The sequence below is a fragment of the Polyodon spathula genome, chromosome 14 (genome assembly GCF_017654505.1).
Source record: "Polyodon spathula isolate WHYD16114869_AA chromosome 14, ASM1765450v1, whole genome shotgun sequence".
NCBI lineage: Eukaryota > Metazoa > Chordata > Actinopteri > Acipenseriformes > Polyodontidae > Polyodon > Polyodon spathula.
In genome coordinates, this window is record NC_054547.1 from 29,406,740 (window position 1) to 29,522,412 (window position 115,673).

The 115,673-nt window shown below is 36.9% G+C and overlaps 4 protein-coding genes across 7 annotated transcripts; 2 read left to right on the forward strand and 2 right to left on the reverse strand.

Moving 5' to 3' along the window:
• The first annotated feature begins 2,831 nt into the window (after positions 1-2,831).
• LOC121326585 (calcium-activated potassium channel subunit beta-3-like) lies at positions 2,832-6,490 on the forward strand. The gene is made up of 4 exons (XM_041269918.1): positions 2,832-2,917; positions 4,204-4,398; positions 4,882-5,080; positions 6,077-6,490. The coding sequence occupies exons 1-4, from the start codon at positions 2,832-2,834 to the stop codon at positions 6,488-6,490; spliced, it is 894 nt and encodes a 297-aa protein (XP_041125852.1).
• Positions 6,491-10,120: 3,630 nt separating this feature from the next.
• LOC121327018 (phosphatidylinositol 4,5-bisphosphate 3-kinase catalytic subunit alpha isoform) lies at positions 10,121-37,238 on the reverse strand. 2 transcript variants are annotated; one of them, XM_041270772.1, is made up of 21 exons: positions 36,603-37,238; positions 29,053-29,474; positions 28,364-28,573; positions 27,790-28,040; positions 21,586-21,831; positions 21,243-21,328; positions 20,320-20,425; positions 19,711-19,863; positions 19,408-19,542; positions 18,361-18,485; positions 18,138-18,219; positions 17,835-17,999; positions 17,611-17,714; positions 17,079-17,250; positions 16,652-16,758; positions 14,806-14,927; positions 14,551-14,629; positions 13,764-13,934; positions 13,076-13,193; positions 12,818-12,969; positions 10,121-12,375 (listed from the first exon to the last, which is right to left on the reverse strand). In XM_041270772.1, exons 2-21 carry the CDS (start codon positions 29,402-29,404, stop codon positions 12,105-12,107), a joined length of 3,207 nt encoding a protein of 1,068 aa, XP_041126706.1. In that variant the 5' UTR covers positions 29,405-29,474; positions 36,603-37,238; the 3' UTR covers positions 10,121-12,104. The 2 variants fall into 2 exon arrangements, with proteins under 2 accessions (XP_041126706.1, XP_041126707.1); XM_041270773.1 differs by lacking the exon at positions 36,603-37,238 and adding an exon at positions 34,892-34,972.
• A 3,841-nt stretch (positions 37,239-41,079) lies between these two features.
• Positions 41,080-59,941, forward strand: LOC121327331 (zinc finger matrin-type protein 3-like). The gene is made up of 6 exons (XM_041271293.1): positions 41,080-41,150; positions 45,932-46,254; positions 46,831-46,962; positions 47,603-47,772; positions 54,376-54,476; positions 57,726-59,941. The coding sequence occupies exons 1-6, from the start codon at positions 41,126-41,128 to the stop codon at positions 57,932-57,934; spliced, it is 960 nt and encodes a 319-aa protein (XP_041127227.1). The 5' UTR covers positions 41,080-41,125; the 3' UTR covers positions 57,935-59,941.
• A 9,721-nt stretch (positions 59,942-69,662) lies between these two features.
• LOC121327419 (calcium-activated potassium channel subunit beta-2-like) lies at positions 69,663-93,362 on the reverse strand. Of its 3 annotated transcripts, XM_041271476.1 has the most exons (6): positions 91,173-91,686; positions 87,981-88,041; positions 77,143-77,262; positions 74,289-74,459; positions 72,540-72,735; positions 69,663-72,259 (listed from the first exon to the last, which is right to left on the reverse strand). In XM_041271476.1, the coding sequence occupies exons 1-6, from the start codon at positions 91,312-91,314 to the stop codon at positions 71,981-71,983; spliced, it is 969 nt and encodes a 322-aa protein (XP_041127410.1). In that variant the 5' UTR covers positions 91,315-91,686; the 3' UTR covers positions 69,663-71,980. The 3 variants fall into 3 exon arrangements, with proteins under 3 accessions (XP_041127410.1, XP_041127411.1, XP_041127412.1); XM_041271477.1 differs by lacking the exons at positions 87,981-88,041; positions 91,173-91,686 and adding an exon at positions 93,278-93,362; XM_041271478.1 differs by lacking the exon at positions 87,981-88,041 and having other exon boundaries at positions 91,173-91,254.
• Between the last annotated feature and the right edge of the window lie 22,311 nt (positions 93,363-115,673).

A 115,673-nucleotide genomic window follows, 5' to 3' on the forward strand; every position in this document is an offset into this window, starting at 1 on the left:
ACACTGCCAATAAGGAACCGGGAAAAAGTAACCAACTTCCAGGTGGTAGGCTGAAGTACGGAAACTGCAGTAAATATTCACCTAGGAACCACATTGTCAAATGTACCATGATTAAGAAACATTGACCTTTTTTGTTATATATTAAAATAAAAGAAAGTTTGAAAAAATGCAACAGGACCACCATACCATTAAAAAAATAAAAAAGAATATCCTGATATGGAAGAAAACTGAACTGTGTGTATATAGGATTATATACCATTTTATATATGGGATGTATTTGCGTATGTGGCCAAGTGACTCATGCAAAAGCAATACAGGATTTCCCTGTTTGTACAACAATTTTAAAAAGTCTTGTGTCATTGTATTAACCCTAACCTTAACAATTATTATTAACAATAATACATAGTTTGACTGTCCTGTTACCTTTTTGTGATGTTTGCAATCATTCTTAGTGGTGGTTATTTCAGATTTTTTTCAAATTTTTATTTTATTTTATGTTTTGGTAAGTCTGTGTTTAGTATGAGTCCAGGAGCAAAAATTGCCTGCCACAGACATAATGTAGACTAGATCAGTCTGTGTCTTATAGAAGTAAGCACCAGAACCCTCTTGTATGTTTTGCCAGCAAAAAAAAGGCAGCATGGTCCAAAGTGACAGATCACTGGAGGGTTACTGCTATAAAGACACTTTGGCTGATCTGGCGTCTGTTACATATATCTATGGCAGGCAGCTAGAACTGAAGAACAGTTTGTGAACTGAGTTGGACGCAACAATACAATACATTTGTAGCTACTTACTCTTTCACAGTTATTAAGGGGAATATAAATTACAGTAGTCTGTTATTGACTGGTTACTGTTAGGTGTCACACTCACACTGTTATGAGTGGAATGTCAAAGCTTGGAGCAGATACTGGTACTGTTGCCAGCTCACAGAAATGGAGAGGACTTGTGAGAAGGCAGAAGGGTTAACGGGAGAAAAGGAAAGACTTGCTTATTCCCACAAAGCTGTGTAAACTGTATCTTTGTACAATATATAAAGAATGTGAATTTTGATCTCCAGCAGCATCCATCTGGGAGAATGAGGCAGGTTTAATTTTGCAATGTGATGCTTATAGATTGATGATACCTCTCCTCAATATATGAATATGCAGCAAAGCTTTTTGTTTAGTTTCTTGGGGTTTTTTTTGCCCTTCTGTTACCCTCTTTGTGAACAGCCTCTGCCCAACAAAATGACATCAATTATTAAAAGACCAAAAATAAATAAAAAAAGTTAATTCGACGGATTTAAAGTCTCCAGTTGCTAAACGGTCAAATTAAACAGTGGATGTACCTTGAGAAAACCCAAAACCATGCAGGTGGAATCGAAGAGGGTAAGCGTGGAACCTGCCGAGGCCCTCTGTAAAACGGGAAAGGTGTTTATTCATCCTGTTAGGTAAAGTGTACATTGTGTCATTTTTTTATGGAAGCATATAAGACCCAGAAATAAATGTAAAAGGTTAAGCCGGTTGAACGGACAAAGGCAATATAATGTTTTTATTATATGTTATTGTATGCTTAAACATGTATAAATGATCTATTTTAAAAAGTTAAAAAAAAAAAAAAAAACTACAGTAAATGTCTGGTATATGTTAGAAACCGCTAATTGTGGTTGAGAGAAAACAGGGTCCTCAAAAGAAGTAAACCTTGTTTTTCTTTTTAAAAAAATGACAATTTAAACATGTGGTTTAAAAAATGGTTTATTTAGTTTCTGCAGTCAGCTAGCAAGATGTTTATTAAGTGAGCAACTGATTTGCACAGCAGCTCAAATGTTTCTATTCTGCTAAAACAAATGGATGTTGCTGTAGTTTATTGCTTTCGTGTTAATTTCGAGTATCTTTGATACTAGAGTCAAGGGAAAATTTGAGCATTGAATTTGGGCTATGGGATGAAAGAGGTTGATCAAATTTTTTTTGTTTGTTTGTTTGGTTTTGTTTTACTTTATAAATATTTTTCTCAGGACTTAATGACATAAGCTATGAGGACAGGTCAAGATAATTAAATCTACTTTGTGTTAAAAAAAAAAAAAAAAAAAAAAAACTCAAAGTGGGGATTTAATTGAAGGTAATAAAAATCTTTAATGGCACAGGTAAAGTAAACCTACTACTTCAAACCAAAAATATTGTGTATGCTTGTTTTATTGCATTTTTTTTTTTTTTTTTTTTTTTTTTGATAACCTTGAAATATTGCAGTTACTGCATCTCAATCTCTGCATGAACCTTCAAGTTAAGTGCGTCTGCTTTCTCCACAATTATGTGAATCTCTCTTAAGAATATGTAATATACTGGTATTGGAAAGCATTAAACTAATGGGCCTCAAGGTGTGGCATCCATTTGCTTGTAAACAGCACACTGTATACAGACAGAGGATATGCAGTAGTCCTTTTTTTTAACTGTGCACAGAATCAGTTGTAGTTTTTTTGTTTTTTGTGTAGACTCAAATCCCTTATAACACTTACAAAGATGAGCAAAACAATAATGTGTTTTGTGGTGCCAGTGGGAAATAGTTAGCTTGCCAACTCATTTAAGTTACTATAGAAACTTGAGTGTTGCAGCTGCAATACCCAGAGGAAGGCTTGTAACCTGGTAACTGTTTCATCAGTGGCTTGTTGCCTTCTGTGTCTTCTCAAATGAAGTTGTTGTTGTTGGCTTCAAGTTGGTGTCTTTAAAATAACTCCTAACATTTAGATAATACAAAACAGGCAAGCAGTGAGAAAATGTGGTAAAACACCTCCCCATTCCAGGGTTGTAAGTGGAGGAGAGGCTGGTCTTGGCCCTGCTGTCTCCAGATCCTACGCAATGTTTCTACAGCCTGTGACTCATAGAGGGTCCATCAGAGTCCCAGTTCAGATCTCAGTGCAACGTGGACAGAGATGGCAGAGAAGGTAAGGGCGTTGTCTCTCATTTGCTTTAGCTGCTACTAAATCTTGGCTGTCCACGAAACCCTTCCCAAAGAGGCTGGCTACCCTCGAATGAGCACTTGATTTCCACTCTTGTTGCTTGCTTTCTCCAGAGAGGGCTGGGTGGCGCAAGGAGCTTTAATTAATTTAAGGCCTTTACTCCCAGGGTTTAAATCTTTTGCTGACTTTGTGTTGTTGTAAAATAGATTTTAAACTCGGCAGATGAAATGCATCAGCAGGTGTTGATAGACAGTGCTAATGGTTACGTAAGGGATAAACGATAAGTGTTGATCTGGTATAAATATTTCACTATTTCGAGTGCCGTTAGGATTATTTTCTTACCGATTCAACACTTTGAGTTGTTTATGCCTTTGAAAACATTTCTTCGTGATTGTTACTAGTTTGATTACGAGATTCGATTGATTGTTAATTTGGTTTTCGCTCCTTTGTCACGCTTAGTTCAAATGGTTAAAATGTTTCTCTCTCATATTGTGGGAATGTTGTCAGTTCCTCAGGGTTTCAGTTTGGAATTCCAATTACAAAGTGTCTGCTGTAAGTATAGAAACTAGGAGCGAGGACTATGTTTTAGATGTAGAACGTGAACCAGGTATGGTGAGTAAAAGTATTAATCGTTTTGCCGAACCTAAAACTGATGAAGACCTAAATATCATTGCCAGTGATCGGTTTTCGAGAAGTACTCAGGCAAGTGGGCTGTAAGCTTGTATGGACAATGGTTAAACAAAAGAGTTTACATCCAATCTCGGTGTAATTGATGGAGATTTAATAAGTTATGAAGAAATTCCTGTTGATTCTGAACCTGTCCAGAAGAAATGTGAAATAAAAATTAGAATGCGGATGTTTATGTGGAAATGAATTTGCAATTCTGAAAACTTTTGTTTACATTGTTAGTGTATAATTGTATTACTTTTAGAAAACAATATGAAATGCTGAACTGAAATTGCAAGCCCTTTTCTAAGTGTTACGTTTGAAATATGTCATGCTGTAATTAACTAATTGATGAAATGATTGTTGCATAATAAAATGGCATTCGCTTTTTTCTGTTGAAATGTTCTGACTGGTTTCGTTGACGAATCAACAGTTTTCAGTGGAGTCATTAATAAACATTATTTATGCCACCACACTCCTCATCAAAGTCACAGTCATTTTTTGGTAAAAGATTCATAGGATTAATCAATCAACAGGTGATGTCAAAGAAATGTACAGTATATGTATGGGAGCCTTTTTTTTATCATATCTCCATTCTTTTGTAGGGAAGCCATCACCTCAGTCAACAACAGGAGGAATGAAAGTGGGGAGGGAAAGGGGGGTGATAAATCAAAAACCCAGGCGCAAGTGTGCACAGCAGGGGAGGATAGAGCCATTTTACTGGGGTTTGTCATGATGGGGTTCTCCATCCTCATGTATTTTGTGCTTGGGGTCACATTGATAAAGCCCTACATGCTCAGGTAAGTCTTATCAACAGAATGCCTAGAATGCGGTTGTATTAAAATATTATTGTATTGTTTCCTTGGGGTAGAAAAGGGACTTTTGTAGAACATTCACAAATCACTTTGCTGTGGTAAATGCATATTTTTATGGCACGGCTATCTTGATAGTATAGCAGCTTTTTAAAAGTACAGTACCAAAACAAACAACAACTGGAAGAAAGATAACAGGTGCATTTTTTTGTTTGGCCTTTTAGGCAGTAAATGCATACAGTTATTATAGTTCTTTTTTGTCGTTTGGTACTTTCTAAAAGATAGTATAAAGGTGTGTCACACTTGCCTATGATTTAAAGCATTATATTGGTTTAAAAGCAGTGTTGCTCTATAGTGATTAGGGAGGGGGGTAGTGCTGCATGCATACTATGGCTATTTACAATAACAACAACTACAAGTAGAACTCTTGATTCTAGGATACATAATACACTAAAAATTGCACTGTTTCAGTGTCTGGAGCGAGATGTCGAACTGCACTCTGATGCGGTCTGAAATCTTAGATGATTGGGTTGACTGCTCCTTCATGTGTGGAGTCGACTGCCGGGGTCATGCTAAATATCCCTGTCTGCAGGTGTTTGTTAATCTCTCCTACACTGGGAAGAAGACAGTACTGCACTACAATGATGAGGCTATTCAAGTAAACCCAAAGGTAAAACAAACTGTGATATGAAAAAAGGAACACAATGTTTTTAAAATTTTTCTTGTTACAAGTTGGTACATAAATTATTACTACCTTGAGACTGATCGGGTGTTTTTGGGTTTAAAAATAGCAATTAATTCCAATTTAAATAAAATATAATATATTTCACCCAAACCAGCTCCACAAATATTCAAGTATGTACTTATATATATATATATATATATATATATATATATATATATATATATATATATATATATATATATATATATATACACACACACACACACACACTTGAAAATAATAGCCTTAAGGAACAGAAAGAAGACAAGCATTGAATTGAAAACAGAACTGGCAGAAGGCACAGGTGTCGTTGTCCATCAACAGTAGGACAGTTAATCTTGAAATCAGGGTTGCAGTAAGAATACATGTTAAGAAAGGGGAACAAGACAAAGGCTAAAATACGCACAAGAACACAGAAATTAGACTATAAAACAATGGTCAAATGTGCTTTGGACTGTTGATGGATGGACGACACCTGTGCCTTCTGCCAGTTCTGTTGTCAATTCATCGCTTGTCTTCTTTCTATTCGTTAAGGATATTATCTTCAAGTATTCAGGTAATCCTTGTTAGACAGCTTTTTGGGTCTTCCAGTCCTGTGTTTGTCAATTACATTACTTCTCTATACTTGTTGATTATGCTTCAGATACCACACTTTGAAAATTGAGTGATTCAAGCTATTTCACTCTATGTTATTCCTTCTTTATGCAAGTCAAGGTTGTTATAATAGTAGAAACCACTAGTGGAGGCTTTGAGTAAATTGTTGATGCTCATAATGCATTAGAGTAGAAAAATGCAACATGTCCAAGACTTTTGCACAGCAGTGTATATTGAACCAATAACAATGGCATATAGGACCCTTCCATTCAGACAGGCTATAGACAAACAGCTGATTTCACTCTTAGTGTACTCATTAAAATACAACTTTATGTTCCATCTTTCTAGTGCTTCTACATACCAAAGTGCCTGAGAGACAGAACTGAATTGTTAGCAGAAGCCGAAAAAATTAAGAATTCATTGCTCCTTACAAATGGCACCCCATTCAACTGCTTCTATATCCCAGGGAAGAAACCTGAAGATGCCATCATGTACAAGAAATACACAATCTCAGTCGTGGTCCATTGCTTGTTCTGGCCAACCCTGATGCTGGCTGGAGGAGCGCTGATCGTGGCTTTAGTGAAGCTGACTCAACACCTGTCCCGGGTCTGTATGAGTTACTCTCTTGCATATGAAAACACCCAAGCACTCACACCAGCTTCAGAGAAATCCCAGGAAAGGCAGCCTGGGAAACTTGACCAGCTACTAAGATGGAGGCCAAATCAACAACAAATACAACACATCTCACTTTCTGAAGGTTAATCTTTCTAATAGTAGATTACTAAGTTGTACAATTACTCTACATGAAACACATATTCAACAATGTTGTAGATTAATTGTGTTCTACTTTACATTTTATTTTTTATTTATTAAGAAAATGTCTTCTTGTACATTGAGACCTAGGAGTGTATAGAACAGGTTTTACATGTGCCATTTTTTGGGGACATGCTCTAAAATGTGTATTTATATAAAGTCATGTTGCTTTTTAGTTTATTTCAAATGTGTACTTATACACCATGCATAGTATAGCCATACTGACGAAAAAACACAAATACAAGATCACTTTAAATAAATTTATTTATACATAATTACATAACACTCAAATTATTTGAGACAGACCTGAAACAAAGCAATTGTTTAATAAAATAGCATGTACAACAGACTTCATAGATAAAAAGAAAAATGCAGATTGTTACTAGGTAATAAACATGAGCTAGAGAAGGTGCAGTCTTAGGCCGAACATTTTCTTTTCAAGCTACATGGCAAAATGTACCAAAATAATAAGGATACTATAATACTTGGTTAATGCAATTTAACATACATGCAGTTGGTTTCTACACAATCTTAATTTGGCCCATAATGTGATTAAAAAAGTCGTTTAGTTTAGAGAAAATAGTTCTGACCATAACAGGAAGTTCATTTTGTTCAATTTGGGCTGGTAGCCTCCCTACAGAGGCGTTGCCTTTAAGTTTCACCTTTACCTTTCCAAACTTAGTGTCTAGAACAAGTGTGTGCCACGTATCTATGCTCCCAGTATTGGAATACATTTTTTTGGCACTAAAAACAAACAAATAGAAAAAAGCTCACAAGCCAGCCTCCCCCAAAATAAAACAGCCATGCTTAGTGTTACTACTCTCTCTGGGTGTTCGGAGAAAAACAGACGTTATGCCATACCTTTTACTTCAAAAGTTTGGCCAAAGTCTATAATCAAACAGCATTACATTTGTAGTAAGAGACCTATCTGAACAAAGGATATGAACATTCACCAATGGTATCAAACCGCCTATGTTAACTAACCTTCAGTGCTATGCCATATGGTAACCACAACTTTGTTTTCAACGTATAAAGAGGGTGGTCTGTCCAATAAAATTCAAGTAAAACCTTTAAAACCGAACTAAATCATGAAAAGGTGTTGAAAATGCTACAAAGCAGCACATCACAATCTTTTGGATATCACGTTTAGTTTTTTTCTTTCCTTTTTTCCTTATCAAGCATAGCTTCTTAAATAGGTGTCTGGACATTATACATAGGTATTTGAGTGGACTTTAAGTGGGTCCAGCCCAAAAAGTCTGTAACCTGCACATACAAACAATATGGAAGAAATAAAATAATAAACACATAACCATGCAGTTTATAGATTTTAAAAAGCAAGCATAAGGCTACTGATCATTACAATATCTAAAAACCTATTCCCGATAATGGATAGTATAAAAATAACTACTTAAGGTATTTATCTACTAGTATATGCAGGGTAGTACAGTGCCTTTAAGACATAAGGCGCTTAAAAGATCAGTTACAAAGTGCAAAACCACCTACACATTTCAATTACGACTGTATAGTGGTTGACTGTTTTACTGCATATAAGAGACACATATATAGTTTGAAATACAAAACCTCAAGTCCAGTATCTTACATGAATGCATAAGTTTGAATTACTGTGACTTACTGCTTTACATACCATGCTCTTTATAAACCTTACAAATGTATATACATTGCTAAAAAAAAAGTTCACAGTTCATAAGGAGGCCCTTCTTTCAAGATTTGAATGTAAAATAAAATGCATTTATAACGCACAGGAGGATGGCAAGACATTTTTTAGTAGCTTTACATCGTTATAAACGTCGATGTTCAAAAGGGAACCGACCACATGATGTGGATAAGACTTGCATTGTCTGCCTTTTCCAAAACACATCACAATTTCAGTGAAATTTTAAACAGTAGGTTGGTTCACATTTATGAAAAAGGCATTAAAGTACTGATGGCTGTGTTATCTTTACTAATACTAAGGGTCTTGCCAATGTACAAGTGGTTGAAACATAAACAAGCCTTTCCTCAACTAGCGAGTTCATGGTCTTGATTGGATAACTGTCTGCTATATTTGCACAAGCCTTACAAAAAATTGTAACGCCTTTCCAGTAAAGATTGCAAGTATATAACCAACATACAATATATGTCCATGTTTATTACTCCCAATTAATCTACTGCATCTGACAACCGATCCAAATTGGAAATTCACTTGCTGCTACAGCTCTTCTGGGGTGTACAGTAACTATGGAAATAGCAACCTAATTGATACACAAGCACATACACTAGCTTTAATTTGCTGTTGATGCAAGCTGTTTTTCTTGCACCACAAGAGACATTTCATGTGACTCAATTAAAAACCTTAAAATATCTGAGCACTAATATTTCCATTTTACACATTTACAAATAAAAGATGACGTAATAATGAAATGCTACCACTGTGCTGTTCATTTGCAAAGTGTGTTTTTTACAGCTGCTCTCAGAATTTTTTTATTATTTTTTTAGATTAGAATTCAGATCAAAAGCAGAAAGCAATACAAAAGCACCTTGGGCTACTTGATGGTGTATCGTATAACGTACAATTGAATTATTTTCAACTAATTTATTTTTTAAATAGCAAATATCCACATTTTAAATAAGTGTTCTGACAAACGAAGTAAAATATCGAATAATGCAAGTAAATAACTAAATATGAAGAATTTAACAAAAAAAAATGCATATAATGTGTTCACTAGCATTTGGTGGCAAATAATGTTCATGTTTTAGTTGTTTGCCATAAATATGTATTGCAGCTCACGTTTTACTACCTATATGGCAATAGTTAAAAAGGAATCAGTCTTCTAGTCTGCACTGTATGGAAAGTCAGGATTTCAGATTTCAATTAGTAGCACTGTTTCATTACCTCTATGGGTAATCCTTACTTTAAAATAAACTGTAAATTACTATGGACTACTACTACTACAAAAATAATAATTAAACAAAAAAAAAAAAAAAAAAAAAGTGTGTATTGCACGTACAACCTCTTCAATGGACCCGGTTCCTTGTCCTTGCACTGCTTTGTATAAAGATAAATATACATAAATCTTTGCTGCCAGACTGAATATTAACCACATGTGCATCAGAGTGGGACCATTTTGCTAAGATATAATCCATAAACGATGCAGCTTTTGCAATGCTCTAACAATACTGTGCCATCTACGAAATCGCTGTTATAATTAAAGTTAACAAAATAATCAATATCTCCAATTTGCACAGTAAGCTTTATTACAACAGCGAAAGCCATTGTGTGCTTGTATATGAACCATGTTAAATTGCAAATTTCACAAAGCTTACAATTTAAAAAAAAATCTTCAAACATGGCATGTGCAAAAGGGTCAGTGTACGTTAGGCTCCCAAGCCGAAATACGACCCCATCGGCTTGGGTTTTTCAGATAGCTGAAATCACCCAAAGTGTTTTTAATCACTTCATGTAAAAGTGAGATTGAATTATTCTCCAGGGAAATAAATAGAATTTAAAAAATAAATAAATAAAAACTTTAAAAACCCTGTTATTCCTGTAATAAATATTTTTTTTCTAAGTGTGAACGTGTCAATTATAGTTATCAAATGTATTTGACAGAAATTAATTTAATAAATCAGTTTTACTAAACATAATAGTACTCACTGGAGTCGGATGCAAGCCTTGGTGTGAGCGGTTTCAGAGAGGAAGAGAGCGAGGAGCTGCGTTTATGAGTGCTCCACTCCTCTCACAAGCTCTGCAGTAGTAATACTGCTGAAAATACACATTTACCTACATGAAACTGAACCAAATTATATATTTTGTTTACCTATTATGTAGCAAACGATTTTTCTGCAATTCCCTTTTCAAACATTGGCTCAGACAACACAGGTATATTCAAACAGACTTCAGGTACACGCATACCACCTGCATATATCAACCTGAAAATAATAATAAAAAATGACTAAATGCACGATTCATGAGCTGTCTTAACACTGCCTCTCTCAAATTATAATATAAATTAAGTACAATTTTAGGTAGTATGTGTTTTACAGGGGTAAAAAAAAAAGAAAAAAAACTCAAATTACTACCTTTAACAAGGTAACACAACCGATACAAACCATAGCTTACAGGAGAAATAACAGAATTGTCTGACTTAATTCTTTAAAATAAATGCTGCTGATGAAATCTGAGGTGCATTTTGTACTATAGGCTTAGAACCGGCTGAAAGGTTGAGGAAATAATATCTTGGGCCTGGTATATTCTAGTCTGAGAACAGTAGAACTACCCTAAAAGGTATTTCTTAAATAGGATTCCATACTCCATATTACATTCTGAAGAAAAAAAAAAAAAAACATTCTTTTACGTATGCCACCAGTGCAGGGCTATATGTCCTTTAAGATTCTGAATTTGCTACAATGTGTTCATTTCCAACGTACACATTTAAAATTGATAAAATACTGTTACTGTACTGTAAAATGGTCTACAAAACCTCAAGCCAATGAATCTTAAAGAAAAGTCTAACAGTGTCCAAGATTCTATTCCTGTATTCCAAGCAGATCTGCAACACATTTCTTTGTGAGATCCATGTAACGCACTACAGGTTTGTAGATGAAGATTCTGAACAAAATGTCATGCCGTGAAATCAGTCTGGGTGTACTGATTAGTAACATTTTGACAGGATGGTCAATAGAGAATGTGATCGAAGGATAGATTGAATTTAGCATGGTACAAAGTCACTTTGAATCAGTTTCTGCATCCTTACTGGAATTCTTGTGACTATGGGCTTGGCTCATCTCGACAACCTTCTTTGATGGCTCGTTTGTCTGGCTGTATTCAGGAGGTAGATTAAACATTGGTGAGCTCAATCAACAGACAGTCCCAGCACTGGCTGGGATGTTACCCGAGTGCAAGATCTTCCATTATTTGTACCTGTACTGTGTCTACAGTATCACGAGTTTTATTATCTAAAATATGAAAAACATTTTATGTATACTATATACATACAAAATTTTGTTTACAAGGACCCCCCAAAAATCCTCGCAGTGCTAGTATGAAAGGACAAAACATGCAACTTCACAAGCACAGGATGGCAATGTACACATCAATGAGAACTAAACTGTGTATATAAAAAAAAGCAACAAACAATTCCACAGATCGCCACTGGGTGTCTCCAGTGAGTCACACACAACGTGACCTCACTAAGATGTCCTCTATCAAGAACCTAACATTTGGATAAGGAATGTGCTCCTTAATACCACACACAGGTGGACGTACGCAAATGAAAGAGGTGTGTGTGTGTGTGTGTGTGTTTGTGTTTTTTGTATTGTTTTGTATTGTACTGAACATGAGGAACACCGTTTTCTTCTCCTGACCTGTGGGGGGTTTAACACTGGAACATGAATCCATTATCCGGGTAAGAAAAACTTTCCACTAGAGAATGTTGGTATTGCTCTTTTTTCTCCAGATTGATCAATGCTGTTAGGACTGTTGCATGTCAACCACTGTTCACGCTAGAGAAACACTGCACTAGGTTGTCAGGGTAACCCAGTCACTTCTCTGCTCAACATTATTTCAGTTCAAGGCATGTTGTCGTATGGTGTGGAAGATCCAGTCCATTTTTGTTGTCCACCCACCATGATGAGCATCATTCATCTGCTTCATGAAATAATCTAGGGCTTCTTGCTCAGTTTTGTCCAGTGCCAGGGTCTTCCGAATGTAAGCAATGTCATCAAATGACTGCAGCTCTGGCATTCCCGAGCCCAGCATCATAGAGAAAAGGTTTATAAAGAGGTTGGCATGCTGTCTGATTGCCAAGTAAGCTTTATAGCACATCTCTTGAAACCTGCAGAGAACAAAACCCAATTTTACAATATTTATAATATATTACTAATATATAAAATGATTGTTATTAGCATTAAGTTTCAGGCGGCATTAGATTTACATATTTTGGTTCCAAGCAATTGGATGTCATAATCACAGCTGCAAATATATATATATATATATATATATATATATATATATATATATATATATATATATATATATATATATATATTAGTATATATACCTACATAATTGTCACCAGATGTCGATGTATTAACACATTGTCACAGGTTCCAGCTTAAGAGACACATTGAGAATTAAAACAAAAAATGCTTTGGGAAAGTCTAAATTACTCGATGTGACACAAATTGTATGCATATGAAATGTGAAACTGGTTCTGGTGTAGTATATATTGCCAAGATGGACTATAATGAAAACACTTGGTATAACTGACCACAAACCTTTCAAACTCTCTTGTTTTAGTGCATTCTTGAGCTCCTTTGCTTATCACAATTAAGAAATCTTGAGTTAAGACAAATGGCACCCGCTCTCGTTTGTATCCAAATTTTTTCTTCTTGTGATCCAAGAAATGACCAAAATCTATATGGAACAGCTTTATAAAAAAAAAAAGAAGATGCACACTTAAATGTTATAGCTTTGAAAAAAAAAAAAAAAAAAAGGAAACAAAAAACTCCTTAAACAAAAAAAAGCCATTTTACCTGCCCATCATCCTTTACCATGATGTTGCTATTGTGTCTGTCTCCAATGCCAAGGATAAAAGTGGCAACACAATAGCCAGCACAGGAACGTGTAAACAAATCAATGGCTAGATCATACCTATGGATGGAACAAAACAAAACCTTAACAATATTTGATCAATCACGTCAAACGTTTCTCCACTTGTCATTTAATATTAAACAGTTATTACCCCCCTCTGAAAAAAAAAAGGTATTTTCCATTTGGTTTACAATGAGTATCTTAAAAGGCAAACTAGAGGGATGCCAAGTTTGTGGATATATGGCATTTCGTTTGGAACTGTACAATGTAATATACAGCGAAAGACATACTAAAAGTAGTATTTGGAACAGCAGAGACTAATTACTTCATCACTGAGGACATGAAAAACAAAACATTTGTTTTCTCAACTTCTTGAATTAAATGTACTTCTAATCAGGAACTTCATGGTATAAATATTGTTTCATACAAACATACAAATGAAAACCAAAATATCTGTATATGTACAGTCGAGAAGAGGCAAAGACAAAGCTCTTGAAGGGTGAATATTTACATAACCGTGTTCAAAACTTATGAAAACAGGCATGGAAGAAAATCCGGTCCAGACTGAGTTTTGTTTTATTGAAACGCAATACTGTTGTACAAATAAATCCAATATTAATAAAGCCTTACATTTCTCCTTTGTTCTTGTCTTTAAGCCACTGGTGTAAAGTATGGCTGTTGAACTGCAGTGCGCCCTTCAGTCCTCCTTTACACTGGATCTGCATGATCGTATGAGAGCTTCTTACCACCTCAATCAGTCCCACGCAATCACCAATTGACAAACAGCCATAAGGAAGCATCCTTAAAAAAAAATATATATATATGCCTTCTGTGAATATGGCTTTGGTTATCCTCATTGATATATATATATATATATATATATATATATATATATATATATATATATATATATATATATATATATATATATATATATATATATATATATATCAATGAGGATAACCAAAGCCATATTCACAGAAGGCATATACACTGGTTCAGAAAAGAATGACACTGATGCTTCATCTTAATTTATCTCTCTGTTTGTGGTTTGAAGTCAGTGCAATGTACAGCAAGAAGGGGTTAAGCCTGCATTGACCTCATGCTCCCTTACTAAAACTGAGCAATGCAATGAGAAACAACATTTTGCAGCTTATGTCATAAGAGGTTGCGCTACCCTTTGAAAACCACCTGCAGACACAGATGACAATTCTGTACTGGAATTCTGAACCCTCTAAAGAGGCTCAGTACAATCTGTGTGAATACGGCTTAAAACTTAAAAGCACAGATATCCGAAAGAAGCCCAACAAGTGTTTGTATCAAACATGATAACAGTTCAACTTGTAACTGTATCTATGCATAATTAAGTATGTGTGGGGTTTAACTGGCAGCCTAACTCATTAGTAACTTTGCCTACCGGAGATCAAGGCCCTGGTTCTGCCAGATGTTTTCCATAATTCTTATGATTTGCAGGGTTAACATGTCTTGTCGCAAATCTGTAATAAAAAGGGTAATGTTTTACTGTTGATGCAGTTCTTTAAACAAACAAAGTCATTGAAGTCTCGTCTAATTAACACCAGAAGCTTAATTAGTATACTGTTTTAGATTTAAAAACACACAGACACAAACACACACACACACACACACACACACACACACATATATATATTACCATCTCCATTTTTAAAAATGATCTCATTGTTCTGGAACAGAAGCTCAGACATGATATCTGGATTTTCCCAATTCAACCACAGAGGCCGTTTTGCAGATGACATGATTCTGCATTCTTCAAGCCTACAAATAAAAAAAGGAAACATTAAACATATTAAATAGCAGGAGATTATAGGGCAGGGGTGTCAAACATACAGCCCCCGGAGCGATGCCACCCGGCTCACGGAACATTCAAAGGCAAAAAAATAAAATGTCCGTGCTCTTCAGAAATTATTTTTTCTGTGCGAGATTTAATATATATTGTTGTGGATGCCGGCAGCAGGACTTACTCGGCTGGAGTAGCTCGCTCGATTTTTTTAAATGTTTTTTTAAATGCATTGTCTACGTTGTTTTTACTTAAATACACACAAGACTTAACTACTGTATTGATTTCTTTGTTTTAGTATTATATTATTGTTATAGTAGTAATCACAAGGATAAAGTAAGTTTTTTTTTTTTTTTTCACGTTAATAGTGTTACATATAATGGATTTGATAACTTTTTGAAAATGAATATCAGAACGAATATCCAAACATGAAAATTCCATGTTTGACCCAGGAATAAAACAATTGCAAAATATAAATAGATATGGATCAATTTTTTAAAATATTAGTGACTGCTACTGCTGCCTCCTGATTCCTGGGACCTTTACTGAACCAGCGCATCAACATCTGGAGCAAATGACTGGGCTGAGGATATCTTGAGAATCGAGTTGAGAATTAGATTTTCATTTGTTGTTATTCATGACGGAGAAAGCTGGCCGCTTCTCAGGACACACTATTTCAACAACATTTCTTCAAAAACTCTCCATCAGAAAATGGTTTTGAAGAACACCTATTTTGTGCAATCACATAGCTTGCCTTAACAGCAGCATCACTTATGCTACAAGCATTAGTAAACCTCAATTGCTGCTTTTTCAATCTGCGCTAATTCAGAGTACTTATCTTCACATAACGTTCCTGTATATGTATCATATTTCTTGCCATGCTTTGCTTCATAGTGCCTTTTAATGTTGTATTATTTCACAACAGACACATGTTGCTTACAAATTAAGCACTGTGGCTTTCCATTCATGCCCACAAAGAAAAACAAAATCCCCCATTTCTCTTGAAACACACAGCACTCTTCCACCTTTCTCTTTACAGATAAAGACATGATGACACTTGTCACTATAGAACTTACAAATCAGAATTGAAAACCTCTTTACAGATAAAGACATGATGACACTTGTCACTATAGAACTTACAAATCAGAATTGAAAACCTTTTTTCTGGTATTGTCTACTATCAGCTGACCACTGCCGTCTCACCTATGTGGTCAGCAATTGACAGCAATCACAGCAACATGACAATTTGTGTTACTCATGAGAAGGAATTCGCTGGAGGCATGTTTGCACACATGTTCTAAGAGGGGATGGTGAGTAAAATAATCAATGTGTTATTTAGGTGAATATAAAACATGCTATGTATGTATTGTTGTTGAATACAATAATTTAAGTTTTGGGTTCGCCTTTGTATTTTTACCCTGTGCCAAGCGCCAGGGTATCAAATCAGGCCTGCCAAACACAACGAGTTTGACACCCCTGTTATAGGGAGTAATTACAGCAAAGTGTCACTTTATATTTGGCTTCTTAACACAGATCATGTATGACTAACAGAAACACTTACTAAAATAAAGATTAATTATCTTCATTAAACAATTCCATAATCAAGTTTTCTTCACCCAATACAGACACATATTACAACACACTACTCCAATGCACTATAAAATGTAAAAAACACATTTCACACTTCCATTCAGCAACACACCTTAAATTGCCTAATTGGTGTGCAGGGTTGAGTGGAGAGGTAAAGTTCTGTAATGCATCCATGTAGTCTGGCCGCCTCATTTGCTCTACAAGAAACTTCATTTGCACCTGAATTGCAAGAACAGGATTAGTCAAATGTGTGATTAATGGAACTTGCACTATACCTTTTTTTTGTACACTTTTACATTAACATTTTCCTAGCTCTTGCATTAAAAAGCTGACTGACAGTAAATTCACAAAGAATTTGACCTCATACTTTTTTTGTCTGCCCTTGGAACTGCTTTCTGACAGCCAAATTGTGAACATAAAAGGTCTGTTCAAAAGGACTGTGTTAATCCAGGTTACTCTAAAGTATCAATTCATTAAATGTGACAAGCAAGCGATGAAAAGAAGCAATAACAATAAAACAGAGTATGTTAAGTGTGTACCTTTTGCGTTTCATCTTTTTTCTCCTGTTTGAGGATATCTGTGAGGTTAATCAGTTTCTCCATGGCTTCAACTTGCCGACTCAGGTGTTTCAGATACATGCCGCAGGCTCGGCAGTAGGACTCCAGAAGTAAGCCAAACCGCTGACTCACTGTTTTGTTGTGCATTTCAGACCTACCGGGGAAAAAACACAAAGCTTCATGATTCTAGGAGTTTTTTTAGGGAGTGGTAACATACAATAATTGCTCCTGGAAACACACATTTCTGATCAGTAATTGTACCTTTTCCAGGCTACTAAACGCTTTTTAACCCATCTTGCTTGTATTAATGCACAGCTGACTTTAGGAGACCTTTTCACGCCCCCATGTGGTGTTTATTATAATGACAGCATTTAGAAAAGGACTACATTTATGCTATGTTTGAATTTAATGCACACATTAATGCAACCCCATACATCGTCTCTGCTGTTTTATTTGAAACTTTATCACCAGTTGTGGAATTGAAACATATATATATATATGTGTGTGTACTTACTTCAAGTGCCAAAAGAAGAAATGTCCAATTCTCTGATTGGTCAACGCTTTCTTGAGTAAAAATCTCACCAGTGGGTTATCAAGATACTGCTCATATTTCAGTACCTGGGAGGTGGGGAAATTAAAATCAAGCATTTAGTAAAATCATACCACAAATATACACAATACTAACAATTACAATATCATAGTGTCTAAAACAACCTGTAGTTTATTTATCTACTGTACCTGTACAAGCTGAATTAGGTACTGAGAGAGTTTGTCATCTGTCAAGTACTTTTCCAGACACCTCACAGCAAAATCACGTATCATGGGATCTGGGTAGTTACAGTCCAACAACTCCATTGCCTGCTCTGGTTTAATTGCAGGCCAGTCCTTTAACAGACAATACATCTGCAAAAAGGGAGAGACACGCTGTGAATAAATATTACTATCATTTACTGACAATGTAGCATAATCAGGTGCATACAAGAAGAGTTTGTATTAAGCATTGTTAAGGAAGCAGGGTAATAAAATATGAACACACACTACCTGTGATGCTTCATCTCTTGAGTTCCACTTTACAGCAAGCAAAATTTTTGGCAGAATTTCAGGTATGTTTACCAAAATATGTCTGTCGAGGGGAAAAAAAAAAGTAAGAATGCTTACTATGCTAAAAATGGAAATTGTATTCAGAAGTGCAATGTCTACAATATGACATACCACATTTACTTAATCCTCCCTTGTCACCTAGCAAATCTCTCACTCCATTTACCTGTGTCGCCAAAGGAAATCTTTCTCTTGCTCAGTGATCTCAGAAAGAGGGTCTCTGTTACAAACCAAACGGAGCTGTTCGTTATCACTTTCTGTCAGCTCATTGTCTCGAGCTAATCTGTTACTCTGGAAGGCAGAAATATGTTTGTGTTACACTGTTTTACATTGTCCTAGGTCTTTCTACAGCAACTTGGGAAAGGTTTCATTTATACTAGAATTATGTTACTATGTTGCTTAAAAACCACAAAGCCCATACTCTGTGGAAGTTTAACTTATCATGCAGGTCTGTTTATATTTCAAAATTTTAAAAACCTGTTGTGTATACAGCAGAGGATGTTTAAAAGACGCTTCCAAAGTATAAAGCACATGATTATATACAAAGATCCTGCATCAAGGACAGCATTTAGTATACACACAAAACAGGATAAACAAATGCACCCAACACCAAAAACACGTGCATGGCTTCCCCTTATATCACAACATTGTTATCTTTAAAAACCATCACAGTTTACTGTTAACAAAAACATTTTTGATCTGTTGATTTATTTAAAAAAATAAATTTTGCAATATTGCAATGCTCCCCTTCCCAAGAGAGCATTGGGGGATTCCCAATATGTATTTAACCCTTTAAAGTGTAAACCACTGACCATGTAATTTTCAAGGACACCCGACATTTTGCACTTTAAATTCTAACAGGAGACCTGCAGCTCAATGTCTGAATCTAAACTGGCCGAAATAGCAGTGCTGTTTTGTTGTCTCGGGGACCGTACAGGGTTAAAAATGTCTCTCTCCATGAATACCCAAGCACAAATTGCAGCCTTGAAACCCTAGTCCAGCTGAACAGCTATTTTAGGGTTGTTCTTAGTGCAGGGCTGAGCATTTATTCAAAACAGTTAGGAGGAGTGAGCCCATGACTTTACAGATGGACACAAAAAAACATGCTAATTTTTTGTATAAAACACAATTTTTGCATATTTTTATTTATAGTATGTGGAATTTGCAATGAAACTATTATAGTTAAACAAATATACCCATATCCTCTACTTACCAAGCCAGTAGGGCAGTAATTAAACCCCAGTTCCCTGGATATAGTCCAATTAGCATGTTCCTCAATTGTTGACATGTCGGGAAACTTCACAGGGCTGCTGAAATAATCAAATTCTAACTCTAAACAAGGAGTTTCCTAAAAAAGATGGGCAAATAAAAACAAACATTATCTACACTTAATAAATAAAGTACCACATTGTTTTATTCTACACATCATGAGCTGGAAATCATTTAAAAATGAAACACTGATCCCAAACCAGGTACCATGCGGTGTAAAAACAGACAATTCTGTGGGGTATTGTACCTTATTTGGATTTGAGCCCGTCACTCCAATGGGATTTAGCAAATCTTCCAGTCCATGAGGCACAGGCCATAAATTGAGTGCCATTTTTCCAGACACAAGAGTGTCTGTATAATCAAACAAATTAATATTTCCCCATGCCAATGGACAATGTTCCTAAGGAAAACAATTACAGGCTGGTCAATTCAGGATAGCTGAAACATGCCTAACAATTGAAATATAAACCACAGTATGAATAAATATTAATTCTTGACAACTTCAAGCTTTCTGTCTAAAAAAGGTTTATTTGCTACCAATTTTTTTTTTTTGTCAACTGCTTTGTATTTAAAATGGCAATTGAACAGATTGTAACAAAGGACCTATACATTTGCGAATGATGTTGCCATATATTCTGATGGATTTAACAGAGGGCTAACCAAGGCTTTTCGTTCTATGTTTTGTTTTTGTACTATTCAGATATTTCAAAAGAAACACTATTTTAAATACCAGGAAGATGCTGCTAATAAGGTGAATTAGGAGGTAAGAAATCAAGTTTAAAGCATCGATAAGCACCACTTTAAAACATGCAGTGCGTTGAGTCACATGTAAAATCCAATCAATAAAGTTTCAAACCTCTTTAGCCCCCTTCCTGCCTTTGACAGAGCAGATGGACAGACCGAGCCGAGCTGCACGTGGAATATCAGGAATGTACATGTCATACTTCAGCCACTCATTCCACCTGTAATGAAAATCAGCACATGTAGTTTTGTAGTTTATGTTTGCATTTGTCACTTTGAACATAAAAAATTTTACCCAAAGTAATTGAAGTGTTATTGTAAAATGCTTTTTGACTGCAAGTGTGGCCAAACAGCAGCAGTCATTTTCATAGGACTCATCTTCTGTTGTAACCACATCCCAGTTGCAAGCTTAACGGTTACATTCCCTCTACTCTCTCATCAGCAAGTGTGCATGCTGAAAAGATCTGCTGTGCAAAATACATTTACATCTTGGCATGTACTCTTTAAAAATCATCTTATTGATTTCAGTACTTCCAACTCTGAGAAACTTTTTTGTAACAGCTGTATTTTTTTTTTACATGTATATTTAATATAGCATGCACCTTGTACTAAATATACCACACTCGATTCTTGGACTAAAAGCCAACAGCTATTGACACATAAAGCGAAACGCAAATGTACCCCTTGCAAACATCAACCTACTGAGGTTTTCAAATACATCCTAAAAGGTGCAATACATCTCGAAATGTCCTTATACATGGAATGCAACATGGACCTAAATGCTGTTTGTTCTATTATCAAAACCTCATTAGTTATTTCATGATACAACTACCAAAACTGTGCTGTAACACAAGTAATTTTGTTGTAAAACATTTACAGCTTGCTTTTATATATATATATATATATATATATATATATATATATATATATATATATATATATATATATATATATATATTATCCCCACACACACAAACATTTGTTTAATTAAAAGCGTATCATCATCAAATAATTTCATAGCATCACAACAACTGATACCTTGGGTTAGAACATGGCACTCGCTGAGTGTTTACATTATCGCACATCTGTTCTCCTCCATGATATATGCCTGTTCGCACATAAATCTACAAAGCGGAAAAAAAGCTTTAGAAAATGTTAACATTTCATACTTATTATCAATAAAGTCCCGTTCCCCCCCAATAGCCATCTTTCAACACCAGTCTATTCATGCAAATTATTACAAAAGTTCACCTAATTACCCCAAAAGCAATACAAATGATCCAAACTATAGTAGTAATTTTATAAAATTCACAAACTGAGTACACACACACACACACACACCATATATACTGAACAGGCAGAGATGTATAGAGGAAAATACCTTATCGATATCTCGAATGTTTACATTTACATAGGTTGCACACAAGATCTTTATCCTCAAGGTATCATTAATGGTCCATAAGGACTTAGCAGAGGTTTCTCCATTCATGTAAGGTGTGGCAGTTGAGATTCGACGAGCGTAAGATGGCATGGTGAAATTATCAATTGGCAGCTGAGTGTACAGACTCTCCTTAGCCATCAGCATCAGATTCGGCATACGCCCCAACATGATGCAACTTCTCACATACTAGAAGAGAGAGGCAATTATGTAATGAAAGAACATGGGGGGGGGGGGGGGGGGGGGGGCAGAAAAAACACACAGAGAACAAAAAGATATGCAGAAGGATACCATGAACTACATTTGAAGAACCACCAGAATTTGTGAAAAAGCCTCAGTGTTTGTGAAAAATGTCTCAATGATTAAGACGGAAGGACCACAACAAATGTACATGACATTTTTGTTGCAATTCAGAGGACAGCCTTCACTGTAATACTCCCAAGTACTTGTCTGGAATGACCATCATTAATGTTCTCAGGTTACATTTGGTTAGATTGGGAAACACCCAACACAAAGCTATGTTTGGACTACCAAGATGGATGTACTGTACGCATGCAGTACATTAAAAGAGAACGTTACGTTATTATCATAACCCTGGTTCCCTGAAATAGAAATGTTACCATTACCTCATGGGTATTAATCCTTTGTTACTGTCTAACCTAAATAGATATTCCAAAGCTGCACGTAGTACCAGCGACAAAGGCATAAAAGAGACTGTTGACACTCAAAACTTCATCATTTTTCCCCTCAAGACTTCTGCAATAAGACACAACGACCGTGAAGGTTAATGGTTACATTTCTATTTCAGGAAACCAGGGTTACGATAATAACGTTCCCTTTCAAGTACAAAATGTAACCATTACCTCATGGGTAGATATACCAAAGCTGTCGCAAGAAATTTGCAGACCAATTGAAAGCTACAAGGCAAGGCAAAGCCCACCTTGAAGATTACCATGAGGAACCCAGTACATAACAAGGCTAAAAACACTGAGAGAGAACTCACCTCCAATTGTATGCTGTACGGGTTGAGCTCAAGGCACGGAAGATCCACAGCGAGGTCCCCAGACCTATAGTGCCGGAGGACAACACAGATCTGATGGCTCCACTGCAGAACCACAGGTGCCCGGTGAACTGTGGATTCTCCTGCCGACCTAAGCCCCCCTTACCTGGGTGGAACTCAGCCAATTGTGCACTGCCCCTTAGGAACCCCCGGTCACAGTCGGCAGTGACATAACCTGGATTCGAACCTGCGACCACCAAGCTATAGGGAGCATCCTGCACTCCACACGGAGCGCCTTTACTGGGTCAGCCACTCGGAAGCCCCTTCTGCCTGATCTTCTCTAAGCACAGCGGGAGGATGACCAGTGGAGGAAAAGCATATAGCAGCTGCCTCAACCACTGGTGCGCCAAGGCATCTACTGCCAGCGGGTCTCGTGCTCCTGTTATTGAGAACCAGAGGGGACAATGAGTTGATTCTTGGGAGGCAAACAGGTCCACTTGTGCTCTCCCAAACTGTTGCCAAATGAGATTCACCACTTCTGGGTGAAGCATCCATTCCGAGGCACTGGGGACTGTCTTTGAAAAGAGGTCCACTGCCCAATTCGTCACCCTGAGAAGATGGACTGCCCAAAGTGAGAGGAGGTAACGGTGCGCCCAAAGCAACAGCCTGCGGGCAACCCGGTGGAGATTAGGGGGACCTGAGGCTGCCCTGGTGGTTTATGTATGCCACCAGAGTAGTGTTGTCCGTCCGGAAACGCGCATGTCTCCTCTGAATCTCCTGTAAAAAAATCCTCTAGAAAAATGCTGCCTGCAGTTACATAATATTTACATACTCCTTGTGCTCTCCTGCCTTTCCACCTGGTGCCCCAGCAGAGGCTGGATGCATCTGTGGTTATAACCTCCCTCCTGGTAACGCTGACCAGCATGACACCTAAGCATAGGTGAGTGGGCTATATCCACCAAGATAGAGCCTGCAGACAGTGCTGAGATACTGTCAGCAGACAGCCATGGTTCAATGCAGGCTGAAAAACCCTGCTGTTGAACCAGCCTTGGAAAGGGTGCATGTGTAGAAGACCCAAAGGAATTATCTGGGAAGGTGCTGTCATCAAGCCCAGAAGCCTCTGAAACATCACTACTGTGAGCTTTCTGTTGGGCTTTAAAAGCTTCAGACAAGCGGCTATTCTCTGCACTCTGTCCTCTGACAGAGTGGACAACATGGTCTTGGAATCAAGACACACTCCCAAATAGGAAGCTCTCTGTGAAGGTGCAAGCTGGCTCTTTGCATAGTTCACTGACAGACCTAACTGAAGCAGGTGGTCTGTGACGAGTTTCGTGTGAGCCCTTGCCTGCACTGGAGATTGAGCACAGGTATTTGAGCACTCTGATGCCCCTCCGAGTCTCAATGGGGCCAGAATAGCTTCTACGCACTTTGAAAAGACACAGGGAGCTAAAGAGAGTCCGAATGGCAACATCTGAAACTATCCCCTGGAAAGCAAACCTGAGATACTTCCTGTGCCCTGCTCTTATGGGGATGTGGAAGTAGGCGTCTTTTAAATCCAACGCAGTGAACCAGTCGCCTGGCCTTATTAACTGCAACAGCTGCTGCATAGTTAACATTTTGAACTTCTGTCGACTCAGATATGGATTTGTCTGATATCGAGGATTGGTCTGAGGCCACCACCCCATTTGGGCACCAAGAAGTGCCTGGAGTAAAAACCTTCTTCTAAGTGAAGAGGATGAACTGTGCATATAGCCCGTTTCTGCAGCAGGGCTGTCACGTCCTGAGGCAACATCAATGCGTCTCGTGGATCCGTAACTAACGTTGTAGTCACACCCTGATATGGATGGGGACCGTCTCTGAATTGCAGAGAATAGCAGGTCTGTACAGTATTAAGCACCCAGGTGTCCAAGGTGCATTGACGCCAATACTCCTGGTGACTCCCTGAAAAGGGGCCCTGGGCCTGTGGCAGCAAATTGCTAGGGCTGCTCCTTTTTCTAAGGCTTATCCTGAGGGTTTTGCCTTTGTGCTTGAACTTATTGAAGTTCCCTCTTTGCACAGCCATGGGTTGGTTGTGAAACTCCCCTCTAGCTTTAGCAGGCAAGGGCTGTGCCAGTCCTTGAAGCTGCTGAAACCTAGGTTTCCACTTTTGTGCCCATCTACGTACTGGAGACGGCCTCTCTGGCATCAGGTACACCAGTTCCTTAGTAGAGTCACATGCCCGATTACAGCGCTGCAGCATGTCATCTACTGCAGGACCAAAAGTGTGTCCTGGAGTAATGGGAGCATCCAGCAACGGTGCCTTGTCCAATATTCGCGCCTGAGAAAGTCAGAGCTGATGTCTTGCAGTTATTAGCGCAGCCAGGTTCCTACTCACTGCCTGCCTATTGAATTTAGATATACAGAGGTTTTTATTCACTAGCCGCAGTTCTTCGAGCTGCTGTGGTCTGGGTCTGTGACCCTGTGAAAGAGACTATAATAAACAGCTCTGGTAAGCCACCAAGATACTGTTATAATTTCCCAGCTGTGCAGCAAAAGCACCAGTTGAATAAGCCTTTTAAGCATGAGCTCTGAAACCCGGCACTGTTAATTCGGGCAGGTAGCATCCTTGTATGGAAACGCTAGCTTAGGGGCTTACATCAATGATGTGATAGCGGCACCTTCTAGTGGAAAATCAGCCAAGCTAAGTTTATCTGTCTCATGCAGGCTGCACAGCGCTCCCAAGCAACATGAAGCAGCAGGCGCTGTAGCCGGGTGATCCCAGGATGAATGCACCTCAAAAGAAGAAATGCGGGTGTACCGGAAGAGACACTTGAGAGAGAGTGGGACCATCCTCAAATTGAGTGTTTCCACTTGTCATCTATAGGCCATGGAATATTTGAAACGTCCGTGCCCTCTTCATCAGCGGCAAAAGATCTTCCGACAGTGACACCTGCGCTATAAGTGTTGCGCTAGCCGAGTCACATTCTTCAGAGGGGACCTCCAGATCGACTGCCTCATCAGACGCAGTGACAGACAGCAGATCCTCTTGCTGCCATTCTGCGTGTACTACTCCTTGTGACTAATGGCACAGAGGCATCAGGTGTAACAGTGCGTTCGTGTAACAGCTCAGCTAACATGTTTCCCTGTTGGGAGACCGCCTCCCAGAGCTTATCCAGCTGCTCAGAGCTATCTGATCTATGAGACCTATGGCTCTTTTTTCTCCTCCTCTTAGGCGGGGGAGCTAGAGGAGGGGAGGGGGAAGGAGAAGACGAGGAGGACCGTGAAACCGATTTCCTACGTGTTCTCCTACTTTCCCTAGACAAAGAGCTCTCATGAGAGGATACAGCTCCCTTTTGAGCTGAAGAGGGAGGGGAGCCTTGTCCAGGTGGAACAGACAGCGAGTGCTCTACAGAGCTGCGCGACACTTGTTTCTCTAATGTACGTGTAGAAAAGGACGCACAAAAATAGGTATGGTCAGCATGTGCCTCCTTAGCATGCTCCAGACCCAGACAGGCAGCGCATCTGCCGTGCCTGTCCTCCCTGAGGAGACCTTTCTTGCATATGTTGCACGAATGTAACCCCGGCTTAGTGTAACTGCAGTGGTGTGCAATGCCAATGACCTTGAACTGTAGTTGCTATCAGCATAGTCTATATTACTAGCACCAACGTATCGAACGCTTAACACCTGCACTATCTTCTATAGTGCAGAAGCCCAGTACACACAGTACAGTGCAACAGTTTTTTTTTTACAATGCAGAGACCGTACACGTACAGTGCAGTGCAGTACAATATGGTGGGCAATACACATTATACACAGTACGGTACAAACTGTACAGCATAGTTCTAATATTCTAATGCCCAATGTACAATATATACAGTATATAGCACACAGTACCTTTGGTACGGTGTATGGTAACCTCGTTCACTAGGAAAGGTGGTAGATCATTGCCCTGCAGTTGCCGAAGAAACAATATGCAGGGATGCCCACCTGTATAGCTTCAGGCTTAACACAACACAGCCCTAAGACTAGAGAAAGCCTGCTGTCACCATGACAGCCGTCGCAATGTTAGTGCAAGCAGAGACCAGAGTGGCAATGAAACACTGCGAGAAGGACTGCAAGCAATCAGATCCGAAGCAGAGCCGAGCCCAGCGACTGCTAGTGAATCAAAAGGGTAACCTCGTTCATTGTACAAAAGTACCGGCGGGAACGGTAGCATGCCTGGGACCCACAGTTACCACAGCAGCGATATAGGGATGCCCACCTCTAATGCTTTTTGGCTAACCAACAGATTGAAACCCAAGGAAAGCCTACTGCTAGAGCCCTAACAGTCTTCACACTAAATCTGCAAGCAGATCTTTATGTGGTACAGTGACACTGTGGGAAAAGCTGCAAGCAGATTGACCCAGCGCGTGTGTCTCTGTTCAACGCAGGACAGCTGAGCCCAGCAGCCGCGTTAGTATTTCTGTGAAAAAAAACAAATGAGAAAATACAACAGAGAAAACAATTTCTTCCCACAAAAAAACAGTAAAACCAATCAATTACCAATACTTTAATATATAATAAAAAAACAAAAATCTCACTGGCACTATGTGCAGCTTTGGAATACCTATTCAGGTTAGACGGTATCAAAGGATTAATACCCATGACGTAATGGTTACATTTCGTACTTGAAAGGGAACTATGCATTTATCTCACTTCCCTAATGCCAGCAAGCTAAATAAGTTTAACTTGTGTGCATATACAAATGCAAACTTTTGTGCATATAGACATCCTTCTTCAAAAGCATTTTAAACTCATCAGTGAAAATATTTATATCTTGGAAAAACAAAACTTAAGAAATCACAATGCCTTATTCAGAAGGACACAGTAGACTCCTGCATTAATTCATGAATAGTTGCAACCTGCTTGACAACAGCAAGACAATTCACAGTTCCTGCTATTTAGAAAGCAGTGAGCTGACAAATTCAATTTGTCTGATCTGCGGAGGCAACATCATCAATACTGGGTCATGATGCCATTACACACTGTCACAAGCTAATAACACAGCATGTCTAGGGTGCATGTCAAGCTAGTTTAGATCTACAGTATGCACAGCATTCTCACAGCAACTTTTATACTTGTACAAGTAAAACAAAACAAAACAAAACTTAAAAAAAAGATTCTTTACCTTGTACTGACTAAGCGGGTATTTTTCCAGCAAGTACTCATCGCAGCCACACACTTTCAGGATGTATTTTCCCTGGTACTCTTGCACACACATTTTGAGCTGCTCAGGTGAAAGCAGCATGCTCCGAGTTTTCTTCCTTATAGCTTCTGCTATTACGTGCTCCGGTACGCAGTCGTGGTTAATTTTTAGCGTGTATTTCTGTTTGTCATTATTGGGAGAAACTATCACCCAAATCACAACAATTATTTGACCTGAAAAGATACATCCAAAACTAAAAAAACACTGAATGGTGATATGCTGTATGTAGTAATAATAAAAGAAAGTTATACTTCTTGCACAGGATCCGATTATAAACCACAGCTTGCATACAATGCAAAATGCACATCCATGAACAGACATTTAATTTCAGTCTTACTCTCATCACAATTTGGGTCTAGAAATTGACCCTATTATTCTGCACCTTTTTAACTACATACAATCTTATTTGTTAATCTAACAACTATGGGTGAATGTTCAGTATACATTTTCTAAAAATGTAAAGAGATTTGTTTCATGTAAATGATCCTATCCTTACCTTTATCAAGTTTACTGTAGATGTGCTTTGGAAGTTCTGGGGAGGATTCTACATTCGGAGGGTAAACATATAGTGCTCGACTGTGTGGCCCATTTACATCTCTGAGGTCCACTGCTTCTTTACAGACATTCAGTATGTTTCTCCTGAAGTCTTGCACTTCAGGATCCTTTACAAGATCAAACTCACACACAGGCATACCAATTGCAAAACCTGTACAAGGAAATTAAACAAGAACTAGAAAACAGCTGTGTAACTTCATTCAATAGCCTAACTTTGCAACAAGTCCCTTATTTTGCTGTAGTTTTTCCAGACTTATTTATTTTTAATTACTTCAGTTCAGTAGTGCAGTTACACATCTAGAAGCTTGATAAACACTATGCTTCATGTGTAACAGGTAATTAGATGCACCCAAGTCTCACACTTAATATGCTGCAGAAGACCATTATTCAGGCGGTGTATAATAAACCCTGTATTTGTGGAAGAATAACTAGGCTTTACTGCCTCTTACCAAAGCCTGTATTTTAGAAAACTATTATTCATTTTACCTATTATCAAACCTGTGTGCTATTTCACTTTCAAAATTTCTACAAGTGATTACAAACCTCATTTGTTGGTAAAGATTATATGCAATAATTATTTTTCTTACAAATTAAATTGGGATACAGAATGTACTGCACACATTAAATTACCAATTTCCCGGTTAAGAATTTTCTCCTCTCTATTCCCAACTGGCTCTATGACCTTCAAAAATGGCTGGAAGAGTCGGAGATCACAAAGTCGTCTTGTTTCGTCATAAAATTCCTCCCGCTCTGCCTCCTGTGTAACACTGACAAAAATATATGAGGTTTCATCCTGTAGGAGATGATGAAGAGGGTACTTTCTGGCTTCCTTAAAAAGTTCATGTTTAATGGTAATAAGTGTGGCTTCACGGAGGCACTCCAATGTCAGAATCATTCCATTAGGCAGCAGACAGTCCACCAAAATCCTTGGGGGCATCAAGTGGATGCCCCACAGTTCACCTGACGATGGTCTTGGCGGCATTTTTTCTTAATCTTCAAAGTCTCTATGCTGCTCCAGGTAATTCAGCAAATGGACTTCTATTAAAAAACTCCTAAAGAAAACAAATAAGCACATTTTAATATTGACATTCTATTTCAATTTTGGCAAAGTCTTCCTTCAATCAATCCTTTCTTAGATGAATTTGTGCTAATTCTGACTATTATCAATAGAAATAATAAGTGTGAGGCAACCCTTTAAAAAAATAACTCATCACCTCTATAATTAAGCCGAGTTAGAAACTGTGCTGTGCCCGTCCTAGCTCTCAATTGTGGCATCTAGTTCATTATGAAGAGACTGAGATACTATTAAATCAAGCTTTAAAATTAAACATGGATACAAAAACCAATAGCTTATTAAGTTGAACTAAATTAAAGGTTTTCCAATATGAATCCAGTTTAAATATAAAAATGTCTCTGCATTTATTGTTTGAATGTATTATAAATAGTGGTGGACCCTTCATCCCCTTTACTGGGGGAACCCAAACTATATTTTTTCTCTGAAAACATTTAAACAAAATATAAATGTTAGATATTCATTCTGTTCAAAACACACTAAAACATTAACTTTCTTACCACATACCCTACTATGCTAATTTTGTGGTGTTCAGCTTTAAAAAATTAAAAGCACAATTTTCCCTGACTTTCACTTTTGTGGTTGGCCTGTTAAACAAACGTCAATAAATCTGGAAACTCCTTCCCTTTCCAACAGGAACCATTTACTAAATATGGGCAAGTTTGGACATTTTAGATATACTGCATGTCAGTTTTTCTGACCCCAGTTCATGGATAAACATCAGATTGGTCTTGAACTAACACAGCGGTGGAACTTTGTCAGTTTTACACCTTGGCATACCAATCCTATTCTTGCATTAACTATTATTAAATTGAGTGCTCAGGATCTTTCAGCCAATCAGAGCACACTATTCTCCCTCTGTATTCCATTACACATTTCAGAGAAACCCTATTCATGACGTCAACCGTACTACTCAGTTTTTACCAGGATGTATTCTCAATATCAACAGGGGTGATTTAAAAAAAAAAAAAATCATACCTGAGGCACAGAGACAACACAATCAGCAGCGTAGTGCAATCACCGAACAGTATTCTCTTCATCAACATTTTCCCTTTTTTTCAAATGGTATTTATAATGGACTAAATAACTGTTGGTAATGATCAGAAAACAAACATAGCTCGATTTTACTTGCTCGATAGCTAGAACCAAATGAGTACTGCTGCCATTTGGTACAGGTTTCCCCATGCTTACATGCTTGAACTTTACATATTTTCCCTTCTCATTCAAAGAATCTGAATAATGTATTCTAGTATTCTGCATTACCTTAAACAGACGGCATCACCACAGTATCTGCATAGAATATTGCAAAAGAGGGCATTACCTCGATTACTTTAAATTTTCAAAGAATACAATTTCTTTATCCAAATTAGATTAAATTTGCTACTGTTATTTTGAGAAAGGTGAAAACAGAGAAATGTCCTATTTTGGATGGCTTTCATGACCTATTTCAGGTTTCACAGATTTGCAGGTCAAAGGTTTAGACAATCTTTGCAATCAACTAAGTTTACCTGTCTGACAATGATATCCTTGCTTCAGATAGCTACAGATACATACATTTTAATTTATCCAAGGAAGACCGCCATCTCAAAACAACAAATCACAAAATATATGCTAGTTGCAGTCTCTCAAGATATTAGTACACTGGTGTTTTAAACATTAGCATCAGATTGGGGGTTGACTGGATTTGTTTTGGTAAATGTTATGAACAGATGTTGCACATGGCTAAGTCACCACCAGGACTGAGATTATGATGAGAAAAACAACTAAGTATCCTTTATCCATATGACCTCATGTGTGTTAGTGTCGACTCCCTGGAAGAAAAGACCTACTTAGCCCATGAGTCAGTTGCAATGAAAACTATGCTCCTCTTTTCAGGGCATGAGGCATTTTTTCCATTGGTGCCAAAATCTTTTGGTAAAAGCAATTCTACAGTAGGTGGCTAAATAGGGATCATTATTTTAGTCCTGTTCATCATTCTAAAACTGACCACGAGATTCAGAGCACTTGCCAGGATGTCTGCTGGCACTAGTTCCTCTTGTCTGTATCCAAAAGCATATATATGAGTGTACAACGATCCTATTCTATTACAACAGTGATTTCCAATTTTCTGTGCTATGAAATGCTGGAAGAATTGCAGAGCAGAGGTTCTGCTCAAATAAACACAGTAACTGCATTCAAGGGTACTAAACTCCAATTACAGTACTTTATTATAGTTTAAATGATGTTCTGGGCTTAAACTTAGTATTGTTGTTTCCATTTTGATTTGGTTCATGAATTTAAATTTTAAGACTAAAAAGATAAATGTAGAGGTGGATTTTATTAAGGTAATTGTGTTGCACGGAAAGGTACTGTACAGGATTATCCAAATCAGTAATTGTACAAAACTATTAAAAAACAACATGCAGTAGTAGTCCTACTAGCAAATAGTTTTGATTTTACACAAAAAAGGCCCATTAATAAACAGTTCAGGACTCCTTTCAATCAGCAAATACATTAATAACTCAGTGGCCTGCACTACACTTGGCAAGAGAACAAGAGACTTGGAATAACTTCACCACACCCTGTCAAAGGCAGATTTTATGAATTACAACCAGTCTTCAAATAACTATGAGAAGTAAATATTGCTAGTTTGCTGGCGATAAATGAAGATGCTTGGCAATTATTAAACAGCACTTTTGGCTTTACGTTTATGAAGTAGTTCTTATAAATTTGATAAATGTACGTTTTAAATAACTGTCAGTCCAAAGAAACAGTATTTTTGATTGTTTATTTAAGTTCTAGATCCAATCAGACTCTGAAATAAATAAAGATATAAAAACAACAAAGATGGCAAAAGAAACCTAAAGATTTAACACAAGAAGGTTCTGTGAAAATCTGTATTATAAAGTATTTCTCCATTTGTATTTAGAAATATTACATCTTCATGTAGTTTAATATGGAAGCAGATGGAGCTGAAAACTATGTTCCCTTGATCACAATGTCTGACCAGGATGTTTGAATCCAGGAAAAGGCTTCCCCTGTTACTCAGTGTCAGCACAGGAAGTAGGAAAGGAAAAGAGGAATATCTACAGCAAAAAACAGCACATACATACAAGTGGGCGTTGAATCTGTTCTTTCAATAAAAAAATCCATGTTGAAAAACAGAACTAATTTAAAAGTACATACTGTCATTGTGATTCATACTTCCAACTGCCAAATACCACCCTCAATAGAAATACCAAAAAAGTTAAGTTTATAACAATTGGTACGTGCAGGATAACACAGGAAAGGTGTTGTCACAGATAAAATGTGACAATATAACCACAAACCTTTGTCACGAGCATGTTGATTTTAAGTAAAGTAAGTGTTCACGTTATTTAAATGTGACCATACATCCCATTTCTGCATTTTAACAAATACAGGTATTTAAAGGCTGTTACCTAATTGCACAGACTGAAATGCTTTTATCGGTGAAGTGAACATATTTTTAAAAAGTTGGGCAGCTGCCAAATGTCTGCAATAAAACAAACTCAGCGTTTCTATTCAATTGTCTGTACTATGTTTAAACAGACTGCCTTTTGCAAGACAAAAGTAAAATCGGTACTAAATTCCTGGATTTCTGAACTCTCTCTCTCTCTCTCTCTCAAATTAAAACACAACTAAATCCTCTATTATCCACATGATAAAACAAATGATTTTTTTAAAAATGATATGCCATTTATTAACATACGTAACAATACTGTACTTTTTATATAGCAGGGATAGAAACAGGACTTCAATTTCATAGTAGTTTGATCCACTCCTGGTTTTACACACCTGAACTTGTTATCCATACACTGTAGTTAATCAGCCTCATTTTAAAACCTGGAATGGGGGAAGCTGTTATGCAATAGGAGTTTTTATTTCCATCCCTGTATAGTATATAGTATTAAAGTAAGCTTGAAGAAATAATCAGTGAAAAAGGCAACTCGTTTTTATTATTTGTTTTGCCTAATGAGCAGTAGCAACTGTGTAACTGTTGGGAGTTTGAGATTACAAAGTGGCTAGCAGATTCCAACAAAGGGAGTAACCCGTCTTCCTGTCCTGCTGCTACAAACAACATAAGCCCCTTTCACACTGGCACGCTCTACTCAGGTTGGATCCCGTGTCCTGCAGGCTGGATACGCGATTTCACACTGCTTTTGATAACACAGGGTTGACCTGGGTGACAGATGCAAGTAAACAATACACGTATCAATGCCCCGGAAGTAACTTGTTACAGACGCTTCCATCCAAGCTTCTCTGTGTTGAACTGTTGGCCCAAATATTGATTAGAGCAAATGTTTCTTCAGCCCTGCTGCAATCTGGCTCATGGTGTGTCTCAAGCAACAGAAATATGGCTAAACAGAATAAACAAAAATGTTCCTTGCAGAAGTGAAACCTTCACACAGGCGTGGCTGTTTATTATTTTGTCAGCCATCATGCTTTTTTTTTTTTTTTTTTTTAAATATAGTAGTCCCTGTTTTACCCTGTTTTTCTCCCAATTTAAAATGCCCAATTGTATTTAGACTCAGCCCACTGCTACCACCCCTGCGCTGACTCGGGAGCGGCGAAGACGAACACACGCCGTTCTCCTAAGCGTGTGCCATCAGCCGACCGCTTCTTTTCTTTACTCTGCAACCCACCATGCAGCCAGCCCAGTGGGAGGACAACGCAGCTCTGGGCAGCTTACGAGCCGGGTCAAGTAGTGTCAACCCCCAGTAAGACCCAGGTACGTGGGTTCACACTAGGCGAGATTGTGACCCATGTAGCTAGAACCCAGGTACGGACCCAGGTAGAAGTGCCAGTGTGAAAGGGGCTATAGATAATGATGCAAGTGGGAAAAATACAAATGTAGTAAACAAACAACAAAAATCATATCTTGGTATACAATTAAAAAAATGATCATGTGACAGTGTTTATTTTCAAGTAATTATTGTGCTACAGTACAGTAATTTTAACAAGAAATTGAGGTAAATGATAGGCAATTTAAAAAAAAACGTATTCATAAACTTAAACAGATAAAAGCTACAGCGTTTATTATTCTACCCTAATCTCATACAATGCTTCTAGGCATCTCTATTTAGATTTTATAACTTGGGCTTCCCTTCAAGGGACAGCCAGCAATATAATGTGCCACAAACAAACAAATAACTGATTCAGTTGACTTATAATTAAGCTTAACTGGAAGCGTGCAAGAGACATCTGTCCACATTAATACAAAAGCATGCTGCAACCTAGTTTGAAGCCAAATAAAGAATGTCTGAAATATAGTTTACAGTACTTAGAAAACAGGATTTATCTGGGTAAACTATTGGTTTTCAGCTTTATAAACTGAATTATGACATTTCTTTTCCAGCAGCATATACGTTATTTATAATTCTTACAAGACCAACTTACCACTTAAACTGTTGAATGACTCGAGTCCTGTTTTAAACCAGAAACTGAACCACTCCCACATTGCCACAACAGATTAACCCAAAACCCTAGTGTAAAAAAAAAAAAGTTTTACACTTGGGCAGTTGCGTTGGGATTAATGTACTTTCCTTCCCTTTGTACAGCCCACCCTCTGATGCCATTAGTGTGTCATTAAAATGCAATCTTCAATAAAATACAGAAATACTTTTGTTGTTGAATGTTAGTTTAAATATTTCTTAATTCAGCAGTAGTATTTAATACTTGTATTCAATGGAAATACAGTAATGCAACATAAACGACTGTCTTTATGGCCCGCATTTAACCAAAGTTCTTCCAACAATTAAGAGTGCAGGTTTCAAATAAAACCAGTAAGTTCATTATGAGGCGTTTTAGATATTAAATATTTACCTTTGCCTTGTCAACAGTATTAATTAACCTACATTAGTCCATAATCCTTGTATTCTGCCTTGAACAGGACTTTGAGATTGACAATTGTTTTTGTTATCAATTACACCCTGTAACAATTTTTTTATTTATTTTTTGTTCCTGGGTAGTAAGTGTTATTTCCTAATTGCTTATGCCTCAAAAGTATAGAAAATGGCAATTACTCCCCACAAACTTTGCTTTTGTGACCAGAACAGTGATATTTCAAAATATCACTATTTCCAATGGGAAAACGGGCAAATGTGTGTCTTTTCGTTCAGTCAGAAAAAAACAACATATGAATCCAAATTAACATGTATTTATACTAAAGTAATACAAAAATGACTACAAAAGATTTAGAAGTGAGTAGTTTTTTGAGATTTACGACTATACTGTAAATACAGTATAATTGTAAATCTCGAAAAACTACTCACTTCTAAATCTTTTGTAGTCATTTTTGTATTACTTTAGTATAAATACATGTTAATTTGGATTCATATGTTGTTTTTTTCTGACTGTGAACGAAAAGACACACATTTGCCCGTTTTCCCATTGGAAATAGTGATATTTTGAAATATCACTGTTCTGGTCACAAAAGCAAAGTTTGTGGGGAGTAATTGCCATTTTCTATACTTTTGAGGCATAAGCAATTAGGAAATAACACTTACTACCCAGGAACAAAACTTGTGTTACATAGTGTTATTTACCGCATGTAAAGCGATCGCTCCTTCAGTCGGAGCTTTGAATAGCACTATCAGCTATGTATCGAACTTAACATAACCGTAAGCAGAATTTAACAACAACAAAAAAAAAAAACTAAAAAAAAAAAGCCAGCCCAATGATCACTGAAAACATGGTTGAAAAGAATTCATCTTAGCCGTTCTGTTTTTCACAATGGAATACTGACTGTACAGGACTCCAAAAATACCTCAAATAAACTGATTAATAAAATAAAGCGAACTATTATTACAAACACAAATACTGACTACGTGTATACGTGTATTACTTTACTTTAAAAGTCTGACTTAAAAGCAACTATAGTAAAATGAACACATGTATTTATTCAGTCACCGTGACAGCGTTGTTACTGGTAGTCTTAACTTTTAAGGATTTTTTTCCACGTTTCCAGATGCGTTGTGCTCTTTACCTAATCAACTTCACCTATTTTTTTTTTTTATTATTATTATTTATAGGACAACAATTAAGCATATTAAAATTCCCAATACGTCCATTTTCTTAACTGGAATTTACGCCCACTGAGATTACTCACCCTCTCTTTCCTAAAGTGTTGCCACCTCTCCCCGTTCCCGGCCTTTCCCAGTAACTCCAGTCCGAGGCTCAGGCCTGCCCCCGGTTTGACAGTCGCAGCTTTTCCATAGCAACCGCAGGTCTCTTTCTCTTTGTTTTTCTTGTATGGAAATTTGGTAATATCAATTGGTTTCGTTTACCGCCCCATTATACTTCTTTACACAAAAAAAACCCCATAAAAAAACAATTATCTACAATGATAACCGATGTTATCTAAACATCCCCTGAATGTAATCATTAACACCGCAACAAACAATATTGCACCTCACCGGGAAGATATATATATATTATTATTATTATTATTTTTTTTTTTTTTGTAATTTCCACCCCTAAAAACCTACTGTCGCGCGAACGTCTACTGAAATCATTTCTATCAATCACTTGTGCACCTCCCAAGCTCCAAAAACTACGAAGGATTGTACCACTTTTTGTTGGAGCACTCCACAGAATCCTCGTTTGAACCGATACATTTTTTTAAATTTTACGATTCAAGTAAACTGAAATGCAAACCTGGTTTAATTAAAGCACTTCTAACACACACGAACGCACAAAGTAAAACAACATCTGAGCTAATCTTAAACGTTTGCATTGTAGTATCGGTTTCTAAAACGCCGCACAGTGGTCTGGTATGTTCCATATAACATTAGGGGTGTGGGAATGTGTCACTTGTATTGTTTTTTTTCGGGGGGAGGGTAATCACAGTAAGTGTCTCATAGTTGTAAACAACTCATAATAGCGCATTATGGAAAGAAAAACGGGACACTGGACCATGGTATTGTTTTGAAGCATATCACTAGGCATTGCTTTTACATCTCCCCTGTTCCTGAAGTGAGCAGTTAACGGTTGAGCAGCTGGACCATAAAAACAGCACGCAAGGGGCGGTGCAAGACATTTTAAGAATTCCAAGCGTTGTAACCAATTCTTCATCCCCTCAGAGTCAGAATCCTGTATCCCCTGGCACAATGCACATGGTAAAAACTAGTTAAAATATTTACTACATACACGTTCCAATTTGACTTGAGTACGTGTTGCAATTCTAACTATAACACGTACTAATTTTCCCAATCAAATTACTTAAAATGAAATAAGACCCAATGAATGTAAAGAAAATAGTACGTGTAATTAAATTAAAAGTCGCCTTACATCTACCATTCCTGCCCAATATTTGGAGTTGGCATTGGGTAAAGTCTAGCGAAAGATGGGTAGACACGGAACCTCTGAGACTGCATCAACCGGCTTTAATTCAGTGGTAACCTCACTGTAACTAATATGTAATTTTAAACAAGAGTTGAAAGATCTGGCATTGAACTATGGTAACTCAATATTTAAGTGTACATTGTTAATACAAACTGAACCGTGTCACGGTCAATATTGTCTGTCTCAAGAAGATTGGCAGCACTCAGCAGAGCTGTGTGTTCCGGGCTTGATTATTGATTTTTTTAAAGCCTATTTCATGAATGAAATTAAAAAGATGTTAATCCAAAGGTGATTATCTTCTCTTGTAATTACGCAGCATGACTAGAATGACCAGCCCCAGCACATACGTATGGGTACTACTGTCAGATGACCAGCCACTACGTAGAAAATGCGTAGTTTACATTTATTTAAAACACGTACTATTTTGGTATTCTGATTGGTCAAGAAGTGTACGAGGTATGCGTTTTTAACTTGGATGGTCTTCCATAAGCCAAATAACTGTAGCGGATACATAAAATAGTACGTAGGAAACACCAGAGATGCTGTTATATCCATGCTGAGTATACTCAAACAGCCAAGTCACAATATTTTTATATTCTAAGCCTGTATTATTTCTTATCCCCTAAGAATTGAGGCAGTGACGCCCTCAGAAGCATGACATTCACAGAGTATCTTTTGTTTTAACCCCAGAAACACATGCTGATACATGTATTGACAAAAGTAAAACCGGATAGACAGGAAACGGGATCAGAGTGCTGTCTATCTCAGAAAGCCAATCTCACCTTATTTTAGACTAGACACCGTTTATATACCAGTAACACATACACTATAGAAAATGTGTCTTTCCAGGGTTTTTCTATGTTCTCTTGCAGAGAGTACTTTACATGGACAACAAAATAATAGTATGATGATAATGTTTCCATAACAACTTGATTCAACAAGAGGTAATGAAAATTACTACACCTTTTTTTTTTTTTTTTTTTTTTTTAACTGAAAGTTAATATCGTCAATCCGATATTAACTGAGACACCTGAAAAAAGGTCCCCTGAACTCCCAGATGTCAACAGCAGTTGGTAAATAAGAGCAGATGTGCTTTGTTTGGAACTGTAAATGTGCCTGTTAGTAACATATAGTTTTTTTTTTTTGTTTTGTTTTGTTTTTTATAAAGTAAATATATGACACAGACTAAGGGCCTGTTCACACTGAGGGGTTTTTATTTATTTTTTACTCAGTATGGCTCAGTTAATTTAGATAACAGCTATCCAATTTAATATTCCATATATTTTTTGTGAGCATCAGAATATCCATCCATTTGTTAGTATAAAACATTCAAAAGTAATATAATCATGAGCAGGCATGCAATTGTTAATTATAATGTTTTAATAAAAAATGAATTTGCAATTGTTTTTGATGAAATCGATCTACCTCACTTCTCAATGCTCAATGAAGGTTCATAGCTATGGCTGCCTAGGTCACACAACAAGAACAGTTAACATATTTCTGTTTTATTCATGTTATCTTTTCTTTACTGTCATACTGCACAATTGCATGCCTGTTCAATTTCAAATTCATTTTTTATTAACATTATTAATTGCATGACTGTATGATCACAATCCTTATGCCAATAAATGCATGGATATTATGATAATCACAAAAGATGTAGGGGATACTGAATTGGATAGCTGCTCTCCAAATGAACTGAACCATACTGAGGGGGAAAAAAAGACATTCCACAGTAATCTCACATTCCAGATTGTACTGCTGTCTGAATGCGCAACTCGGTTAACACACCACCCGTTCCGGTCACCCTCTGGCTTTCTGCCGTTTACTTTCCTTGGACTTCCCTGCACGCCCTGAATAAACTACCCAAGTCCATAGTTTATACCGAAATTACAACTTTTTAATTCAATCTCTTATACTCATGAACCGCTAACCCCTCTATTAGGTTCAATCAATCGTTGTCCCGCCTCACACCCCAGTTGATTCGGTGCTTCTAACATTTTCCCACCGAGACGTGAATAACGAATATTTTTATTTTCTTAAACAGACGGCACTACATTTCAACCTACTGCATTCCTTCCGGGTTTAATTATGCCGGCTCCACTGCATAAACGTAGCAAAACAATAAAGAAATAAACTGTCAATAACTTTAGTAGTTACCAACTTACTTAGTCACATGACCTTCACGGTACCTCTGAGGTAACCTCCCTTTACAGCTTCGGTCTCCTGCGATGGAGTACTCGTCCAAACTTTCACTCTGTATCAGTCTCCATGCAAGTTTCTTACTAAAGTATGAGCTAACCATAGGGAATCCTCCTTTCTTTGGATGGGTTTGGTTGAGGTGCTTTACCTGTACTAGTATTTGTCTCCTAAGTGGGGAAAGGACAGGGTTTCAGCTGATCTCTGAACTACTCGTTATTTTCCTCCCCTTTTCCTCTTTGGACTTCCTGTCATAAGTCCTCTTTCCCGAGCCACATCACAAGTAAGTTTAAGGCGGTGATGTTCTTGCATCCAGTCTTCCAAATTGGAAACGCCATTGTCACCTGTTACTTTTCAGCCTTAAGATCTAGTGGAAGTCTTGAACCCCTCGTAAACAAGTAGAATGGTGGCTGAAATGAATCGGGTAGCTGTTTTTTCCACCTCCTTTTCTTTTCCTGTGGCAAGACGTGGAGCATATTGGGCATTGTTTTCTTTATAGCATTTAGTGGTATAAAATGTTCAAAAAAGAATGTGATCATGAACAGGCATGCAATTGGTAATAACGTTAAAAAATGAATTTGAAATTGAACAGGCATTGTGTAGTATGAAAGAGTAAAGAGAAGTGAACATGAATAAAACAGAAATATGTTATCTGTACTTGTTGTGTGGCCTATGCAGTCATAGCTATAAATAGTGGATACATAATATAAATGTAGACCACTTCAGTAGCATTAAACAATACAACTATTAAAAATGCAAACTGTCAAGCAACAGATAGCGGGGGTATAGCATCAAGCATGCGAGCATTCAAACACACTGCTAAACCCTAACAGAATTATTCCTCCTTTACTATGGGAAACGGACTGTACCATGTTTAAGAGGGGAGTAAAAACGAAAATGTCAAATAGTCACATAAAGTGTTACATTTCATTTTGGTTTTAAAATATTAAGGTTAGGTGGGGATATAAATGTAATAACAATGCGGCAAGCTTGATATATTTTACTTTTGATGTCTGTTTCAACTCTCCCCTCCCTCTCTTGCTGTCAGTGTAAGATTCCAATGTCTAGCTGTTGAAGGATGCGGCGAAGATGGCGATGAATGTGACTAATAGAGGTGCTTATTTCCAAAATAATTACATAAATGATACCTTTCAGCCTCCTAACTATAGGAATAACAATTACTTTGTTCACAGGTTAACAGGTAAGTAAAAAATGTGAGATGTAATAATTGCAAAAAGTCTATCTACGATTAATGCACTCAGCAATAACATTTTTAAATACCGCCGATGTGACCATCAGTGTCATAACGTGCATTCTGGTGAACAGTAATGTAGTTAACAGTATGTTTATACATTTGAGCAGGTGTAGAAAAACAGATTGGAAACCGCGAGGGTGATTTTGAAATTGAAATGAGTCATCAGAGAAATACTGTGTAATTGTTTTCTGGCGTTGCCTGGACGACCTTCATACGGTCGGTTTTGGGTGGGCTGTACTGATTAACGTTTTGATACGAAATATAAATGTAGTGTACTGTAAATCAAGACAGGTGTCTGGGAGCTTGACACCCTGCTTCTGTGTTGCAGCAGTTTAAAGATGTACAGATGTACAAGTGTCCAGTTCACAGAGAGGTCAACACTTATGCAGTGTAACTAAGTACGTGTTTTAAGCTATGTATGATGACGTACAATGATTGATACAAAAAATAAACTCCACACTAATTAAATTGTCCTATAATTAATGTAAACATCAATATACGGCAACTACCTACATACATTTGTTATGAATTTAAATACAACACTGTACTGCCTGCAATTATGTTCAGAAGTTTCAAGTGCTAGACAGAACAATCGGACTTTTTGTGCAGATTAGTAGTATCTAGTTGAATTAATCACAGATTAATCATTTTTGGGAAGATTAAAAAAAAACTCAGTAGTTAGTATTTTGAGTTCTTAACTAATGGCTTGACACACGCATACAAAATGCACGTAACATCCCTGGCCTGTAGTGTAGAAAAGATGCATCTTCCTGTTGCAAATAAGCAGATTTACAGTACACCCCCAAAATCCGAAATAAAAAGGTGGAACTCATTAAGCGATGCTCAGGTATCTCACCAGAACAACCTGCACTCTTTGCAGATGCTAAAATAAGATCACCACTGGTAAAATGTACAATTAAGAGGTACCTAGACTTCAAAAGGTGCTAACTACTGTGTTCAGAAGCAGATCGAATAGCAATTCTGAGCTGGTAATAAGCCTGAGTATTACATTACTGCAAGAGGAAATTGCATTATTTTCTGCACCACTACAGAACGTTTTTAAAACCAAATGGGATTTCTGGATTTATCCTATTGCCAATTCTCCAGCTTATCCACAGCTATATAACATTTGGATGACAGCCAATGGTAATATTGTAGTGGCATGTGTGTACAGTAGCACAGGCAGAGTTGGTTTATAATTGCTCATACACTTATCTCTGGTATTGGTCCTGCAGTATGTTATGTTATGTTATGTGATTGTAGTTATGGAGTTCTGTGTCCTCATTATTCAGCATTAATCATGTGCCTGGCAAACTGCATGAATAACAATAAGATGCTTTCAGTTTCAGTTTAGGAACCACTGTGAAAAATGTATCTTTAAGCACCAAATACATATAAAGCCACATTTTGTTTGATCAAGATGTATATTGGTTTTACATATTAATACTTGACTGGTATGCACCTTATCTAATCAGCCACACCCAGCCTATTACATTGGTTTGTAAACAGTCGATAGTGCTCTGTGATCTACCTCAAGGCTCAATTTTATGACCTTTCAGCGTCCATGCTATATGTTGCCACTGGGTACAGTTAACTCCTCTGTCTTTCCCTCGGAGACGGGTACTACAATCTGTGCTGTCACAATGCCTGTGCGAAATTTCAGTCTTGAACTGTGACATGCTTTTGGTAGGCTCATCTCTGTCCAGCACTGAATGTTACTGTAGCTCCCTTGTTCCTGTACCAAAGGCGTGTAGCTTGTTCAACATACAGCACTCTATCTAAAATACTAATTGATTTTGATCTTAACTTAGAAGGCACTGTCTATCCATTGAAATCCTTACTATACCTCATATAACTGCTCACTCCCTATACTCTCTATGCCCCTGCTGGTACTTTGAGATCTCAGGATGCTGGTCTCCTCATAGTCCCTAGGTTCCAACAGAAGTAAATTGGATTCGAGGCTTTCATGACTTTTCATTATGCTCCTTGTCTTTGGAATTCTTCTCAGAGTATTAGAGATGCAGATTTTGTGAAAGGGGTTAAATCTCAAATCTCAGTCGAGAATACCTTTTGATTTAAACATCTTTCCTGGCATGAATAGTACCAGTACTGTTGACTGTTGACAACATATTGTTGCTTTGCATTATACATAGGCTATACCCAACAAATAAGGACCAATCTCTGGAGAGCCTGTGATTAGACCGTAACCTTGAGATAACTTTATGTAGGTCTTTGCAGGAATTATTTTTGGAACTAAATGATTGGTTGCAATAACCATTTTATACATGTACTACAATGCCATGTAAAAATGAAATGGGTATGCTGTTTCACATTACAATGAGCTTGTGGAATTAACTAAATAAAGACAGGAAATTGTTGAGTAGTTTGTCTTGAAAAGATTAACAAAATGGCTGCTCTGTGTCTATCCTCTGTAACCCAGATAATTTCTGTAAATTGGATTTCATTCTTATTTTAGAAAACCGTAATAACAGTGTACGTTATAATGTGCACAGGCTCGCTAGGGGCTATAGTCCCTAGCTTTTTATTCAGTCATTGATTTATTTTGGATTAGCCCTCTAAGATAACATTATCTGAACCAGCAAGTGCATGGCTAGCAGGTACTGTGACAGTGTGGCAATTTGGCCGGTGATTGTGAACAGGTGTAGAGGCGATGCAGTGCAAAGGAAATCACAAACAATTGTAATCTGGTAGGAAAGTGGTTTTAATTGTAGTGGGTCTGGCGACCAAATAAGAAATCCCGGCAATACACAACGATGTGTATTGCACAGAGATAACAACAGAGTTACAGTCCCAAACAATAATCACATTTGTATCTGCCCCACAATAATACGGCACACGGTCATTAGTCCTGGGTGCGTGTGGTTGTGCTCGTGGTGGGTGATAAACAATGTTATTTCGTGACTGTATTGGTGCAGTGATGATCTGGCTTGTGCTGGCCTAAGGCGACAGCTCCGGATACGTGTTAGCTGTCTGGTGGTTTAATAAACACAGACAGTTACTAACAGACAATACAAACAAACACAACACTCACGAATATTCTTTTACATTCTTTTTTTAGTTCTCCGGCAGTCACTACTGCAGCTCTCTTGGTCCTTCCGGGTTAAAGCGCAAACCCAAGCGAAGGAAAAGATTAGCGTTTCTCTGGCCCCTTTTATGCTACCCTGCATGATCCCTTGGTAAACGATTCCAGCTGCGTCTATAGCTTGCAACTGCTACCTCGTTTACTTTCCAGGCCAGTACATTCCTGCAAAAGAGTCTCGCTTCCATCCAGGCTGACCGACTTCCCAGGCCAGCCCGTCCAGATACTTTTCCTTTTGCTATTTAGCACCCTTACAAGTCTAGAGGGAGACTTACAACCAGAATTCATTGTATTTCTGTCACAGACAGATAAAGACAGTGCAATACAATTGCATTTCGAGCTAATTAGACATTCAAATGATTTTTTCTCCGAAACGTAACATTAATGGAGCTTGTTTTATCCATTGCAACCCAGGTTCAGCACAACACATTTTATTCTTATTTTGCATTTCTCAGATTGTTAAAAACATGAATACTTTGCCATAATTGTAAATTGCTTAGTTGGTATTGTAATGCAAAAATACAAGCAAATTAAGTTTATTTTAGAATTTATATGCTTTGACAAAGTAACAGTGTACAACACAACGCTAACTGGTGTTTTTGTTTGCATGTTTTTCGAAGTGCTACAGTATACATTTGAATATTTAACATAATGGCACTCTCAGTACTAGCCATTGTTATTCAGCCCATATACCTGTATGTCTTTTTTGGGGAATTTTGGTTATGCACACATTTCAGACCTGTCCTTTTGTAGATAATGGAAATTCTTCGTCACTCTCTCAGTATGCTGGGACATATTTTCTATATTAAATTCAGAGAATCTTAAACTGAAAGGCGACAGTCAGTCATAATTAGACTTAACTTAATTGCACATGTCGTAAGTTGAAAATGACGGTGGAATCCTGACACGAAGCCAGTTTTGACTTTTCCGCTTACCGGATCTTGGAGCTGGAGATAAAGCATTCTGGGAGTTTGGAATGCTAGGTTTTGTACTGTACATTCAGTGCTTGGCTGGAGAATAAAGTGTGGATGGCGAACTTTACCCACTCTGGGCATGGCTGCATACTGTCCATACATACAGTATATACGTATGTCTGAGACATATGCATTGCAAAGACTGTCTGCCCACTTTATAAAGACCTGTATCAGGTTGGGTCCTGTTAGCTGGAAGGTGCCTCGACAGATCCTAATATATTCAGTCATTAACAATATTAATCATCTCTGTCTTTTCCCTCTGTCCATCACCGGCTGTTTGCGGCCACATTTATTTCATTTTATAATATTGGAGAGGCCTGCCAACATGACTTTCTTTATGACATGCACCCATCATCATGCCTCTTGAATGCAGAACAAATGTGCAGCTGCCACAGCTTTACAGAGCTGCGTGGATCACATGTCACATCACATGATCAACCTAATTTGCATCTCTAATTCAGGGTGATACCTAATTCAATTAGATCCTAATAAAGTGGCCAGACAGTGCTGGTATTTCTGATAGAATCTAGGGATATAAGAAGGCACTTTTCTGTCTTTTCTTTCAGGTCCTGATCCCAAAGTGAAACCTCTACCAAATATGTGCCAGCAACAACCTTTTCGACCCATGGCTCCTTCCCAGCCTGACCCTCTCCGATTCCCCCTGTCTACCTCACTGTCCGCAGGGACACCTTCCCTGCAGCTGGTCCAGAGACCCCCTCACCCTCCGCCACAAACCCCCTGCCCCAAATCCCTGCCACCACCCCAGGAGGAGGAGACACAGGCTGTGGGGGATCAGGACTCTGCCTTGGAGGACCTCTGTAGGCCCCTGTACTGCAAGCTGTGCAACGTCACTCTGAACTCTACACAGCAAGCACAAGCTCATTACCAGGTACTGCAAGAGAAGAGTAAGGAATGCATTAAATAATAAGTCAAGAGATAATAATGAAACTGAAAGGGGTATTTCCAAAAACTTTCAACAGTGATATTATTATTATTATTATTATTATTATTATTATTATTATTATTATTATTATTATTATTATATCACTGTTGTATTTTGTATTGGTTGATGTTCACCATATATTTTATTTATAGTTTTCTCAGTTGTATGTAGTGTATGAGGGGATCTTCAAAGAGGATAAATTGAACATTCATCACACACTGACACAGTTGTTGAACAAACTAGTTAGTAGCTTAGAGATGGACTGAATTGAGTCATAACTTGATTGAGCCATGTAGTCAACTCAGTTATGAATTCCACAACTGTCAGACATGATCTACCCATACCTTTTACAGTACATTATTTTTTCAGCTTCTATTCACAAGGTTTTCAAAAAAAGATGTTGTATAGCCTATCATGTTTTAAGAGACCTGATAGAAAACTGTAGGAAACAAGGAAGCAAACTAGCAGTCGAACCAAAGCCCAGACCTGACTGACTCACTGTGTTCTATGTTGTATTTTTAGGGTAAAAATCATAATAAGAAGCTCCGGAATTTCTATGCTGGCATTCAGCAGCCGCCACCTCTCAGAGTTCCAGAGGTGGTGGAGCCCCCTGTCCAGCAGCCCCCTCCCCCAGCAACAGCACCAGTGACTCAGGTAAGGGCAGCTCTCTTGCTGTCTTTGCATGCTGGCACATAAAAGATTAGTCTGTGTTGCACTTACATTTGTACAAAAACACACTAACTGTGATGAGAGTTTAGCATTCTTTAGCATAAGCTTTTTATAGTATCAGAAACTGGGGTAATACATGGAGGAGGTGTGTGTATTGTTTTATTTTATTATTTTACATTTTGACCACTTTTTAAAAACTTTTAAATTGCATTCCCTGCCTCAAGATGGCTTCACATGTACCCGCATGGACCTCTCAGAAGTACATTTCCCATCATCCTCTTGCTCACTGGTAAGTCCATCTCAGATACATATGTGAGCAGGAGGATGATGGGAAATGTAGTTCTGAGAGGTCCATGCGGGTACATGTGAAGCCATCTTGAGGCAGGGAATGCAATTTAAAAGTTTAAAAAAGTGGTCAAAATGTAAAGATATATATTTGTTTTAAATAAAATAAAAAGGTCCTCATGTACCCTTTAAAGTACTGTATAACTAAAAAAATTAAAGATAGTCAGTACAAGTAAAATGCAACATGTAATTATGTTAAGAAAATTAGTTTTGAAATGTTATCACACTTTAAAGATGTTGAATCACTGGTACTTCCTTTCACATTGCGCCTTTCTTTTAGTCAGGTTCCTTTAAGGCAGGTAGCCGGGTGATTCTGGCTACAGAGAATGATTACTGTAAGCTGTGCGATGCCTCGTTCAGCTCGCCTGCTGTGGCTCAGGCCCATTACCAGGGGAAGAACCATGCCAAGCGGCTGCGGCTGGCTGAGGCCCAGCAGAGCAACACTTTCATGTAAGTGCCAACCTCCTCCAACTACCGTGGAATGTGTTCAACGCTTAGGTGGTCACTAAAGTCGAAACCCTAGTAAACGTTGATTTGAGGGGTAAATTCTTCAGTTTTCCCATGTTTTTTTCTATGGTTATACTGTGCATTTACCATAGTTTACCGTGGTTGGCCAGGTTTTTAAATTTGCTTTACCATAGCTCTCTGGGCTTTACAATGCTTACCAATGTTTAATAATGCTTTCACTGTGCTTTATTTACACTTTGCTACACTTTTTTTAAGGAAAAATACAGCACATGAATAAACACAATGCTTTTCAATCAATGCTGTATTGTACGAATATGGAGGCAAGCAATAATGCTATAAAGACATGGTCTGTGTGTGTAAAAATCAATAAACATTTTTATTTTAAGACAGGTCAGACTTTAGCAGCGGTCCACATCACGTCATCTTGATCAATGAGTCAGATGCTTAGTCCATGACAAAATGTTTCCCAAAGTAGAAGCCAGGTCTGCTTTCTGGAAACAGGAGACCATATTTTTTTAAAAGCGTTTTCTCCATTCTCTTTTGAAAGGAGAAAAAAAATCATGTTACAGAACAGAATAAATGACAAAGCACGCTGAGTGTGCTTGAGTGGACTTGAAATATGTGACTTAATTGATTGCAGTTTTGTAAAATTAACTGGTGTTTTACTTCTTTCAAAAAACAGGAGTTAAAGACTGTATTAAACCCTTTAAAAACATCACCCACAGGGCCCTATTATAACTTTTTTTTTTTTTTTAAATCATAAACACTAATTTAAACTGCTCTTTGAAAACTGAGAATACATTTCTAACTTTCTCTAAAACAGTAGAATGAACAGGAAATGAATCAAAATGGGCTGTAAAAAGGACCTTCACAAAATAGTCCTTACATATTTTTGAATAGGGCCCAAGTAACACCCAGCACACACAAGTAAATTATTTTTTTTTCACTTTACTGGCGACTTGGGGAGAGCCCTGTAACAATGACCCAAATGAACAGTCTGTGATTAGGAGGCTTGGTAACGCTTGTTTAATACATTTCTGTTATTAGAATAATTTTGAAAAGGTACATTTTATGTTTGACCTAAGAAAGAAAATCAGAACAAACTGATTACTTTTCTATTGGAAATAATTCTGGGTGTAGTGCCACTAGAAAAAGCTAATCTTTTTTTTTTTTTGCTGGTTCTTTTTAGAAAAGCTTACTTTAAGACAGTTTAAAACATTCCATGTTTCTGCGTGAGATTATTTAGACACACAATGCATATTTGTTACAGTGCAATTGGAGTATGTCTTTCATTGCACTGCCTGTATTTCCAGGTTTATGCTTTGATACCTTATTCAGGGTGAACAATCATGGCAGCTACCATGCAGGGACCTAAAAGCTTCTGTGAAAAAAGAAGTGGAACTCAGAAAATGGTTAGATGAGTTCTGTAAAATGGCTTTGCTTTGAAAAAATCCAAACAAAACAATGAGGATTTTGTATTTTCAGATGGTTTAACCAACGAACCACATTCGCCTAGGGAACAAAGCAAAAATACATCTTCATTTAGCTTTCAAACCTCTCAAACAGGGCAGCTTCTCTATTTACTTCACAGCTACTTCAGATCCAAAACCTGTCTGCTACAAAGGTCTATAACAGTAACACTATCCATGTGGGACCCTGTATTTTACAGAAAAAAAAATATACACAAGTAAATTATTAATATTTCAGGTTCAAAAGTTATTACAGGGAAAATGGAGATGGGTTCTAAGAAAGCTAAGTTATGCCAGTAGTTTAATAAAAAAAAAAAAAAGGATGTTTCAACGTGGTTAGAGAATTGTATTTGTCTTTAAAATGTAGTTTGTTGTTTAAAAATATATGTCCAAAGACCATGTCTGTAATACTTCGTGAGGGTGTCTTTTGCAAACAAAACAAACAAACCAAAAAAAAAAAATCACAGTTAAAACATCCATCACAAAACCTACAATTTCTTGCCTTTTATAGGTATATGCATAGCTGTAAATACCAGGTTACACAGCTACTACACTGACCTCAGGAAAATATGGGCAACACCTATAATAATATAGTAGTGGATGACCTTCTCACTCCATCAGCAAGAGCTGGAGCACATTGACGTGTTATAATGGGGGTTTTAAACATTTTTTAAATAGTACCATGTGACTTGGTTTTATTTATTTTTTTAAAATGTATAGAGCGCAGCAGACCACAAGTGGTTTCAGAGCACTGTACAGCGTTTTGCACCTCTTGACTCACCCCGACCTTATGTTGTAAGCACAAGTTCTCAGATGCCATTGAAATCTTTCTTTGACTCGAGAATGGTAAGTTATTGTTTGTGATAAGCTAATCCTCCTAACTGGCTCCTCCATTGGTTATTGGTATTGATGTAGTTTAATGCATGCTAAATCAATATTTCTTTACAGAAAACAAATGTAAATACTTGGTTTTGGCTATAAACCTCTGCGTCCTATTTTGAAAGCAGTCAAGTTAGACATGCCAGTAACACTGTAAGAAAAAAAACATTTTTTTTTTTGTTCCTGGGTAGTAAGTGTTATTTCCTAATTGCTTATGCCTCAAAAGTATAGAAAATGGCTATTATTCCCCACAAACTTTGCTTTTGTGATCAGGACAGTGATATTTCAAAATATCACTATTTCCAATGGGAAAATGGGCAAATGTGTGTTTTTTCGTTCACATAAAGTCAGAAAAAAACAACATACGAATCCAAATTAACATGTATTTATACTAAAGTAATACAAAAATGACTACAAAAGATTTAGTAGTTTTTGAGTAGTTTTTCGAGATTTACAACTATACTGTAAATACAGTGAGTAGTATTAAATACAGTATAATTGTAAATCTCAAAAAACTACTCACTTCTAAATCTTTTGTAGTCATCTTTGTATTACTTTAGTATAAATACATGTTAATTTGGATTCATATGTTGTTTTTTCTGACTTTATGTGAACGAAAAGACACACATTTTCCCATTTTCCCATTGGAAATAGTGATATTTTGAAATATCATTGTCCTGGTCACAAAAGCAAAGTTTGTGGGGAATAATAGCCATTTTCTATACTTCTGAGGCATAAGCAATTAGGAAATAACACTTACTACCCAGGAACAAAAATTGTGTTACATAGTGATCAGAGCAGTGAAATTTAATGCCGACTGTGAAGATCAACACATAGAAAAGGGAGCTTTATCATCACTGTGGGTAGGAAATCACCAAGAAATTGATCCTTTCTACGCTTCAGTTATTTATTTTACATTGAGGCGTCATTAAAGCTTGACCTTACATCCACATCCAAGATTCCACAGACTTTTATTCAAATTTACAATTTTCACTAGTTCCATGACAAAGTCGTTGCCTTAGTTATGAGTAATTAAAGGTCAAGTATTCGGGTATTCAAAACTTTTATTCTTGGTATACTCGATTGCAGATGTGAGTCACATGCAGCAGACAAGTAGAAAAACAAAACGTGGCACATTTAGAAATGATTTTATTATAGTCTTTTTATTTTGTTAAATTCTGAATAGGCTATCTTTTATAAGCTGTACTACTGATTTTTGCATCCTTGTCTTTTTTGCAGCGTTTTGTCTGCAGGATTTGAAAGTCATGAACCTGGCTTCCATTTCTTCTGTCACTATTCTTCCTCGTGCCACAGATCAGCTGCACTTGCTACATATAGATCATAATATAGCCAACGCCCAGCCTAACCTTTTGCCACCATGCAAAAGTGCAACTGTGGTCAGCACTGTCAAGAGCAGCTGTGACTTCATAGTTTTAAGTTTAATCATCCACTTTACCCACCCAGGGCCAACTCAGAAAGTGTTTTCTTGCTTGTTTTATACAGTTTTATTCTTCTCAAAAAATGTGTTTGCCGTATTCATTCTGAGTTAAAATGTAGATGTTGTAAAATGCCAGTTTGTCTTAATTTGGTTGTATTAGGATGGTGATAGTTAATGGGGTCTATTTTAACAATCTAGATCTTAATACTGCAGAACTTAACTTCTCTCGTTTTTTTTTTATTGCATATATTCATAGAATTAAAACAGTGTTCAATAAATCACCCCCTGAAAAGCAAGGTTAAAGAGTGGATGTATTCAGATCAGTCACTGTTCAGATCATTAAAATAGATCCATTAAAATAAGAAGTGCTGTTAATTCTTTTTTTTTATTCTTCTGTGGAAAACCATAATAAAGTATGTTTTGCTCTTAAATTATCAGATAAGGAACTTTGGTTTCAATGTGCGTTAATCAAATTTTTTTAACAGAGGATCGGGAGTAGCCAAATTAAACAGTGTTCTGTAAAGATAGAAGATGGTGTGGAAATACATTTCTGATTAAATGGGATTCTCTCAGAGGTCTAGTCATTTCACCAGCAAACGCCTTGAGCATGGATTTCAGATTTAATGAGGCAAATGTGCACTGCAAGCTAATTTATGTGTGTATAAGTCATTGGTGACCAATACACCAAACACTGCGATCCATTTTGGTGGATCTCAACAGGTTCTGCGATCCACCAGCATTTAACAACAATTATTAGAGGGATTTAATATAATAGTGTCCAATATGTAAGATAGCAATAATAAAACAAAACAACCACAACAACAAAAACATAACAAACGCGCAATCAAAGCATTTTTTTATATTAAGCACAGGTAGTTATGAAACAGAAACTTACCAGCATTTTTCACCTGAGTCTTGAAACCTGGTGTAGGCAGGGCTCTACGCTAATTTTTTTTAAAGTTAAATTTAGGCACTGAAAAATTTAGGGGTACACAAAATAAAATACAATTTTGCTCAAATTTATTGTTGAATATCTATAAATCTTTTTGTCCTTCCTTTCTTACATAACACTTGTGTAGTTCAATACTTTTGCATCAACAAAATTATAACGGACAACTTTTTTCCAGCTTAAATGATTAAGAATGTGTCGAAAGCGTTCCACAGGGATGCTGGCCCATGTTGACTCCAGTGCTTCACACAGTTGGTTTGATAATGTTGGCTGATAGTGGATCTCTACTCCGAATAGCTCGTTCCATCTCATCCCACAGATGCTCAATTGGATTGAGATCTGGCGACTGGGCAGGCCACTGCAGTAAGCTGAATTCACTGTCATGTTCGTGGAAGCATTCCTGGACAATCCTAGCCTTGTGGCATAGGGCATTATCCTGCTTAAAAAATGCATTAGTAGATGGATACACTGCTGCCATGAAGGGGTTCACCTGATGGGCAATGATGTTCAGATATCCTGTGGCATTCAAACGTTGCTCCATTTTTATCAAGGGGCCCAATGTGTGCCAGGAAAACACACCCCACACCATCACACCACCACCAGCAGCCTGCAGTGTTGACACACGGCATGATGGATGCATGTACTCGTGTGGTTTTCTCCATACCCTAGTCCTCCCATCAGCGTGAAACAGCAGAAACCGGGATTCATCAGACCAGGCAATGTTTTTCCAATCCTCCAGTGTCCAGTGTTTTCGTTCCTTAGCTCACTGCAACCGCAGTTTCATGTGTTTTGCTGAAAGAAGTGGATCTCTGTTAGGTCATTGGCTGCCGTACCCCATTCGTGTTAAGTTACAACGAGTTGTGTATTCTTTTATGGGTCTTTCGGCACCAATGTTGTACTGGACTGTCAGTTGACTAACTGTAGCGTGTCTATTGCTCTGCACAATTCGTGTCAGCCTCCTTTGACCTCTTTCATCAATTAGCTGTTTTCGCCCACTGGCCTGCCATTGGCTGGATGCCCTTTGGGTGGTGGACCATCCTTGAAACACACGGGAAACTGCTGAGTGTGTAAAACCCAGCAGCTTTGCAGTTCTTGACACACTCAAACCGGCGCGCATGGCACCTACTACCATACCCCGTTCAAAGGCACTTAAATCTTTGGCTTGCCCATTTACCATCTGAATGGCACACATACACAATCCATGTGTCAAATGTGTGAATGCTTAAAAATCCTTCTTTAACCTGTCTCCCCTTCATCTGCACTGATTGAAGTGCATTTAACAGGTTACATCAATAAGGGATCATAGCTTTCACCTGGATTCACATCGTCAGTCTATTTCATGGAAAGAGCAAATGTTCCTAATGTTTTGTACACTCAGCGTGTGTGGGTGTATATATATAAAAAATCAAGTTTAGGAATTTCTAGTTGCACACGTGCGCCTAAATGAACATACATTTGCAGAAGCATTTTTTTTGTCTCATGTACAGAAACTGGGGATATTTTCATCTGTGCTACTGGAAACATCCAAAGGATAAAAAGGGATCATTTGGATGTTTCACTACTTGCAGTTTATGTCACTCTAAACATGTTGAATGTTGAAAGGAAACACACACGGCCTTTGCCCTTTTACGCAAAATAAAACTGCATACCAACTTACAACTGACTAACTTTCAGGTAAAAGGTTTATTGATTGGGTGGAGTTGGCTACTGTTGATTTGTTTACTGTGGTTTATTTGACTAATCCTTTATTATTTATTCATTTTCAGTTAAATTGAAGATCAGTGGATGAGAAACCTCACAGGTATTTGGAGACTGATACAAACTTGTAGTCATTTTTTTTTTCTTTTCAGAGACGCATCAGAAGCAAACCAAAGGCGACCAAGGAAAGACGGGAATGAGTATAAAATAATGAAGACCCGCAGGAATGCGTATGTGCCTCAAAACATGGCAGGTAGAAATAATACAATGACGTTAGTAAAAGTGATAGAAAAGTGTATCGCCGTGCATGACCTAAATCCTTACGTAAACCTCCATATGTTCTTGTGTTCTTCGTCCTCGTGCCAATGAACTTGAGCATCGTTAGCAACTAAGGTGGTGTCTTCTTCCTACAGGACTGCCTGTCCTCATAATCAATTTAAGCTAAGTAGACATACATCATAAAATTGTTTTTCTTCTTAAGTCTTGTGAGAACAGCAATTGATATAGAAGCCCTAATCAGTGAAAGATACAATATCAGCAGCATAAAAAAACAGACAGAAAACTATTTCTGATAAAACCATGCATGTTTTTTATTTAACTCTTCTGTTACAGCTAGGAATTGAATAAGCTGAAGTTACATTACATGATTAGTTGTAGATTCCAGTGCCTCTTACATCAGAGTCACCCCACTGCACTGCAACTATATTAATCTAGCTGGGGTTTCCACCAGGGGTGATTCATTCACCTACTTATTAACAATATTGCATATAATACATACAGAAACTTCAGGGTTATTCATTTTAGGGTGATTGTAGCAGGATAGCGTTGTGGTCAAGGCTGGTCAGTGGCAGGAAAGCAAACCCAGAGTCAGAAGCTGCAGTTTAAGCACCGTGCACACTTTTATTAAACGCACAAAACAAAGAAACAAAGGCACAAGGCCCAAAACAAAAGGTTTACACAAAGTAAGTCACCTCAATTCAGGCTGGGCAATGGTCTTTACTGAATTGTTTTCCCCAAGAGTTTCTCTCCAAAACTGTACTGAACAAGGATTATTATAGCATGTGATTGTACTTAATTGATCCTCAATTAATCAGTTAAGCCCCAGCCACATTATACAAAGGATTTGGCAGAGATGAGATTTTAACCCCCTCCCTGCCAAACTTAAACAAAAAAGTCAACCCCACACTATTTACACCGGCCTGCCACAGTGATGCTATTAAGATAAGCAAATGCTTAGATCAATAAAAAAACAAAACAATGATAGCCTTTTTTTTATATATACTATATAAGTTGTAATATTATAGGAGGCTTGGTGGTCCAGTGGTTAAAGAAAGGGGCTTGATACCAGGAGGTTCCCAGTTCAAATCCCAGCTCAGCCACTGATTCACTGTGTGCAAGTCATCAAACCTGCTTGTGCTCCATCCTTCAGATGAGATGTAAAACCAAGGTCTTATTATAAGTGACTCTGCAGCAGCAGTCTCTGTAAGTCACTTGGTTAAAAGTGTCTGCTAAAGGACTATTTAATAAATATATCTAACATGTTTATTAAAAAGGGTGGCACTGAACTTCAAATAAATTGATATATAAACATGATTATAAATAGTGCTGAAATTTCTACAAAAGCTGATGGCATACAAAATAATATATAATCCTGCTTTATTTAATCCTTCTGTTCCAGTGTAGTTAAATCTGTTCAGTTCTTGGGTTACAGAAAGGGTTTTGATAATGCTTTTGCTATCTGTGTCTTGTTTCTATTCCTTGAATCTGTTTACTGCTGTACATTTAGTCATTCACAAAAAAAAAAATGTAAATTAAACTCAGATATCAGCACATTAATTTATTCGAAATATTGTGAATACTTAATTTAGTACACTATGTTTCTTGTTAAATATTTAAAGCATTGTTGAATTTAATGATGCAATTTGTGTACCGTATCACTGAGAGAGTTGGTCTTTTCTTTGAGAATTTGTCTAGGTGTAAATGTGTAGAGAAGGATATCCGACAGTGGCTGTAACTGGCAGTTGTTCAGTAATGTGTAATACCTAATTAGGGTCACATCATGCTATCTGCTGTTAGCCCTGTGAGAGGGCCTGCTGTTTTCTGATGAACATCACATGGCTGCTGTTACTATCAGTGGCAGCTGGAGGGGATTTTTGTTGCTAGTTTTAGTAACAGCCATAAACGCAACGTTTTTGTAAACTTTTGGCAGCCAAGCGTTTTGCGTCTGAGTCCTTGTGCTGCAGCAGAGCTGTTGTAAAATTGAGATCAATTCCACAAATACTGAGGCGGCTTTGGCTTGTAAAACCAAAGCACAGAGCCAAGGCATCGGTGAGTGTAAACTGACCCGTCATATTGTGAGGAGCAAGTACGTCAGCAGGGTCTCACAGACGCAACGCTCATAATTGAGATGATATGACCATGGAAAGTTAACTCCACTGAGGGCCACCGATTCCAGTACGTTCTTAGTTTATGCAGGCTGGTTTTGAACATTTCAAGAATAATGTTTAAGAAGAGTTAACGCACTGGTTTCTATTTTTTTTTCTTTGCTGTTCCCTGATTTCATCTGAATTCAGAATTGCTATTCAGTTCTAGTTGCCTGACACTGATACAAAGCTAAGAAAGAGCTAGATCAGCCAACTTCATCAGCCACTTTGGATTTGGTGATACACTGCACTGTATGGTGCTGGCACTTACTAATATTAGGCGATCTAGCCTTACTTATTTCAATGGCAGCACCTAAAGTTGATTTCAGTTCCTGAACAAAAAGTCAAAGCAGCATAACAAGTAGAAAAAATCCAATATTTGAGTAATTGCAGTAGGATCCGTAATTGTAAACAATATTGATGCAGTGCAAGCCTGGACATTGTGATCACATTATTTGTGTCTTTTTCATTAAGCCTGATTTATCTTTATTTCATTTGTTGGTGCCAGTACTTTAATGATGTGATGCATAATAGTGGAACCTGTAGATACATTTTTGGAATATTTGACTATGTTCTTGAGATGAACATTTTAAATGAAGCTTTATATTTAAAGTAGGATAAAGATATACTTTTAAGTTGTTTTCAACAACGTCCTTGTTTCTTTTGGATTTGAAGTAGCCATATTTGCGTGTAATAGATTTCACTAGCAGTGAAGGAAGTAAATGCACCAGATGTTTTCTTTTGGGTAGAGTGTATTGCCCTATACTTTTCAATATGATTCAAAGCTGTCAGAGGCTAGAAATGCCGAACATGTTGTTAAAAAGAAAATAACCATTGGCTTCAGAAATATGTCGGAGACAGTCATACCAACAAAAAGGCTTTTTAATAAATGGCTTAGGGGATCTGCACCCTTCAAATGGGGCAAGAAAATGTACATGTACTTTATATTGTGTGTGTATGTGAGTGTGTATGTATAACCAAATATACCCTGGCTGTCTTTCTCAAGTGACTTCTCCACGGTTAGTTCTGAACTGCTCACTATTTCATGAAGCTGAAATCTTGAGTTGTAATTCCTACAGGTCCCTACTATAACCCGCGCCCTCGGCAACGAATCCCGCGGGACTTGGCGATGTGCGTCACGCCCAGCGGCCAGTTCTACTGCTCCATGTGCAACTGTGGGGCCAGCGAGGAGGCGGAGTTCCGGCTGCATCTGGAGAGCAAACCTCACAAGAGCAAAGTGTCCGAGCAGCGCTACCGCAGTGAGATGGAGAACCTAGGCTACACATAGAGGGGACTGCAGCAGCCCTGACGTGCTCTGCTTATATAGACAAGGATCACTGAAAGGTTCACAGGATATAGGGGCCAAAGGGTGCCCTGTCGAGGGGCATGAGAAATTATTCTCTTCTAGATGACATCTGGAAGTACTTGCAGGCTCACTGCTGTTCTCTGTAGAGTAACTGCAGGGTGTTGCTGTGTGGTTTTTTTTTGTTTTTTGTATGCACCAACATCACCTGCTGGTAGGCCATGAATCAAACATGTCCTTCCAGATTGTCTTTTGCAAATTGATTTGTTTTGACCCGAGTTTTAACAATATAATAGTATTTGCATCTGAGATAAAGCCTTCTATTTCTCTCAAGAAAAATCAAAGCAATCTCTCGTCATGTCAGCTCTGAGTTTAGCTGCTTCGAGAACCTTACATAAAGTTGGTTCCCACAGCACCCAATTCAGCAGATGTTTAGAAAAAAAAGAAAAAGTAAATTGCACTAAAGAATTCTACCCAACCAGGTACCCTGCTGTGACACAATACAATTAACTGGCTTTGTTCAAATGTATAGAAGTGCAGTTCATTATTGCATTTGTGGAAGACCTGTTATGTACTAAAATGTGTGTGGTGTGTCTCTAACATAGTCTAACCCAGCTATGTCCTTGCAAAGCCGTTCACACTTCTTCCTCTAAAGGGATACCACTTTCCATTGCTTATTGATGAACCATGATAAAGCACACAGTTTTAATTTCTAGCCGGAGAGGTTATTGAAAGATCATTTATTTTACATGTATCCTTTATATATATATTTGAATCTGTCAAATGTTGTAACGTACCATTCTTTAAGTTTGAAAGAAAACAAAAAATGGTATGTGGAAAACATATAACTTAATCCACCCATACCCATAGTGAAAACCAAAGCATTGTGAAAGGTTGTTTATCTATATATTGGGGAATCCTACTTTATTTGCAACATGACATGCCTCTTAATATTAAACTTTTTTTTCTTTAAAGAAAAAGACACTTTGGGGAGCTTGGTGGCACAGCGGCTCCTTCCCAGTCCTTGTGCCTTTTCTCTCTGGAGGCCTGGGTTTGGATCCAGCTCAAGTAACAAGTGAAATGAGTTTGGTGGTGGTCTCCACCCAGCCCATCATAAATCCACTCCATGATTGGTAGTCTTTGTTTGAGAGACCCAGAAGCAAGGTGGATGCGAGGGGAAGCTCTCTTGGAGTCTTCTGGCCTGGCTGTAGCCAGCACCATCATTCATCGCTACTAAAACAAGACAAAGCTTAACATCTTCCAGTTCCTGAGGTCAGTTAGCAGCTGATGTTCTGGAGGCAGCTCATTGGCTTTCAGGTTATGAAAGGTACAGCAGGCAGAGGTATTTGTTAGCTTTACTTTTATTTTGTTATGAAAGAAAAAGTTGGTACAGGTATGAAACATCAGTTATCTTAATCCGTGTATATCTTAATCAGCGTGTTCTTGTCGATTGGATTTAATTTCTATATCATTTTCTGTTACTTGGGGACTTTTCATGAAACTGCAACACATGTTAACAATAAAATGAAAAGTGACAGGTACGTTATTTAAACAGTTGTAGCAGAACGTTTGTTGGAACCCTGTTAAAATTCTGTCAAGTTAACACTGTACAAAAGATCTGCTTCCGTTTTTAAGCACTGCATTTTTTATTGCCGTTTTTATTTCCACAGTGTTCTTATGTTTTGTTGCTTTATCTACAAGTTAGATATTGGCAGTTTATTTTTTATTTTGTATTTATTATTTTTCTTTGAATAAGGAATTTAACCTTTTTTCAAAGGAACTGTTGATATGTTTATAATTACTGTAACTGAAGCTTTCACAGCTCAAAAATCATCCAGATTCCAAGCTTCTGCATCCCACTAAAGAAAGTATATCTTTGCTATTCCTCAAGGTGCTTTATTTATATGCAGGGTGATTTATAATGTTGGATGAGCTGCTGGGCTACAACCTGGGGTCAGTCCTGTGGCTGATACCTGCATGGGGTATTGCATGAGATGCAGAATAATAGCAGTATTTGTCTTGAGAGAGGGCTCTGTCTTTTGAGATTAGATAGGAATATTGTTTTGTTTTTTCCATGGTGGTCAGCTAACTTTAGAATCACCCTGAATATGAATGTTGTTTACTTGAATTTTAGGGAATATGCTGCTGAAGTTTATTTAAGCTATGCATGAATGTGGAATAGCCCAATCATTCATATTTTTCTGCTATGATATTAAAAGGTGTTTTTTTTCCCTTTGGATTTTAAGACTAGCTACTGCTCTACATTGCCTGAGTTCAGGGAATATAGGAAGTTGCAAGGGACACAGATTCAATGATGTTTGAGTCTTGTGCATGAAACTTTTCGAAAAGAGACACTGTACTTTTAAAGAGATGGTAAATAATGTTACTATTTGTTTTTGTGTTATTTCTGAAATGTTTGTACTACAAAGTTTACAGGAATCACTTTATAATATATTAAGTTGGGAAGTCATCCATATTTAATTTCTTTCTGTTCGCTCTTTAAGGGCATGTCCATGTTTCGATATTGGGGGGTTGGGGGTGGTGATGACATTGAAAAAGGGTTATGTGGACCAGACTTTACTTTATCTCTTATCTCTAAAGGGTTGCAGTTTTAGCAATCACACTGTTTGTCACTTAGGAATAATAGGTTGAAATGATTTTAATGGCTTGAACTATTTGATATAGCGATTGTTATTCCCTCTTCAACTAAACAGCACCTGATTGCTACATTATTGAGAATGAACTGTGACATCAGGAGTCAATGCCTGTCTGAGTTCTGCAGTATTTGTCCTCAGCTCTGCTGGCAGAGCTAGGATCAAAAGTACACTACCAGGATGATTACCTGGAAAATATAAAAGGCAACTTTAGGCCTGTTTAAAAAAAATAAATAAAAGATTTTACCTTTTTGTGAATGCTAATGCCTTATAAATCCATAAAAAATATATCAGCACTTTATGTGTTAGAATTAAAATATAAAATATGTACCTATGTTTTGCTCAATCAAGACAGTTTGAATAAGGCATTTATAAAGACTGCAAGTAATAACAGGAACATTCTGTACAGTAGCTTGCAGGAGGAGGGTGCTTTTGCCCTTCCTGCTAAATACAATGATTTTTTTCTAGTATAACATTGAAAAAAATCATGATTTAAAGGTGTTTTTTTTCATATATTTATTCATTTAGCTTGTACAAGCTTCCTGTGCCTGTATTGGTTTGGGGCTTGCTATTAAAAGAGTGCGTAAAGGAGGAAAGACCTCTCCATAACTTCAAACCATCAGTCTGAACATTTCATGTTTAATACGTAGTTGCCTTTATACTGTTGTTGAAACATTTGTGTAATTTTATAATCAAGTATATTTGTCTTGCCATAGTTATTTTGTGCAACTGTTTTTTGATTCATTCAGCTTTATTTTCACTCTCACATCACTGCACCCTGATCTGCCTCACTAAAATGTATTCAAGGTTCCGATTTCCAGCCATATGAGTTGCTATAGACATAACACTCAGCATTGTGTCTCTCATTATAGTCCCTTTTTGTTCTACCATTAAGGGAAGAAACACAGCCTTTATCAAAATTCAAACAAAGATTAACACAAGCAGAACTGTTAATGAAGAAACAGATACATATTTTGCATAATAAGAGAGAACCATAGTGCCTTCAGGAATCACTACATTTCATTCTTAAAGTATCGCCTTGAGGACAGACTTTAAAAAAAACCCAACTTTTTTTCCTGTTGAATGATTTTGATTTTGAAAGCCGCTGAATGTCCTGAAAAGGCAGCAGCTGTTTATTGCAGAACACATCGTATTGAGCTGTGTCCCAGGTACAATTAAATTGGGTTGACTTCCCTTCTAGAAAATGTCTTGAATGTATATTTAAAGAAAATTAATTGCCTAAACTATATATGTTTATTGCCAAAATTCTTATTCTAACATTACAAAAATGCACTGTATAAGTTAAACATTTATTAAAAAGTGTAATGTTTGTTAAATATTTTTTGTTGTACGTTTTATTAATTACTGTTTTCACTCTAATCCCTTTTGAGGTTTTGTTTTCAGAGTTTATTTTCACTTTGAATCAGGTTGAGTCTGTTTTTCTATCCACACAATTGCAAATTCACTTCCTGTGTTACAGGCAATAGGACCCCACCAGTAACCGGGGCCCTATTTCATGTAACACAACCAGCCCAAGAGAGAGAAAAGGAGAAATAAGATCAAAAGCAAATCTACAGAAGGATATTAAGCTAGGGGTTTTAAAGTCTTAGAACGCCATTAAAATAACCTAAACTGGGATTTTGTAATTATTTACAAACCTCGACTTGAAACTCTACCCTTATCCTTAAACTATCAAATACAAATCAGTTTCATGATGACATATGGTAGCACCTAGAGGTTTAACTACCTAATGCATCTACCTGTACAGGTATTTGTAATCAAACAGTGCAAAAAGGTAAGACGAATGCCCAAGCATAATGCATTCCCTTTTATCACTTCATTTAACTGATATAAAGAGTCTTTGTAGCAGGATTCTTCTTCTTGGAATGGCAGAGCATGTGTGCATCGTTCTGTCTGCAATGGATACCCTTGACATAAGATTCTTTCTAGGCAGCTCAGTGTGTTGCCTTTGGACACAGCTGACTTCATTATGGGGCAGGTGAAAGCTCAGTTTTAAGTTTGGAATCTGTTTTTTGGAAAATCATATTCATTTCAATTCAATTTTATTTTTGTATAGTGCTTTTTGCAACAGATCGCAAAAAAGCACTTTACAAAGGCAAAAACAATACATATTACTGAACAACTGTAAACATTATAAAAAATAAAAGAATAAAAAACAAAACAATATATAAGCTGTATTATAAAAATATGATTTTTAATCTAGATTTAAAAATAAATACATAAATAAATAAAAAATCAGTGGGAACAATATGGGGGCAAGAGGATATCAGCTCATCAGGATGAAAATGCCAGGCTATAGAAATGGGTTTTAATAGTCTAGACTTTGAAGACATTGACTGAAGGGGCTTCTCTAATTGTGGTGGGCAAGTTGTTCCATAATTTAGGTGCCATATAACTAAAAGATCTACCACCTGAAGTTTTTTTCTGAATAATAAGTGATCGGAGCGGAAGATTGGGGATATAGGGTTCCAAAAGATCTTTAAGGTATGGAGGTGCAAGACCATTTAAAGCGTTATAAGTTAGCAGCAATACCTTAAAATCTATTCTAAAACTATCCCGTAGCCAATGCAAAGATGCCAGCACCGTGGTGATATGCTCTCGCCTCTTGACCAGAGTTAAAGTTCTAGCTGCAGCATTTTATACAAGCTGAAGGTGAGAAATAATGTTGTGGTTAGACCCAATGAAAAGACCATTGCAATAGTCCATCCTAGAGGATATAAAAGCATGCATTAATCTCTCTGCATTCTGCCTGGAAAGAATACCTCTCTGTCTTGCAATATTTCTTAAATGAAAAAAGGACATTTTTAATGTGTGCTTCGAAAGATAGTTCTGTATCAAATATAACACCTAGGTTTTTTTTTTACTTCTGCCCTAAAATCGGCACATCAGATAAAACATCATCTTCATGTTTTTTCAGAGGCCACAGTATCATCGCTTCTGTTTTGTCTGAATTTAACATTAAAAAGTTATTAAACATCCAGTTCTTAATGTCAGCAAGACAGGTATTCAAAATGTTAGCAACAGATACATAGCCCTGTTTGAGGGACAAGCAAAGCTGAGTATCATCAGCATAACAATGGAAACTAACTCCATGTCTACAAATAATGTCACCCAAGGGTAACATATAAAGAGAAAATAAAATTGGGCCAAGAATTGAACCCAGGGGGACCCCACAAGTAAACTCTGATAAAAAGGAGTTCTCCTCTTCAATTTTTACAAACTGAAATCTGTTTGAGAGATAGGACTGGAACCAAGACAAGACAGTGCCTGATAATTGCACCAAATGTTCAAGACGATCAATTAAGAAAGAGTGATCATTGGTGTCAAAAGCTGCACTTAAATTAATTAAAACAGAAACCGATGGTGAGCCCAAGTCAGAGGACAGCAGATCATCATTCACTACTCAGATTAGTGCTGGCTCAGTACTATGATAAGGCTTGAAGCTAGACTGAAATTTCTCAGAAATATTCTGTGCATTTAGAAATCTATTGAGTTGACCAGCCACTACTCTTTCTAACACTTTGGACAGAAAAGGGAGATTGTAAATAGGTCTGTAATTATTAGGAGCAGTGGCATCAAGGGTGGGCTTCTTAAGAAGAGGTTTTACTACTGCAGTCTTAAAGGAGTCTGGCACAGTGCCTGATAAAAGAGAACTGTTAATAATATTTAAAATGGTGGTATTTATTTTTGGATAAAAGTAAACGTATGGTAGGAATAGGATTGCATGTGCAAGTTGTGGGTTTCACTTTTCTAAATAAGGAATCCAGCTCTACAAAGATGAGACAATCCTTTCTTTGGATCCCCTTCTATCCATTACACAGTGATTTCCACCTAACTGGGGAGAGCAGGCAAAATGGTCAGGTCTATCTCTGTGATTAGATGGGCAAGCCAGAGGGTATGGCAATTTGACCACAGACTATGTGAAACTGGAGATCCTATTTGCCCCTCTACCAATGTCAGTAGCAGGCCTAATTATTGACATGTTATAAAAACTACTGGCGATAATTTCCTCAAATTTAATCATTTCCCTTAGGGTTGATATACTATATGTTTTTGTTGTTCATCCCGCATCACATTAGGAAATTCCCTTTCAGTTTCCTGTTAGGGCAGAACACATTCTCTGGAAAGTCTCATGGCTGTAGCAATATGATTATCTTCGCTGCTTGGGTCCTGAAAGAACTATTTGTCATTTACCTGAAATGTGTTTTCTGTCTTGACAGGAAATGTGTTAGTTTATTCCAGCTGGAAGAAACTACATCTACTGGCAATACCTCACCCCCACAATCATTTTTTTTTTTTTGTGTATTGGAAATATTTTAGTACTGTATATTCACACATAGCCACAGAAAGGGCAATTTGGTCTGAGATGTGTTTTTATTTATTTTATTTTATTTTATTTTATTTTGATTAAATATTTCCCTGCTTATTCTCATTTTTTGGTGGTTACCACCATCCTGTAAAAATCAAACGCCCAGGAAATAATATTATAATTAGGATCCTCACAACGCTATGTGCAAATCAATACAACACTTTCTCATCCCCTTTGCATCACTGTCCAGTTTCTAACAATACAAACACTTTATTTTCTATTTGTTTTAGAGATCTATCCATTCCCCTTCAGAACTTGTTTTGGAAGTACAGCTGTGATGTAAAAAGAAAGAATTAAGATGTAACGGAATCCTTCCCAGACAGTAACAGATTTACCAATTTTACAAATTGCCACTTCTCATTAATCAACAGTAAATGAGAGGGTAACAGGGATGGAAATCAATGCAATCCAACATTAGTCATGCTGTAGATTATCAGCTGTAATCAAATTAGGTTTGCGTTCCAAGGTTTCTTTGAAAAAGTGGGGTTGTAATAAATATGGAATATTGGAAATCATCTCGTTCATTTTGTATTTAGAGCCAATTGAAATGTCCTGCTGGAGGCAATTCCAATTACCTGCATTTTTAAACAAGTTTTTTTTCTATTTAATTTGTTATCCTCTCTTCACTGTCTCAGTTTATCCAGTTTTTACATAATGATCTGGTTAACCCTAAAGCTAAATCAATCCCAGCAGGAATCAAGGGCATCTTTGGATCTGGTTCCTGAAAAATATTTCAGATTAACCAGTTGCTACCAACTAAAACTTTCAATTATTAGTATAAAACAAGTAGAAAAAACCTATTGAATACTGATAAAAACAGACAAATAATCATTCCCAGTTTTTTCTTACTGGCAAGGTTAATTATTTATACCAATTTCTTTTTTTTCCCAGATTTTCTAGGTCCTGGTTCTCAAATATCAAGTTTTAATTTCATTACCAGTATGGCTGTAACAAGCTTGCATTAAAATTGTATACAAAAAAAAAAAAAAAGGCATTTGAAGCTATTTACCCTGTTAACCGTTTTTTTCTTGTAATAACATATGCAAAATCACAAGAAATAAATAAAAAAAAAAAAAATAACACAAAAACAATACCAGCTGTAAAGTAGTCAGTTCAATTTAAATTCATCTGCTTACATGTTTATTAGACTTGCACACAGGTTTCAGAAGCGATTGTGCTGGAACTGCTTAACTGAAGGTTTGATCTACATGATGAGTAGACGCATACTGTACCAGGGATTAGGAAACATAAATCTGATGTGCTGAGTGAAAGTTGGGTAAAGCAGCCTTCTCTCCAGTCACTGTTCAAGCTTATAGGAAGTTCTAAAGTCATTTGAATAATTAACACCCCTGATCAAAGAAGTCAGGAATCAGTAACAATAAAAAAGACTACATTGAAACAAACATGCCAAGGACATGTACAACAATAAGCATAGTTTTCTAGGGCCATTTATTCAATTACAGTAGCTGTGTTTGCTTTTACTTCTTTTTTTTCCACTGGCGCACAAAATAAATAAATAAATCAAAGACACATTTCTATATATAAATTCAATAACTAAATTAAATAAACAAATACATAAATAAATCAAATACAGATTTTCCAAAGAGAGTGGTTTTCTAAAGTAAGTATTAATACACTGATTTGTCTTCACACTTAACAAGATCATTATGTAGAAAATATATTTATCAGTTAAGTCAAGGTAACTTAATAAATATATTATCTTGTAGACACTTATTTATTCAAAAGAATGGTGTGGAAATGCAAAACGAGAACGTTGAGGGTATTCCTGGAACCCCCACGCATTCTTATGAATAGGTGCTTCTATACAGCTTTTAACACTAAATGAAACAAAAATCGACCAGGAAAACATATTAAAAAGTGTTCTGTGACCCTGGTTCAGACTTTTCTTCAGACAGTTTCTTACATAAGATCCCCATGCAGTCTATAAAATGAGCTGCTGTTTGTCGTAAGTCACATATTCAGCGATTTGTAATTTGGCCATCTGCTTATTTTCTCTCTTTCCAATCTTTGGGTGGCTAATGATTACTGGAACTAAAAGCTTGTCAGCTTGCATTACTGTAAGAAGAATGCATGGCTACCAGTGAACTAGCGGTTATTTCACTCATATATTTATATCATTGTGTCACACTAAAAGCTACTTTCCTTGGAGGTGCACATTGTTTTGCTTATTTATTGAAGATGCTTTTAGGGTTGCCCCTTGGATGTAATTTCTGGATGATCTATTATTTACTGGCATAGTACTGTAATAAAGTGTAATAAGGTGGCGTGGTTACTTTTTATTGCCTCTCTTACATGTGGGTTTTTCCTATTTTGTTATTTTCATCATAGCATGGCAAATTTTATGCAAAAATACGTTATCATAGACTGTACATATTCAAACTATCTCAATAAAGCTTTTCTGATGTCTGCATTTTCTATGCTGTTGATTTGCAAAATGAGACTCAACTTTTGCAGACTCATAATATGTGGAAACAGTTTGAAGTAACAGCTAATAGACTCACCTCTCTTGTGCCTTGCTATTACCGGATATACTTTTCTCGCCTGCCATTAAACACAGATATTTATTTCTAACTGTTTACAGAACAAAGTACAGCTGTGCTGCACAAGACAGGGATATACCGAGTTCCTAAGGTTATTCAATATTGGGTGTAGTAATGGGTTGGGAACAGTAGAGGGAGCCAGGTTTCTTTATTCGAAATCCATAGCCGCCTTCAATTGAAAGTGGGCAGTCTTTGATGTTTATGCAATGTTTCTGAAACTGATTCAAAGCGGTTGTTTATCTTTTAAGGAATGGTGGATTCGACTAGTCAATTTTCCTACTGAGTCACGTATTTTGCACCTTTACAGCCTTATACTGTCTGTAATGTGTGTCTTCCTTTAAATGGCACTTGCTCACCCTTTCTCTAAACTTAAGTCCAATAAAATTTAAATATTTATTTCATCCATGCTGATGTTAACCAAAGTTCAAATCCATCCTAAACTTTAACTAGGGGTGTGGCAGGGCAGATGCCCCTGCATGTAAATAGTTCTGCTGCAGGATTTCAGTTTGGCAGGGATGGGGTTAACATCCCATCCCTGCAGAAAGAAGGGTGGAATGTGACCAATTTGGGGATATCCACCTGTATAAAGAGGGGCCTGACCCTTGGCTTGCAGGTTAGTTTAAGGAATGGAATGGAAGCAGCAGGTTGCAGTCCCTGCTCAACACTGGTTCTGGTCTTTTCTATTTATAGTTTGTATTTGTTTACTGTAAATTTGAGTTGCGGAAGGTGTGCATCCCCCACTAAGCTACAGTATTCCACGTGTGTGCCTGCTTTCCTAGCCGCTGACAAGACTTGAGTACTACACCACTCTACCACAATGGGGAAATCACTCACATTTGAAAATTAGTCCTAAAGAGACCAGCTTTCCTTGAAATACTGGCCAGGGATTCTACTTGGCATCAGCAATATTTTTTTTCTATACTTACACAAACAAAACACTCATCAATTGTGGCTATTTCCTATTATACCAGATGCTATTGGAACACTTCTACTGTACAATGGATCATGTTACAGCCAATGTCAGAACTGTAGACCTTTCGGCTGAACAAATTCACCAGAACATCAGGTTAGAGTCCACTGAGCATCTGTTGGTTGGAAATCTTTAACGCAAACACACACTTAAACGGGAAGCGCATCCAAATCATCATATCCAAGAACCAAACGAATGCAACATGAGGCTTCCTATGTAAACACTTGAATTAGAGCTGCTCCTAAGACAATGGACATGTTGTTTCAGTGCAAACGCTATTGTAAGATATCACTGCAAAAAAAATCCTAGGAAATAATACCAATACAAAGCAGTATAAATAAAAAAAAAACATCTGATTGCTGGTTGCATACATCAATGTTAATTTCAGCTAAGAAAGGATGGTGAGTTCACGTCTAATACAAGAGCTGGACCCTATTTTCCACTGTGAATAGCTGAGAAGTTTTGGAATTTACTTCATAACTGAGGTGGGAAGGTGTAAATGAAGGAAAACCAGGCTAAAATAAAACGATCCTGGTGTAAACCTGGAAATGTGCAGCCTTACAGTGGAATTTATACTTGATTATAGACGAGGCCTGTGCAGTCGGTGACCTCAACCGGTGAGGTTGATTCTGTAAATCGTTTAGAGATTGTGAAATGCATTTATATGAAGTAGATTTCCACCGAGTGCTGTCAGGAGGTGTTAAGTCTGTCGAAGTCATGTGTGATATGCATTGAGCTTCGTGTCAGGTGCGCATTGCTCCAGAACCCTCCTGGCATTGGTTTTTAACTGATAACAATAAACAGTGCTACACATTATCTATTTATAAGGAAATCTATGCCCACTGTGTTGTCAACAGGTTCTAAAAGTTTGGAAAGACACGTGTGGTTTGCATTGCATCAGTGGTAACCCAGCCACATACTCCACCCTAATAGGAGTTATCTTGCCTGTTTGAAATATCTGTACTGAATAGAGAGGGTCATTGTACTCATAGACACTATGCCTAATCTATGTAGAGGTTTAGTTGACCTTGCAGGTAGCATGTGTTTCCAGGCCAATGCTGAGAGAAGGAAAATGGTACATACCATGAAATAACCACAAGAAAGATTCACATTTTTTCATATAAAAATTATCATCTTTATTTTTTAATCATTAGCGAAATAGAAAAGTAAGTCACTATGTGAATTTTTAAAACTTCAACAGAATACCAGAGATGGAATGACAATATAACAGGAAACAATTGCAGTTTTGTGAAAGGAAATTTGCATCAACTGAATAGAAGTGAATCAGTAAAAATATTCTGCAGTGGAACCTAAATTAACATTGACTGGTGGCCTGTTAATACAGGTTTTACTATATTATAAATTCTTATGTTCAGAACAGATGAATTGATCTATTAAAAAAGGGAAACAGGTGGCTGTTAGATGTAATAATAATTGCTGTTGACTTGTTCCAAAAACATGACCAAAAACTCAAGGAGTCAGCTTCTAGATGTATATAATTTTAGTTTATAGTGGAGAAAGTGCATCCACTAATTAATCTTGGTGTTTTTACATTCCCACCTCCAGTACCCTAAGAAACTGTTTTTATTTGAGCTCCTCAAGCTGTGAAAAGGTCTGCCTCGGAGTCTGTCTCTAAGATCAGTCGAGGAGTTACTATGTTCTGGCCCTCTCCTGTAAAAACTCCACTGAAAGGAGGCCTGAACCCAGACATAAGGGATTATGAAATATGTTAGCTATGAATACAGTCAGTACTCTAACCAGATATGTATTTATTTTCTGTTGGGTGAAGTACAAGCAGATCTCTAGTAAAGTGAAAAGAAATCAAAAGTTTTTATGGACAAAACACTGTCGAATGTCCAGGGTCGCTATCTCGTAAGTTAGGGGTGTCCAATCATTAGTTCAGGATCTGGGTGGAGGTTTAATTGGTTCAACTAAAAAATTTAGCACAGGGTTGGAACAAAGACCAGAAGCGTAAGGGCCAGCTTTGGTCACCACTGTTGTAAATTTTTTCAAATTGTTTGGGGAAATCCTTGGAGATTTATAGATGATCCAGATTTTTGTAGCTACTCCAGATTTCTTTAGTTCTCATTTTTGCAAAATATATCATAAAGGTGTTAAAGGTGTCAGTCAAGGCATGTGTGACGGCAACCGATTTATAAGTGCGATCCTCAATGTTAAAATTCTATGCACTGGCAACATTTTGCTTTTTTAATTAAGTAAGGTTATTTTAAACAGTATTATTCTGTGGGAAATGTCCATAATCCATTGCTTCCAGTTGGCCCCAGGTATAAGTTATTACAGAATCATTGTAGTTTTAAGAAAAAGAAAAAATCATCAACAGTACAAAAACTTCAAAGCAATTTCTTAAGCAATTTCCATCTTGTGGGTTTGAACCTCCATGGAACAGGGAAACTGTTTCTAAATGCCTCTCTGGAAATGTCTTGCTGGTCAGGAATCTGGGACGTCACATGACAGTTGAAATTTGGTTGACAGTATGTCAACTGATTGCTGCTAGCACCAAGGGGTCAAGGGCATAGCTTGTCACACTAGCATTGTTGTCCAAGGAGGGTGTGAATTATAATGCAACAAAGTAGCATAATACAATGGACGTTATAAAAACAAGAGCATCACAATAAACTGTCCACTGTTTTACTGTGTGACAGCTACCTTAACTTTAGCAGGATGTTTTTCCCTTTTCCATCTGTATAGAAAACATTCTAATCACATTACACCTCTTGAGATGTGCACAATGGGTTACACTTCAGTGTATAAAGCTGGCCTGTCCTTTGTTGATTTGGTTTTGTGAAAATAGAATTTAAGCATGATAAGAAGCAGGTCAACTCATTGGTACATAGATATGAATACATAGACATTTTTACCTGATGTTTTGGTTAGAGTTTGTGTTATACCACCCCACAGTCCTGATCCTCCAACAAGCATTACTTGAGCATCACTGATTTGAGCATACTTGAAAAAGCACTGCAATCAATTTCACTCTGCGTTTTGGTATTTCTTGGCTTTAAATTTGATGGATAGACTTTCTTTTCCTTTCTTGCTGGTTTTCTGATGTGTTCTCGCTTGAAAGAGATTCATTGTTTTCTTCGTTAATAATGACAATTTTTATGGCTGCAGTTATATGGAACACTTTTCTTTCACACTGAGAAAAGCTTGTGGCATCCAAATTTCCAGATGTGAAATGATGGTGACTGGAAGTATTCCATTCTAGAATGCCTTCGTGTGACAGGCAGGAACAGTCGCCTTCCATAGACCTGGATCAAAATGTCCAGAAATGAGGAATATGCCGCTTTTATGCTTGACCCTTCAATATTAGCAACATAAAAGTGTTAGCAAATGGTGGCAAACAAGACTTTTCAGATAAAGTATTTTGGGAATATAGCATTTGTGACACTTCTTAAGGTTCTTAGGCGTGGTGTAAGAGTTTTTTCCTTTTACATTTCACCTTTTGATTTTACTGATGCCCTCGCAGAACAAGGAGAGATACTGAGTGAGTTTCACCATGGCGATGATGAGGGTACCTCCAATGAGCATGCAGGTAGGCCAGAAGAGGGAGTGAAAGAGAGCACTGGGCCCGTACAGTCTAGTCAAAAGAACATTCTCTTGTTTTCTTTCTCGGTCATGAAAGCATGGAAACTGTTGATGTTTTTTGAAATACTCCGCAATTTTCTCGATTACGGTCATGTTGCACGTCTTTTTGCATTTTGGTACATAAAAGCACTAGAAAAAAAGCAGAAAAAAACAACAGTTAGGACAAACAGTTTTATTTGATTTGTTAACCGATTCTTATGTTGTAAAATATACACACTTTTGCATTCAATCAATGTAATATGCATTTATCAAATAGTGATATCTGTTGTCTTAATTTGTCATTTCTACAACATGGTTCTCTGAACTAAGCATTAACAAATAATGATCACAATTGCAAATGCAATATAAAATCATACAGAACTCAGAGGTAACCAAAAGCCATAGACATAGTGTTATGTCTGCTGCTCACCTCAGGGTTGATTTCCAGAGTCTCCTCCGTGTGGGACAGCCGGTATACTTCTCCAGAGGAGTTCAAGATGACAAAGACCTGCAGACAGGGATATTTTGATACTCCATAGCAGTCTGAGCCACAGCTGAACGTACAGGTCATATCTCCTATGTTGCTAGAGTTGAGCACAGTGCACCACGACTCCTCCGTCCAGATGCTTGAGGTAAGTATGAAGAAAGAGCATGAAGTGGTTATGCACCAGTTACTGGATCCTACCTCAAGGAGGTAGCTTTATAAAGTACACAAGGAGGTTGACCTTGAAAAGCTACCCCCCCACACACACATCTTTACAGAGGGTAGAAAAAGCACACATTCAAATGCGTAAAGCTACATTTAGAAATATTTACAAATACGATTGCTTTGGTAAAAAATCTTAACAATTAAAAAAACCATACCACAGTTATGACAGGTGTTAGTAGGTCAAGTCCTGAGAAACTGTTGCTGCCTCCTGAGTGCTTAGAAATTGCATCTCTTATCAAAAATAATTTAATGAGAAGAACGTAACACTGTTGCAAATGATCAAATGTAATTTGGCCTTACACAACATTCTTGGACTGTGCAACACATATAAAAACTGCGTTGCTACGGGAGAACACTGTGTGAAAAAAGTATTTAAAAAGCCACTAACATTGCTTAAAATGCGATTTAAATTATTGTTCATAAATTGTAACTGTGAAAGATCTTGCCTTTTGGTTTAATCTATTTCAGATACAGAATGCCATAGCTGTTCTTCACTGGAGCCATGAGCTAGTAGTATGATAAAAAGCATCTCCCGGTGTGATTTCTGTTACAAGTAAGGTACTGTACAGAACACAATGCTCCTTCCAGTGTTATAAATCTTGGTCAACTCTTTAAAGAAAAGTCTCATTGGGTTCTCAGTTGAACAAGCTGTGCTATTATACTCAAATCTGCTGGCTGGTGAGTCACTTCCCATGTTGGCAGACTACTGGCTGGTCTGTACGTCAGTTCCTCTCTCCATTCGCAGATATTAAGCCCCAGCTGCTTTTTAATTGTCCAACTGACACTTATCCCAGTACAATCTGCAATGGGACGAGGTCATTTTGCTTTTCTAGTAGATCACTTTCAAAGCCTTCTGGTTAATAATAACAGCAGCAGCACCCTACACTCGTTGAAGTTTCGTATACCTGCTGTCTATTTTTTAGAGAGCTCCTTGAAATTAAGATTTCCAGTTATAAGAATAAAAAAAAGATGTTTTAAAATGTCAGTCACACTTTAAATAATGTGGCTGTTTATTACTTATAACAGTGATTGAGGTTGTGAAGAATATCTTACACACACATACACACACACACACACACACACACATATGTGTGTGTGTGTGTGTGTGTGTGTGTGTGTGTGTGTATGCAATATTGCATTTTCTGTGGACAAGGCCTATTATTAATTTGGGTGACCTATTGCACTAAGACATTGACTTTGCTGTAACTGCAATTTTTATACTTTTTTTATAATTAATATATAATTATAATTATAGTTTATCTCTTGTTTTTGTGGCTGAGGGTTAACGCTTGGCTTTACATCTCTTGTCACTTTAAATTATTGTATAGATTTATATATATATATTTGCTAACATCTGTCAACCAACTGCTTTACCAGATAGCAGAAGATGCCCAGTTGGAAACAAATAAACTACATCCTATGACAATCTAATTCATTCCCCTAGTACCACAGACATAGTAAGTGTGCTACCTATCCATGTAGGATCGGAAGATTGTGATCCCCAGGATGAAGTACAGCATCACGGAACACATGATCATGGTGAGGCCCAGGAGAATGGCCCGGTCCTCCCCTGCCTTTAGAGCAGTATTTGTCTTCCTCTTATCCAGGTGGCTGTGTGCTCTGATTTTCTGGTAAACAGTCCTGATAAAAAAGAAAAACAGAATTTTTAAATAGATTTTTTTAATTTTTTATTTATAAACCCTTAGATTGCAAATCACATCCCAATTGGCTAATGCAGGATCACATGATCAAAAAATACTTTGTGCTGTAGCCCAAAGTATATAAAAAAAAGTGTTTTTTTTTTATTTTTTTACATTTTTGGTTCATTAAAAAAATGTATTGCACTTTGTAATTAGTGTTAGTAATTCAAACATAACAATGTAAGGGCTGACACTGAATACATATGAATTCATATTCATTCAGCACTCCTATTGGTAATACTGTAGCATGCATGGGGGTAGAAGTCAGGGCTTGTAGGTGATGAAATCCAAACATGAAGACATAAGCCCATTATCTGCACCTGTAAGGGAGCCGGCTCTTTTGTATAGCTGTATTGGCGCTATGCTTCAAAGCAGGAGGTCCCGGGTTTGTGTCCGACCTATGCATGTGAGACCTGCAGTGGGAAGTGGGAAGCAGGTACCTTGGCATGCACTTGGAAGCCTTGAGCCTGGTGAGCAAATCTGTGGGTGGACTTGAGGGTGAACTATTATGCTTATTCAAAAGTCAATCATATGCTTGTGCAATCACATTTCACTTATTATAAAGTGTGAGTTTTTTGGTATTTCATTGTCTCACCCTCAATCCTAATTATTATTAACAGAATTAACAGTCATTATGGGTGAAAGAGAGAGAATTACAAATAATTACCTCATTAATTACTCTGTAATTATTATGAAGTGGGACCATTTGGTCAAAAGCTGTGTTCCGATAAATGTTACTTGTAAGAAGTGGATAGTCTTTTTTTAAAATGTATTTCTTATTACATTTTTCACTTTCTAAATGTTGCTTTGTGAGTGATATCATAACTTGAAGATATCACAAACTGTATAACCATCTGCTGCTCCAGCAAAAACTACATTAAAGGAGTGTAAACAAACCAAAACATTATCAATCTTCTTTTTTTTTTTTTTTAAGTGCACAGAAGGTTCTCAGGTTTCAGGTCTCAAATCATAAATATAATTAATTGCCCTCTAATGCCAGGGGTGTTTGTAGATGGGAAACTTCCAGGTTTTTACCTATAACAGAATCTAAACCATCTGTCAGCTCCAGATGTATGTGAATACTGCTTATGATGTGTGCGGCAACCTTAAAGCTACAGAGTCTCACAATCATCTTCAGATTCAGACCAACATAGAATTCCTTGGTGTGTGTTTAATTAATTATCACTTTATTGACATTAACATTTCCCAAAGGTAGTTCAAGCTGTGGGGACTCAAGTTCCCCTTCCCTTTGAAATGGGCTAGCGGCTAGCCACTACATTATCTGTGTGAGCCAAATAATCACACGCTAGCCATTACATGCAATGGTTTTGAATTACATGCAAGCTCCCTGATATCATATATAGGGAACCTTTTCTCTTATATTGATTTGAAAACAATTTACAAGAAAACATACAGTATATAACTGATATTAATATCTTTCCTAAATATGTATCTTAATGTATATACCACTACATATTTAAACTGCATACTGTATAGTTCTTCCTGACAAGGAATACAAACCTATTTTACACCATTTATCAGTACTGGTACGCTAAGTACAACACCAGGCACATTTTTGTTTTTTCTATAATTATTAAACATTCAGAAATATATAAAAATACTATTAAAAGACCAGTAAATTTATCACAGATTTTTGCATGCCAGTATTTCTGCACCCACATTTTTTAACGGTACAAACCAAGTTGATGGTTTTAAGCCAGCCCTGATCCTATCTGCGGGTTCATGGGATTGTATTGACTGTGAATGTTTTTACAGTTGAATTGCAGGGTTAACGGTTTAGTGTCAGCGCCATATAAAATAATCTTACACTAATAAGATCCTCTACTAGATGCCTCTGTTGAGCATTACTGTTGTTGTTATTATATTGTCGTTTATTTTGACCCACTCTGGTAAGCTGATTGTTGCAGTTGTTTCTATTCAAGACTTTATCTAGCACCTCAAAATTAAAATCAACAGCATCAATTGAAAATAATGTGATCAGTTTTCTGTATCTTTAGATCTGCAATGGCACAGGAAATGTTTTTTACTGTGTTTTTGTTTTTTTTGACTCACAAGTTACTGTTACAAGTTACACAAGTTAAATGTAAAAAAAATACATTTGTGGCAGAGAACGTATGGCTTGCTACCGGTGGTATATATATATTGTAGGTTATATATATATATATATATATATATATATATATATATATATATATATAATATATATATATATATATATGTGATTACTTTATCATGCACATAAGATTTTCTTTCTATTTTTTGCCATATAAACTGGGTTAAAAAAATAGAAGGGTTTAGACTTAAGATTACATCCAAAATGCACTAACGAGGAACAAAATCAAAAGACTAACCATACCTTTTCCCTAGATGAGTGAAATGGTGTCATATAGTGAAAAATGCTTCCCTAATAACTTATTTGTTGCACAGTAGCTATCCAACCCATATTAATAAAATACTGCAGTTAGTGCAAGTAACATTTCAGCAAAACAAGCCACAGCCATGGGCATTATTAAGTACTGTTCTGGCCTATTATTTTGCCTAGACGTAGATATTGCTTTTTGTACAGGAACCCTGTAATTGAACAATTTTAAGAACTACAGTACCTTCTTTCATACTGGCTGCCCTGTGCAGCTATGCTGCCCGTCCAAAGAAACATCTTGCTGAACTTCCCACCTCCTCCACTTCTGCTTACTGCAGAGCTTTGAGTCTGATGAGCAAAAGACCTAGGAGAGAGAGAAAGTGTCTGAAACAGAGCAGCCAAGAACATCGTGGCCTGATGCAATAAGTGCCCCCCGGGACATGCATTCCAGCACCCCAAATGCAAAGTATTTGTTTTTATCAAACTTTCTCAACAGTGAAAATGTAATTTTGGTTGTTACGAAAGAAAGCCTCTCTCCCATTTAAGCATTTCTGATCTGCCAGGTTCCAGTTTGCATGGTCTTTGCTAAAAAATACAATCCACCGAGAAGGAAAGTTAGCCCACTTGTTCTTGCTCTTTTTTTTCTTCTTAAGTCTTCAACAGGTGTGCTTTGGCATAAAGTGCATAGGAGCTAGAGGTTGAACATCCCTGTCAAATCACCTCGATCTGGCAGCATAGACACATCTCATCCACATGAGTACAGACAAAGCCTTCTCCAACTCGCAAACCATTTTTAACATTGCACTTTAAATTTCTTCGCTAGCAAACACTTATTCTCTTAGCTCTGTTGATGGTATAATAATGATTGGGCATGATGGTGCAGTTGGAAGGCATTGATTTGTTACCATAAATGAGCAGCGAGATGTAATTGTAGTTTAAAGTCACCTCTGCATAGACTCTGTGATTAGCTCTGCCTAAGAGACTAATAGCAAATGGCGGCGCAGGTGTTTCAGAGCTGTGATTGACTGCCAATGCGTACAGAGTAAATATCAGGGTTCCGCTCTTTCGTCTGTGCACCTGAAACAAATTAACTCTTTTTCAGGCAATCTTCATGGTTTATGTAGAACCAGCAAATGCTAGCTTTGTAATATATCATTCATATTGTATAGTGTCACCTAGGATTATATCTGTTAAACCAGATAATGAGACAGAAAATGTATTAACTAACTACACTCTCCTTTTTTTATCGTTCTATGAAATGTAACAACAGCATTTAAATGGCAATATTAATAATGCATTAGTAAGGTCTCATGTGGGTAGTTACTCAAGCCTTCCTTCTCTGAAAGCCTGGGTTTGAAGCCTGCTCCGTTCAATAGGAAATTGCTATCCAATTGGTTGCAACAATCACAAATAAACAATATGGCAAATTTGGCTCTTGGTACCTTTGTAACAGTCTCAGAAAGAGAGGCCAGCGATTACATTGGCAAACTTTCTTTGCTGATGTTTTGTTTTATACCAAGTGGCGGTGCTGAAAGCCATTGAACAAAACTGTAACCCCTGTATATGATGGAAGCCATGCAAAGTCAAGGGGTGCTGCAGCACCCCCAGCATCCCTAGTTCCAGCGCCCTTGAGTTGCCCTTTAAACCTCCAAAGAGAAGAGGTGGTCCCTCCAGTGCAGTATAGGGCAAGCTAGTGGCATGCCCGCGGAACAATGTTCACATGCCATCTACGTTTAATACCTCAGCTCTGTGGATCAATACATTAAAAAAAAACAACAAAATAAAATAAATAAACACTACATAATAATAAAAAGTACATAGGTAAATACATTTTATAAACAAAGACATACATGTCATTTTTAGTACTCTTGTGAACAGTTTCCATCTCTCTCCCAGTTGGTATTTGCAATCTCCTCCATGAGAGCTTACTCAGTAATGCTGTGCCACACTGTTTGCAATTTAAAGCAGCAGTTTCCTGTCATCTGTTCAATTTTAATTAAAAAATATAATTACTTGGTTTTTGTTTAATGCATATCTTCCACAATGCAGTTGTCTGTGTTATAAACTAAATATAAACTAAACCTGTTTGACATTTCAGTGTGCATACAATATCTTCCCCTAAAAAGTAACTGTAGAGGCAATGGGTCCCTCCATCCATATAACATACCCGGTCAATTAAAAAAGGTTGTCTTTGGTCCCCAACGTAATGTATTATCATTGATCGCTAAGGTTGCAGACTTTTTAAATCAAGAATATTCCTATGGTGGAAAACAGTACAAGAGTAAGTTAGGTAGAAGAGGTAAAAAGTAGACAGTGTACATCACAGGAAACTACAATAGATGTAACAGATCACTGCTACATTCTGAGGATGTATTCCTACTTACTGTACTGTTTGAGATATTCACTGTGCCAGGTACACTTGTTTTTTTAAGAAATATTTAGTTTTTCGACAAGTTGAGGCAGATTTAAATGCTGTCATTGCTTGGGTAATTAGAAGAAGGCCCTTTGTGTACCAAGTCTTAAAACAATACATTTAACAGTATGGGTATTTCTGTCTGTGAAGATGTATAAAACGCCACCATTTATGATTTAAATGACAATTTAGGTCCACCACCAGTTAGATTCATTGAATGTAAGTTTAGCCTCAAATGCTGAAGATGTCACGCTCCATCATAACCTGTATCTTACATTTCATTTCCAAGATCTCAGTTTTCATTGCTAACAGTAATTGCATTTCACATGGGTCCAGTTCGCTTATTAGTGTTTCAGCCACTGTTTCATGCTTTTCCAAGTTGAGGACACAGCAGAAAAGGACACAGAATATACTGTAGTTTTGTCAATTTGTATAGAAATGAGCAACCTTTTGTGGGCATAAATGCTCATCAGCAGTGGAGTATAAGTATATATATAAGTATACAGGAAACATTTATTCACTATAATTGCCAAGCTCTGTAACCTGAACTCCAAGGGCACTTATTATCTAATCAATTACCCTGCCTTTATATGAGATGAAAGTAGTACACTATAAATAGCACCCCATCAACACTCCCCTGTTTAGAGGGTAAGGTTTCTGCTTTATTCTTTTAGTGGACACAGTGTCCATATGTAGCATCGTTAACAAAGCTGACATCATTAGCAGCGTGATCCAGGATAACCTCCCCCATTTAACACATAATTACATGCCTAATCTTGCATGAAATTATGCCACTAATAACATCACAGAAGGGAAACTCTAAAGGACAGCAGTGTTGATGAGTTTAAAAGAAACAAAAGGCTTTTTACTATTGCTGTCGAAATTGTCATTGCTAACGGCTACCCGAGTAATACAAATAACACAGTCTGCAGAAAACACATGCATGATTATCAGTGTCGTACAGGTAGCTGTAACACCTTCCACTTACATCACATTCACATCAAGTTGAAGTAAAGTACATATTGCTTAATTAAAGCAAGTGTGCAGTTCATAAACAGTTGTTTTTAGAGAGTTGAAAGTTCACTCCGAACTTACTCACGTTTTCTAAGAACTGTGTAACCTGAGATTTTGCTATACCCTTCTAAAAAAGTGTCCTTATGTAGAGAACAGGGTCCTTTAACAATGGCCATGAATCCTGGTCATAGTAATTATGGCAGTGTTCTGGGCCAAGATTGGTTGGAATACAGTGCTTAGTTTACATAAAGACGAAAGTGCTGTAATGAAACTAATATGAATATGAATATGGAATTCAGGGGAATACTCATACTTGGATACCTGTTTTAATAAATGCCAAATAATACATTAGGCACTTATAATTTAAAGTATTTGTTAATTATATCTAGTGGGGCAACACCAACACCTAGATGGTCCTGATAATTGCATGTTATGGTCGATAGCATGTGAATTTGAAATCTTCAAGACAATTAGCAGGGGTATGCTGTACTGGAAATAAATTGTGTATCAGTATAGGTAAGATTGCAGCATTCAGAATACTAAATATGTAGTTTTAAAATGTAATGTTCCTTTTAGATCATTCAAATAGTGATTTCGTATATTTGCAGAACATGCAAATATTGACATTCTTCTATCCCTGTGGAAATAATGACATTATGTAAGTTTTTTTTTTTTTTTCATGTTTTAATTTCCCATTCTAAACAATGTATAATTACCTTGTACAGGGAGCTTTTCAGCTCTATTACCCCTTATAAAAGTTTATGCTCTGCATTTTTTAACTTTTCCCATGCTTTTCCCATGGTTATACTATGCATTTGCAATTTATCAGTTTACCCTGGTTTGCCATCTATTTCAATATGCTTTACCATATCTCTCTGTGCTTTATAATGCTTTATAATGCTTTTATAAACTGTTCTTCGTTACACTTTGCTGTGCTTTTACTATGGTAAACTTCTATATAGGGTACCCTTTGTGTGATTCATATTCATGGAAGCCTTAACTTGCATTAAAGAAGTGTTACAAACCAGAAAAATTTTAATAAGCTTAATATGCATATAATTAGGGAACCCTGTTCATATTGTAATCCTAGTTTACCTTCAACATCATTGTGGTTGATCTATTAAAGAAACCTGGTCATGCATCACTGCTACTTTTAATCAACAGTTAAAGCAATATTTTACTGAGACAGAAAATGAAATGTCAACTCTTTGTTTGACCAATTGGACCCATCAATCAATAGCAATGAAAACAGCAAGCAGAGCACTACAAGCACTGCTACATGTCGCTGTGAAGCCAGAAAAGAAAAATAGCTGCTTGTAATATATTAACGTCATATCATTTTCCATTGCCATGCCTTGCTAGACTTGTTTCATCCTCTAAAACAGGATCATGCAAGCCCATGATAAAATTTTGGTTGCGCACCTTTTCTCTAAAACACTGTAGTGTGACTTTTTTGGTAAATGTACAGTAGTTGAACTTATGTAGTTTGTTTTATAAACAATCTAAAATAAGACAGAATGCTCCACAGTTGTGATGCAGCAATAAATGGCTTCCCTACTGATACACTAAGCTGTGCTGCCTGGTTCCTAGTGTGTAAATGAACGACGCAGGTTGTTGCAGCAGTGGGAAAACCACTTATAGCTACCTCATATCTGTGTAACTTCTTGGCAGGCTTTTGAGTGCCAGTGTATGCATTATGAACACAGCCAGGGACAATTTAAACTGAAATGAAAAGATTAAAAAACTAACTGGAACTAATGGAGAATTAATGGACCTGTGCAGGTAGGATAATGAACCTCATCAAAGGTAGCAACAATTGAAATTCATCTCTAAATAAAGCAAGCCATAGCAACTATTCTGGGGTCAACTTTCCACCAAGAGCAACTGTGAAAACCCTGAGGTCAACATTAATGTACACTGTCCCAAAATAACTAGTGCTTACAAATGACTGGAATAAACCTTACTGTAATTTTAAGAAGAAGTACCATTAAATGTTGTTGTCATTTCTTCTTTATGCTCCTCTTACTGTTTATGATGTTTGCAATCATTTGGAATGGTTTTAGGTTCTCTTACTCCAGCATTGAGTTATTGCCATGTATCTTTAAATTTAACTTGCCTGGAGAACCCTGTGCCGGGACTAACAGCCTTCCTCATGCCACTCAAATTATGTGACAGTATAACCTTTTGAACTCTACCAGCTCCACCTGCTATCTATTTCTAAATGTGTAGAAAAGTCACCTTGTAAAAATGATTGAATCTTTATCTCATGGATGGGTGAGAGGACCATAAGAACTATGATACATTAATATTACTTTTACAAATGTGTTTTTTTTTTGTTTTCCTTGCCCAAAACAGCACTTGATGATGTACTGGTATGGGAATATAAATGTGGCTTTTTCATTGGCTGAATGAGACAATTAAAACACAGGTTAGTAAGTAGGTGGTAAGGGATGGATTGGTTCCAAATTGATATATTTCAAATAAAGACCAGCAACAGAAAGCCTCTCCAGCAAAGAGTTAAGAGTGAAATTACATCCATTCCCCCAAGAGGACAAGAAGGGAGGATTAAGGAGGAACGAATCAAAGTTAAATGCCTCAAATTCAAAATGGGTAATTAATAAGCAGTCTTGTCAGATGATCCTCCAACTGTCTTCCAGAGCATGTAAAAGCTATTCTGCTGCGGAGTCAACAGAAACGGCAGGTGCATACTATTTGTGTGCATTGAAAGTCATCGTGAAAGGATGGGTGATGATGTCATTACAGCATCAATGCAATACTCTATAAAACAACACCCAATCTGAGTCCCTCTGTCACTGTATTTTGTGTTGGAGGGGGTTGGAAGTATAGAGAAAAATTGTCTGGGGTATAAAAAACACTCTAGTGGAAAATGGTTGTAATGCAGACTTAGGAGTTCCAGGAAAGGTAGTTTGAGGTGTAAGATGTGCAAATGTAAAATGGCATTTAAATGCCTTGTAGTAAAACTTGCCTGAACATAAAACAGTACCAACTGCCACAGGGCAGCACAGAGATTCCCTGTTTTACACACTTAGTTTTTAGTGCAACTATAGATATTTTGAAGTCTGGCATGTTTTTTTTTTTTCTTTTTAAGGTACTATCAAGAATAAGGGCTGCAAGGTCTAAAAACATTCAGATAATGTTATACAATAAATGTATAATTCAAATATTCCCATTCTTATCAGTTCAACCCACTTACCAGTGAAAATGCCCAAAATATGAAACCAGGGATAAATAGATAGTTTAATCAATTACATGGAAATATCCCACCGCTTCAATACACCTACAATGGCAAAAATAATACTGGTATATCCCTTTGTAAAACACTGATTAATTCCAGACCATGAGTGTCAAAAGAAATCATTTGAGGTTTGAGCTTGGTTTCCATAGATCACAGGAGTAAATCTAGTTACTGCAGTGCATGAGATCCAATAAGAGTCATTTTGTGGGTTAAATTATAAACAATAATTACAGGAGCACAGAGAAAAACAGATCCCCATAACTTCCAGCATAGAATAAAAGGGAGGGCATTAACTAAAAAATACTAGTCTTCTTGGGCAATGTCAATCTCTTGGGTAATATTCAAAGAAGACATTGGTTCTATAGACACTGCTGTTTAACTAAATGCGAAATTGTCATCCCTAATTGTGCTCAGACAGGGAATTCAATAACTTACAAACCTTTTTTTGAAATCCACAGTAAATACTGTCTAATGTGACATCAGAAAAATAACACCTAACAACTAATAAATACATAAGTACAATAATGTGATATAAGTACAATACAGAATCTTTGCTGTTAACGTAACCCCCCCCCCCCCCCCCCCCCCCCCCCCCCCCCCCCCCCCCCCCCCCGATTATTTCACACACCCCTGTTGAGAACCACTGGGTAATTGTGATGGATTAGCTACTACAACACTTCAGATTAGCTGCTCATATATAATTTACTTTGAGTTGGGATCGAAGGTTTTGGAATATTCTGATCGATGTGAATTAAAGATTGCTAAATGACAAGCTTGGTTTCTTCTCACACAAACTAAGCTGTCTTAATAACGGTCAAAGTTGTTATAATAGTGGAAAGTTGTTGATGCTCATAACATCATATTTATTCTAACTCCTGAATGTGTCTAAGACTTTTTTGCACAGCATATGTGTGTGTGTGTGTGTGTGTGTGTGTGTGTGTGTGTGTGTGTGTGTGTGTGTGTGTGTGTATATATATATATATATTCTCATATATATTCCCCCTTTTTTTTAATCAAAGGCAACAGAAACATATATACAATATGTTTTTAAATGCATGTACATCTCTGTATAGTCTCTTTCTGGACGTCTACATTAGATAAATGTCTATTTACCATTCTGTCCAATTTCTGTACATTAGTTGTTCAAAATAATAATTATTAACAATAATTATTTAAAAAAAAAAACTTAACTATTAAATATACACATTAAAGATGGATTTTAACGTGACATATATGTTTTTAGAACCTGCAACACACCACATGCAAGATAAACTAAGACAATAACCAATTCTCAGCATGACATACAGTACCTGTTCTAGAAGGGTTTATTGTGTACAGGTAAAGGAGTAAACACCAGTTCTCAGCATCCCAGAAATGTTAGGTATACAGTAACTTGTCTTTGGGGAGTGGACAGTCACATACAGAAGAAGCAGAGCTGTTTTTTCTCATTATTCAGCACTTATATAAGGTTATACGTGGCCCTTGATGAAAGAATTTGACCTTGGACAAACAAAAGCTGAGGGCAATGCATCTGGAACAATGACTTCTCCTGTCTAATTATCAAACCCTGTGGGACACAGAAGCTGATAAGATGGGGATTAATTATAATAAGCATTCTGTTTAAAAAAATAATAATAATAAATGCTGTATGTTTCAGAATGATTAATATATTTTACATCTAAAATGCAATGGGAACTGGTTCAACATCAACAGAAAAACAGGCAGCAAGAGGAAGCTAAAGGTTGTGTAAAAATGAAAAGAGTAATACATGTTAAGCTCTGAAATCAGAGGACCTGTGTGTCAAAAGAGTCTGTACAGGGAGTCATCTGTGGTCTGATAGGCTAGAGCTAACAACATAAACATGAAAATGATTATCTTGGAAGGTTATCAATTTATTTATTTATTTATTTATACCAAAAAACAAATTGTCAGAGACAGAACCCACAGTCCAACCTGAGTTAGACCATTTATATGGGGGGAAAAAAAAAACAACAAAAAAAACACCTATCTATAGTGACCACTAATGTGAATGTTACATTATCTGTATATAAAAAGAGTGGTCATTACTGTTCTTACAGTGGTTGTACCTAATGAAAAACATGGTAGGGCAAACATGTATTTTCATTTTGAAACATGATATCTGGTATCATATGAACAGACCAATTGCTCTATTAGCTTTATTAGCCCACTTCCTCAGAAGCTTCCCCTAGAGAGTGACACTGTCTCCGCCCCTTCCTGCCATTATCCAACCAGCTGCTTCCCCTACAACAGTGACACACTTAAGCCCCAAGCTTGTCATCATGTTTGCTATGACACGCTTATTTCAAACCTGAAATAATGACTAGATGTATACGGCAGATAAGAGGTATGAATTATTTGATCAAATGTACAATTGCTATAGTGTGCATGCAGGCCATTAATCCTTTGACAGATTAAAGTACTCTGAAATTATATGTACTATGTGGAAGTATACAATCCTAGCCTATCATCAACAAAGCTTTCAGTTGGTACAGGCTGCATTTTACAAGAACTGGTGGGCATCATGTTTCGTGGTATACTCTAATCAGCTAAGCTCTTGATACAACTGTTTTACATGTTGATGAAATGAAAGCTGCATTAGCATCCAGCCATGTGCTATTTGTAAGATCAAAGTTCAGTTATAGGTTAAAAAAAGGGATTCTTTTCACAAATTAAAACATATTTCAAGGTCATATTTCTTTTAAAGATATTTTTTGCTAATTTATGTTTCGGTCAATGTTTACAAAACATTTACCACATTTAACATCTGTATTTTTCTGAAAAGAAAACACGTTTTTGTTAAAAGCCTTCAAACAAATAGCTCAGGATTCACACAAGAGCTGTGCAAACATTAGCTGTTTCTTGCTAATTCTGTAACAGTTTGCTTTTCAAATTCTCTATCCATGGGAACAAGTCAACATTTTTACATTTGGACAAAAATGACTAAATTTGTCCCCTGTTGGTATCCTTACTTTTTCACCCTAAATGTTTTACCATAAAATGAAAGAATGCTGTGTTACCTACAAATGTTGTTTACATTTAAAATGTCCTTTGAAATGAAAGTACCAAAGAAATGTTTCTGAACTCCCCCCAACCCCCCAGAAAAATGGCTGCATGAACAATTTTACAGCATACTTGTTGACATCGGTTTTCCTTTAGCAAACAGTATTGTTACTTAATTGAAGCATTTGTTCCAGGCAGCCTCTCAATATTTTGACATTCAAATATTTTTTTTATTTAGTTCGGAGCATTCTTAATGAGAATAAATAAACTAGGTTTTGAAAGCTGAGAATGAGTTATTACACACCATGTCATAAATGACAATTTAATGATTCCACTGGTAGGAGCAAATTGAAAAGTGATTAGGTTTTAGATTAATACTCAGAAATATATTTCAGAAGTAGAAGATAAATGAATAAGGAGTATCAAGAGTCAGAAGAGTGGGTACATTTAATAATAATTTTTGCATGAAGGATTTACTGTATTACAAAATGGTTCACATACACTGGTATAATGTTGATAATTGCGATATTTACATGCAGTGTAAACTATATTTGTACACCCTGCATGAGACCAAAGACCAGCTTGCCAAACCACAATGCATAAAAGCAAAATAAATGTCAGGAAGAAGTCCACAAGAGCACAGGGATGAGAGGAAGTATGTTTCACTGCCAAAACCAGCTGGAAATGGCAGATAACATGTGTGAAAGTGAATATTTACACTGAATAATTACTTTTGAGTTTATTAAATTATCATTATTTCAAACTGTAAATGAAATTATAATATGTCAAATTGTGTCTGGAAGTGAAAACTGAAAGAGGTTAAACAGATTTTTGGAACTTCTGTTTGTATCACTATATGAACAGTGTTCTGCCTGCTATCACAGCCTTATTTGTTGCTGTCTGGGGTTTGAGTGGTAAAATTAGCTCCTGCCCCCATCTGTGAAACCTTGGTCCTAAGGTCTTGACTGCATGTTGGTGGTCCTGCCTTGCCATGTTTTCAGCTGCTAACATTACTTGTAAAACATATTTGGCATTTGCAATTACTGTGTGTAAAACTTGTGTGCATAAGAAATCTGAAGAGGTTAAAAATCTAAACACCTAAAGCAGAGCTGTCAGGGTGCCTAAGAGTAAAACATATTCCCTGGCAGTTTCCCATACACCCTTCTTGCCATTTTAAGGTTAGCTATGCATGTTCCTCTTCCCGGAAGTCAATGGAGCGTGTTGTTCTGGTATAATGTGAACCACAATGACTGCTTATATTATATAGTTGTTTAAAATCTGTGACAAATGTCAGAGCACAACGATACACAATGTCAGGTGGTCTAGAAGACAAAAGTGTTCCACTAAAATAGGTCCTGCACTTTGCAGATCATATTACCAGATTGTTAACCCCGAGTGTTCTACAGACAGGCACTTCCAAACCTCATGGGAACTCTGCACTGAGAGAGAGAGAGAGAGAGAAGAGAGAGAGAGAGAGAGAGAGAGAGAGAGAGAGAGAGAGAGAGAGAGTCATTTTAAACAGGACTGCACAGGATCTAATGTGAAGAACCTGTGAAATCTATCAAGACAGCAGAACTAAAAGAATTAAGGTTATCAAGAATCTGTGACACTTAAGTTTCAAGCAGGAACTTGAGTTGTTCATATGTATTTTCTGTGATTTTATCCAGGTTACAATATTTGCACTATTGGGCAGAGAAAGATGCATATTATTTTATTACTGTTATCAATTAAAACTAAACAGATGTAAAATGTTTCAGTTTGATTGGTATTATTTAATATTATGAATATAGGAAAACAATGTTTTGACTGCAGTTAATAAATGCAGCTTTAATGATATGACCTGATGTTGCTGTTTAGCAGAGATCCACTGCGTTTGTAGTTTTGGTTCAAGACACTGAATAGCAGTATGTATCTTTTACCTCTGTATTGATATATAGCAACGTCTGACTGTGAAAATAATGGAATATTGAAAGAAGACATCTGGCTTACATTCATGTGTGCATTTGTACACTTTAAGAACCAGGACAGCTTCTCAGAAATTGACTGGTTTAAATATGTATAAAGCTACTTAGCGAAATATAAATTTAAAATGCTGTCATTCAGTTTCATTCATTCATTCATTCAGGGCTCATCCATCTCTTTTTCTTTTTTATTCCTCTCCATAACCATTCCTGTTTTCACAGTCTAAACTTTTTTGAGGGGTCGGTAGATAACAGCCTTGGGGATGGTGAGACTTGTTATACACATTGACAATACTGAAAATAGTTTGAAAAGTTCAGTGGTTATCAAGTTTATAATTTTTATTTTATTTTTTATAGCTTGTCTCTTCTTACGCCTAGACTAGAATGCAATAAGACCCAGGTCATGTCTCAGTAGATTTATAGAATGTTATGGAGAAAATTTTACTTTCAAGTCACCAGTTCAGTTACAGCTCCTGTCAGCTTGCTCTGCAGTTGAATGGTAAGACTTTCATCTTTGAACCGCGCATATTGTGACTCACATACAGCCCTTGCCTCTCCATTCAACTCAATAGGCTGAGATTCCAGCTCATTACAACAGGTAATAGATGGTCAAGGAGAAAGTCACCTTATTTAAATGTTGGCCCAATCTAAACAAGACATTGAAAAAGACTTTGAGTCAAAATGTCTGTCATTTAATTAATTTGGTCTCTTTTAATATTCTCAATCTGAATAAAGTACAGCACATGACAATCCACTCCAGCTATACCCCATGCCCGGGTACTAAGAGGCAGTGTGTAGCCTCAGTATTAAAAAATTCTCAATTTAAGCACATGCACAGTATATTCTGGTTTTAATCAATTAATTAAATAATACTTCTATTGGTCCCACAAACAATCCCTGTTGTGAATCATCTTCTATTCCTGGATCACATTGCTGGTGCAGAACTCCTGGCCCCTGTCACTCTCTCTTGCTCTCTCACCCTCTGCACTCCTGCAGCTTGCTCACCAGTGGCACGACTAATGAACAGTAAGCTCATTTTTAATGAACAGTTTTGGTGATTCAGGAGACACTGTAAAACATGTCCTCTCATCTGCTATTGTGATTGTTTTGTGTATTACATATACGTTTTAGTTTACCTAAGTGAGTGAACTAAGTGAGGAATCATTTTTCTCTGATGTTGTATAGAGGGATGTCATCAAAGGGATGAAAGTGTTAATTGATAACACCTTTGTTGGTTAGTGTGTAGCAGCCAGCTAGGTAGCTGTTGTTGTTAACATTATCGATGTGAGTGTAGAAATAATGCCTTTAGTGGGGAACATATGTTCATGTGGAAAATCGTTAAATCTATAGATTAACCAGTAAATGTGTAGATTCATCAGCTCAGCAGTCAATGTATAAAATAACTAAGGAGTTAATGCTACGGCATTGGAGGTGAATTCACAAATAAAGTAACGCCAGAGAGCTTAATGGCAAAAAAAAAAAAGATTACTGTAAGATCAATGCATGATAATATTGATAAATTAATCTATAAATTAGCCTTAGGATTTTCTTTTCCCTAAAAAAAACTGAAGGGACTACATGATTCTAAACGTCAAGAACATAATACTTAATGCATAATTAATAATATTATATAATAATAATAATATAATAATTTAATATATTATGTATATGATGATTACTACTACTACTACTATTAATAATAATAATTATTAAAATGTGTACTTGGAGTTGTATATGTAGTTTCCGGTCACTCTGTCAAGGCCAATCAATTTAAGTAGTTAAATCATCTATTTTTTGGTAAAACTCTTTGAGAAACGCTGACTTAAATACAACAACAACAACGTCAGTTTGTTAATTAAAGTTATATTCGTTATGCAATTTAAATTCAAGTAAAAGAAAAAAGTATATCAGTCACTATATGATATATATATATATTATATATATATATATATATATATATATATATATATATATATTATATATATATATGATAATTAATTATATATAGTGTGATACTGGATCCAAGTCATGAATCAATGGTTAAACAGATCAGTAATAAACTTCATAATAATACCACAGTCAGGCTAAACATATTTATTATTGCTAAGATACTATTACTGATTTATTTACACAAGCAAACCAGTATAATTTTCAAATGTCACAGCAACTCACTAACAACTCAATACCTAATACAATGGAAGCATCAGCATCTATCTCCAGCTCAGTGTAAAACTAACTGCAATAATGATGGGGATAAACACACTACTTGTGTTGCACTGGCAATTAAGTTCATCGTATGACAAAAGTACTGCATTTAATCCATGTATGTAAGCGTTGTCTTTCATGAAGCATATTACAGGTGTGTAGATAAATAGTCCATGTATACAAATATTGAAATATAGACAGTATCTCACCCTAGTTTCTCCTTTCCACTTGCAGTGTAACTTTTTAAATAAAAAGAATCCTGCCTTGCAAAAGATTTACAAATCAAAAAGACAAAAAGTCGCAACATTTGCCCTGCTGTTTATTCTGAGGGCATTTTAATAAACAAGGAGCACTTCAAGCACTGTCAACCCACTTCAAACAGACACAGATTTCCAAAATCCTACCTTCTGATGTCACATTTTCCTGAAATGCAGAGTTGCTTATTTTTTTATAATCCCAATCCCAGTCAAATGGAGGGGCTGTCAGCAGTTGTTCAACTTTGTAATTGGTTTCCTGTTGGGTAAGCCTGTTCCTGAGGAAGACCATTAGTGTCACAGCCGTCCTAACTCCTGACTTAAATCGCCATGCTCAAATGTTTGGCATCGCTCTGGGTACAATAAGAGTGACAGGCACAATAGACAGTCATGCTTAAAATGAGCTAGCCAAACACAGTGGGGGAAGCTATGCACAGACTAAAATGTGAGAGCCATAAACAGCCTATTAAATCCTGCACTATTTCATGCGACTGTTTTTTATCATTGTTATCTTCTCTTCTCTTACCTGTTTAATCCCATGATACATAACATTAGTAAATGACAAATTATAATGGAGGAAAATAAAACTATTTGAACGGTATACAGCTAATTACAACAAAGAAATTGCTCCTACCTCCAAGTTGTTTTTTGCAAGTTTTATAAATCTCAGAAGAGCAGCCTTATATATGAATAACTGTAGTACACTTAAAACAGAACTGAAGAGATGCCTAGAGGGACTAAAACAAAACGAGGGGAATTAAACAACATTTAAGAATGTAATTAATTTGCTTTACATTGCAGTATGATGCAGGTTTAAAGAAATATATTATCAGGGGTATTTACATTTTTTGTAGGTAAAAAGAATGTATTATAAAAAATGTACTTCTAAATCACAACAGAGTAACATATAAACAGCGAAGCTTTATCATGCAGGCAAGGCAGGCAAGAGACAGGGCTAGGGGGGGGTTGGGATGACCCAGGGGAGCGAGTGTGCAAGTAGCTGACAGGTGTGACCAGCATCATGGTAAAAACACAGCAAATTGTTTAGCTATTAATCACCTGATGGACATGGGTTTCAATAATAAAGTGTTGTCCATTCGTTGATTATGGCGGATTTCGATTAGGATGTTGGTAGCTGATTGCACCTCTAATGTTAGTGTGTTTTTCTCTTCACTTTAAGTTCATGTATCTGTTAAACCAGGGCAATTAAAGTTAGCGAATCTGTAATGAGATGGGTAAATAAAGCACTCTTGAAGGATCCCCCAGCAAGATGAACATGGTGTTAAAAGGGCAGATCATTCATGACTGGTTCTGTTTTCCACATACTGTACAGTACTTGGCTTTCCCATATGGAAAAAGGCATCAGTAGAAAGGATTGCTACAGACCACCAGCCTCGAATCTGCTTTGATGTGGACATCATTGTGAAGCTCTGATATATGCAATTGAACATTTAAGTGACATTTAATTGTAAACGGCCAAACACATGAAAAACTGTATATGGTTTAGGATACATTTTCTATGCTATCCTTGTGATGGGATGGTAAATAAAAGAGAATTAAGGTTAACTAAATGTACATTAAAGTCAACATTTATAGTGCTATACAAACAGTAGGGGGTTTCTCCTCCATTCCATATCATCTCAAGACCATCTACCAACATTATACTACTGTATGAAACTCAACGGGTGGTTTTGTTTTTGTATTTATTGGCCAATGTTGTCAGTTCAGTTTTACATCCCACGCGCCTATTGTATAATAAATCAATGTAACAACTATTACAATTATTTTTTTCAATATAAAATACTAATAACAGGCTGCATAATGACAGATAGCAAGAGAACGTGCTACTGTACAAATGAATAGGAACTGTTTGGTTTCCAAACCGGAGGGAATAAAACAATAGTTACTCACAGTTGTTTCGCCCACAATTTGCTGTTGACTAAATTCCTCGCCCCCTCAGACAACAGCACATAATGTATCAATATATATCCTATAGTACATCATAAATCATAAAGTACCTTTTGTGAAGTTTTTCACACTTTAGACAAAGTGTTATTACTTGTGGATTAATGCATATATATATCATAAACAAACATGTGGCATGTGGCTTCCTGAGCAGAAGGAGACTGTTGAATTGCAACAGTAAATCCGGCAGGCTTTGAGATATATCCCCATGGCTGTTTTTCAACTAGTAAACCCCAAAAAGATATTGAATCCCCCGAACCAACCAAACCCTGAGACAAAATCACACTTACCCCACTTTCTTTTTGGGACGACAAAACCCGATATAAGATTCTTCTTGTTGCATTGGGGATTCCTGTGGGGATCACTGGAAAAATCATACCAGTAACCAGACAGAAGGAAGTGGGAGGCAGGAAGGCATATTTATCCCAGCACAAGTAAAACAGGAAGAGTTCCATCAACACACAAGTTAGCAGCTGGATACCATTTCCCATTCATCATTGTGCAGCACAACTACCAACCTTGATCTTTTACATAGTATATCAGCTCTGAGAGGATGCAAATGTAATAATGACAGAAAGAATGCTGATCAAAATCTGACCAGTCTGATACATTGAATGGAGCTTCCATACCTCATTTCCAGCTACAGACCAAGCCCACCTTAAATACGAAGAATGTTTAGAAAATGTTTTCATTTCTTTGGGCATCTGGCCCAGCACTATATTTAATAAACATTTTGTTTTATTCTAGTAATAATACAAAACAATAATGTTACAATGTTTCACATAAATAACTCAGGTGGTTAATGTAAGAGCTACTACATACACCTTGATGCTTGTCAATAGTTCTGTAATTTACAAAGACTAGTGGGCTTTATTGAGTTTAAAGAACTGGTATTACAGTCATTCTATTTGGAATTATGTCTATTTAGAACTACTGAATGACCCTGACCAGCACTGGATGACCACACCACTTTATTCAAATTACCATTGTTATTATATTATAACCCTTAAACGTGTTAACATATCTGACTTAAATGTGCACTAAATGTATTACACTCTGGCTGTGATGATTACATGCTGTAGCCAAAGTCATACATGCTATAGTCAAATTCATCACGTAGTGCTGCTCTTGGTACCACTTACCTCAATCAACAATAGCTGATCCATTGAAGTGGCAGCCAGTGCCCTTCTCATGGGATACTCTTACAGCAGGAAAACTATGCAGAATGCATTGGGGGCTCTTAAGAAATTATCCTGTGTCAGATCAAGTTCAATTTTGATCCATTCTTGTTATTCCAACAAAATCATGAGTAATCTAAGAACTAATTTCCTATTATATTCATAATGAATACATATTGTTTTAACTTTGCCTCTACATGCTTCTGTGCTTAGCCTAGTAAGTAGTGTTGCAAGTTCTCAGAAGCAGTGGCTTTCAAAACATACTACAACTACTGCATTCCAAAGTTGTCCATTTCTTCTATTATAAATTACCCCCACATCGCTCTTAAGGTAAAACTAGTAACATATTTGTAATCTAGGGATGTCATTTGCACTTCCCCTAATTAAGTTGTGTTGAAAATGGTTGAGTCAAACAGAAAAATAACAATATGAAATTAAACTAAGCAGTTGATTCCTGATTAGACAGTATCTTGTAGTTGACCATGTCAGGAAGTTCTGTGATCTCAGGCAAGGTAAACTAACAAGGTCAAGCCCGATAATCAGGGTTTTATTGTGATCAGTTAGTGTGCCTTTCTTTTTGTTTCATTCATCTGAATCCACTAATTTACAGACGTATTTACCTTTACAATGTTTTGCATTTCTTCCTGTAGGGTTTTTTTTAAAGCTAGATATTCTATACAAGTGTTCCAGGATCATCGAAGGTATAAGGGCAAAATGAAACAGCCATCATTTCAGAAAGTGGGATTAAAAATAACAGTTTTTGAATTTACTAAATGAAAAAGCCATGCTTATTTATTACAACAAAGTGGAAAAAGAGGGCCCCAAGTTTCCTTTAAGTCTCTTCAGGCATGTATGTTTTTATTTTGAATGGTACAGTGTAAACAGTTAAAAACAAATGTGGGGGATGAAAAAAATATGTATTTAACTGCCAACATATGCTGACTGAAAAGCAGATGTTGAACTCAACCAACCCCCAAGCAAATCCTCACATATACACATCACAGAGTTTATTAAACTGTATTTATAATTCAGCTGAATAATTGCCACTTTGAAAAAATGGAATTATGAGGTACTGTAGGTTTTCTAGTTATTACATTTTAATTGTTGAACTTGAACGTGAAAGGATTTTTTTTCCCAATTGAATTAAAATGTTTTAATAAACGTGATTAAGAGGTGTGTATATGAAATATCATAATGTCATGCAAATTCACTTTGTGTTGTTTTTGTGAGCAAACAGAACAAGAGATCATTTCTCCAGGCAAAACAGGATACATGTACTGTGTACACTGCCAGTACTTTATAAATACAGTATGCTACTTGATTATCCCACTTGCTTATATAATGAAGAGCAGAATGTGAGGGAAGACCTCTGATTCCAGAGGAGACAGTACACCCTAGTGGTAAACCTATAGCTTGGGCACATGGTTTTTAACTTAAAGTGGTAGATTTATATCATCCACATTTTCCTGAAATCTTTTTGTACCTGTTCAATAGATTATTATGTGTGATTTGTAGGGTTCTCTGTTGCTGTTTTGCTTAAATAATTATTGGCCTCAATTTCCAGCAAAAATTGCTACAGAAAAGAAACCTCTGATGCATATCAGTATTGGCCTGTTTAATAATAATAATAATAATAATAATAATAATAATAATAATAATAATAATAATAATTTAGCTTTAAAAGAAATAATTCAAATTCAAAAATCCCCTAAATCACTGGAAATGACAGTAACCCATGTAAATTATTTAGTTAAAAGCCACCCTGAACAAATGAAGGCTTTATCTGAGTCCACGGGACATTCAACAGGAAGAAGCAGCAACAGCGAAGACCTTGGCAGATTCCCAGAAATTCTAGGCATACAGCAGTGGTCTCAGTCATAGGCACCCCTGAGACAGCCTGTCTGTGACATGGGTCTGTTAAATGACTATTCCCAGTGTGTGCATGTTGGAAAGGAAAACTGGAAAATTTTCATGTTAACCAAGGAGGATGGGAATTTACATGTGATTCATAAAACCAATACCTGGTTACGTTTGCAGGTATCATCTTATACATAAATATATACAGTGCATACATATGGACATACAGTACAGACACCTCCGCTTTATCAAGGGATATGCTGAATGTTTTAAATATATTTTAAATTATTTCTCTGTAAGATTATAACAATTGAATCATTATTTGACATCACGCACACACACACACACACACACACACACACACACACACACACACACACACACACACACACACACACACCCTATTTGACCATGGAAGTTCTAAATACTTCTCTTTTTGCATGCTGTAGCGTCAACCTTCACACACACTCCCCCTGGGGTAGAATTAAATGTCAGTGTTAATCGGAATTGTGCAAATTTCTCGTTTGATAAAACACAAAATAAGATCAGTGTTAGTCGAAACATTTTGTATGACTAACCTAACTAAACTGCTTGTTTATTGCTTAATTCCACAGATGTCTGTGCAGAGAGAAAGCAAAACACTGCTTCATCCGCTTGTTTCCAGTTATTGGATTGTCCTCCCAAAACACAGCCTCCTCGAGTCTTGAATCTTGTCATTCTGTGATATAAAAAACAAACTACTGGACTGGTTGTTGAGGCAGAAAGTTATAAAATGCAATTTTTCAAACTCTGTTATAGCTCAGTAAACACTGTATTTTTACAGATGTTGTCTGGGAGACCCACCAGTACTGACTCAGCCCACCAGTACTGTGTATGCAGGGAGTTAGCAACTATATCTGATACAACATACTGTATGTGTGACTGGTCTTCGGCTGGGAAGACCAGAATACGGTCTCTGACTAGAACTCAGCAGCCGATTCAGCAGCCCCTGTTGACAGGTCCAGGCCACTGCCAACAGATTTCTTTTTAAATACAATTGCTGTGTTTTTATTGACATATTCTGGGTCATGTTCAATTGCATATTTAAAAAGTTATTTCACAAAAATCAACATCAGTAATGTTTTGGTAGTGACTCAAATTTCCTTCAAAACATCACATGGTTGGTTGCTTTTTCACACACACAAACACCCCACATAAATGCACACACACACATACACGTCATTTTTTATTTAGTACTTTTTGTCTTGCATTGACTAAATGGAACATGCACTATATTGCAAACAGAAATGACATTTCAATAAAATTCCACTAGGTGTCTCTGTTTCCATTATAACAGCTGCTTTCACTGTGTAACCTCCCAGATGAAGAATGTCATATCATTACACATCTAGGGATCACACCTTTGTACTACAGCAAAGAAATCATCATGTGTCATTATCATATGATAAAAGGACAATTTAAAAATGAATCTGGAATTAATATCCATATGAAATATTATCCAGTACTATTTATTGAATGAAAAAATTCCCACATTCCAATAATCCTGTGATCAAGCTACAATTTTAGACATTGCAATAGGATTTCTCCTTGGTAAAGCTCACTTTCACTAACACATTACTTTATATTGATTTAATAAGACATTTTTCTGAGGTGTTCACCAGTTCATGTAATCCACATACACCGGTTCACGTCAGCACAGTACACCATTGCTACTGGGCTCTGTTTGTTACGTTCCCTCAATATTCAGGGTTTCTGACAGAACATGAATTACACCCAAATCAGGTAGGTTTCAGGATCCAGTTTCCTGCACACCCATACAAACACACTGCTCAAATGATTAACTTAATTTGTATATGATACACCCAAAGGGAATCTAACTTAGTCTAAATGAACATGCTTCATTACACTCATAGGTTAATGGATCATGGCACTGTATTGGTACTGTACTAAAATACAAATTGAAGGAAACTCAAGTACCATTGTTGTACTACCCCAGGAATAAAGGGGAGGGGAGCTAAACATACTCTCTGACTCTGCTAAAAGCTTTTCACCTTCAAACGCTTTCAAACAACAGCCTCAAAACTCCTTTAGAGATATATAAAGCATATTATTGAAGAAATACGCCCCTGTACAAAGTGCATTCCTGGGCTTAATTTATCTTAACAACAGGTCACAGTAATTTAATTTTTTTAAAACAGTTCATCATGCTGCCTGCTTTCTGACACATAAATATCTTCATTTTATAAGGATACCAGTTAATGGAAGCACCATGAGCCCTAAACTATTGATTAATTCATTTCTATTGAGAAAAGTGTAGCAGGTTTATTGTGCTACAAAACCTAATAGTGTTTGTCTCTGTTGTGATGGTTCTTGAACAAACAGTGCCCTATGGTGATGCAGGGTTCTGTTTTTTCTTTCTGAAATGGATGACCTAAATACAGATCAGGGAAAGAAAAACAGATCTGGTTAACCATTTTAAAACTGAGGAATAGTGATTCACTACACAAAATGGTTCCATTTTAAAACTGGGAACTATTTTTTGTCAAAATGTGGAGCGATGTATTTTATATATATATAGCAGACAGGTCTTCAAAAGGGATTTAGAGTCCTTGAGTGAGAGGCGAAAATTGCTTTGCTTTGCATTAAGCAGACCTGCCATTTCTCATAATAACCTCTCATGTATGTAGTTCAGTTGCGTTACACAGATATTAATTTTACACTAAAACTGGCAGCTGAGATGCTACCTGCTCATCGCTATGGCAACCAAGTCAAGCTAGCTTTGTTATCAAAACAGACCGTTAGGAGCAGCATGCATGCGTGCCTTTTGAAATAATGGATAATACACAATCATTACCAGGCACCATGACAGCAAGATGGATTTTGCCTCGGTATCAATTTTGTTATCCAGCTGTAAAACATGTCAGAAGACATAACACAGACAAGGGACTAATATTAATTTAAAATGAGGCATGAGGCTATTATATAGTACACTAAACATTAATGGGTTCCTTTAAAATAACACTGCCTCCTTTTCACACTTTTGAAGGCTGTCTGATGAAAATTGAAGAGACGTTTGTCTAATCTAATGTAACACTCCATCCCTGGGACATGGAGAAGGGTTGATTCCTGGGGCCTGTTTCTATAGACACATACGAATGCTTATCTGGCAGGAGCGATATCATAGGCTGCAACTATAAAAAAACTTGCGTTTTCATATACCAACACTTACACCACTCGTTCATAAAACCAGTCGTAATTTATCACCACCAAATTTGTCATCGTATAAATAGGAAAGGTCATTCTCACCTAGTTTTCTCACCTTCTTGCGTATGGTTGCTAAACAAATGGCGTCTCTAATGCGGTATATCTATGACACAGAGCGAGAGAATTACAGGCTTACAACATCAGCGCACATCAATTACAGTAACAGACAGGCGCGTAACATCTTTGAGGCTATCTAATGAGGAAATAACTGCAAAGTACCGTTTAAAGAGGGAGGACATCCAGAAACTTTTTACCTTGCTTGAGCAGCATGTAAGAAGAGAAACAACGAGACATCATGCCCAGTCTACAGAAGGGCAAGTGTGGTTACACTGCGCTTCCTTGCCAGCGATTCCTTCCAGAATGTATTGGGCGATACGTTGGCACTGAGCAAGGCATCAATATGTCGTTCCATTACGTTATTACTGCTCTGACAAATCACGCTTCCGACTGTTACTTGGCCCACTGTACGGGAATTACAGTCAGTCAAGGAAGGTTTTCATTCTATTTGCGGTTTCCCCAGTGCGATTGGAACTATGGATGACACACATATTTAAATAAAAGCAAAAGTGTGGATGCATATCATGCGTGTCGGAAAGGGTACCACTCTACGAATGTACAGATTATATGCGACAGCAATCTCATCATAAAATATGTTGTCGCTAAATGGCTGGGCTGTGCGCATGATGCATTTATAAAGAGAAACTGTGCTGCTAAAACCATTGGAGAGGAAGGTGGGGCTTCCACCTGTTTTGTCGCGCTCATGTCTACACTGTACGTATTTTCTTCTCGTGCGGCTTCTATATTCATATTTAAGATGAGCAATCTATAATAAGAAACATTCTACTAATCGACTAAGTAATCGACCTTTGGCAAAATTCTAGTATGTGAATACATGATTTGTATGCAAAGTGCAATTATAATAATGAAAAGATAATTTAAGCAATGTCCTATACAATGCCTTTTACAGTATATTCTCACCATTTTGCCCATTCAGCTTAACGTATAGAATGAGCGAGGTATCCGAGGCTACCTTTCGTATTTCAATTCAAACGCTACTGTGATTCATACGGAATATAGAAACGTGTGTTAAGAGTTTGTAATTGGAGGTGAGAGCTTGTCGTGTTTCCACTTAGGCATTGGGGACCCAGGTCTACAGTGCATAGCACTAAACGTATGTTGCCCCTATCAAATACTGTCTTAGTTGTTCTTATTGTTTTGACCTGTCTGTCTCCCCCATGAAATGTGATCTTGTATCCAAAGAACCTCAAAGTTTACTTTAACATGCAACTACAGAATTTTTCTGAAGACCAGAAATTGACAACTCATCCAGTCCCATCGCATATCATTTCTATGTAAAAGAAGCACAGATTTATTTCATTGCACTTGGCTTGAACCTTGGAGGAGGTTCATTATTTACTTGAAGAGATTCAAGTTGGTGATTTCTGGGCTCAGCTGAGATCATATAATTATGCAACGTATTTGGGTCTGTTTGGAGACTATTTAGAAGCAAGGCAATTGTGGAATGTCATAATTGTAAAGCAAAAAAAGGGATCATTGGCACTTACCTGCACACATCCTACTGTTGTGTGTTTTGTGACCCTACTTCTATCACTAAGATCTTCTCCTTAACTTCTAACCTTTTTCTTGTGTGTTTCTATGCTGTGATGCATGATGGAAATGTTTACAATGTACTGTAGCAGTGTAATGATAGTTTTACATCATAAAGATACTAGAGGTCCAGTTCAGCCATCAGAGAGCAATTATTTACGTGTTGCTCTGTCTTCAATCATCATACAGTATCTCTAATACTGACATAAATATGCCAGGAACAACATTCATTTAAGCAGTGAAACCCCACAATACTATTGTGATACAATTCAAAATGATAAGCAACATGTCTTTGCTTGAAATAGACTCATTTTCAACCTTGTTTTTGTTCTTCTCTAATGAATTCTCAAATGAATGGATTGATTCATAATGAGAGTGAGCCCCTGGGATTTCTCTTCTTGTTCAGTAAAAACAACCCCAAGTCCACATTGCGTCTTCATTGAACCCATCTGACTGGTTGCCATGGGAATGGTGCAGATACCCAGAGCAGCTTAATGCACTGTACCTTTGTAATCTCAGTTTAATGGATACAGTTACTTGAAAGATTAAATGTTACCCTTTTAGAGCTGGCATTTTTGTCTCCAGCAATTTAATGATCAAGAAATTCTTTGTGCAGACCCAGTACCAAAAGTTACATTTAAATGTGCTTGCTACTCAGCTTGGTTATTCGTTTATTTTCCTTTTCTATTGTGTAAGTAATGCACCAATGCACCAATGTAATAGCTGTTGTAGCAATGTAATAGCGGGGGGAGGGGGGGGCATGAAGCAACAATCTCCTAGGCATCTTAACCACTGCATAAAAGATGACACCCCCCCACCCCCCTTAATTCACAGGTGTTTTTTCAAGCTTATACCCAATTACATTATCTCATCTGCAAGGGTTCTGCATTTTCAGTAACAGCAGAGCAGCACACTATTATACATATGCAAAAAATACCAAAAAAACATTAAAGGTAAATCTCGGGGAATGCATATCAGTCATATTTGTTTCTACATCCCTGGTGTATAATTAATAATTCCAGTGCAAAATACAGCCAGGAAGTTGAGGATTTCTTTGTGTTCTCTGCTTCTGTAATTAGTGTATCTTTTACTGCCTTTTCCCCATCGTTTCTGGCTGGTGTTGATGGTCCCAGTCCCTGATTTTTTGAACGCATGAAACATCTGTTTTTAATCTGCACTTTCCTTGTCTTTTGCCATTGCTCTTTTAAACGCTCCAACGTTTCTGCCTTTCCTATATGTAGTTGTCTCGACAACACCTTTAAGGTTAAACATATATAAAATGTTGCTCAGGGTAAACAAACAAAAGAACAAACAAAAGAGTCTTGGCCGGTCTGACCATCAGATATTCTAGCTTAAACCATCAATTAAACACACAGTTTTTTGGTTGTAATGCTTTTAAATAACAGCCAGACCTGAGCTTGTTTTGCCAGCATCCTTGGCCAAGCATTCAAAGGCACAATTTATCCAGTTGGTTTTCTGTGATTTTCTATTTCTTCAAGTGCCCCTAGGTTGTCAGTGTGGCTGACTTGGAAAAAAAAATTGGACAGTAATATCTGTTTCATGTAAAAGGGCTAACATATTTTAATACATGGCAACATATGTTACATATATGCATTTCACTTACAGTACATAACTAACATCGATTTTCCACATGCGCTGCTCCTAAGTGGCTGTATTTTTCACTATAAAGATATGGATATGGATATGAAAGATAACAGTTATTTTGATAAGTATATTCTTCTTGTTTAAATTCCCCTTGTATATAATTTTCCACTTCAGTCATCGAATTCCTGGAAACTTTTTTAAAACACATTAGTGAATGTACTCATGTGGCCACAAACATGCCCAGATGGTGCACTAGATTACCTACCTATTAACCTGTGACCCTGCAAAACTGCCCCCAGTGGAAGTAAGGGTAACCAGCAGCTACCATCGACAACCATAAATGCAGCAATGTTAAGAAATGAGAGTAGATTTGAACAGTGGCGCACCGAGAGGGGGGTGGGTGGGTGGGTGAGGGGGCTGAGCAGGCTATAGCCCCAAGCCCCCCCCCCCCCCCCCACAAACTAACCAAAAAAGAGCTCAGCCTTGATATACGTTTCTTTCAGCAGGTTATACAGCGGCGTGTCATTTTGCTGCACACCAGACTGACAGCTGAGAGCTCTCTCGGTCAAAACTCCAATGCGAGCAAGGGGGCGTGGCTACCAGACTGCGTGCTCTGTGATTGGTTGTTTTTATGTTCCATTAATGTGTTAGGCACACTGGACTTGCAGATGAAAGGTCTGAACTGTAGATGGGAGGAGGGGTTAATAGTAATGTTGGGTATGTACGGTCAAGGAAATCATGGAAAAGACGTGGAATTTTAAAACAGTGATTTCCAGGCCTGGAAAAAGTATTGTAAAAGTCATGAAAAAGTTGATTAGAAAAGGTTTGCATTATATGTTGTTTAAGACTACTGTTTTGTTTTTTCTGTCTCTGTCTGTTTCCTTGGCTGTTTCAGTAGATTTTATTTGTATTTTCTGTGGTTGCTAAGTAATGAACTTGGCAACAATGGTCATTGCTTAACCATTGCCATAAAAGCGAGGGGGTAGATATATATATATTTTTTTTTATCATGGAAAAGTGTAAAAATGTTTTTGCAGACTTTTTGTGACTTGATCGAGACCGTAGGCGCCTAACTCATAGAGCACAGGGGAGGCAATACCGGTATATATTTTCCCCCTGTAGTTTTTTGCACAGTAGACACTATCATTTTGTTATGGTTTTGCTTTAAAAATTTTAAAATGTAATAAAAAAAACCAAAAACAAAATTCATTCAGAATACGCCAGTAGTCTGACATTGATAAAATTTTTTTAAAAAAAACAACAAACTTACCCTTCACGAAGTGTGACCCAAGTCTGCACTGCACTGTTTACAGCTGACGTTAGCAGCAGTGTGCAGTGTGCTTTTTATTATGTATTAATTCAATTATATTCATTAAAAAAACACCAGAGAACCAGATGTTTTTTTTTTTTATTTGTGTGGGTGTGTTTTTTTTTTATAATAGTAATAAGGAATGTTTGTGTTGCTGCGGGGCCATGAGCAGATTTAAGTTCAGCACCAACTCTAAATAAAACGTTGTTACTGTTATTAAGCACTATTAATAATCTGAAGCAGTGGTATTTCAAAATAACAAAACCATGGTTTTACCTTAAAGAATCATGCCAGAATGGTTTTATTATTAAAAACGTGTTGTTCTTTATTAGAATTTATTTTCAGATTTCATATTAAGCTTTTTGTGCTCATTAAATCAAAGGAAGTAGCAATTTGCTTGCACCATTTAAGACGTTTTTCAAGTCAACTAAGATAAGTTAATAATATTATTATATAAATAATAAGAATAATAATGTGATTACATATTAAACTTTGTATAAGACGCACATCTGTAAACCTGACTAAGGTAAAATTTTATTATTTAATTTTTCAGTTATGTCAGTTATGTCCCCCCCCCCCCCCCCCCCCCCCCCCCCCAAAATGTCTTGTTAAGACAAACGCTGTGACCTAAACTGAATAATGAATAATAACTTTTATTGAACAGTCAGAGGTGACTAATGTATTAAACAGTAATAATTAGCAACAGTGAAATTGTTTAATAGAGCAATATATAAGTTATATTAATATAATTATGCTAAACCAAAAAAGGAACAACACCAACTAGATATAAAAAAAGCAGAAAGAACACAACAATAAATAATGTAGAACACACAACCCCTATTTCTATACTGTTCTGCACAGACTGCTCTCATGGTGAATTTACAGCCATGGTAGGGGTGGTGTGTTACTCACTTACTTGTTATTATATAAACAAACAGACACACAAACAACGCATCGGTCATAGTATATAGTCTCTGTGGAGTGTACCTTAAATAGAAACACATTTTACTTTTGCTGTACTACAGTGATCATCGCCCATCACTGATCCCTAACCCATGAGAATTACTGCCTACTTTTTTCCACATTGAAGCTCATATCACACTTTTCAAGTACCGGTTGCATAATCAGTGGCCCAGATGAAGGGTGACCTACTTTACAGACAGCTATGGCATGACGTTAGTGGATGTACTTAGAAAAATACACATTACAACTTACCAACGGGGAAAAAGTATACAGCAACCATATAATCTCCCTGCTTACACATTTCTGACATTGGTGTTGTCTTACATTGTGTAGAATAGGGAGCAACATGTAATTCTGTGGTGTATTTTTTGATTGAATCTCCCCCTTGGTTGTAAGTTCTGTTTTGAATAAGAGACCATTTTATTAAGGCAGTCCCCTACTTATTGAGCTAGTTTAACCCTTTGCTGTCGGAAGCTTGGTGACGCTGACTGTTTGTTAACCTATAACTTTAGTTATATTTATATTATTATAATTCATATATATATATATATATATATATATATATATATATATATATATATATATATATATATATATATATATATATATATTTTCAAATAGCTTTCCTCTGTGGTGCCAAGATACGGTAGTCTTAAGAATCTGTGGATCTTTGGGTCCGGACTAACCAAAATAAAATGAGAACCCCCGAATGAAGTTGGTTACTGTGCAAGGACCAGAAACAAGACAATAGTTATTAATATTTAAATCAAAGGCAAGTTATTTTAATGTAGGTTTTGATGGAATGTTGCATATTCATATATAACAGTTAGAAATTGAGTTTGAATAAATGTTTACCGGTACCTATACTTTCAAACACCCATTTAAAACACACCTACGGTATTTACACTACTTATTGAATTTGATCGTGTGCAGCATCTCTTCGTCCTAAAAAAACATAACATTTTAAACATGAATGACCCTCCTAATAGGCCTCAATATTTATTATATTTAGCTTATCATTTATTGCAGAATAAATCTTTTTCAAGTATGCAGTTATTTCAATAGTTCAGATAAATAGGGACCATGGTGAACGAATCCCTTTCCCATCAAGGTAGATGTGCCCTGCTCTTCGCTGTGGTGCTAGCTGTGCTCTGAGCAAGGTGTCACGATGCCCCCCACTTTCAGCCCTCATCCCTTCCTTTGAACTTCAAACGCAAAGCAAATAATCTGGAGAACCGTTGCAATGTAAGATGAGCTACACAGAAAAATAAACATCTTTTCTGCAGTAACATCCTTGAAGATATATTTAATACCCTGCAAGAAAAACACTTTAGATGTTTGTATCTTGCTCTTGCTGTTAAACAGCCTGATCATCAGCATTTGGAACGGATCGCTATTTATAGTTGAGAAGAGATTTGCTTTTATCATGCCATCAACGTAAAGGTCTGAACTGAAGTGCTCCCCTTTTCTGCTTAATGCATTCCAATTACTGGTGAACAAAAAGCAAGCCTAGTGTACCTAAGCACAATCATGCTGTCTACCCTTTGATTATGTGTCTTTTTGTTAAAATATGTGTTAGTTGAACTGCAGGCAATTAATTATTACATGATTATATAATTATATAACATAGTCCCCCCCCCCCAAAACTAAAAGGCACTTTAATCAACTTTGCATGCCTGGAACAGTATACTGTCTATATTAGTGTGCATTTTTTTATACATTTGTTTCTATATATTCATTGAGCCGAAGCTTGTTTTGAATAGGTTGTCATTGTGATTGATGCCTAAAGACACATGAGTAAATGTACATCAAACAGGCATGGACAGATTAGCAGTCTCAGAATACAAATTATGGTGTGTCTTCTAAACTTGTTCTGTTTGGTATATTTAGGTTCTACATACACTATAGTAACTTGCATCCACTTTGGACAAACCCAAAGCATGGATTTAGCATGGTTGCAAAAACATGTCATGTTTGATAAGCTTCTTAGCACCCAAATATTGCATGATTATTTCTGAGCTAAATAATATTATCTTCCAATATTTTTATTTTGTTTGTTTATTTTTTTTTTTATCAATAATGTGTGGGAACTCTTTAAAAGCTGCCTACACTGTATCTACAGTATTGCTTTTCCATTTGTCATAAATAGAAAACATCCATTGTTAAAATCCATTTCTGCCTCCTTACAGAAATTTACCGTAAAACATTTCTGTAATGTAGATTTTAATAGTTTTCCTAATATTCCATCAGCTTTAAAACAATCATATTGTGACATACCAATGGGATCAATCTTGAAGACATGAACTGAAAAATGGACAGAGCAAGATTTGCATATGCAATGTTTATAAGTGAAATTCTCTAGTGGCGAATGCTCCCAGTAAAAGTAATTCCCTGTGTGAGTTATGACTGCATGAAAACGATCAGGAGTATGTTTAAAAATGTATTAATGCAATACGAACCCAGAATACAGCAACGGTAAATAATGCTTTTCATGTGAACCAATGGTATTTGTCCTTTATCTGGAATGGAGAACATTTGTTTGTGTAAAATTCTGAAGGTACGGCAGCTGAACTTGAATAAGAATCACTGATCCTTGATTTAGAGACCTTGGATAAAGGTGGTAGATGTAGGAGAGGGTGAATTGCCTTGCGACTATAAAATAAATCATTGAGCGATTCACAGTACGAAACACAGGTTAGACAATTAGGTTAGGTAATCTGCTGGTGGAGGTGTTTTTGAAAGTGTTCACCCTTGCACAGCTGTAGAGCAGCAGTACTGTAGCTGTTGTAGTCTCAGGACACTCACAAGCTCAGTACTCAACAACAGCCCTGAGAGTTTTGTTGAATTGAGGGAATGCAGCGGACGCCCTATCTACTGTACAGTACTGTATCTGTAATGAAACATTCATGTGGTTGCAGACAGCTGCCAATGCACTGCCCTGAACAGGAAAGGAGAAATCCCCCTCCTGTCCAATTATCTAAAATAGCTTTAAAAAGAATAATTCTTGGTGTGTTCCCAATTTGTATTGTCAACGCATTGCTGCTCTAATTAGATTCATGAATCAGTTTATTTCACAGTTGGGCCATCGTTGAAGTAAATTGTACACACACTATACTTTACCTTCTCACTGTTTTCTATATTTCATTATGTCTATATGTTTTTCTGTCAGACAGTAAATGTATAGCACATATTCCAGTAAAGCTTACGTGTATTTGATTTTATGAGGGACATTTTTCTGAAATCACTAATGAGCTAAATTTACTGATCCCTGCTTCCAGATATTCCTTCTGCTGTGTCCCTGTATTGCACTTCAAGAGGTCAGGTGTAGAGCCATTGAAAACACAGGAGTCCTTAGAAAAGCACTGATTAGTTACTGAGTAGGAAAGACAAAGCGAGAGGCTTCTGGGGGTCTGAGCTCTTGTCAAACTCCAAGAAACATTTTTTTTCAAAGTCTCTTCTTGAAGTAGAATGCCTGGATGCGACACAGATGCCGATATTATTAAATTTAGTTAATTAAAAACTAAATACATTTATCATAATGTGTGTATCTTTTCTATAGAAAAAAAAGAGTACTACAAATGGCAGAAATTCATACTACTGGAATGATTTCACTGTTTTCATTTATGTAACTACTGGATAGTTTGTGCTGCATGCATGTAACTTATATCAAATGAAAGGCCACATGTCCTTTCATATTATACACGATGCAGCAGGATCAGACATACTATATGTGGTAGAGATGAGAACAGAAAACAAAAAAGCAAACAAAAAAAAGACGCCCGTCCGCGGCGAGCACAATAGAATTCTAAGCCGAACGGAATATGCATGACAGTGGCAATTTCTAACAGCACTTCGACGATAAAGAACTCTCGTCAGGCCAGGTGAAAACATTGATCATAGAAATAATAACACATGTGTGTTAAGGAGGGGTGTCTCTAAAAAAATCTAGGTGAATCGGGTTTAAAAATGCAATCGTTTTAAAAAGAGAAGGCTTGGAATAGGAAATGAGGCAGGTTTTACATTATATAGAGAGGGGAAAAGTCCTTACTCTTTGCATTCCCATGATGCACAATTAGGCACAGACGGAAGTTCTAATGCTAAATCAGAGGAGTTGACCATCTTGTGTATATAGAAGGTCTTTGGAATACAACAGTAAATACGTCATTGGAAAGCGCCAGTTCTGCACTTTTAAATGTAGGTTGCCTGAGTAATAAGCACTTAAAGTTTGGTGCTCCAGGGCTGAGTTTAAAGACACATGTAGTTACATTTTTAATGTGTTATTACATTGTAGTTAAACCTGTTGTAACCCAAACATCGAGTAACAAGCATCCAGAAAACATAAGATGAAAATACTGTATTGTGAAAATTATATAAAAACAATTATATAAAAAATATGATGAGACCTTGTTTTGTTTTTCAACAAACAATAACAATACTCTATAAGGCAAATAGTGTAGAATTAAAAAACAAAAAAACTATATACCTGTAGAACAGTGAAAAAGTCCCATATTAAATTAAAAGGTTCAGACAGTTCTACTTGCTATTTCAGTTGATTATTGTTTTCTAAAACAGAAAATTGGAAATAAAGCAGTCTCTCTGGAACACATGACACACTATCAATGCCAGTTGAAGACTAATCTGCAATTGTAATGTGGTTCTGCTATATATTCTCTGACTGTCCTGGAACACAATGTCCCAGTGAGTGCTGGCTCGCTACCTCCCATCTCATTTATACTGTAATTACTGATGATTTTTGGTTTCTATTATAATAGTGGGGCAGCACAAGGAGTCTGAAGTCATACCCTCTGTGGAATCCCAGCAATACAGATGTGTTATATTATGTTATCTGAACTTTGAAATATGCCTGTTGTAGCAGCACACTGGGGTGTTGTGGTGCTGTACCTTGAATATCCATCAGTTGAAAGCTGTGTCAATTAATATTCCATGGGCATTTCTAGAATAATTAGCAGCTATTCCCTATTTCAGTGAGGCATCTCCTTCTAGTTTTCAGTTTGTAATAGTATCTCAAGCGTGTGTGTTTCACTGTGTGTATTCTCAAATCCAAGGGCAGGCTTGACTGCTGTGAATGAGATCCTGTTCTGTCATCTTCCCATGATGTTGCCTGCCACGTTTCACAATCTGAGTCCCAATGGGATTGTAATGCTGATAGTTTTCATCTGTCCCCCAGCTAGAGTTATAACAAAGTCAAGCAGCAAGTCCTAGTGTCCCTTGTCAGTTTCTCCCGCCTAACTAGATAGGATTAGTGTACCTTCTGGATTGGTGGCATGTCTAGAACTGAGAGATCACTGATGACTGTAAACTTCATCAGCCCTTAGCAGAGAACTGACCCCAGTCAACACCAAATGAGGTGAGTGAATCTGCCATTGACTATTATGAAAAGTTAGTTATTTAAGTATTTATATAATGCGTACATCTCAGAAATATACATATATCATGTTTGTACATATTTGAAAATTATTCGGTGTGTGCCTATATCTTTCGTTGCCTTATAGCCTGGAATTATTATTATTATTATTTTTATTTATCTACACATCCTACCCCACAATTTCCAAGTGAAAAAAATATTCTAGAAATTTGTAGAAAATTATTTAAAAATAAAAACTGAAATAGTTTGGTTGGATAAGTGTCCACCCCCATTGTAATAGCAATCCTAAATTAACTCAGGTGTAACCAATCACCTTCAAAATCACACACCAAGATAAGTGGCCTCCACCTGTGTTAAATTGTAGTGATTCACATGATTTCAGGATAAATTCAGCAGTTTCTGTAGGTTCCCTCTGTTGGGTAGTGCATTTCAAAGCAAAGACTCAACCATGAGCAGCAAGGCCCTTTCAAAAGAACTCCGGGACAAAGTTGTTGAAAGGCACAGATCAGGAGATGGGTATAAAAAAATATCAAAGGCCTTGAATATCCCCTGGACCTCGGCAAGACGATTATTAAGAAGTGGAAGGTGTATGGCACTACCAAGACCCTGCCTAGATCAGGCCTTCTCTCCAAACTGGATAACCAAGCAAGAAGGAAACTGATCAGAGAGGCTACCAAGAGGCCAGTGGCAACTTTGCAAGAGCTACAGACTTTTATGGCTAAGACTGGTCAAAGTGACAACAATATCCCAAGCACTCCACAAATCTGGCCTGTATGGTAGGGTGGCAAGAAGGAAGCCATTACTCAAGAAAGCCCACCTTGAATCCCATTTGAAGTATGCAAAAAAACACTCAGGAGATTCTGTAGCCATGTGGCAAAAAGTTTTGTGGTGTGACGAAACTAAAATATAACTTTCTGGCATAAAATGCAAAGTGTTGTTTGGCGCAAACCCAACACAGTGCATCACCCAAAAAACACCATCCCTACTATGAAGCATGGCAGTGGCAGCAACATGTTATGGGGATGTTTCTCATCATCTGGGACTTGTCAGGATAGAAGGGAAAATTAATGGAATAAATTACAGAGAAGTCCTTGAGGAAAACCTGCTGCCCTCTGCATGAAAGCTGAAACTGGGACGGAAGTTCATCTTTCAGCATGACAACGACCCAAAGCTCACAGCCAAAGCTACACTGGAGTTGCTAAGGAACAAAAAGGTAACTGTCCTTGAGTAACCCAGTCAGAGCCCCGACCTAAATCCAATCGAAAATTTGTGGCATGTGAGATAGCTGTCCATCAACGCTCCCCAAGGAACTTGACAGAGCTTGAACAGTTTTGTAAAGAAGAATGGTCAAATATTGTCAAATCTAGGTGGGCATATATACAATATCTCCATATATTAGGGACATACTGCCAGTATGTTAAGTATAGTCTGTAAAACTATAAGTATAGTCTGTCTCTTAACCACTACTGGGTTGTTTGTACCTGAACATTAACATGGAATTGTCTCCTTTCAAACAGAAGGAGTTGCTGTAATTAAAGACTGGATTAAAAGCCAAAGTCTGTCTGCATTTTGAAATACTTAGCCTGAGATTTGGACTTGATATTGATCAGCATTAAACTACACTTCAGTCCTAAAACTTGGGCTCAAAAGTATCCGACTTGAATGCACCTCTGGCATGTGGGGCTTTTAATGCGAAAAGAAGGGGCTTGTTCTGTAACCTTAAAACACAAAGCAGATCATTCAGCTCCACAGGCAATGACCTTAGATATCCTTGGATTTATACCAGGTCCGCTTTAACAGCTCAGTATTCTCTATGAGCTTTAAGCCAACAGTCTGCATTCTAGCTGTCTAACCTACAAGGTTTTTATTAAATACCGGCAATATCTTTGATAATGTTTTTGAGGACAGTGGCCAGTTATGTTGGCAAAAAACCTGCTGGCATTTTAGCACTCTGAATCCAGTAACATAAAATCTCTTTTCAAGCACTCTATTTTATTAAGATTTATATTGTTATAATGCTACATTTGCAAAAGTGTAGAAGGAATCAATACTTTTAAACCACATAATAACATTAAATAGCACTTGGTGTTCCCAACAGCTGCATTAAGGCAAGTCTATTTTTTCTCTTCATTTTTTATAATTACCTCAATGTACTAATCATGGGTAGCAATTTCAATTATTTTTTTATTGGAAACATTTCAAAATAGGCAACCACATCTAGAATATAAAGAGAGTAAACTAATTAGTAACTTAGCTGTTGCTATTTTTAATCATCGACATGCTTGCTACCACAGGGTGTCTTCGTCAACCACTGTAACATTAACAGCAGGCATACCATTTTGAGAGAAAAGAGTAGGTTCTAATTAATGATACTTCTTCCCCTCCAAAGGAGAGTTGTAGATCATGTGAGCCTGATAATATGTTATCTTCTGTATACATCCTGTAGCATATTTTATTAATATAAAGACATTTAAACAATAATTGTCCATAAAAAAGTGTTTTTTAATGAAGTCAGGTACTGTACAGCTGCCAATACTGCACCCAAAATACCCATTACATTTAATTGTGGGATGGTGTGGAGTTGGAGGACAATTACTCGTGAATTACAAAATGCAAGCCTCGAAGTTGCTTTTTGTAAGTGCACCCATATTACCCATGTATTTATTGTGTATTTACAATATAGTAACCAATGCAATGATAACATAATTCTGCAATTCTGGATGGCAGTATTTGTTTAAACAAGTAAATATAAGAGATTTTCCAAGTCATTTTCTGTTGTACCTGGATAGTGTCTCTAACAGTGGCAGATGTAAAGCCTCCTATAGCATGTTATTATATGCATGTTATTTGTTTTAACATGCTGATGAAATTCAAATGGGTTTTCTGTTTTATGTCTTTCCCTGGCATGTGATGCGTTTGTCCTTGGAAACCTTCCCTACCGCACAGCATTGTCTCACAGGATGGAGCTCTACTTCTGGGATTTGGCTTCAAATAACATACTTATATTTACCAAGAATCAAAACAAATGTACCCCGCAGGTAATCTATATCCCTTGCAGTTTCATGCTGTCCAACCAATGCCACTCCAGGTTAACATTTTCTCTTCAGGGAACTACATCTAGATAGAAATAATTGTATCCAAATTTGCTGAACAGCAGATGAAAAAAGTTTAGATGCAAACATCACTGTAATTTAACTCCATATTAATGCAGCTGGGGTCCCCCCTTCCCTGCCCGGGGATTATTTATAGACCTACTTATGAACATTACTGTGCATAAAACATTCTGTGAAATTAAGTTTATCAATTTTCGGATGACCGTATTAGGATCTGTCATTGTTTTAGACCAGGGGTGAGCAAGTCTAGTTATTGATGGCTATACTACCTCAGGTTTTAAAGGTATAATGAGATACATAATTGTCAGGACCTGGATAATCTTGACTGGAAGGGTCAGTTGCTCAACCCTGGCTTAGATCATTCAAATAGACCCCCATGTGCCCTCTTCACAAAGTTTTCATGTTATTTAATGATACTCTGTTTTTATGAATAGTTTGATATTCATGAAACTGTTCCAGAATGCTTTTAAAGACCAGTAAATATGTTCACCCCATTCCTTTGTCACGATGTACAGCAATTTTAAACCATTTGATCTGTTTTGCATATGTCTTCTTTCAAAAAAGATGCATAATAATAAAACTTTACATCATTTTCATTGTAAATTCAACATGGCTTAATGCCCTGTCAATCTTGAGTCTGAAGTGTGTGATGTGAGCACAGTTCCATTAGGATTAGCAGAATAGTCCCCCTTGCATTGCAAGTGCAAGTGACCTAATGGGGTATGAAAGTGAACATCAGTTCTTCAGGGTTTCAATCTGTAAAGCAAATAAACAATGTCTAAAAGTAATTCTGTATTCAGGTCATGTAACTGACATTTAAAAGAACTGAGTGAGAGGGAGACTGCCTGCTCAAGCTCTATGGAAGTAGAATTGTTTCAGCTACCAGGATTATACTTATTCCACACATAGCCCGGTTGTTAAAGTAAAGCACTGGAAGGTTTTCTCAGAAGAACTTTTTTAATGGATTTTGTATTCTGTCAGGGTATATCTAAAATGGTATAACTCTTGAATGACAGAATATTATAATGCATAAGTACCTATATCTAATATTCCAAACTGCATACGCATTAAAAAGCAGTAGATTGTAATGCTGTCAATCTTTCACATATGGTTGTGATCTTTTTTCTTATCTTTCCCTTAATGGGCTTGTCATTCCCCTGTAGAAATAAAACGCAAAGATTTGGGGAATCTTTGTTGGTCTCAGAATCTATTAAAGTTCATGAAGGTTAGAGGAATATGGTTGATATTACTCTAAACTGGATCCACCTCAGATTAAACACAGCTTATTACTAGTAACCAGCTCATATGGTTGTATATGTTAAACACTGGATATGTGTAAACTATTGGTAACATTACATGTTATAGTTCTCAACTAGATTAGTTTCCAAAATATTAAATGAAGAATAAATAATTCTCTCCAAAAAAAATAAAAATGAAGAAATCTTAAATGCGCGTTTTTAATGTAGTTTTATGTATGAATCTATACCATTCATACTGCACAGGTGTGCTGCCCCAATACAAGTTAGAGGGTTAAATATGTTAACCTATCAATATACTGGCATTTCGATTGACAGATATCTCGATCTGCTGAGCTGGTGTTGTGAATGCACAAGGTCCCAGTACAGAACCACGAATCCAAAGCTCTGCAGACCTGAGGTGTACTTTCACAGATAATCCAATAATCAGCACAGCCAAGTCTAAATAGCAGACTGTGGCAATGTGCTCAATCTTGCATTGCAGTTTTATTGTAAACAAGAGCAGTAAATATCTCTCCGATTGGCTCTGGTTTGCATGGGAACCCTGCAGTGTTGTGCAGTGCTGATGGAATTATATATATGGTGTACTGCAGCATGTTATCTCGGGACACATCAATGCGATGACAAAGGATAAAATGACCCTGTGTTTTGAAGCAGCCCAAAGGGTATAGAAAGAAACATGAGCTGACTGGTCCTCTGTGCCAGGAGCAGATTGTCTCTTTTACTGTCAGGCTTTGCCATGATTTGACTGTTACACTTCAAATAATCGAGTAGAAGTAGGCCAGATGGTCCATAAATAAATGTGCTCTTCAAAAAGCATATATGCTAAACCTGTGGGGTAGATATTTCCAAAATTCTGTACTGAAAGCCTTTCGTTTGCTACTGTTATTCATTCGAATTCTCTCCTGTATTCTGGGTTCGGATTATGCAGGCTTAGTATTTATGATGAAATGTAAGCGGCAGAAAAAATAAAAGAGAAGACGAGGCATTTTAGTATGATAGAGATAGGTGCTCCCATCCGAACATAGTGAGAGTCTGCTGTCGGACGTCCACATAACATGGTTGCAACATTTTGTCAGCCCCATCCGAACACCTATGAAAATACAATTTATAGTTATAGTGAGCAATGCAAAAATATTCAACAAAC

Coding starts and splice junctions, on each gene's coding strand:
- LOC121327331 (XM_041271293.1), top strand. CDS start 41,126: ATGGCGATGAATGTGACTAATAGAG. Junction 47,773..54,375: donor CAGCAGAGCAACACTTTCAT/GTAAGTGCCAAC, acceptor TTTTCTTTTCAG/AGACGCATCAGAAGCAAACC. Junction 54,477..57,725: donor TGTGCCTCAAAACATGGCAG/GTAGAAATAATA, acceptor TAATTCCTACAG/GTCCCTACTATAACCCGCGC.
- LOC121327419 (XM_041271476.1), bottom strand. CDS start 91,314: ATGGTCTTCCTCAGGAACAGGCTTACCCAACAGGAAACCAATTACAAA. Junction 74,460..77,142: donor GGCAGCCAGTATGAAAGAAG/GTACTGTAGTTC, acceptor CTTTTTTATCAG/GACTGTTTACCAGAAAATCA. Junction 72,736..74,288: donor TTCCGATCCTACATGGATAG/GTAGCACACTTA, acceptor ACTTACCTCAAG/CATCTGGACGGAGGAGTCGT.
- LOC121326585 (XM_041269918.1), top strand. CDS start 2,832: ATGTTTCTACAGCCTGTGACTCATAGAGGGTCCATCAGAGTCCCAGTT. Junction 2,918..4,203: donor GGACAGAGATGGCAGAGAAG/GTAAGGGCGTTG, acceptor ATTCTTTTGTAG/GGAAGCCATCACCTCAGTCA. Junction 5,081..6,076: donor CTATTCAAGTAAACCCAAAG/GTAAAACAAACT, acceptor CCATCTTTCTAG/TGCTTCTACATACCAAAGTG.
- LOC121327018 (XM_041270772.1), bottom strand. CDS start 29,404: ATGCCGCCAAGACCATCGTCAGGTGAACTGTGGGGCATCCACTTGATG. Junction 17,715..17,834: donor ACCTAATTCAGCTTGTACAG/GTACAGTAGATA, acceptor CCCACCTCCCAG/GTACTGAAATATGAGCAGTA. Junction 16,759..17,078: donor AAAAAGATGAAACGCAAAAG/GTACACACTTAA, acceptor CTTGCAATTCAG/GTGCAAATGAAGTTTCTTGT.